The sequence below is a fragment of the Anthonomus grandis genome, chromosome 16 (assembly GCF_022605725.1).
Source record: "Anthonomus grandis grandis chromosome 16, icAntGran1.3, whole genome shotgun sequence".
NCBI lineage: Eukaryota > Metazoa > Arthropoda > Insecta > Coleoptera > Curculionidae > Anthonomus > Anthonomus grandis.
In genome coordinates this window covers 20964921-21097105 of record NC_065561.1, presented here as the reverse complement: position 1 = coordinate 21097105, position 132185 = coordinate 20964921, and the positions used below count along the sequence as shown (strand labels likewise).

The 132185-nt window shown below is 32.5% G+C and overlaps 18 protein-coding genes and 2 long non-coding RNA genes across 23 annotated transcripts in view; 11 read left to right on the top strand and 9 right to left on the bottom strand.

The window, feature by feature from the left end:
- Positions 1-17677: 17677 nt before the first annotated feature.
- On the top strand, positions 17678-26987 carry LOC126746011 (endocuticle structural glycoprotein ABD-5-like). Its single transcript, XM_050454098.1, has 3 exons — positions 17678-17835; positions 19055-19179; positions 26488-26987. The coding sequence occupies exons 1-3, from the start codon at positions 17827-17829 to the stop codon at positions 26678-26680; spliced, it is 327 nt and encodes a 108-aa protein (XP_050310055.1). The 5' UTR covers positions 17678-17826; the 3' UTR covers positions 26681-26987.
- An 8768-nt stretch (positions 26988-35755) lies between these two features.
- Positions 35756-36377, top strand: LOC126746017 (flexible cuticle protein 12-like). The gene is made up of 3 exons (XM_050454105.1): positions 35756-35881; positions 35939-36057; positions 36123-36377. The coding sequence occupies exons 1-3, from the start codon at positions 35873-35875 to the stop codon at positions 36316-36318; spliced, it is 324 nt and encodes a 107-aa protein (XP_050310062.1). The 5' UTR covers positions 35756-35872; the 3' UTR covers positions 36319-36377.
- A 4668-nt stretch (positions 36378-41045) lies between these two features.
- Positions 41046-45767, bottom strand: LOC126746016 (flexible cuticle protein 12-like). The gene is made up of 3 exons (XM_050454104.1): positions 45678-45767; positions 41357-41478; positions 41046-41292 (listed from the first exon to the last, which is right to left on the bottom strand). Exons 1-3 carry the CDS (start codon positions 45684-45686, stop codon positions 41097-41099), a joined length of 327 nt encoding a protein of 108 aa, XP_050310061.1. The 5' UTR covers positions 45687-45767; the 3' UTR covers positions 41046-41096.
- Positions 45768-50135: 4368 nt separating this feature from the next.
- Positions 50136-50781, bottom strand: LOC126746018 (flexible cuticle protein 12-like). The gene is made up of 3 exons (XM_050454106.1): positions 50631-50781; positions 50446-50567; positions 50136-50386 (listed from the first exon to the last, which is right to left on the bottom strand). Exons 1-3 carry the CDS (start codon positions 50637-50639, stop codon positions 50197-50199), a joined length of 321 nt encoding a protein of 106 aa, XP_050310063.1. The 5' UTR covers positions 50640-50781; the 3' UTR covers positions 50136-50196.
- Positions 50782-52629: 1848 nt separating this feature from the next.
- LOC126746014 (flexible cuticle protein 12-like) lies at positions 52630-53221 on the bottom strand. The gene is made up of 3 exons (XM_050454101.1): positions 53181-53221; positions 52955-53076; positions 52630-52892 (listed from the first exon to the last, which is right to left on the bottom strand). The coding sequence occupies exons 1-3, from the start codon at positions 53187-53189 to the stop codon at positions 52697-52699; spliced, it is 327 nt and encodes a 108-aa protein (XP_050310058.1). The 5' UTR covers positions 53190-53221; the 3' UTR covers positions 52630-52696.
- Positions 53222-54212: 991 nt separating this feature from the next.
- Positions 54213-54852, top strand: LOC126746015 (flexible cuticle protein 12-like). The gene is made up of 3 exons (XM_050454102.1): positions 54213-54333; positions 54411-54532; positions 54591-54852. The coding sequence occupies exons 1-3, from the start codon at positions 54325-54327 to the stop codon at positions 54784-54786; spliced, it is 327 nt and encodes a 108-aa protein (XP_050310059.1). The 5' UTR covers positions 54213-54324; the 3' UTR covers positions 54787-54852.
- Positions 54853-61299: 6447 nt separating this feature from the next.
- LOC126746013 (flexible cuticle protein 12-like) lies at positions 61300-62041 on the bottom strand. Its single transcript, XM_050454100.1, has 3 exons — positions 61906-62041; positions 61606-61727; positions 61300-61552 (listed from the first exon to the last, which is right to left on the bottom strand). The coding sequence occupies exons 1-3, from the start codon at positions 61912-61914 to the stop codon at positions 61357-61359; spliced, it is 327 nt and encodes a 108-aa protein (XP_050310057.1). The 5' UTR covers positions 61915-62041; the 3' UTR covers positions 61300-61356.
- A 312-nt stretch (positions 62042-62353) lies between these two features.
- LOC126746010 (flexible cuticle protein 12-like) lies at positions 62354-62933 on the top strand. The gene is made up of 3 exons (XM_050454097.1): positions 62354-62440; positions 62500-62621; positions 62680-62933. Exons 1-3 carry the CDS (start codon positions 62375-62377, stop codon positions 62873-62875), a joined length of 384 nt encoding a protein of 127 aa, XP_050310054.1. The 5' UTR covers positions 62354-62374; the 3' UTR covers positions 62876-62933.
- Positions 62934-64830: 1897 nt separating this feature from the next.
- LOC126746007 (ER membrane protein complex subunit 4-like) lies at positions 64831-65604 on the top strand. The gene is made up of 2 exons (XM_050454094.1): positions 64831-64998; positions 65076-65604. The coding sequence occupies exons 1-2, from the start codon at positions 64946-64948 to the stop codon at positions 65536-65538; spliced, it is 516 nt and encodes a 171-aa protein (XP_050310051.1). The 5' UTR covers positions 64831-64945; the 3' UTR covers positions 65539-65604.
- LOC126746019 (uncharacterized) lies at positions 65556-66008 on the bottom strand. Its single transcript, XR_007663775.1, has 3 exons — positions 65843-66008; positions 65733-65786; positions 65556-65673 (listed from the first exon to the last, which is right to left on the bottom strand). It is a non-coding gene; the product is annotated as an uncharacterized LOC126746019 (long non-coding RNA).
- Positions 66009-66062: 54 nt separating this feature from the next.
- On the top strand, positions 66063-67785 carry LOC126746008 (nuclear cap-binding protein subunit 2-like). The gene is made up of 4 exons (XM_050454095.1): positions 66063-66264; positions 67146-67363; positions 67414-67516; positions 67570-67785. The coding sequence occupies exons 1-4, from the start codon at positions 66205-66207 to the stop codon at positions 67669-67671; spliced, it is 483 nt and encodes a 160-aa protein (XP_050310052.1). The 5' UTR covers positions 66063-66204; the 3' UTR covers positions 67672-67785.
- Positions 67786-67847: 62 nt separating this feature from the next.
- Positions 67848-70033, bottom strand: LOC126745972 (proline-rich protein HaeIII subfamily 1-like). Its single transcript, XM_050454028.1, has 2 exons — positions 70019-70033; positions 67848-68909 (listed from the first exon to the last, which is right to left on the bottom strand). Exons 1-2 carry the CDS (start codon positions 70031-70033, stop codon positions 67848-67850), a joined length of 1077 nt encoding a protein of 358 aa, XP_050309985.1.
- A 1244-nt stretch (positions 70034-71277) lies between these two features.
- On the top strand, positions 71278-72754 carry LOC126745971 (pro-resilin-like). Its single transcript, XM_050454027.1, has 2 exons — positions 71278-71286; positions 71396-72754. Exons 1-2 carry the CDS (start codon positions 71278-71280, stop codon positions 72752-72754), a joined length of 1368 nt encoding a protein of 455 aa, XP_050309984.1.
- Positions 72755-76696: 3942 nt separating this feature from the next.
- Positions 76697-87265, bottom strand: LOC126745559 (endocuticle structural glycoprotein SgAbd-2-like). Of its 2 annotated transcripts, XM_050453440.1 has the most exons (5): positions 87060-87263; positions 77476-77627; positions 77280-77425; positions 77106-77221; positions 76697-77048 (listed from the first exon to the last, which is right to left on the bottom strand). In XM_050453440.1, exons 2-5 carry the CDS (start codon positions 77482-77484, stop codon positions 76825-76827), a joined length of 495 nt encoding a protein of 164 aa, XP_050309397.1. In that variant the 5' UTR covers positions 77485-77627; positions 87060-87263; the 3' UTR covers positions 76697-76824. The 2 variants fall into 2 exon arrangements, with proteins under 2 accessions (XP_050309397.1, XP_050309398.1); XM_050453441.1 differs by lacking the exon at positions 77476-77627 and having other exon boundaries at positions 87060-87265.
- Positions 81656-97637, top strand: LOC126745554 (uncharacterized). Of its 2 annotated transcripts, none has more exons than XM_050453434.1 (8): positions 81656-81899; positions 81958-82248; positions 91402-91665; positions 91725-91901; positions 96596-96871; positions 96930-97142; positions 97200-97380; positions 97434-97637. In XM_050453434.1, the coding sequence occupies exons 2-8, from the start codon at positions 81967-81969 to the stop codon at positions 97592-97594; spliced, it is 1554 nt and encodes a 517-aa protein (XP_050309391.1). In that variant the 5' UTR covers positions 81656-81899; positions 81958-81966; the 3' UTR covers positions 97595-97637. The 2 variants fall into 2 exon arrangements, with proteins under 2 accessions (XP_050309391.1, XP_050309390.1); XM_050453433.1 differs by having other exon boundaries at positions 81657-81903.
- A 1609-nt stretch (positions 97638-99246) lies between these two features.
- Positions 99247-104158, top strand: LOC126745555 (uncharacterized). Of its 2 annotated transcripts, none has more exons than XM_050453435.1 (2): positions 99247-101672; positions 102724-104158. In XM_050453435.1, the coding sequence occupies exon 2, from the start codon at positions 102724-102726 to the stop codon at positions 104044-104046; it is 1323 nt and encodes a 440-aa protein (XP_050309392.1). In that variant the 5' UTR covers positions 99247-101672; the 3' UTR covers positions 104047-104158. The 2 variants fall into 2 exon arrangements, with proteins under 2 accessions (XP_050309392.1, XP_050309393.1); XM_050453436.1 differs by lacking the exon at positions 99247-101672 and adding an exon at positions 101764-101924.
- Positions 104159-105282: 1124 nt separating this feature from the next.
- On the top strand, positions 105283-108445 carry LOC126745558 (formylglycine-generating enzyme-like). Its single transcript, XM_050453438.1, has 4 exons — positions 105283-105944; positions 107623-107794; positions 107847-108009; positions 108079-108445. Exons 1-4 carry the CDS (start codon positions 105410-105412, stop codon positions 108217-108219), a joined length of 1011 nt encoding a protein of 336 aa, XP_050309395.1. The 5' UTR covers positions 105283-105409; the 3' UTR covers positions 108220-108445.
- Positions 108446-113752: 5307 nt separating this feature from the next.
- Positions 113753-120303, bottom strand: LOC126745557 (traB domain-containing protein-like). Its single transcript, XM_050453437.1, has 5 exons — positions 120136-120303; positions 119802-120043; positions 119354-119605; positions 118706-118845; positions 113753-114472 (listed from the first exon to the last, which is right to left on the bottom strand). Exons 1-5 carry the CDS (start codon positions 120158-120160, stop codon positions 114016-114018), a joined length of 1116 nt encoding a protein of 371 aa, XP_050309394.1. The 5' UTR covers positions 120161-120303; the 3' UTR covers positions 113753-114015.
- A 244-nt stretch (positions 120304-120547) lies between these two features.
- Positions 120548-128654, top strand: LOC126745553 (transcription initiation factor TFIID subunit 6-like). The gene is made up of 8 exons (XM_050453432.1): positions 120548-120979; positions 121310-121540; positions 121593-121790; positions 121966-122145; positions 122462-122762; positions 127724-128055; positions 128144-128308; positions 128396-128654. The coding sequence occupies exons 1-8, from the start codon at positions 120737-120739 to the stop codon at positions 128603-128605; spliced, it is 1860 nt and encodes a 619-aa protein (XP_050309389.1). The 5' UTR covers positions 120548-120736; the 3' UTR covers positions 128606-128654.
- A 3304-nt stretch (positions 128655-131958) lies between these two features.
- LOC126745975 (uncharacterized) overlaps positions 131959-132185 on the bottom strand; it is an 802-nt gene continuing 575 nt past the window's right edge. Inside the window, exon 2 of the long non-coding RNA XR_007663761.1 lies at positions 131959-132185. This exon is cut by the window's right edge and continues 235 nt beyond it. This is a non-coding gene — a long non-coding RNA (uncharacterized LOC126745975).

Here is a 132185-nt window from a genome sequence, read left to right as displayed (position 1 = left end):
CATGTTTTTGTTTCTTGCACTGGACTGATCACAATCACAATTGTTATTCGTACAAGTTAAAAGAGCAATTGCTTCTGGAAACAAACTTTTACTTCGCTTTGCTTTTGGTATTTACAACCTTGAATTCAATGGATCGGAAGACGCAAGGAGCCGCAGAAAAATTTCTTCCAACGTACTTTCCCGCGAATATTTTCGTGAGAAATGTTCTCTGTATTTTAAAATTTTTTTCTAAATTCAAACCTGTCTCTATGTTAAAAATGAAAAATACTCTAAAAAACTTAAAAAATATTGGTGGTGGTGAATCTGGTATATCAAAACATGTCCTCTGTGATGTCTCTCTTGTGGTTGGTAATAGATTGTTAGATATTATTAATACTTCTTTGTCTAACGGTTTTTTCCCATATGATTAGAAACTGTCTACTGTTGTTCCTGTTCTCAAAGTACAAAACACAAATTTGCATAATGAATTTAGACCCATTAACACGGTACCTGTCTATGAAAAGCTCCTTGAGAATTGTGTTAAGGAACAACTGGTTGAGTTTTGTGATAAAGGCAAAATAATTGTTCCTGGACAGTCGGGATTTCGTGAGCATCATTCTTGTGAATCCGTTGTCTTTAATATTTGTGATGATTTTCTCAAAGCTATCGACTGTGATAATCTTGTTTTAGCGGTATTTTTAGATTTTAAGAGAGCCTTCGAAACGATAGATAGACAAATTTTAATTACCAAACTACAGCAACTAGGAATTAGGGATAATGCTTTGAGTTGGCTTAAGTCGTATGTGTCCAACAAAGTCCAACGTGTAATGTTTAAAAATAGTATATCTCAGTGTGTTTCTGTTAATTATGGTGTGCCTCAAGGAACTTTTTTAGGACCATTTTTGAAAAGTGTAGGGTGGTATTATTTGCAGATGATACAATGGTGTTTATTATAGGCAAAAACTTACAGCAAATGCAAATCGACCTAAATAATGAATTGAATAGTTTATTTGTCTAGCTTTGCACTCACAAATTGTGTTTAAATACAGCTAAATCGAAGTTTTGCATATTTGGCAAAAAGTCACGACTTAATCAAATAGACATGGATAGTGTGAGCATTACTGTAAATGGGGATAGCATTCTTTATGAGAGTGAAATTAAGCATTTGGGTACTATTCTAGATGCCAATTTAAACTTTTGTGCACATGCAGACTACGTCATGCGAAAATTCTCCAAAAAAGTTGGATTTAGCACCAGAGTGGGAAGAAACCTCTCCATGAACACAAAGTTACTTTTGTTTAATAGCATTGCACTTTCGCATTTGCAATATTGCTCCACGTTGTTGCTTAATCTGCCACAATATAAAATACACCAGTTGGAAGTGATACAGAATAGAGCTATGATAAGTGTCCTAAATATGATGTCTGTGACTGAACGTATAAAATTTAATGTCTATTTATTTATATTTAAATTGAAACATCGTTTGTTACCCAGCTATATCTGTGATAAGTTAAAATCGTTTAAAGATAAACACACATACAATACTAAACATCGTCAAGATTTCGCTATAGTGGATAGGTGTAACACTGTTCAGTTACTTAATTCGATTTTATTTAGAGGCTCAATAGAATTTAATAAATTGCCTGTGATAATTAAGATTTGTGATAATGTAAACCGGTTTAGAAGGCTATTGAGAAAACATTTTTTAAATAGGGATAGCTAAGAGTATTTCTATTTTTTTTGTGTTATACATTATATTCTTTTTATGATTTTAGTTATAAATTTTAGTATACCATTTGTGTTGTCCTAGGTTAGGTTTTATTTATATCAATAATTGCTGTGTACGTTTTCTTTTATTACGCTGATCACCACTCTATTATATCTAATGTAGCCCTGTATGTAATGAACTTTTATTGGTTTATTATTATTATTATTGTAGTTTATTTTCTTTGTAGACGTTAGTACTGCTTTATATTATAATTATTTTAATGTATGTAGCTATTCTGTTATTCCGGGGTTCTTGTGCCTCTTCCGATAATTGCGCAATAGGACAAATCGATACAAATCAACGAAAAATCTCGCAGTTTCTGAATAATATTCGTCAAATGCTTTGATATTATAGAACCTATAAGGTAACATGAAAACGTTTGATCAAATTTTCGTCGACGCCGAGAATTTTTGCAGCACCTACTGTGTTTTCAAAAAAACCTCGAGTAGTATTTCGGTCATTTGAATTTCCCATGCCTTGTTTTGATCGGTTAACAAGCAAATGCAGTTGGTTCTTGAAATCAGTCTGAATTTGTTTTTTACGCGCTGTTTTACATCTTCCTTACAAGATTGCCACTGTTTTGTATCCATTTTGTACCCGATATGCAGCAGGCATTCGAAGAACCTTATATCCAACAATGCAAAGTCGACAGTCCATTTGAATGTATTAATTCTGATATCAAATTCAAATTCAACGAGTATAAAAAGCCCCCTTTAGCGCGAATTGGTGTGAATCCAATCTTTTTTTTGAAGAAATGTCCGCCATTGTTGAATTTATTGATGTCAAAATCGAATTTGAGATACAAAGTTTCAAGTAAATCGACCGACAATTCGATTTATAGTCAGATTTCCAGGCGGCTTGAACCACTGTGCGAGTCCAGAAAATATTCGTTTACGGGGTGAGGGGGAAAAAAATGGGAGGTTCTGTCAACGCTATTTCGTACATGATACTTTACACAAAATGAAATTACTGGCGCGATTACAACTAATTTGATACGCAAAGTTTTTACACACAAGGCAGTCAAATTTACACCTTCTTTTACGATAACTCGGAAAATTTTAAACATTATTTTATCAACACATTAATTTTGTACACATCTTCACGATCATTTTAAATGTCGTATGATGATTGTAACACAAATACTCGAATCTGTACAATGATTTTACAGAGCGCTGGAAAACTTAGGTTACCTTTCGAGATACACCGGTCATCAGGTATTCAATAAAATCACCTGACTCTCCAAAATTTAGGAAACTAATTTGACAAGATTTTAAAAGAAGCAATTTAGACAAGATGTAAGTAGATATATTTTCCCTTGAATGGTAACAATTGATTTTTCGGGTTTTTTCTGTTTTTTTTTGCATTTCTGACCACTGTGCAGCGTAGAGTTTCAGTTCCATTGACTTTGACTTTCTCTCACATTTGCAGAAATTTTATTTAAAAATTATGTTCTGTATTATTTCCAATTTCAGAAGCGTCGCACCCCAACCAATAATACCAAGATTGATTAACGATTCTGCAAGTCGACAGTATGATTTTTTCTAAATATTTTTATGTTGCTTAAATTTAAATATCATTATCCTTCAAGGCTCTCTACTAGATGGTCAATGGGACTATACCACCTTAGGTGATAATTTAAATTAATTACTAGATATTTACAGAGCAGATGTAATTTCGCTTATATTGTTAAAATGGATGTCCATGAGTCGATATCGATAGTTCGGTAGGTACAAATTATTTGGTCTTATTGTAAAAATCATGTTAAAACACACAAAAAAAATGAATTTTAGACTTTAAGGTCTCCAGGAGTCATTTACTTTAACTCGTTGTTTTTTAACTCGTAGTGTTTCGTTAGGTTATATTCAATTCCTCGTATATCAGCATTAAAAAGTTTTCGCAAGAGAATGCCATGGTTAACTATGTCAAACGCTTTAGGAAAATCGATAAACACAGACCCAAGCAACACACGATAGTTAAATAAACATATAGTATATTGTATTCTATTTAAGGACGTTTATAAAATGCGTTTAATGGGATGAGATTTTTTTTAGATAACTTTTCTACCAATGTAGATGTATTTTTTTAAATTTGCAGATGTGTTTTATGCATCAGGAGGCATTTTTCGAAAAACCTTAATTTTAAGGATTAAGGATTTATCGTAAATATTATTTAATAAAAAAAGTACACCACTGTATTTTTCTAAAATAAATTTTATGTTTTAAATCCTTGTTTAATTTTGAACAAATTTGTATTCTACGGTTTTTTTCTTATTTGGTATAATTATTGTTTCGTACGCTTTAATGTTTTTCCTGTTTTTTTTTTCTAGATTTCTTTGTGTATCATATTCTCTGCAAAGTATATCGTATCCTATACAGTGACATATATGTGATATCAGGGTCATTTTATCACATATTGGAGGTGTACTGATCAAGTGTAAAGATTGACTATGTAAATCCCTCGTCAATTTTATTAAATGCCGAAATTTTCTCCCTTTGTGTAAACAGAATCGTATGTGATATACCTACGAATATTCTACAGTTTAATAAATATACCAATAGTGTTAATTTAAAAACTGTATTTTTGAACCTAGATAATAAAGTTGTCTAGAACCAAAAAAAAACTTCTTTTTTAAACTTAATGACTTATCTTAAAAAAAACGATTTTCTACTTATTTGCGATAAAAAATGCAATTTTCATAGCGATACGCCTTGATTATGAGAAATAAAATTTTTGGTTATTTTTTACGTTTCACTCGAAAACTTTAAGATTATGTGAGAAAAGTATAGATACAAAAACTATAGTTTTTTTTATCACCATTTTTGCAAAAAAAACGTTTTTCATTAATCCTACCCTTACCCCCCCCACCCACCCCACACACCTAATCAGTAAGAAATTGTTTTCAAAAATCATTGTTTTACAAAATAATATGCATGAATAACACCTGGTTTCGTCGTAAACATTTAATTTAATAACACAATTTGTTTATTTCAATTTGATATAATTATATATTTATAAACAAAAACAGTGCTATTTAAGTGGATAATATTATGGAAAAAAACGGTGATTTTTCATAAGAAATTTTTACCGAAAAAATGTTTAGGGTGGGTGGGGGCTTAAGGGTTGTTTTAATAAAAACAATGTTTCTGCAGGAAATATATATTCAATATTTAATTAAATAACACTGTTTATTTAAATTTGATATAATTTTACATATAATTATTTAGTATAAAACCAGCGTTATTAGAGTGGATAATATGGACTAAAAACAATGATTTTTTAGAAGAATTTCATCGAAAATTTAAATAAAATATAGACTATCTACACTTCACTAGATAGAGTAAAGCGGAGAAATATGGCAACATAAATGTCAATCGCTCACATTCTGACCTCCATCGGACCTACTCGCAATACGAACACTGAACCTTAGAGCGCACCCATGTAGGTTTGCGACGTGAAAACTCTCGTTGCCAGAAAGAGTATAATCATAAATGTCCAATAATACGATATTGCCATATTACCCGCACCCATGGGTAATATGGCAACATGTTTTCGTTATGTAAAAATTAGGAATTAGGAGTTTTTTATAATAAAAAATGCTAATGATCCCAAAAACATAAATTTATTTCTAATGAAAGAAGTCAAATACAAAACATGAAAACTTATTAATATAATTCCTAGTGCCTATTAGTAGATATCCTCTAATTTAACTGTTTCTTTAAGCAAATTCGGATAATGGTGTACATTCTTCGCAAAATCTGTCAGATCTCGTACATATCTTATGGATCCATTTCATACATGTCACGCACTGAAGCCAGTCGCATTTGTGATCATTGTGCATAAAATTCTGATTCATCAATATCGACTTCGGATTAGTCGCTTTCCTGCGTTACTACTTCTGTCTCGGTATCTGACGAAAAAGGCTTGGTAGTTCTTTGGTTTTCTTCTTTGGTATCTTCGTTTTCTTAATATTTTGTATTTTTTTCCGCTCTTCTTTTTGTTTTAATTTTCTGTTCTTTTCTTCTTTCTTTGCCCGTTTTGCAGAAATTGTTTCTGGTGAAGTTAGTATCTCGGCATGTTGTTTCCGTTTATAGCCACTTGGTCCTGGTTCGACGCGTGGAACCGGTAAAATTGCTTGAAAAAAGTTCCTTCTGCGTTTACACAGGCTATAACGGAAATAGTTTCTCCTTTTTCAGCGCTTGTGATACAATTTACCATTTTAGCGCCACAACTTTGCCTGGATTGTTATTCAATTGCAATACTGTTTCATCGAGATTAAAAATCTTTTGTGGGGTATTCAATAAATTGTTTTCTCTAAGAACGTTTGCCAGTAAGTAAGTAACTTGTTTTGTCATGCCCTTGGCCCTGGCAGTAGACATACCTGGAGCCTTACGAACGGCCAGTACAGGGTGTCTTCTCATAAAGGCTAGAAACCAGTCTTGTCCTGCCATTTTTCGTTCAGTATTGAATTTATGTGGAATATTTTGTTGAGCCACAAAAGAATAGGCAAGCTTTAAAGCAAAGCCGTGAAATAAGTATATATTTGGCTAAACTTGCTTCTTGTTCTATAGTAAGTAAGCTTTTGCGACCTAATGCCATCTTATCCAAATTTTCGGAACGCATTCTTCTCATTAAGTTTCTAACTGGAAAATTATAAGTACGACTTATTTCCCGAACCGACCCTTTGCCTGCACGAATATCACTTACTGCATTTCGAAGATCTACTTCTGACCATTGGGCCCTTCTATTTTTCCGAATATAAGAACGTGGCATTGTGTTTATCTGGAATGATAAAAAAAATAGGAATCACCATGAGCTATACCTATCAAAAAACTACTACTACTACTACTACTTGGGGTAATATGCCGCACTTGCATTTCATCCTTCATAAAACTCATTTTATTGGATATTTATAGTTCCTCATTGAATTCGGAAAAATATGTAATAAATACGGGTTAAACTATCTGGCATGATATACAATCAGTGAGGTAAAAATTAGTCTATAAATTTACGGAATTTATCAAAGTAATTGAACTGGCAATGACATTTTCATTTAATTACAATTTTTAACATAAAACTATAAACATTTTCACGTTTCTAAGACTAGGTTATTCATATATGCTGCAACCTTAATAGTGACCCTATTTAATATAGCCTTTCCCAAAAAATAAAGTTGCACAATATTCAGGTATTAAATTCTAAAAAATTACGTTCTCTGTGTACTATGAATCAGTAAACTCTAAATGTTTCAAGTTCGCTCCCTTCTCTGTAAATGAATTAAAATAGCCTAGACATCTTACTACTCTGATTGTTTGACAGACTGTGCTTGCTTACAAAACACACTTTTAACTATTCCTTCAAACTCCTAATGCTTTCCCAACCAACTTAAATGATTATAATTCGACAATAGCATCCAAGAACAGAAATTGATTTAAGAAATTGTGCTCCATGAATACTTGAAACATATTATGCATGCATTTTCATTGCATTTCATTTCATTTAATTTCATTTTCATTATATAAAAATAATTTTTGGTGGGTACTTACCAGTTTGTGGGGTTTATCGTACACTAAATGATGAAAATTATAGGAAATCAGTAAGCAGGTGGTTGGCTACGTTAATGTCGACAGATTACTATGGTAGTGCGATGGCGTAACTAACCGCCAGAATGAGCTATGAGGGACCTGAGGCATATTCCCCCGCTTTACTCTATAGTAGTCTAAGATAAATAATTTAGAAATTGTTCTTTTTAAACACTGGTTCTACTATAGAAAGTATACATTTTGAAGGTACCGGTCTAGTTTTTAGAATTTCATTAAATACGCATAGCAAAAGTTCAAGAATAAAATATAGCTTTCACTAATTGGCTATTAAGTCAGAAAACTTATTATCTTTTAATTTAAAAATACTTACATATACTTAAAGAAATATTAGTTCAGATATATGCAAATCATTGAAATAATTGAATTCACTCGATTGTCTGGAAGAATTTAAATAATAAAACATCAGGATTATTTTCCATATAATTTTTTTAGTTGTCAATGGTTTTTAAGCTTGTTAACAGTATCCCTATTTCCTTTATTAATTATTTCATTTATTACCTACCATAAACCCTTTAAATTACCCTTATTTTGTTGCTATTCTATTAATGATAAATATTAATGATTGCTAGAATATTAACGGACTTCATTAACATTCCTGTTTTCTAATTTTACTCATTTTTAAGGCATCAAAACATTTGTTATCATTTTCTTTTGTATAATAATCCTTGGTTTTTGGTGCATTTTCTGGACATGCGTATTTGTTTTTAATATTTTCTAAAACTGAATTATATTATTTATATCGTCATCTTTTTTGGTTCTAATAAGCAGTTTACAAAATTTAACTGAACCCGAGTAGGTTTATTATTAACTGTTTTGAAACCATACTCGCTAAGTGTATTTAAGTATTTATTTTTAATGTACGAGTTTAATTAACTCATAGCAGCTTATAACTTACACATAACAAAAACAAGGACAGAGCAAGATTTTGAGATAACATCTGCCGTATCCATTTAAGTTATGCATCTCTGTCAATTTAATAATATCTCATTATAAATTAAAAATTAAATTAATTTAGAATGTTTGAAAATCTGTTCTGTTTTTCTTTTGCTAATGTCTGTTTGGATTTTTCACTATTTATTTTTATATACTTTCGAAATAAGAAATTTTTTAAATGGGGTCTACTAAATAACACAAACTAACACTTCAAATTTTACATTGCTATATTAAATTAAATAGACATTTAATGAACCAAAAATTAAGTAACAAAATAATACTTTAACAGGCACGTTTTTAAATTCATGTAAGTTGATTTATACAGTTGCTCGACGCATTCAAAAAAATTAGAAAAACCTTCTAATGTAGTACAATTTTTTTTTGGCATTTTTTGATATAAAATATAACTATATAATAAAATTCTTCCTTTGGATCCCATTTATCCAATGCCTCCTCCAGAAAGTGATGCCAGTGCCGTACTAGCGATCCTCCCTACTGGAACTATTCTGGCTTGTACACCTAAAGACCCAAGTGGTGCCAAGGAAGTACTTGATTTTGCTCTATAACCATTTTCGTCAGCCTCATAGGTAACTTTATATTTTATATTATCAACAGTATAGGAATAAAACCCGTTTACAACCAGGATTTCGTCGTTTCCCTTTTTGAGAAGCTCTCCAAGTTCTTCACGTTCTTGAAAATCGTCTGTAAGGTACCTGGACATATTAAAATAAATAAAAAATTGTCACTATAAATGTGCTTATTATGAAGAAAATTAAATAAAACTAAAACAAGTGATTCAATAAAGTCATCTACATAAAAGTACCATATTTCATTGATGCAATTAAACATTCTTAAAATACACCTATAAGTTCGACTTACCTAAAAAAATAGCGATTTCCGTAATTTTCATTCTTATATTCGACGATTTGGCCCAATGCAGCAACGTCATTAAACTTAATAACCAAAAAACAACCAAAAACCAAAACAAGCCGACAAATAAACTTATTGCTACTTATCGCAGACACAATAGCACAAATCCCATCTGTTAATTGCATCTTTGCATCTGAAGATTTACAAGGGATCTATCAAGGTTTATTCAAATAATTACTGACGGTACCGTCATTTATTTGATTTTTTTCGCTTAAAATCGTGTAATAACAACGCTCAGATGACGCGATCCCAATGGCTTTTATGAAATTGTATAGCAGTACACCCAGGTAATGCACCTTTTGGAATTTTGTTATTAGACTGAGATGATACAATACGTAAATTGTATCGATTTGATAGGGTGACGCACCTTGAATATCACACAAAGTTTACACACTCATTATTAAAATATTGAGTCAAATACTTCTTTTTTAATTGGACATCAATCTTGATAGTCATGAGCTGGTCTTTAGTTCTTCTAAAATAAGCTTGGCTTACAGATATGAGAGTGGTGTCGTCTGCAAACCATATCTGTCCAATTTTCTCAGTGGATGCGATATTAGATCGAGAAGAATTATCCAGTGCGTTCGCCAAACTGCTTGTATGAGTATCGAACATCTTCATATTGATATAGAAATTTTATTTTCGCCATTTTATCATGTATTTAAATGAATAATCATAAAAATTAGCTGAATATATAGTATTCAAATTTTTACCCGCTTAATCCTTACCTCCAAAATATTGTATTTCTAATGTAGCTTATTGAAATAAAAGACTTTACTCAGTGTTTCCAGGCACTCAATGATTATTTAATTAATGTTACCCTATCAATAAGCAGCTATGCATTTTACACCCAGAAAACAATCAAGAATATCTTACAATACAGTGGTTAAAAGAATACAAATATCTTGGTAATATTACTGCAAGCAATCTAAACTGGAACAAGTACATTGATAGAATAATCAACTCAGGCTAAAATCCATGATTAAATAAAAACAGGGAATACAGTTCAATATTCTGTACTCAGAATTGCATTAGGGTATTACTAGCAGAAAGTGGAGAAATGAGTCTGTAATATAAAAGGATGTAGTAGCCAAAAAAAAATTAAGCATCTAAAAATACATTAACGATGAATTAATAAAACTCATTAAAAACGAAAAACACAATATTTCAAGGCTGGAGAAGTTAGACTATATGAGAAATGCATACAGAAGTGTCAATATCAATGTAGGACCTCAGGAGAATTTTTTATTTATTCCAGGCAGTTGAGGTCACTCTACATTTGCCAGAAAGATTGATAGTATAGATACAAAAATATGATTTAAACTGCTATTTGCGGTTAAAGACTGTTGAGTCGGAAAGAGATTAACCTAGGAAAAAAGATTACTCGAGAAAAATGAATGTATTTTTGGATCAACTACCTTAGCCAAGTCAAAATAAATTTTGGGTTTGCAATAATTCAGGGAAAGCTGAAAATTTACATAGATGTTAAAAATAGTATAACAAATAAAATGTCAAAAATCCCCATCGATCCTACTTGTGCTAAAAATTTTATTCAAGGTCAGACGTCAAAAATATCGGTTTTTCGCGTTTATCTCGTAAACGGTGAATTTTATCATAAAAATAGATAAGGATAAAAATTGTAGATCAGAAAATTACCTACACAAAATGTCTCTATACTTTTTTTCGTGCGAGTCACCATTCTTGAAATATTGCGATCTAAAAGTTAAAAAAATCGTATTACACATAATATGCACACATTTCCGCACCACCTGTACTATACGAGGTAGTATGCTCGGCGCGTTTTTTTAACGTGGTTTCTCCAGTAGGCATAGTCCACAATCTATTGCAAGTAAGGAAGTTTCATCAAATAGCGTTTTTTTAATTGCATTAATTTAAAAAAATGAATTATTGTTATGGATTCTATCGTTTAAAAAATTATTGTATATCTGTATAAAAATGTTATATATGTTAAATAATTTTATTCTAACTCATATCCTTCAAAAAAATCTTCATCTTCGCTTTCTTCCTCCTCTTCTTCTATTTCTAGATTCTGATAAATATAAAGATGAATCAATTGTCTCTTTTATCTCATACCGATCCTCATCTGCTAAATTTTTGTCAGCATTGGAGCAAGATTGTCCTTGACAATGCGCACACACTGCTGAGCAAAACAATCCTACTCTTTTACAGCCACAACTATACCCTTTTTGCAATTACAGAAAATAGTGTTAAGGAGTTTTTCTGGAGCAGGTGGAAGTACAGTTTGAATGTTTGTAATATCTCAGAAACTATATGTCGTATATTCATAAAATAAATTTCAGTTAACTCAGAAATTATTTTTCTACATATTTTATATAAAGCTCAGAATGCTTTTGCGACAAATTTCTGAGCTAGCAATGAAAGAAAAGAGGTTTAATGAGTGTACTGCCGTTATTCGGCTTGTCTAAGTAAAATATGTAATATCCATATTATATAATAATTATATATTATATAATCCATATTATATAAGTAAAATATATAATATGGATTTGGATGGTATGTCTCATATATGTAGACTTATCAAAAGCCTTTGATACAGTCCATCATTTTTCGAATTGGCAATCTTCTGTCTAGAGTAATTTGGGTTACATCTGGTGTTCCTCGATCAATTTTACAATGTCTTCATAAATAATATTAATAAATATTTTACTACTTTTACCGCAATCACCTGCTTTGACTGTGAAAAATTACAAAAATTTGATTGGTGATTGTGTACAACTGTGAACACCAATTACAACATTAATCAGTACAGTCTTAAAGGAATCTTTGTTATCAGAGACCTTGTTCATTTAGATAATGCCGTTACTAGAAAATTTCTGAGCTAGTAACAAAAGAAAGAAATGAGCATTACTATGTGCCCAGAAGAAATATTGAATATCTCAGAAACTATTCATCACATATTCGTAAATTAAATTGCAGGTAACTCAGAAATTAATTGTCTACAAACTTTATCTAAACGTCAGAATGCTTTAACTGCAAATTTATAAGCTAGCAACGAACGGTTTTCCAGTGTCACTGCCTTCACTCAGTTGAATACATTTGACCAATAAATTTACGTATTTCATAATTGGATCTATTACTTGGTTGATCTCATCTCTAATGGTGAATTTCTCTTGTCACGATGCCATATTTAGTTTTTTTTAGAAAAACCCTTGACAGGCTGCAGTGACAAAAGAGACAGTTAATACATTTTTTTTATTTAATATTCTTGTAGGTGCCGAATTCAATGGTACAATGTTAAAATGCTACAAATTGTATAAGTCTTACTGCACAAGCTGGAGATCTATGAATTTCAATGGTATGTCTCATATATATGGACTTATCAAAAAACCTTTGATAGGGTCAGTAATTTCTCACTTTATATTTATATAATAATTTGGAAAATTCTACTTCTACTCTTCAACAAAGCAACTATACGGCAACATATTAACCGCATCGCGCAATCCAAATACTACATACTTGAATTACCATTTCTTTCGCAACCGCTTATATAATCACATTTTCGACTATTGTATACATTTAACATCACAGTAATGCCGAATGAAAATAATTGATTTCATCTGAATAGATGAGAGAAGATTATAAATTACACATGTCTCTTATTGTTGGAAAAATTAATGCTTTTATTGTTGCCTAAAATATAAGTGGGACATGCAGAGAATTAAGATTTTTTTTTGAAATGTACGCCACTGCGGTACCATCTTCTTACCAGAATCAGTCACATTTTACGTTATAAATTATTTCAGGTATTCGCGAAGGTCGCATACCGCAATGATCCACCTTATACAATTTTATCACCATCTATCGGTGTATAAATAGTTATCTAAACAATCACCGTATAAGGTGGGTCCATAAAAATAAAACGCTAAAGTAGTCATTTGGTACATTGTCTAGAATAATAATTGAAGAGCATCTGTGCAAAACCCACTATATCCATTTTTGTAGAGTTGGGATGAACTTTTGACCCCTTAATCTTGATTGCTTGTCCTTGTCAAGCAAGATGAGTTCATGTTGCTATAAAATGAGATAGCAATAGTAGTCCAAGAAATTATTAATGATTATGGTCAAGATGGAGTTGAGGAATGGTGTCTGCGTTGAGGTTTAAAGAAGAAAAATAGCTTTGAAGGAGTGACTGGAGAGTGAAAACTTACTTTTAATAATGCGTCTTTCGTAAATAAGTCTGAGATAGAAGTCGAAAGCTTAGGAAAATAGAAACTTATTTACTTAAGAATTCATGTCTCGCATCAGTTTGTATAAAACATATTTTTTATATGTAACAATTTCCTGGGTGCCGAATTTAATGGCAGAATGTCAAAATGCTACGAATTCATGATAAAATATATAAGTGAGTTTTCTACTTTCGTATGTTAAATCCAACATCAGACCTTGTTCTTGATCGTACCCAACGACTTTTTGAAAAATATCTTGGATAGTTACGGAAATCTACCAAGAAATGCGTTGACTTGTAAAATTTTGATGTTATTTCTTTAAAACTTAAAATTCGTTGGTTTACAAATATGCCTCTAATTTTAAAAGTTTCTTAGGTACAAAAATCGTTAATACCTTAAAATGTTCACCCCGAGAGAGCTCACAATCACAAGCAATTTCAATATTACCAATTATTACTGATCAAAAGAAGGCAGTTGAAGATTACATTTTACATAATAAATTTAATAAAATATTGATGTTTAAAAGACCATCTCATGATAATTACTATCCTTTACGTTCAATTCACATGAAATCGCAAATTATCTGAGGCCTTGCCCTTCTGCGAAGATGTATCTGAATTAGCGCGAGAATTTTATTTAGCCTCAGGCCAAACAGAGCCGGATCAATCAATAGTTGCATATTATGAAATGCAAGATAATATTCTACTTATACCAGGATAATAGCGATTGGGGAATTAAGGTTATTTTCAAACAAAATTAGCGGTCTCCTAGTTTTAATTATTATTATAGCTGGTGAATTACAATAATATGGTAAATAAAATAATCAATTCGGCCCTGTAAATAAAATCGGACGTTTCTTTAAATTCGTTTTAAATGTTAGTGGGATAAGGCAATAAAATTATCTTTAACTATGAGACCGTTTGATGGGTCGCGTTTACGAAACTCCGGGGCAAATTACTTCTGGTAATTGCATATTAAACTAAACGTATTTAGTAATAAACATAATATTTATGTAATACTTCTAATTAATTTGTGTTTATTTAAGCGACTTTTGTAGGTGAAAAATTCTTTGAGTGAATTTTGTGGTCCAAATTTAAAGGAATTAATATAGAGGTAGGATTAAGCTTTTGACCGTGGTATGACAAAGGCGATTATTTTTTGAATTTTTAGCGAGCGTCATTATTTTACCGAAATAAAATCTGCATTTTAATTAACTAAAAACTATTTAATATACGACCAAATTAAAGATTAAAAAAAGCCTAAATAAACTGCAAAGTCTATATGCAAAAACCAAAGGACTTATCACGACCGTTCAAATTACCAACCGATTTGACTTCTATAAAATTGGATTTTGAAATACACTTTATCAAATCTAGTCTTAAGCAAAGCAATATTTCTTTCGATACTATCAGACCTTGAACTTTATACCGGTCAAATTTGTTAATTTCTTCCAGGAAGAAGAAGAGGAAAAAGTGGACCATAAGATTAATGAACTGTCTTTAAAATAATTAATAATTTTTTAAATTCAATTCAATAATTCCTTTAGGAACTTAAAGAAGTAAGACAAAAATAAAAACAAAATTCATAAATTACCTTTAAATGAAAAATCAATAGTCTCTTTCAGGCAGTTGAGGTCATAATAATTAATAAAGAGGAAGACAAGAAAAAGTGCAATCCGTAGTAACTTATTTCGAATATAATTACCGATAACTATGATCTTTAAAATTGCTTATTATTATTATGTAACATAGATACATAGATCATAAATATTTTTATATATAACGTAAGTTAACTCAAAGGTGAACAGTTCTAAAAAGCGACTTTGACGGTATTAAGTCCCAAAAACAGCAGAGAATCCAGTAGGACTATTGGCAACACTGTTGGTATTGGTAACACAAGTTTAATTCGCTAGTTTTCTATTTAAAAAACTCTATAACAACCGTTTCTATTATATGGAAGATTAAGCGTGACCTCAACTTTATGGAATAAATAAAAACACTCTTCTGAGGTTCTTAAAGGCAAAATTAAGGAAAAATTGCCGAAATGACTATACTGAAGGCTATATTTGAAACATGGGATTATTTAATATTTCTGTATGCATTTCTCATATAGTTTTATTAGTTGATCTTTTTGTCCTCTAAAGTGTTCTATACTTTTTTGCTGATTTTTCTAGCTGATTTTCGTTTTTAATTCATCGTTTGTTAAAGAGCATTTTTTCTCAAGTAATTATTTTATGCAAAAAAAACCGTTTTTCATTAATGCTACCCTTGTCTAGCTCAGAAATTTGTAGCAAAAGCATTCTGAGCTTTGTATAAAATATGTAGAAAAATAATTTCTGAGTTAACGGAAATTTATTTTATGAATATACGACAAATAGTTTCTGAGATATTAAATATTTTACCTAGACAAGCCGAATAAAGTCAGTGCACTCATTAAACCTCTTTTCTTTCATTGCTAGCGCAGAAATTTGTAGCAACAGCATTCTGAGTTTTAAATAAAGTATATAGATAATTAATTTCTGAGGATCCTAAAAATAATTTTTTAAATATATGAAAAATAGGTTCTGAGATAATAATTCATGCAACTCGAGTACATTATCTCATTTCTTTCGTTGCTAGCTCAGAAATGTGTAGAAAAAGCGTTCTGAGCCGCAGATAAAGTTTCTAGAAAATTAATTTCTGAGTGCACTGAAATTTATTTTTTGAATATATGACAAATAGTTTCTGAGATATTAAATATTTTTTCCTGGTAAGTCGACTGAAGGAAGTATTACTCAGTAAAGCTCAGTAATTTTGTTTCTAGCACAGAAATTTGCAATAAAAGCATCCTGAGCTACAAATAAAAAAATTACTTTCTGAGTATCGCAAAATTTAATTGCCAAATAGTTTCTGAGGTGTTAAATATTTCATCCAGGCAAGTCGAACGAAGGCAGTGACACACAGTAAAACTCAATTTTATCATTGATAGCCCAGAAAATTGCAGTAAAATCGTTCTGAGCTTTAGACAAAGTTTATAGAAAATTAATTTCTGAGCATCTTTGAATTAATTTTTTGAATATATGAAGAATAGTTTCTGAGATATTAAATATTTTATCCAAGCACGTCGAGTTAAGGCAGTGGAACACAGTAAACCTTTTTTCTTTCTTTGCTAGCTCAGAAAAAGTGTTCTGAGCCGTCAATAAAGTTTCTAGAAAATTAATTTCTGAGTACACTAAAATTGATTTTATGACAAATATTTTCTGAAATATCAAACTGATTATGCAAGCAAGTCGAATGAAAAAAATGATACTCAGTAAGTCCTATCTTTCGTTGCTTGCTCAGATATTTGCAGCAAAAATATTCTGAGTTGCAAATAAAATTTGTAGAAAATTAATTTCTGAGTATCCTAAAATATATATATGATGAATAGTTTCTGAGATATTAAATATTTCATCCATGCAATTCGAGTGGAGGCAGTGGCACTCAGTAGACCTCATTTATTTCGTTGATAGCTCAAAAATTTGCTGTAAAACGGTTTTAAACTTTGTATTATTTAAATGAACAATAAACTGAAAATCCTTATCCAGTGCAGCACCAAGGCCTCTTATACCAAAGATTCCTTTCAGACTGTATTAATTCATCTTGTAATTAAATTTTATAAAACATTTAGTCCGAAATAAATTCATAGACATATATTTAGAGGAGTTTCATTACATAGTGACTAGCCATTTCTCATCACTATAATCAAATAGATTATCCAGGTTCTATGGTAATTTTTCACAGAATGAGGACATGGAACAGCAGTGGTATCTGAGGAAAACCAAATCAGACCAGAAAGCTCCAATTGCACTAAGACTATAAAATTCCATCAATGGTGTAAAGAATCGCCAATATTTTGTTAAATTTTAACACAAGCATACCAGACACTTAGACTCGCCTTAGAAAAATAAAATACCTAGAAATAAGCATGAGACTATAGACTTTCCAGTGCACAAAGAATCATTAAAATCGGTTAATTCGTTTAGAAGTTATCGTGTGTTCATGGTGACACTTTTCTATATTGGATTTTATAATAAATATTTTTTTTAATAAACGTTTAAGTGACGATACAAGGACGGCGTACGTAGTATATAATTCCTTCTATGTAATGCAATAAAAAGAATGAAATGAAGAAGATGCACATCGGGTCTCGGTGTATGTACCTACCTATGAACTTTGCCTGCAATGCCAAAATGAAGATGGTCGCGGAAGAATAGAGGCAAGGAGAGGGGTAAATGTCAATCCGTCTTAAAGGCTGACGATAATTTCGCTAGGGGTTTACCCAGGTAATATAAAAAGCGAAATTACATATCTCGCCACCAGTTCTGGTTCCTTACTTTGTCAGTTCGATTAGTGGGTAATTTTTTTCTTTAAAAATCTCTACAGTCAAAATGAAAATGGTGAGTGGAGATGGTGGTTATAGTGTGTCGGTGTTTGGCCCTGGTTGGATTTCGCTTTTCGGGTCTATATTTTTAAAACGATTTCTGTTAAATTTTATGCAAAAATTTTATGAAAAATTCTCATGAAGTGAATCATCATACATCTTTTAACCATTTATTTATTGATTTTGATAAATTTCCTAAATTATAAAGATGGGCATTTAGTAATGAACGTACAGTTTTTAGGCTTTTATTTTTATTATTTGGTAAAAAAAAGTTATTTTATTTATTTATTTATTTATAATTAAATTTCATTTGATTTTTATCTAGAAATAATAGGAAAAAATCACAAAAATCGAAATTTGCTTTACATTTTACTTTTTTTTTTATAAAATTTTTGCTCAAGCTCTTATAAGTCAAAATGTATTTTTTTTGCAGAAACATTAATTTGTTCAATAAAAATGAAGCACAGTAAATACATGAAATAAAATAATGAAAAATAAAAATATTTATTTCACATACATTTTATGTATTTTCTCCTAAATCAATTGATTTCTCCAATCGATCTTGGAAGCTGAGTTTAGTCCAAGACCTAAACAACGGCTTTAGTTGCGTTAAAAAAAATTACATAACTTCTTCAAAAAGAAAAATCATAAAATAGTCCAGACAATTGAAGATTTATATGTAGTCTAACTTCAGGACCCAGAAAATGGCTTCAACTGCCTGAAAAAAACCAATAATTACTAAGTTTGCTATAAAAACCTTAAAAATGATAATAACTCCCTGGAAAGTTCTATGTCAATGTCCCAATTCAAACAGTCTAAAACAAAGTGTAATTTAGTTTAAATTTTTAAGATTAATATATTAATATACACCAAAATTAAATATTTTTCAAATCGCTGTATCATTTTTATATAGAGGCTTTATAGATTTGAAAATGCTTTATTACCAATAGTTCAAATTATAAAAAACTATTTAATAAATTAATCCAATTGCCTTAAAGAGCCTTTGCGTCTAACACATTTAACCCGATCGAATGCTTTAGATAAGTCACAAAACATTGCTGCAGCAGATTCACCTTTAGAGCTTTAAAGAAAAAAAACTTGTTGGCTTAAAAATTTAATTCAATGTGATGAAAGTTAAGTTGAGAAATCGAGCTGATTCTAGGGCATGTAATCAACAGTTTAAGAAAAACGATTAACACGTTGCCCCTATGTTAATTATAATTTTTTATTTTAAGCTCATCGTTCTTTCAACCCTCTTGGCCGTAACGTTGGCGGCTCCGCAAGTCAACCCGGCAGACGCACAGGCCCAAGTAGTCAAATACGACAGCGACAACACTGGCATTGACGGATACAACTTTGCGTAAGTTACATTTTTTCTTCTTCTTCAAAGTTAGCTATTCTCAGCTTTAATGTTGCAACAACTTAACGTAACCATAGTTGTACCATTTCCCCAGGTTTGCAACACTACACGTTTCTCTCCCTTCATCACGTGGCCCAGATATTGCAGCGTCCTTGTCTTAATTGTGTTCAATATTTCTTTTCCTTTTCTCATTCCTTCCAATACCTCCCTAATTTGTAATCATATCATCAACTTATTCCTAAGACTCTTCTATATGACCACATTTCAAATGCTGCCAACGTAGCACCTCACTAAGTTGTAAGTTAAGATTTCTACTGCATAACACATTTCTCATTCTGTTAAAAGATCTGGAAGAAGTGGAAAATGATTCCAAATTTATTTCAGATGCCTCGAATATCACAAAAATACTCAAAAAATCTAGAAAATATTAAAACTTTAAAAAATTCCGGAATTTTATACTTGAAAAAGAAAAAATTATTTTAGGTCATTAAAATTAAAAGATAAATTATTTAAAATACTTGGAAGAATTTTATTTTATTCCAAATGCCTGGAATATTGTAAGGATGTTTGAATAATCTAAAAATTTTTTTTTTATTTCAAAATTTCTTGAATTAAAAATTGGAGACAAAAACTTATCCTACAACATTATAATTAAAGGAAAAATTATTTGAAATACTTAGAAGACGTGATAATTGACCTCTAAGGTCCTAGATTAAACAAGATTTTATCCAAATGCCTGGAATATCACAAGAATACTCAAAAAATTTGGAAAATATTAACATTTTCAAAAATTTTGAAATTTAAAATTGAAAAGAAAAAATTATTTTAGGACATTAAAATTAAAAGATAAATTATTTAAAATATTTGGAAGAATTTTATTTTATTCCAAATGCCTGGAATATTGTAAGGATGTTTAAAAAATCTGAAAAATTCTTTTTTTATTTCAAAATTTCTTGAATTAAAAATTGGAGACAAAAACTTATTCTACAACATTAAAATTAAGCGAAAAATTATTTGAAATACTTAGAAGACGTGATAATTGACCTCTAAGGTCCTAGAATAAAATAAGATTTTATTCAAATACCTGGAATATCACAAGAATACTCAAAAAATCTGGAAAATGTTAAAACTTTCAAAAATTTTGGAATTTAAAATTGAAAAGAAAAAATTATTTTAGGACATTAAAATTAAAAGATAAATTATTTAAAATACTTGGAAGAATTTTATTTTATTCCAAATGCCTGGAATATTGTAAGGATGTTCGAAGATTCTGAAAAATTCCAAAAATTAATTTTTTTATTTCAAAATTTCTAGTATTAAGAATTGGAGACAAAAATTTATTCTACAACATTAAAATTAAAAGAAAAATTATTTGAAATGCTCGAAACACGTGGAAAATGACCGTAAAGTCCAGGAATAAAATAAGATTTTATTACAGATGCATTGAATAATATAAAAATACTCGGAATATTCAGAATAGAATAAATTATAATCTGATTCATCACTAATTCTTTCTTTTTGCCATATCTGTCCGGGTTGTATTATTTATTATTATTATTTTTTTTTCTTCTTTTGGGTTTTAGCAATAAATTATTTTTACATTAATTTTTTGCCCTCTATTTACTATTTTTACGTAATGACTTGCTCTACTAGGCTTCCATTAATTCATAGGTTTACTTGGTCTTACTTGATCAACAAAGCCTTCCATTGTTTCGGAAATAAATATGGCGTCATCTGCATACCATTATAAATTTCATCCAACAGCAAATATGGAAGTCTATTAGATTAACGATTCAAAGCAGTAGAGATCAATCAGCTTTAGTAGCAAAAGAGGTTTGTATGTTTGTAAGGACACACAGAATCTTCAATCAAATTTTCTTTAAAATATCCAATGATTAATTCGATCAAAAGCATTTGAAGAATCTATGGATACGCACTAAATCAACGTAAGAAGATTTAGCTGATTGGAACGTTGTTTAGGTTGTCTTTTCTTAAATCAATGCAATTTATTGAACCCAGCTCACTCTACAGAACTAAATTTAGAAAACATATAGAAAAGAATAATTTGGTGCTAAGGTTTGCTTGGATCTGTCAAAGGCTTATGACCGCATCGTTGGGGAGTTACTTGAGAAAGCTGGAACTGTATAGTTTTTCATAAGTTTTATCAATGATTTTTCTGTTGCTCTACAAACTGTGACATAATACTCCTTTAAGCATGGCATTTTTCGAGATCAATTAAAAATAGCTGTCTTTATAAAAAAAAAACTTACACATGCTTAAAAACTACAGATCTTTGAACAAGCAATGTTCAAAAGACTGTAAAAATAGAGAGAAATTTGCACAGGGTATGTATTTTATTCATAGCTTTGGATTGGTTGGTCAAATATAATTAATCATTTGGAAATTGTGCAATCCCTGCATTATAAAAATTATACATGTTTGTGTTGGGCGCCAAAATTGTGACCTGCAACTTAAAAGAGGCTGATTTATATAGACATATTCCAATTTAGCTGAAAACAGGCCTCTATCGATTGTAAATATTTGCCATTTTCTGGCTAATTTTTATTAGTATAATGCAATGAAACCGAACCGTGACTCCTTTTTTTTCCTCCATTTTGAGCTTTAAAACAAGAACGTAAACTCCTATTCTGATAAAGTTACTTAAAGGCTTTTGGAACATTTGAGTCCTACGAACATTAAATTCCGAACATTATCAAGTGATTTGTTCAAATATTACGCAAATGAAAAAAGGCATCAGGCACTCACATTCAAAATTTTTATTAGAATATTTAGAATTATAAATTAAGAACTTATAAAATAAAAACTGTCCTATATAAGAGTGCAATCCACGAGTATAATGGATGGTATGTAGTTGGAGCGTGTATGCCTGCAATATACCGCAATACAGTCGTATCAATATGCTCGGACAGCAGAGCTGCCATTAAGGCTATCACGGCCGCAAAGGTAAGCTCCAAGCTTGTAGTAGAGTGCATAAAAGTCCTAAAAAAACTGGTACAGGTTGGATGCAGGGTCCAGCTCGTCTGGATACCTGGCCACGCAGGCCATGCAGGTAATGAGGAAGCGAACTCTCTTGCCAGACTGGGATCCGCGATTGTGCCGATGGGGCCGGAACCCATAGTTGGTATCGCCAAATGCGTTGCGGTCGCGTCAATGAAGGGTCTGCTGGACAAGTGGATCCACCAAAGATGGACCGAGTCCCCTGGTATGAGACAGGCCAAAGCGCACATAGGTGGGCCCTCTGCCTGTCTCACCAAAAATCTACTACGCCTAAAAAAGACGCGAAATTCGGCTAGAGACAGGTCTTTTAACCGGTCACTGGCACTTAAGAAGCCATCTCCATACTATGGGTATTGCGGACAACCCGGAATGCCGATGGTGCTGTGAGGAGGTTGAAACCGTTGCACCCAGCACTCACGCGCGCCAGGTTCAAATACTTGGGTAACACTTTCAGTGTACCGAGTGACTTTAAGTCCTTCAGACCAGAGAGCCTTATCGGTTTCTCTAAAGCCGTTGGGCTCTGGTAACCCCCGGTGGGGCATGACGGGTCCATCAGGAGACCTATATGCACAACTGCCTTGGCAGCCCACTGTTTCGTTAAATTCAATTCAATGCCTGCAATATAAAATTGGTGAATAGCAATAATCTGATATAAAATTGTAATACATACTTAAATTTGATTAATACTGAAAATTAAAATCTTACAGAATTATATTTATTTTAAATTGAATTGATTTGTGCATACTAATGTACTATGCATTAACACGTAATATATGAATTTCAATTTCAGTTAAGTTATCTCCAAATTCTCTAAGGACGCTTAAAAGTAATTAAAAGATTATTCCAGGTTTTCAAATCCATGGAATAAAGTTCCGAATTTACATTTGAATGTCTGGAATTCAAAAATTAAAGACCTCAACTTAGTTGAGTTACCTCTAAATACCCTAAAAAGGCTTAAAGGTACTTAATACGTTATTCCAAGCACTCTAAGGAAATCATACGACTGTGAGAGACTTGAGGAATTTAAGTGCCTTTTTTTAATGTTAATTTCTGGATTTACATTTGAATAGTTAGAATTAGAAATTAAAGACATCAATTTATAATACTGTTCAACTACTTGGAACTACCTGCGGTAAGTGCCTAGAATGAATACATAAATTAATTTAAATGACTGAAAGATGTAAGAAATTAATGTGAATTGCCTTTGAAAAAAAAGAAAAATGGCTACGTCTACCTGGAAGAAAAAGGCATTTATTTCAAATTTTCCCAAAATATAAATATTTCAAAAAATTAAGCAATTTTGGAAAGAAAATCGCTTTTCTAGAAATAACTTAACAAATTTTGTCCCTGAATATTATTTACAAATAAATAGGTTATTTTAAAAGCCTTTGGCTTATTTTAAGACTACAGTCTCATATAAGAGCATATTATGTATAATTTCAATGAGCTTCATCAAGTCAAGGTTCAAAGTCATTCAATATGCTGATGATACCACCCTTCTTTACTATGACAAAGATCTTTCAAAGTTTCTCTTCGGAGATCTTCAAACATGGTTTGCACATTATCAGGTTATTTTTATATCGTTGAAAAAGGAATTTAATTTGATGCTTAAGTGTTATGGATTTAATAGGGAAAATTGTAGAGAAAATTATGGTTGAACTTAGGGAATATTAGATCCCAGGAAGTAATTTCAAAATATTTCCAAAAATTTAAAAGATATTTTAACGATGTTTATATCGTTATAAGGAGAATTAAATGAGCTTTGATTTGATGTATAAATAATATGGAGTTGATGGGGAAAATTGTAGAGAAATTAAATTAAATAGAGAGTTGTAAGGTGAGGTTTCTTGGCATCTGAGACTAACTTGGAAGCCATATTTAAAAAAAAATGCTTTAATCCTATACTAAGTCAGGTCTCCACAATGTTGTTGTTTTTCTAAGTTTTCCCATATTACGGACATTTTAAACTAAATATCAAATATGCGACGTTTTTTTTTCTTTGGATTTTAAAAACTATTAATTTTCTTCCAGGAAGTTAAATTTATTTCTTACTTGTTCTTGGTCAACTGAAGACGTGAATGTCGATTTTTTTTAAATTTACCTTTATAGAAGCAATAATTGTTTCCTTCCAGGCAGCTGACGCAATTTTTCAATGAATTTCGATCATGTAAAGCCAAAATGTTTGAGTTTTGAGTTTAAAATTAAAATCAACTGCCTGGAAAAATAAAATTATTTCTTGCAGGCAGTTGAATCCCGATTAAAGTCGGGAAAATCGACATTCATGTTTTCATTTGATCAAGAAGAACTAATGAATAATTTTAATTGCCTTGAAGAGAAAATGGATTTTCATGATATTTGGCACTGATATAGAGACGGAACACACTTTGTTAGTTCATAAGTTCCGATTCAAACTAAAGTCCAAAAAGTTAGGATTACGTTTAAAGAAACAGGCCTTGTGAACTGTTGTGAAGTGCATTTTACAATAAGTTTTTTACTTGTTACTATAAATCTGAGTCACATAGAATAAGGTCAGAATATTTAACTGGTTTCTTATTATTGATAGTAGCAATGCCGTTGTATTCCTCCTGAGGACTTGCTTGTTGATTGGTAAAATTTATTTATAGATTTTTTTAAAATCTCTCTTGTAAATTCACTATAATTAGAAGTGAAACTCTCTGGTTAAAACTAGGATTCAACTGCCTGGAAGAATAAAATAAGTTCTTCCAGGCAGTTGAATCCAGTTTAAAATAGGAAAAATGTTCAACTGCCTGTAAAAATTTATTTTTTTCTTTTAGGCAGTTCAAACCATTTCTTAGACAACCAAAACCAACAATGTAGATTTTGTACGATATAAATTAACCTAAAAAATTAAAATTGGCTTTTTGTTGGTTTGTATTTATTATAGATCGTGCTTAAGATGTTGAACAGGAACAGGGTGATAAAGAGAAACTCCTGTTCCTATAGGGTGGTGAGTAGAGATTTCAAAAATCAGTTTCTATCAATAAAAAAGAATTAATTAACAATTCTTCCAAGGGACTGGAAGAAGAAAATGGTAAGACGATGTCATTAGTAGAGAATCGCAATGGCATAATACCTTCAACTGAAGGAAAAATTAAAAATTGTCTTGAGTCAATTAATTAAGAAGAAGTCCGTTTTAAAAGGAAATTTGAATTATTTTAACAGCATCTCATCGATAGCCTTGCTAACATCAAGAAACCCGATTTAAATCAGAGATTATGTTGTATTTGTAACAAAGAACTTATTGAAAATAGCTCTTTCCACCACAACACTTATGGGTCTCTTTAATTCTTCCTTTTTAGAGATAAAAATTACATGTGAGTATAGTAATTGGAATTGGACATTGAGTATACAAGGGTCAATGAGGATAGCATTTACTTTTAATCCTATGAACTATTGCAGAGTTTGAACAGGTCACCTTTTGGTCTATTCTACTCCAGTTTCTTTTGTCTCTTATATAAAAAATAAGCCATAAATTTTGATTCTTACGAAATCCTTACTAATAAAGTGTTTCCTTTGTCAAAAGAAAAACAAAACGGTCGTACGTCTAAATATATACCTAGAAGATGATGATGAAAGTAACGCGTAAGAGTATACCCATCTTCCGACCTTGTCCTTTATTGGTGTATTTCGTAACCGGCTGTAAATAATAATCAATTAATAAAAGGAGCCATAAACATTCCAGTAGTTAGTTATTAAGTAACTTTAATTATTTATAGTGAAAATGTTGTTTCTGCTAATGGTAAAATTTTTATGAGGTTTTTAAGGTGACCACTCACTTACAAGCTAAAAATCTCAAGAAAAACTGACAGTACCTTTATGAAATAAAAAACATAGTACTTAGAAAAATATTTTAAACAAATTTTATAGAAGGCAAAAATCAATTAAATTAAAAGTTTTTAAAATATCCCACTTTTTGTCCAGTGGTCTCCAAAAAAGAGGTTTGGTTTTCAAGGTGACCACTCACTTTCAAGCCCAAAATCTCAAGAACTACTAGAAATATCTTTATGAAATAAAAAGCGTAATACTCAAAAAACTATTTTGAACAAATTTTATAAAAGACAGCAACCAATTTAATAGCAAGTTTTTAAAATATCCCGCTCTTTATCTAGTGATCCCTAAAGAAGACATTTGTGCCTTTAAAGTGACCACTCAATTCCAAACTAAAAATCTTAAGCACTACTAAGAGTATCTTCATAAAATAAAAACGCTGTTACACTATTACTATTGCAATTAATAAACTAAATTAAAAATAATTCTTTTTTCAAACAGTTTCGAGACTAGCAACGGTATTTCCCAGCAAGAACAAGGCACACTTCAAAATGCCGGATCAGAAAACGAAGTTATGCAGGTCCGTGGTAGCTTCACATACACGGGTGCAGATGGTGTTGTTTATACAGTAACCTACATTGCTGACGAGAACGGTTTTCAACCCCAAGGAGCCCATTTACCCAGCAGAAAATAAATTATTTATAATGTTTATTGAATATGGTTTAATCCACTAAGATAGCACAAATCAGCAGTATACGCACCTAAGAAGAATCTTTATTTCATTCCTTATATATTAGTTGGTTGGTTTCTTGTTTTTTTTTTATCACTTGCACTATTTATTTTTACACTTTTGCATTCACCTTACTGCCTTCCATATTATATACTTAATGCCAATCTTATTATATAAATAGGTTTTAAACATATATGTGAGATTTTATATATGATATATAAGTTATTGTAAATATATTGTGTTAAGGACAAATAAAGAAGAATTAATTATTTTTGCCTTATTTAAGTTATTGGATCCTTCATTTGGTTTCTACCATGAAACAGACTTAACATATTTGAATAGATAAAAAAATCTTGATACGGTCAAAGGCGTTACGAAAATCAAAGTATATTGAAAATTAATTAATTTTGGACCAATCTCTCTTATTCCAATGTTTCGTAAACGAACATCTTCAGCTCCAATAACTTAATTAGAAGAATCTGTGTACAAATTTTCAAATCTCTAACTTATTTAGTCTCAGAGATATGGGCATTTTGTGCGGAGAGAATTTCAGTTTTTTTTTGGCATTTTTTTCATCTTCCAAGGCTAATATCCTCATTTAAAACAAAATAATGGAAAAATGCTGAAATAGGTGTTTAATGATTTTATTAGAAGAACCTATGTACAAATTTTCAAGTCTCTAGGTTGCATATTTTCAGAGATATAGCCATTTTGTGCTGAGAGAGTTTCAGTTTTTTTTTTGGAAATTTTTTTCAACTTCCAAGGCTCATATCTCTATTTAAAAAAATATTATGGAAAAATGCTGAAATAGGTGTCCAATGATTTTATTAGAAGAACCTATGTGCAAATTTTCAAGTCTCTAGGTTGCATATTTTCAGAGATATAGCCATTTTGTGCTGAGAGAGTTTCAGTTTTTTTTTTTGGAAATTTTTTTCAACTTCCAAGGCTCATATCTCTATTTAAAAAAATATTATGGAAAAACGCTGAAATAGGTGTCCAATGATTTTATTAATAGAACCTATGTACAAATTTTTAAGTCTCTAGGTCACATATTTTCAGAGATATAGCCATTTTGTGCTGAGAGAGTTTCGGTATTTTTTTTGGAAATTTTTTTTAACTTCCAAGGATAATAACTCTATTTAAAAAAATATTATGGAAAAACGCTAAAATAGGTGTCCAATAATTTTATTAGAAGTACCTATGTACAAATTTTCAAGTCTCTAGGTTGCATATTTTCAGAGATATAGCCATTTTGTGCTGAGAGAGTTTCAGTATTTTTTTTGGAAATTTTTTTTAACATCCAAGGATAATAACTCTATTTAAAAAAATATTATGGAAAAACGCTGAAATAGGTGTCCAATGATTTTATTAGAAGTACCTATGTACAAATTTTCAAGTCTCTAGGTTGCATATTTTCAGAGATATAGCCATTTTGTGCTGAGAGAATTTCAGATTTTTTTTTGGAAATTTTTTTCAACTTCCAAGACTAATATCTCTATTTAAAAAAATATTATGGAAAAACGCTGAAATAGGTGTCCAATGATTTTATTAGAAGTACCTATGTACAAATTTTCAAGTCTCTAGGTTGCATATTTTCAAAGATATAGCCATTTTCTGCTGAGAGAGTCAGTATTTTTATGAAAATTTTTCAACTTCCGAGGCTTATATCTTTATTTAAAAAAATAATATAGAAAAACGCTGAAATAAATGTCCAATGATTTTATTAATAGAACCTATGTTCAAATTTTCAAGTCTCTAAGTTGCTTATTTTCAGAGATATAGCCATTTTATGCTGAGAGAGTTTCATTATTTTTTTTGGAAATTTTTTTTTAACTTCCAAAGCTCATATCTCTATTTAAAAAAATATTATAGAGAAACGCTGATATAGGTGTCCAATGATTTTATTAGAAGAACCTATGTACACATTTTTAAGTCTCTAGGTAACATATTTTCAGAGATATAGCCATTTTATGTCGAGAGAGTTTCAGTATTTTTTTTTGTAAATTTTTTCAACTTCCAAAGCCAATATCTCCATTAAAAAAATATTATAAAAAAACACTGAAATAGGTGTTCAATGATTTTATTAGAAGAACCTATGTACAAATTTTCAAGTCCCTAGGTCACATATTTTCAGAGATATAGCCATTTTGTGCTGAGAGAGTTTCAGTATTTTTTTGGAATTTTTTTTTCAATTTTCAAGGCTAATATCTTTATATAAAACAATATAATGGAAAAACGCTGAAATAGGTGTCCAATGATTTTATTAGAAGAATCTATGTACAAATTTTCAAGTCTCTAGGTCACATATTTTCAGAGATATAGCCATTTAGTGCTGAGAGAGTTTCAGTATTTTTTTTTTTAATTTTTTTCAAATTCCAAGGATAATATCTCTATTTAAAAAAATATTATGGAGAAACGCTGAAATAGGTGTCCAATGATTTTATTAGAAGAACCTTTGTACAAATTTTTAAGTCTCTAGGTTACATATTTTCAGAGATATAGCCATTTTGGGCTGAGAGAGTTTCAGTTTTTTCTTTGGAAATTTTTTTCAACTTCCAAGGATAATATCTCTATTTAAAAAAATATTATGGAGAAACGCTGAAATAGGTGTCCAATGATTTTTATTATAAGTACCTATGTACAAATTTTCAAGTCTCTAGGTAACATACTTTCAGAGATATGGCCATTTTATGCCGAGAGAGTTTCAGTATTTTTTTTTGTAAATTTTTTTCAACTTCCAAGGCTAATATCTCTATTTAAAAAAATATTATGGAAAAACGCTGAAATAGGTGTCCAATGATTTTATTAGAAGTACCTATGTACAAATTTTCAAGTCTCTAGGTTGCATATTTTCAGAGATATAGCCATTTTGTGCTGAGAGAATTTCAGATTTTTTTTTGGAAATTTTTTTCAACTTCCAAGGCTAATATCTCTATTTAAAAAAATATTATGGAAAAACGCTGAAATAGGTGTCCAATTATTTTATTATAAGAACCAATGTTCAAATTTTCAAGTCTCTAGGTCACATATTTTCAGAGATATAGCCCTTTTGTACTGAGAGAGTTTCAGTATTTTTATGAAAATTTTTCTTCATAAAAAAAACTTCCGAGGCTTATATCTCTATTTAAAAAAATAATATAGAAAAACGCTGAAAAAGGTGTTCAATGATTTTATTAGAAGAACCTATGTAGAAAATTTGAAGTCTCTAGATCACATATTTTCAGAGATATAGCCATTTTGTGCTAAGAGAGTTTCAGTTTTTTTTTTGGAAATTTTTTCAAATTCCAAGGCTAATATCTCTGTTTAAAAAAATATTATGGAAAAACGCTGACATAGGTGTTCAATGATTTTATTAGAAGAATCTATATACAAAATTTGAAGTCTCTAGATCACATATTTTCAGAGATATAGCCATTTTGTGCTGAGGGAGTTTCAGTTTTTTTTATGGAAATTTTTTCAACTTACAAGTCTAATATCTCTATTTAAAAAAAATATTATGGAAAAACGCTAAAATGGGTGTCCAATGATTATATTAGAAGAACCTATGTACAAATCTTCAAGTCTCTAGGTTACACATTTCCAGAGATATAGCCCTTTTGTGCTGCGAGAGTTTCAGTATTTTTATGGAATTTTTTTTCAACTTCCAAGGCTAATATCTTTATTTAAAATAATATAACAGAAAAACGCTGAAATAGGTGTCCAATAATTTTATTAGAAGAACCTATGTAAAAATTTTCAAGTCTCTAACTCACATATTTTCAGAGATATAGCCCTTTTGTGCTGAGAGAATTTCTATATTTTTTTTTACATTTTTTTCAACTTCTAAGGGTAATATCTCCATTAAAAAAAATATCATAGAAAAGCTCTAAAATATGTAGCCAATAATAATTATTAGAGAAATATATATGCAAATTTTCAATTCTCTAACATATTTAGTTTTAGAGATTTGAGAGAGACACTGTCTAGGCATAAATGCATTTTCCAATCTTCTAATCTATCATACAATCAAATTACATAAGTATTCACAAGAAATCGTTTATAAAAATTAATACATATAGTTATTTAACGTTTCTAGATAATAATTTGTATTTCGTCTGTATATAATACCTTTCAATAGTAGGGTTTGGTTCAATTTACTTCTGAGTTAATTAATCTTTTGACATTATAAAGCTTATAAGAGGTTTTTTGGTTTTTCTACTACTGCTTATAAATAGCTTAAAGATTCCTTCCTATCTTAAAAACCTCGTCATAAAAGTAGTCCCTTTACATGGTTTTGCTCCATCTATCTCTATGCTGACGATACCTAGCTCCTGTCAGGATTTACTCATAATCCACGTAGATTCTGAAAAAAGTAACTATCGCTAATTATTGGTTCCAATATACAAATGCCATTTCTTTATTTTAGTCAGAAAGTTTGCTTCGCTACTGTTGTGTTTTTCTAGACTTCTTAAGTATGTATTAGCTGTCTCACTTTTCTTCTTTAATTCTCTTATTATCTCTCACTTTATTAGTTTCCTTGTTTTTCTATTTTCGGTTCTTCTTGGCGTAAATTAATTATTTCTTCCAGGCAGACGAGGAAGAATTTGAATGTCAAATAAGGTAGTTCTCATTAATGGTACTCTATAGGGCCAAAACGAGCATTATTACTAAATCTTCTTAAGTATGTGTTAGCTTTCTCAGTTTTCTTGTTTAATTTTCTCAATATTTTGCACTTTCTTCGTTTGTTTTTCACTCGTTTTAATTTTTTGCATTGAGCATCTTGAAGTGTACCATCTAAAGTTCCTAAGAAATTCAGTTAATTTAATTATGAGTTTCAGGCAGTTAGTTTGATAAGATTTGGCATGATATGGCTTGTCTAAATATATTACTATACAGGTCCTGCCTTATTTTTATTAGTATCGAACAATTTAGATCCAAAACGGCCTGTTTAATGCACAGGCAATTATTATTCTAAACTCAACTTAGATGACGAACCTGTTTTTAACAATGTACAAGTAGCATTTCGAATTAATTGTCCATAATGGTCATGTCGAGTCACTTCTTGGTCTGCATATAAAAATGCTTATTCGTTATTTCCAGTCGATAGGATCGCGTTGATATTTACAGAAATAACATTAAATTTTAATAATGCGACCTTGTCCTTTTTCTACGATTTTAATTCAAACAATCACCACTAACACCACCACCACCTGTCTACTCATCTTCTTTTAATAGGTTCTCTTCACATATATTTCGTTTTACTTGATTCGAACAACCTTGGATTCAATAATAATATGTAGTAGAAGGAAAATTAATTATTGAGTTAATTAATGTTTTATGAATGAGTTAACGGAAATTATTGTAAAATATTTTATTAATAAGGAAAATTGCAGAGACTCTTTTTTTTCAAAAACTCTTTAGTAATTAAGATGAACCCTAAGGCTCTTATTATTGTCACATATTATAAAACAAATTATATTAAGTAATCGGTGCTAATTTAGGCATTTACAATTATGCTATCAAATCATGTAATATTGTTTCTATTTATGAGGTAAAGAAAGTGGGTTATGAATGTTAAATAGCATAAAACGTTTATGGTCTTAAAATATTGGGGATTATATTAAATATTTATCTCATTTTGAGTTTGTTTATAAAGCAGGCAGATTTGATTGAAGAAAAAAAATGATTTCTTCCAGGCAGTTGAATCCAGGTTAAAATAGGAAGAACTTACATTCATGAACTGCTTGAAAGAAAAAAATTATTTTTTCCAGGCAGTTGTACTCTGGACAAATCTAGGTTCCATGTACAGCATATTTGAGTGCTCACCAGTTTTTGAGTCTCTAACTATTAAAAAATTCCTGAAAAATACAGAGCGCCTTTAATTTACACTATTTACTATACTCCCTGGACAAATCTGTACATATCTTAAAAACTAGTCAAAAATCTTTACTTTGAATTTAGTGTCTCGTATACAGAACACTTAAGTGCCCACTAGTGTTTACTTTTTAGGTCTCTAACTATAAGAAATTTCCTAAAAAATTGAGAGCATCTCCAGTGTCTACACTTTTGTTACATTATTTACCATACTCGGACAAATGTGTCTATATCTTGAAAACGAGCCAAAGATCTTTAAATAAAATTAAGTGTTCCATATACAGAATACCCGAGTGCTCACTAGTGTTCACTTTTTAAGTCTCTAAATATGAAAAATTTTAAGAAAAATCGAGAGCATCTCTAGTGTCTAAATTTTTTTAAATTTTTTACCATACTCCCTGGACAAAACGGTCCATATCTTAAAAACTAGACAAAAATCTGTAAATAAAATTTAGTGTCCCGTGTATAGAACACTTAAGTGTTTACTAATGTTTAATTTTAAATCTTTTACTATAAAAAAATCCTTAAAAATAGAGAACGCTTCTAGGCTCTACTTTTTTTACATTACAATACTCCCTGGACAATTCGGTCCAAATCTCAAAAACTAGTCAAAAATTATTAAATCAAATTTAGTGTTTTATGTACAGAATACTTGAGTGCTTACTAGTGTTCACTTTTTAGGTCTCTAACTATAAGAAATTTCCTGAAAAATCGAGAGCATCTCTAGTATCCACACTTTTATTACATTATTTCCCATACTCCCTGGACAAATCTGCCAATACCTTAAAAACGAGTCAAAAATTGTTAAATAAAATTTAGTGTTCCATATATAGAACACTTGAGTGCTCACTAGTATTTACTTTTTAAGTCTCTAACTATAAAAAATTCTCTAAAAAATACAGAGTATTTCTAGTGTCCACACTTTTTATTTATTATCTACTATACCCCCTGGACAAAAGGGTACATATCTTAAAAACTAGGCAAGAATCTTCAAATAAAATTTAGTGTTCCGTATACAGAACACTTAAGTGTTTATTAATGTGCAATTTTTAAGTCTCTAACTATAAAAAAATCCTGAAAAACAGAGAGCTCTTCTAGTGTCTACTTTTTTTACATAACTATATTCCCTAGAGAAATCTGTCCAAATCTCAAAAACTAGTCAAAAATCATTAAATCAAATTTAGTGTTTTATGTACAGAATACTTGAGTGCTTACTAGTGTTCACTTGTTAGGTCTCTAACTATAAGAAATTTCCTGAAAAATCGAGAGCATCTCTAGTATCCACACTATTATTACATTATTTCCCATACTCCCTGGACATATCTGCCAATACCTTAAAAACGAGTCAGAAATTGTTAAATAAAATTTAGTGTTCCATAAATAGAACACTTGAGTGCTCACTAGTATTTACTTTTTAAGTCTCTAACTATAAAAAATTCTCTAAAAAATACAGAGTATTTCTAGTGTCCACACTTTTTATTTATTATCTACTATACCCCCTGGACAAAAGGGTACATATCTTAAAAACTAGGCAAAAATCTTCAAATAAAATTTAGTGTTCCGTATACAGAACACTTAAGTGTTTATTAATGTGCAATTTTTAAGTCTCTAACTATAAAAAACTCCTGAAAAACAGAGAGCTCTTCTAATGTCTATTTTTTTTACATAACTATATTCCCTGGACAAATATGTCCAAATCTCAAAAACTAGTCAAAAATCATTAAATCAAATTTAGTGTTTTATGTACAGAACACTTGAGTGCTCACTAGTGTTCACTTTTTAGATCTCTTACTATAAAAAGTTCTCTGAAAAATCGAAAGCATCTCTAGTGTCTACACTTTTGTTACATTATTTACCATACTCCTGGACAAATCTATCCATATCTCAAAAACGAGTCAAAAATTTTTAAATGAAATTTAGTGTTCCATAAACAGAATACTTGAGTGCTCACTAGTGTTCCCTTTTTAAGTCTCTAACTATAAAAAATTCTCTGAAAAATAAATCTCTAGTGTCTACAGTTTTTTTACATTATTTACCATACTCCCTAGACAAATCTATCCATATTTCGAAAACGAGTCAAAAATTGTTAAATAAAATGTAGTGTCCCTTATACAGAACACTTTAGTGCTCATTAGTGTTCAGTTTTTAAGTCTCTAATATGTAAAATTTTATCAAAAATGGAGATTATTTCTAGTGCCTACACTTTTTTAGATTATTTACCATACTCCTTTGATAAAATCTGTATATATTTTAAACACTTAACCAAAATCTTTAAATAAAATTTAGTGTTTTATATACAGAACACTTGAGTACTCACTAGTGTTCACTTTTTAAGTCTCTAACTATAAAAAATTCTCTAAAAAAATACAGAGCATCTCTAGTGTCCACACTTTTTATTTATTATTTACTATACCCCCTGAACAAAACGGTCCATATCTTAAAAACGAGCCAAAAATCTTTAAATAAAATTTGGTGTTCCATGTACAGAACACTTGAGTGCTCACTAGTGTTCATCTTTTAGGTCTTTAACTATAAGAAATTTCCTGAAAAATCAAGAGCATCTCCAGTGTCTACACTTTCGTTACATTATTTCCCATACCCCCTGGATGAATCTGTCCACACCTCAAAAAATAATAAAAATTCTTTAAATAAAATTTAGTGTCTTATATACAGAACACTTAAGTGCTCACTAGTGTTTACTTCTTAAGTTTCTTAATAATAAAAAAATCTCTTGAAAAATAGAGAGCGTCTCAAAGTTTTTTATATTATTTACTTAGAAAAAAATAATTTTTGCCAGTATAAAATTGAAAAAGTCTAGATTCCTGACTTCAACTGTCTGGAAATTTTTTTTTCTTCCAGGTAGTTGATGAATTAATAAATGGCCTCAACTGCCTGGAAGAAAACAATAATTCCTTTCATTTAATTGAGTCCAGTTTATAATAGAAAAATTTGACATTATTTATTGCCTGGACGAAAGAACACTAATCAAAATAGATTTATAAACGAACATCTTCCATATCGCGTTAACCTTGTGTCTATCGAAGTCTTCCACTAGCCCCTAACATATTTTTACGAGCCTAATTTGTAAATTTTTACCATAAAACCGAAATTCTTACGTAATAGCCATAAAACTGATCCAAAAACTAGTCGCTAAAGGTTATAAGCCTTATAACATTAATATAGATTATAAAATTTAAATAATTTTGTTAAAGGAAGGGGAGGAGGCTTTTTAGGTATAAATATTGATTTTTTTCAACAGAAAAGTCATCACATCACATTGATAGATCAGCAACCTTGTTCATCATGAAAGTAGTGAGTATTAACACTTAATTACGGCCTCTAAGTATTTATTTAACTTATTTTTACCAGGTAATTGCTCTGTTTGCTCTGGTAGCTGTAGCCGTAGCTGGCCCAGTCAGTCCAGACGCTGCCGCTCAGGTGCTGAGGAGTGACGTTGACAATATTGGAGTGGGACAGTACCAATACGGGTAAGAAATCGCCTGTTAGAACATGTTTAACGCATTAACAATTTTTAATGTGTTTTTTTCTTTAGATACGAAACCAGCAACGGAATCGCCGCCCAAGAACAAGGTCAACTGGTCAACGCCGGATCTGAAAACGAAGCAATCGCCGTCCGTGGCTCCTTCCAATACACCGGACCTGACAATCAGCAATACGTTGTAAATTATGTAGCTGACGAGAACGGTTTCCAACCGCAAGGTGCCCATTTGCCAGTTGCCCCTCAATAAGTTATTGTTTTTCGGTTTTGTTGTTTAATTTTTAAATATTAGATTTTTGGAAAAAAGAGCGTAGTGTTGTTTTGATTTCGCCAGACTTTTTACATTGAACTTAACACTAGAACCAAAGATATTTGCTTGAATTGATGCACTGAAGAGCATCAATGGAAAAGACATCCAAGCAAGAGGACGGATGAATTAATTGCTATCAATGTAGCAGGACTGTTTATCACCATCATGGTTAGAAATTGATTTGTTTTTATGCTAAGGATATTCAAATATATTCCATTCCAAGTCAAGAAACAACCACTTGGAGTGAAATTCTTATTGGTCAGAATTATTTGCAGATGATATTAGTATTTATTAATAAAATTACAAACATAATTATCAATTCACAATAAATGAATCATTATGATAAATAGGACCATGCCTCGATTATGAAACCGTTAGCACAGGTGTAAACCTGTGTATCAAGGCCCTTTTTATAAAAAAAGAATAATAAATAAAAACAAAGAATATTAATAACTATTAACCTGGTCAATATAAATACTTTTTTTAATACAAATTTATTTTTTTGTTTTTTTAGCAGTAAAAGAAATACCAGAGGGAGGTAGATGGACGTGGCATATAACAAATGCTACTTGTAAAGAAATGTTAGATAGAGCCCTATAAAAAAAGTATACAGCCATTTTTATGGTTTCTAACACCTTAATTGTATTTATTTCAAATTAAGTTAGGCATTCCATTGCTTTTTTTAAGGAGATAATTTTAAATATATTTTTTAAATACTCCTTGAATTGAAAAATATTTAGGCAATTTATTCTAAAGTTGAGAGGCTACAAAAACAAAAGATTTTTGAAAATTTGTGTTTCTATGCTGTGGGACTCTAAACAAATTTATAAATCTATTGTTATACATATAAAGATGATTTTTAGAATTATTTACTAAATATAGAGCCTCTCCAGTTTTTAAAATGTTATAAATAAAGGTGTACATATGGCATTTTCCACGATTTTTCATATTCAAAATAAAATTGTTATTTAAATAGGTAGTTAAGAAGTAATATGACGCCTAAATGGTATTTTGAATGCAAAACGCATAAAGCAGTTTTGGAGTTTTTGTATAGAGTGAGCAGTTGTTTCAGGCAAGGAATCAGAATACAAAACATCACAGTCAATTACATAAATAATATTTAATATTAGATGGTAAATAGTTTTTCAGACCATATATTTTTTTTAAGCGTATATATGCAATTTTAAGTTTATTTTTGATGTGACTTGTTTGAAATGTAATCCCACTGTCAAAATACACGCCCAGATTTTTGACCTCATTGACTACTGGTACGCGAACATTTCGAATCTGTGCATGAAAATTGGGAGAAACCTCAAAAGCACTTTTGCCACAACCCAGTATCATAGCATAAGATTTGGAAGCATTTAATTTTAAGTTGTGATCATGGGAAAATCAATACTTTTTAAATCCTGATTACACTGAAATTGAGTTATAGGAAGATTTTGGCGTGAAAACTAAGGATATAATTGGGAATCATCCGCATATTGTTGGAATGTTGAATGTTTTACACAAGATATCACGTTAGCAACATATAAAGAAAAGAGCAATGGACCCAAAATGGAACCTTGCGGGACACCCGTAGATACGCAATGAGCTCTGCCAGCTAAATAGGACCTAAAAAATTTAATGCATCACCAGTAAATCCAAAATAATAAAGTTTTGTTAATAGAATTTCGTGACGTATAGTATCGAAAGCTCTACTAAAATCTAACAACCCAAGACATGTTAATTCTTTTTTTTTCCTCATTTTTTCTAATTGCATTAAGAAGGTTAACCAAACTGGTAGAAGTACTTAATTTCTTTGTAAAACCTGCCTGGCATTCAGGAATTAAAGAATGCGATTTAATATATGTTGAAATATGTTGAAATATATTTCAACTTAATGTTGAAATATAAGTTGACTAATCCATTAAAGTAAATTTTAATTCAGATTTGATCTTATCATGTTTATGTGATTTATAAAATTGTATTTTCTCATTAACTGTAGTACTGAAATTTGTAAAATAGTCATTAATAGCCGTTGAATCAGAAAACGTATCAGGAAGATCAGAATCCTTGTTACGGCCGAGATTTAAATTATTTGCGTCCCTCCAGAATTCTTTGCCGTGTTTTTGAGACATTAAATTAAAGTAAGTAATTTTTTCGCTAGGAATGGCATGTTTTGTGTAATTCCTTATTTATCTGTAATATTGCGTCAATTCTTTGTTTTGTAGAATGGCCTTTTATTCGGTTAAACAAATACGCAAATTACAACTCATTACATAAATTAATACGTCTCGCCATAATCTCTACTTGTCAATCACTTATGCCAACCTCCTTACAAAACGTAATAACTGTCAACACATATGACGTTATATCTAAAGGCGCGAAATTCAAATGTTAAAATTAAATACTACAGTTTTAAATATTTACGGTGGGCTTTTTATCCTTTTATCCCTTTCCTTCGTGAGCAATTTGATATTATTGTTAATTCAAGGCGTAAATGGTTTATCGCGTATATTTCTAATTAAAAGAGGTGCATGCCTGTTTATTAAACACATAATATTTTTATTGAAAATTTCAATTTTCTTATCTATATCAGGTGTGTAATAAATTTGATCCCAATTTAATTGACTGGCATCCAAATGTGATGATTTAAATCTATATTTTTGTAATTTTTATATTGAATTCGTTTAATTCTATTATTATTCATAGGAAAATCTAACACTGAAAATACCATATTATGGTCAGCCCGTTTTTTTTATTATGGAGGTTTAATTAGTTACTATTAGATCAATAAGACTTGAAGTGTTTGTGGTAAAATTAGGTCGTGTAGACTCACTAATGACCTGCTTTAAATTAAAAATATCAAGTAACAGTTGGAGTTTGATTTTTGTTGTATTTTGCTTAAAAAAAATCAATATTGAAATCTCCCACACATATTATCTGCCAATAGCAAGGAATAGTTAAACCAAATATTTGCTCGTATTGTTGCTTGGTATTCTAAAAGAATTATCGTTATCATTCGATGTTAACCACGTTTCTGATAGCCCCAGAATATCGTAGTTATAATCAAGAACATAATTAACAAATTCGTCAAAACCAATCTTCACTGAGCGGATGTTAGAGTGTGCCGCAATAAAATCTTCTGCAACCCTCGCATATTTTTGAATAATCAATTTATTCTGTTGGTTATCCGTCGCCATGTGAAATGATCCATTATCCTGTATCAAGGATGTATATTCAAGCCTGCTCCTATTAGAAGACAACATGGTCATGAGTTTAGAGTGATTTAAAATTGAATATGAACGTCCGAAAATCTGTTTAATGGATATTCTGTAAGCTATTAGTTAATACACTAAAAAAAAGAATTAATTGGATTTTTTAAAGTTTGTTGGCCATACAAATTATTTGCAATAAACATTTTTCTCCTAGGAAGATTGAAATACTTTATAGATTAACCAGTCAATCATACATTTTATTCACTATAAGGTATTGACGGCGAACTTAATAAATATACTTGAACTGCCAATTCAATGAAAAGTAAATGACCGCTACAAGGGGGCCGCCATTTTGCGTGATTGTGTCCTTTCGATGTTGGTCACTCTGACAAATTTCAGTTGTGCCAATTGTAGGAAATCAAAATTAAAGTTTTTGAGAGGTTATGCTTACAAATGCAAAATAGAAAGTTACATTTAGTTAAGAATTTAAGAGAGTTGCCTTAGATCTGTGATTTTTCGTGTACTTCTTTAAGAATTTCATTAAAATTTATGAAAAAAAGTAATCCTCACCTAAAATGAGACAAAGTTTTAATCAACTTGAGATAGATGCATGCACTTTAAAATATTTGTTTTATTATTCTGATAATCTTGAATCTTATAAATCTAAACTTATAAACTTAAATCTTATAAACCCTAATACCATGGAAATGGTGATCTTCATTTAAATGTTTGCTTGTATTTACTTAACAAATTCAGTTAAAAACAGTTTTATTTTCTTTTTATTTTTACTATTACGAGTTTTACTTTCCTTCCATATACACCATTTACAACCACCTATAAAAATCAAAATATAGATGATTTTATGAGAGTTTGTAATTAGCAAGGGTTTATATAGTAAAAATAAACGACTCTATATATTATTCTATCATAAATACAAAGAAGTACAAGAAAAATCACAGATCTAACGCAACTATCTCAAATTCTTAACTAAATGTAACTTTGTATTCATCATAAAGAACACAAACAGACAATTCACAATAATTCGGTTTTGAGAAACAGTGAACCAAATACCTTTAAATAAAGATAGTGATACATTATTCACGTATTATTACCGTATACCCAAGCGTCGTCTACAAATCACCAAAAACTAGGCAATTCGCTATACTCACACGTCAAAAGTCAGTGTTATCAACTTCATTACCGTTAATTAATATATTTTTTATTGGCAACACTGAAAATGTTCAGAGTGAGCAACATCAAAAGGATAAAAATGGCGGCACCATGCAGTGGTCATTTTTGGGTATCCATATATATTTATTAAGTTCGTGCCATTGACTGTATTAAGGAATACACGACTTGATTTATTAACACTAACACTCTACTATAATTATATTCATGCTCCTCTAAATGCTGAGTAATTGCAAAAGATTGAATTAAAGACATAACTATGCAGAACAAAAAGAACCATTTTAAACTTTTATCATTTATTTTCTAACAAAAAAAATTAACGCTAAGAACTTATTGAGGTGCAACGGGTAAATGAGCTCCTTGCGGCTGGAAACCGTTTTCGTCAGCTACGTATGTCACTTCATAGACTTGACCGTCAGCGGCGGTGTATCTGAACGAACCACGGACAGCGATAGCTTCGTTTTCAGATCCGGCGTTGATCAATTGTCCTTGTTCTTGTTGGGAGATACCGTTACTAGTTTCTACCCTAAAATATATAGACACGAAACGTTACGAGTTATTGCTTTCATTTTAAATACATTTGTACTTACGCCCAGTTAAATCCTTCGACTCCAATGTTATCATTTTCATATTTTAACACTTGGGCATCTTTGTCTAGGTTGGATTGGGGCGCAGCTACGGCTACGGCTACGAGAGCGAACAGGGCGATTGCCTAGAACAGAATTAATAAATTAGTATTTAGTTAGAAGTTTTATACTTCCAACAGAACTAGTTGTAATTTAAATAAAATTTTCAATTCTCTCAATAGGAGTGAAGAATGTAGTATATTGACAAATTTTGAAAAGCTTAGGCTACCCCCACCTCATGTTAGTCTTTTAGTACCTTTGGGGGAGCTTGTTTTCCCAGTTATTAGGGTTTTACTCAGGATGCGTTAGCTGTTTCAATTTTCTTGTTTAACTTTCTTATTAATTTGCTTCCACTTTTTTTATTTTCATTAATGCCAATAAAAACTAACACTTCTCATCTCAAGAAATACAGGAACAAACGATAGTGAGATAAAAAAATTTGTTATGTACCTTTGTACAAGGTTAGGTTCACCAGACTTCACATACAATGAAATATTACCCATTAAATAAAAAAATAACGATGAAAATACGATCTAAAGAAAGCATCTCATGCCAAGCTTTAACTGTATGGAAAATAAATGTGAAATTTCTTCCAGGCAGTTGAAATGTCAAAAAGCAAATTTATTTCTGGACCTCAACTGCCTGGAAGAATCAATTTATTTCTTTCAGGCAATTATGGTCAGACAGTAACAGTCTGAAGAGAGCATCTCATGCTGAACGTTAACTATTTAAAAAACGAATATTGCAGTTTTTTCCAGGCAGTAACCCTGTTTTTGGACCTCAATTACCTGGAAGAATCAACTTATTTCTTTCAGATAATTAAGGCCTAAAAGAAGCCTTCACGGTAATTTTCTGAAGAAAGCATCTCATGCCAAGCTTTAACTGTATGGAAAATAAATATAATTTTTTTTCCAGACAGTTGAAACCTCAAGAAGCAAATTTATTTCTGGACCTCAACTGCCTGGAAGAATTAATTTATTTCTTCCAGGCAATTGTAACCTAGACAGTAACTGTCTGAACAAAGCATCTTATGCTGAACGTTAACTATTTGAAAAACGAATATTGTAGTTTTTTCCAGGCAGTAACTCTGTTTTTGAACCTCAACTGCCTGGACGAATTAACCTATTTCTTCCGGGCAATTAAAGCCTAAAAGTAGCCTTCACGGTAATTGTCTGAAGAAAGCATCTCATGCCAAACTGTAACTGTATGGAAAATAAATGTAAAATTTCTTCCAGGCAGTTGAAACCTCAAGAAGCAAATTTATTTCTGGGCCTCAACTGCCCGGAAGAATTAATTTATTTGTTCCAGGCAATTGTAACCTAGACAGTAACTGTCTGAACAGAGCATCTTATGCTGAACATTAACTGTTTGAAAAATGAATATTGTAGTTTTTTCCAGGCAGTAACTCTGTTTTTGAACCTCAACTGAATTAAAACCAATTAGAACCTAAAAGAAGCCTTGACGGTAATTGTCTGAAGAAAGCATCTCATGCCAAACTGTAACTGTATGGAAAATAAATGTAAAATTTCTTCCAGGCAGTTGAAACCTCAAGAAGCAAATTTATTTCTGGGCCTCAACTGCCTGGAAGAGTCAACTTACTTCTTCCAGGCAATTGTACCCTAGACAGTAACTGTCTGAACAGAGCATCTTATGCTGAACGTTAACTGTTTGAAAAATGAATATTGTAGTTTTTTCCAGGCAGTAACTCTGTTTTTGAAGCTTAACTGCCTGGACGAATTAACCTATTTCTTCCGGGCAATTAAAGCCTAAAAGAAGCCTTCACGGTAATTGTCTGAAGAAAGCATCTCATGCCAAGCTTTAACTGTATGGAAAATAAATGTAAAATTTCTTCCAGGCAGTTGAAACCTCAAGAAGCAAATTTATTTCTGGACCTCAACTGCCTGGAAGAATCAATTTATTTTTATCAGGCAATTGTGGTCAGACAGTTACCGTCTGAAGAGAGCATCTCATGCTAAACGTTAACTATTTAAAAAACGAATATTGCAGTTTTTTCCAGGCAGTAACTCTGTTTTTGGACCTCAATTGTCTGGAAGAATCAACTTATTTCTTTCAGATAATTAAGGCCTAAAAGAAGCCTTCACGGTAATTTTCTGAAGAAAGCATCTCATGCCAAGCTTTAACTGTATGGAAAATAAATATAATTTTTTTTCCAGACAGTTGAAACCTCAAGAAGCAAATTTATTTCTGGACCTCAACTGCCTGGAAGAATTAATTTATTTCTTCCAGGCAATTGTAACCTAGACAGTAACTGTCTGAACAAAGCATCTTATGCTGAACGTTAACTATTTGAAAAACGAATATTGTAGTTTTTTCCAGGCAGTAACTCTGTTTTTGAACCTCAACTGCCTGGACGAATTAACCTATTTCTTCCGGGCAATTAAAGCCTAAAAGAAGCCTTCACGGTAATTGTCTGAAGAAAGCATCTCATGCCAAGCTTTAACTGTATGGAAAATAAATGTAAAATTTCTTCCAGGCAGTTGAAACCTCAAGAAACAAATTTATTTCTGGACCTCAACTGCCTGGAAGAACTAATTTATTTCTTCCAGGCAATTGTAACCTAGACAGTAACTGTCTGAACAAAGCATCTCATGTCAAAGGTTAAGTCTCACTCACGATTAACCTTGAAAAAAAAATTATACAGCTTTTTCATCATCATTGTCAACACTACAAGAAACGAAGTAATGATAGAAACAAACAAAATATCTTGAAATTATAATTGACCGATACTGAAAATGTCCGTGGTAAAGTCCGAAACCTAATACAAAAATTTTACGTTCTTCGAGAAATACTGGGCAACAATTTGTGTTTGCTTGTGTATAAATCTTTAGTGGAGTCTCTTCTGTCTTATTGCATAATAGTATGGGGTGGTAGTTACAAGTCTACTCTTCAATCGTTAAGAGTTGTCTAAAATTACATTCTTAAAGTAATTTATAAAAAAATAGACTTTACTCAACTGAGCTACTATACAACTCTAATAGAAGCGATATAAATTATCTTTATATAGAAAAAGTATGTTCTTTTGTATATAGTACAGATATTTAAAAAAAACAAATCACGTATTCCCAAGGTATCACAATCTTACTTTGCCACAGAATCATAAGCAAATTAACCTTCTTTTTGTCGATTATTTAGGAGCAAAATTTTATAACATAATACCCTCTGATATTAAGAATATAACAAATAAGAAAGTCTTCAATCGGAAGGATTATATGCATGAAAATTTTATTAGTTTTAGGCCATTATTAGGGTAATTTTATTACTCAAAAAATAATAGGTTGTAGAGTAGATTACCAACTAATTTTTGAATTGTTTCTCTTTTCTATCTTATATTAAATTCATTATATCTCGTCCTTTTATTATTATTATTATTATTATTGTTGGTATCAAATGGCTTTGAGAGCAGATTGCAGTTATATATCTATGTATATGTAGTGTAGTTTTTGACTACTTAAATTATTCATTTAAAGAACTTTAAGAAACAGCTGGAATCCGAACATGGTCAAGATTAACAGATTTCTTTAATAATATATTTATATATAGGCATACACAAGTATTAAATTACTTAGGTGCTTATTTTGTACTTTTAAACAAATTTATGTAACGACATTTTTTTGGATTAATAAATGACTAGAAATATGACTGGACTGGAAGTGCTTGAAAAATATTAATTGTAGTTTTTTTTAGGCGGTAACTCTGTTTTTGGACCTCTACTTCTTAGACGAATTAACCTATTTCTTCCGGGCAATTAAAGCTTTAAAGAAGCCTTCACGGTAATTGTCTGAAGAAAGCTTCTCATGCCAAGCTTTAACTATATGGAAAATAAATGTGAAATTTCTTCCAGGCAGTTGAAACCTCAAGAAGCAAATTTATTTCTGGACCTCAACTGCCTGAAAGAATTAATTTATTTCTTCCAGGCAATTGTAACCTAGACAGTAACTGTCTAAACAAAGCATCTTATGCTGAACGTTAACTGTTTGAAAAACGAATATTATAGTTTTTTCCAGGCAGTAACTCTGTTTTTGAAGCTCAACTGCCTGGACGAATTAACCTATTTCTTCCGGGCAATTAAAGCCTAAAAGAAGCCTTCACGGTAATTGTCTGAAGAAAGCATCTCATGCCAAGCTTTAACTGTATGGAAAATAAATATAAAATTTCTTTCCATAAGAGTCAACTTCATATACAATAAAATATTACCCATTAAATAAAAAAATAACGACAAAAATTACGATCTAAAGAGAAAACAAAATGCAAATTAATCACTTACTACTTTCATGATGATGTGATAATTCTTCAGCTGATAACACGAACTGATGTAATGACCGATGTGAAAAAAAAGCTCCTTATATCCAACTGATTGATTCTCCCACCATTTTACCCGAAAATTTTATTTTGACATATCGCATAGATTACGGTAATTTTTTTTTATTTAACATATTTCATTTCTAACCTTTAACATAATAGATGAAATAATGTAAAGGTCGCGCATCATTATATTAGATATGAAATTTCTTGACCGGTGTATTGATTTCTTCGTTATAAATAAGTAGGTAATTCTAATTACTTGGATCTACTGGTATTGGGATTGGGTAATGTTTGTTTGCTAAATAGATACTCCTAGTTGACAAAAAAAAAGGAGGAAAAAATGTTTGTTAATCTAGTGCAGATGATTAAATAATTAGTGTCCTAAATATTGAAATACTTTGCAGGGATTGAAATCATCATTTGAATCAAACCCTTAAGGAATTTAATGCAATTTGTGTATTGTTTCAAGTTTTCCAGGAGTGTATATAAACTAAATTTTTACACTTTCAAGCGTTAAAAAATACAAATTTTATGTGCAATTCTACAGGCACAACATTTCACCTACATTTAGTTGCTCCAGGCAGTTGAGATTATTCTAATTTTACAGGCATTTTACCTAATTTTTAATATATTTAAGGAATATATATATTTTTTTAATTTCTTCTCTAAGCACTGAACCCGATATAATTCATTTGGACATTAGAAATATTATTTTAAATATTTAATGAATTCGTGCATTTTAGGAATTCGAAATAATTTTTCATGCTGTTAGAATCATTTCACTTTTTTCATCTCTTCCAGATATTTTCCTTATATTCGAAATTTCTTTAAATTCTTTGAATGTATAAATTATTAGGTGAAATTCCTGGAAAATTTCTTTAAATTCTTGAAAAATAAGGTCAGTTCTTCCAAGAGTCTGAATACTTTAAAAATTATTATAGAAACCTGAAAAAATAATTTTTTATACCTGGAAAATATGGTGATTTAAAAAAATGAGTCCGGAAATATGGAAAACTTGAAAAATATTAACGTTTATAATATTTTTGTATTTATATCATTGGAGTAAATTTGCATGCCTTCTAGGCATTCGGAGTTATACTTTATAGGTATTCCAGGGATATAAAATAAATATTAAAAATACCCCGACCTTTAATTCTATTATCAGAAATAAGAGCCTGCCGTTGCTATATTTTGTAATTTACCAAAGGAATTTCACCGAATTTTTATAAGAAGCTAGAATTATTCTTTATAATTATTGGTATTTTTCAGGCTTCTGTAACCACTTTCTAGCATTGGAAATAATTTTTTCCAATAATCCTAAAATATTAAAAAATAAAATAATATTGTTTTTCAATTATCTGTTATTGATATGAATATCTATCTTAGAACCATAGAAATCTTGTGTTGCTTGTTGTGACAATTTTTTCTGATCTGCCCAAGGCTTTTGATTGCGTTCATCATTGGATACTGTTATGTATTACTGTTGACAGTAATTTTATCCAGAGAGTAAGTTATTTTTATAGAAGGTAACTTAATTATACAATACATCAAATTTAAGGCGGTTTTGGGAGAAAAATCAAAGTTTGCTTCTAGAAATAATTCTTCAACAATTTAAAGTATTTTGATAAAAATATTTATGAACATTGAAAAGGCCTTTGACTAGTGTTTAAATAAAATTTTCAACTGCATCAACCCAACCCAACCTGGGTTGGGTTGGAATTTTCCCGATAGCTCCCATAGAAGCCGAGATATCGACCTCCAAAGTTTGGGTTTTTTCATTTTTCGGGTATACCCCCCCCGTATCGAATTTTTTCACCAAAAATTTTTTTCGAAATCAAACTAAGTATACCAGCGTCTTATTTGGGTCACCTAGATTACGAAAACACCGGGTTATAACAGGATCCGAGCAGAACTAAGGGAATGAGAGCACTTAGTATACCAGCGTCTTATTTGGGTCACCTAGATTACGAAAACACCGGGTTATAACAGGATCCGAGCAGAACTAAGGGAATGAGAGCACTTTGAAAATCCTGAAAAAGTCGTTTTCGACGTCCGTTTTTGAGGCCAAAAATGGGCATCAAAAATTCCATATCTCTGCTATCGTAAGAGCTACGACCTTGCGGATGGTTTCGTTGGATTCAGAATGACGAAACTAAGACAAAACCGTTGGAATTTTCCCGATAGCTCCCATAGAAGCCTAGATATCGACCTTCAAAGTTTGGGTTTTTTCATTTTTCGGGTATACCCCCCCGTATCGAATTTTTTCACCAAAAATTAATTTTTTTCGAAATCAAACTAAGTATACCAGCATCTTATTTGGGTCACCTAGATTACGAAAACACCGGGTTATAACAGGATCCGAGCAGAACTAAGGGAATGAGAGCACTTTGAAAATCCTGAAAAATTCGTTTTCGACGTCCGTTTCTGAGGCCAAAAATGGGCATCAAAAATGCCATATCTCGGCTATCGTAAGAGCTACGACATTGCGGATGGTCTTGTTGGATTCAGAATGACGAAACTAAGACAAAACCGTTGGAATTTTCCCGATAGCTCATATAGAAGCCGAGATATGAGCCTTCAAAGTTTGGGTTTTTTCATTTTTCGGGTATACCCCCCCGTATCGAATTTGTTTACCAAAAATTGATTTTTTTCGAAATCAAACTAAGTATACCAGCGTCTTATTTGGGTCACCTAGATTACGAAAACACCGGGTTATAACAGGATCCGAGCAGAACTAAGGGAATGAGAGCACTTTGAAAATCCTGAAAAAGTCGTTTTCGACGTCCGTTTTTGAGGCCAAAAATGGGCATCAAAAATGCCATATCTCTGCTATCGTAAGAGCTACGACTTTGTGGATGGTCTCGTTGGATTTAGAACGACGAAACTAAGACAAAACCGTTGGAATTTTCCCGATGGCTCCCATAGAAGCCGAGATATCGACCTTCAAAGTTTGGGTTTTTTCATTTTTCGGGTATACCCCCCCGTATCGAATTTGTTTACCAAAAATTGATTTTTTTCGAAATCAAACTAAGTATACCAGCGTCTTATTTGGGTCACCTAGATTACGAAAACACCGGGTTATAACAGGATCCGAGCAGAACTAAGGGAATGAGAGCACTTTAAAAATCCTGAAAAAGTCGTTTTCGACGTCCGTTTTTGAGGCCAAAAATGGGCATCAAAAATGCCATATCTCGGCTATCGTAAGAGCTACGACCTTGCGGATGGTCTTGTTGGATTCAGAATGACGAAACTAAGACAAAACCCTTAGAATTTTCCCGATAGCTCCCATAGAAGCCGAGATATCGACCTTCAAAATTTGTGTTTTTTCATTTTTCGGGTATACCCCCCCGTATCGAATTTTTTCACCAAAAATTGATTTTTTTCGAAATCAAACTAAGTATACCAGCGTCTTATTTGGGTCACCTAGATTACGAAAACACCGGGTTATAACAGGATCCGAGCAGAACTAAGGGAATGAGAGCACTTTGAAAGTCCTGGAAAAGTCGTTTTCGACGTCCGTTTCTGAGGCCAAAAATGGGCATCAAAAATGCCATATCTCTGCTATCGTAAGAGCTACGACCTTGCGGGTGGTCTCGTTGGATTCAGAATGACGAAACTAAGACAAAACCGTTGGAATTTTCCCGATAGCTCCCATAGAAGCCGAGATATCGACCTTCAAAGTTTGGGTTTTTTCATTTTTCGGGTATACCCCCCCGTATCGAATTTTTTCACCAAAAATTGATTTTTTTCGAAATCAAACTAACAATACCAGCGTCTTATTTGGGTCACCTAGATTACGAAAACACCGGGTTATAACAGGATCCGAGCAGAACTAAGGGAATGAGAGCACTTTGAAAATCGTGAAAAAGTCGTTTTCGACGTCCGTTTTTGAGGCCAAAAATGGGCATCAAAAATGCCATATCTCTGCTATCGTAAGAGCTACGACCTTGCGGATGGTCTCGTTGGATTCAGAATGACGAAACTAAGACCAAACCGTTGGAATTTTCCCGATAGCTCCCATAGAAGCCGAGATATCGACCTTCAAAGTTTGGGTTTTTTCAATCAACATTTCAATCAACAACTTTTTGCAGAATTTGCTGTTCTCCTTAGGGCGGGAGTTTCCCTAATGCCACATGAAAGATTTATCAAACAGCGAAAGATGCTACTGCTGTAATTTTTTAAAGTGGAAATGCCAATTTATTAGTTTGTTAATCCAGAATCTCTAGTTGCGCATTAAATGAGATGATTAGGGCCACTCATACTCAAAATAAGTCATATTGACTTTGAATAAAGAGAGGCTTGATTCTAATATCATCTACGAAGAGCATGATTTCTGATTAAGATGCCCTCTCATATATTATGGACTTCTTAATTGCAAATACTAAATATATATAAATAATTTTAAGTAAAAAAGGCACAATTTTTACAATTTTCATTTAATATTTACAAGACTTAACGTAAAAAAAGTCACATCATTCAATCTAAGCTACGGGCAAATGGGCACCTTGTGGCTGGAAACCGTTTTCGTCAGCTACGTATTGCACAGAGTACTGCTGACCGTCAGGTCCGGTGTATTGGAAGGAACCACGGACAGCGATAGCTTCGTGTTCAGATCCAGCGTTGATGAGTTGTCCTTGTTCTTGAGCAGAGATTCCGTTGCTGGTTTCGTATCTAGTAATTAAAAACTTTGTTAGTAAATAATGGTTTATGGTATAAGAGTTACTGTTTACCCATAGCTGAACTTGTCGACACCAATGTTGTCCAGTTCATTCTTCAAGATTTGAGCTTGAACATCGCTGGGGTTCTGGGGGGCAGCTACAGCTACAGCTACGAGAGCAAATAGGGCAATTGCCTAGAAAAAGGATCAATTTAACATATCTTCATACTCCTAATTATTCTTAGATAATGCACTTACTACTTTCATTGTCAGTTTGGTTCTGTTGCAGTTCTAATGTTAACTGATAATATTTGAAAACTCGAAATTCTTTTTATATAGACATCTTTTGTGCTGTTCGCACGAAATTTGACCCTGATCTTTTACGCGGCTCTTTAATCACCCATGATATATCAATTTGCGACTTTTAATTTGCAATTTAGATGTTTGTCTTGGCTTATGTTTCTTTTTAACTCACTAATCTTAGATGACAACGGCTGTGAAATAACTGAACAATTCCAGAGAGTAAATTACTATGAATGAAAAGTGAAAAGTGTTGTTCCCTATGAATAATAAATTGAGGTGTGGTCAATATAGTTTTATGCAGGTATTGAAATAAATAGCAATAAATATGCTGAGCACTCCTTGTACAAATTCGTAAATAATTCGATTATCTACAATTTAATATGTAAAAATTAATTATAGACGTTAAAGGATGATGAAGGTTTAGTCTTTGGAGCAGTTTGAATTGGTTGTTTTGGTCATTTAGTTCTTTTTTACACCGATTTTCTTTAGAAAATGTACAGCAACTCATCCTTATTAAAAATTCAAATTTTTACTTGTTTTCAACTAATTTTCAATGGTAAAATAGATTTTTAATATAATGCGTGAAAATTTCAAGCCATTTAAAGGGCTTAAAATTGACTTATGATGGTATATACAAATTTATCAATATATTGAGAGGTGTAAAGAGAACCAAAGCTATTAATTTTTATTTCTTAAAAATTCAGAATTTTCGGATCGTAATCAATGAATTTCTTCCAGGCAATTGAAGCCTAAAACAAGCCGTCACGGTAATTGTCTGAAGAAAGCATCTCATGTTAAACCTTAACTGCTTGAAAAATATTTATTGTAGTTTTTTTTGGCAGTAACTCTGTTTTTGGACCTCAACTGCCTGGACGAATTAACCTATTTCTTCCGAGCAATTAAAGCCTAAAAGAAGCCTTCACGGTAATTGTCTGAAGAAAGCATCTCATGCCAACCTTTAACTGTATGGAAACGAAATATAAAATTTATTCCAGACAATTGAAACCTCAAGAAGCACATGTATTTCTGGACCTCAACTGCCTGGAAGAATCAACTTATTTCTTCTAGGCAATTGTAGCCTATACAGTAACTGTCTGAAGAGAGCATCTCATACTGAATGTTAACTAGTTAAAAAAGAAATATTGTAGTTTTTTCCAGGCTGTAACTCTGTTTTTGAAGCTCAACTGCCTGGACGAATTAACCTATTTCTTCCAGGCAATTGAAGCCTACAAAGAGCTTCTTCTATGCTTCAATTGCCTGTAAGAAATAGATCAATTCAAACAATAACTGTTTAAATAAAGCATCGCAAGCGTATTTCATGCCAAATCAAGAAGCAAGCGCTTGGAGTGAAATGTAACCCTCAAAACCGGTTTACCTTCAACTGCTTTAACTAGAACTACCTATGAATTCCATTCTATGCACATTTGTAACCCTTCAAGCTAGTCAGACGTTTGAAGATGACATAGTTATTATGTCATAGCAGAGATCTTGACCTAAAAATTAAATCCTCCTAAACACAATACATGACCAACTTACGGAAAACTGAAGGAGATATTTAAATCAGATATTCCCATGTGTTTTTGTTCCTTATGTGCAAAAAACGCATATGGAGTAGAAAGACTTACTAGGAAGGTGATAAACAAAATTCAAGTAGAACAGAGAGCGATGTTAGATTTATCCCTTAAAAACAGTTTCAAATCATATAATTAAGGAATGAATCGAGATTTACAGAGACGGACCAAGAACTGGATGCAAAGGGCTCAAGAGAAGGAAACAATGGAATGATTTCTTTTTAGCAATGGACTTAGTACGACTATTGATGTTACTGATGTTGTAACTGATTGGTACGAGTGTATATAAAAAAATTATGATTTAATCCATGTATTCTTATCACTGCAAGTTTTCGATTAACTCATAGATCGCTGCCTAAATTCAATAGACCCAATGAAACGTATTATTTTATTCCATATTTTTTATTATCCTTATAAAATTAGGCAACAACAATATAAAACATTAATCACTTATTGAGGGGCAACAGGCAAATGGGCACCTTGTGGTTGGAAACCGTTTTCGTCAGCTACGTATTGCACACTGTATTGCTGACCATCAGGTCCGGTATATTGGAAGGAGCCACGGACAGCGATAGCTTCGTTTTCAGATCCAGCGTTGATGACATGACCTTCTTCTTGTGCGGAGATTCCGTTGCTGGTTTCGTATCTAGTCAGTAAAACCTTATTAGTAAAACATGGTTGATAGAAGAACGGTTGCTTACTGCTTACCCATAGCTGAATTTATCGACTCCAATGTTGTCCAAGTCACTCCTTAGCACTTGAGCTTGGGCGTCAGCTGGGTTTTGGGGAGCAGCTACAGCTACGGCTACGAGAGCGAAAAGGGCAATTACCTAAAAATTATTATTTTAATTAAAATCAATTATGAAATGAATAAACACATCAACTATTATTTAACATTTAATAATGTATGCTAATTTATACATAAAGCACGTACTACTTTCATTGTTGTTTAGTGATGGTTCTTCTAATGTGAACTGATGAATTTACAAATTTCAGATGTTATTTATATAAAAGTCTTTCACCATAGGCACCCGGAATTTAACCTTGACTTTTGTGAACCTCTTTGGTGTGGTGTCAATTCATTTTTTAGTGAAGATTTATGTATTTTTGTTTACTTTAAATTCAAAAATTCTGGAAAAATGTCTCACATCAAACATATTCAATGAGAATCTTATAATAAAGCGTCTTACAGAGCTTTGATTTTCAGTTTTTCAAGATAAACTTCATCAAATTCTACCTTAAAACGTTCACGAAGGAATGAGGTAAGCCCAGTCAGGTTAGAACCTTTAACTCCATTATAAGCCTTCAATTTGTCAATGCAATCAAATGCCTTGGAGAAGTCATAGAAAATTGCTGAGGATAGCATTGAACCCTCCTTAAGTATTTTGGACAGCAAAGGGAGCAATAAAATTGATCTAAAATTAGAAGGTCTACTTGTAACTAATGTGATTTTCATAATGACATTAAATATTGCAAAGCCGTTTTCACATAACTTTTTTCTATACCCTGACTGTTCCTTTATTGTGTTTATTACTGAAAACTGAGTAATTGTTCTTTATACAATCTTTTTCATAAACCTGTAATGTACATACTTATTAGTTTATTTAGAATACTACTGGTCTTGCTACTTTTTCACACAATAATTGAATACATCCAGGTACCAGGAACAATATTTGCCTATAAAATATGCCTGGAATTTAAAAGGTGTATGAAAAATAACCAATCAAATATCCAGAATGCATGGAAAACTTCGGTAGAACTAATCATTTTTATGTAAAAGAATGGTTGTAATAAGACGAATATCACAAGAGGCACACTCAAAAGCCTTATGAGATTCAGCCAAAGAATGACCTCAAAAAAAAGTCCTTATTAATATGAATCTATTATTAATATAGAGAAGATTATCAAAGTGCAATTTAAAAAAAAAAAGTCAACTGACACAAATTGACGATGTAAAAGTCAAGGTCAGATTTCGGTGGTTCGCGTTTCTGGTAAAAGATTGCATATAAAAAGAGTTTCGTTTATTAAAAAATTATCATTTCTTAGTAGAAGAACAACAGATCCACCAAACCGCAAAAATGAAAGTAGTAAGTTCATAATTTAGTAATGCTTATGCAATTGCTTATTATTGCATACGCATATTATTCATTCAAATTTTTTCCAGGTAATTGTTCTTGTCGCTCTCGTAGCCGTAGCTGTAGCTGCTCCCCAGAACCCAGCTGACGCTCAAGCTCAAGTATTGAGAAACGACTTGGACAATATTGGCGTTGACAAATTCAGCTATGGGTAAGCAGTAACCCTTTTCTTCTGTACTAAGAATGACTAACAAGAACTTCCTTAATAGATACGAAACTAGCAACGGAATCTCTGCTCAAGAACAAGGTCAAGTGGTGAATGCTGGATCTGAAAACGAAGCTATCGCTGTCCGTGGTTCCTTCCAGTACACCGGACCTGACGGTCAGCTATACTCTGTGCAATACGTAGCTGACGAAAACGGTTTCCAACCACAAGGTGCCCATTTACCCGTTGCCCCTCAATAAGTGATTAATGTTTTATATTGTTGTTGCTTAATTTTATAAGGATAATAAAATTTAGTTAAAGATTTACATGCATACGTTCATTCTACATCAATATGATGGAAGGATAGAATTTTGGCAACGATTTAACCATCACCCTTATTCTCTAAGTAAGATCCACATCACTGATTGAACAAATTCGTATGAAGGTACTGAGATATTTTTGGATATTTATGGAAATGGATTAAGTGAAATCAATTAAATCAAACTAAAAATACGGTGTCACTCTTTCGTATTAAGAATTTATAAGAGTCTTTCTAAGTAATAAATAATACGATTAATAAATTAATATACAACTCAATTCTAATGTCTGCATAATATTTGTTACTAAAATTAACACGCTAAATATGATTTGATTATATAGAGTTACCGTGACGCAGGGGCGGTACGTAGTTTTAAAATCAAAGGTGTGACACGCAGATGGACCACGCGGCCTGGTGAAAAAATAATATGTGCATTATATGTCCGAAGTATAATAGCAGCAAATAAGAAAATTTATTTATGGCATATGAACGGTCTTAAGTTGGAAATGTTCCGAATGTGGAATTTAAAGTAAACAAAGTTGCGATCAAAAATGTTCAGCAAATTTAATTATTAGGGTATTATGCGATTTAGTGCTTAAAAGGAATCCAAGCCTTTTCACAATGAACAAAATAGAAATATCAACTGTCTACAATAAATGGAAACTAACTAGAAGTACATCAAAACTAACCTAAATGTCCTGAAAGAAATGGAAACTGGTCTTCAGTATCTGAAATAAATGAAAGCCAGCTTCAACTACGTGAAAGTAACTGAAAACTAACTTTAAATACCTGGAAGTAACTAAAAACTAACCTACATTGCTTGAACAATACAAAAATTGCCCTACACTGACTACAATAAACGGAAAATAACTTAAACTAACTAAAAGTACATTAAAACCAACCTAAATTGCCTGGAAGAAATGGAAACTGGCTTTCTTGGTGTCTGAAATAAATGAAAGCCAGCTTCAACTGCCTGTAAGTAAATAAAAACTAACCTAAATTGCCTGAACAATTTGAAAACTGACCTTCACTGTCTAAAATAAATAGAAACTAAGTTTAACTGCTTGGAAATAAATAAAATTAACCTAAATTGCCTGGAAAAAATGGAAACTGACCTTTAGCATCTGAAATAAATGGAAATCAGCTTCAACTACATAGAAGTGACTGAAAATGAACTCCAAATGCCTGGAGGTAAATAAAAACTGACTTCAACTGCCTGGAAGTAAATAAAAACTAACCTAAATTGCCTAAACAATTTGAAAACTGACCTCCATAGTCTACAATAAATGGAAACTATCTTAAATTAACTAGAAGTAAATTAAAACTAACCTAAATTGCTTGGAAGAAATGGAAACTAGTTTTCAGTGTCTGAAATAAATGGAAGCCAGCTTCAACTACGTGAAAGTAACTGAAAACTAACTTTGACTACCTGGAAGTAAATAAAACCGACTTCAACTGCTTGGAAGTGAATAAAAACTTACCTAAATTGCCTTTACAATATGAAAACTGACCTTCACTGTCTAAAATAAATGCAAACTAACTTTTACTGTTTGGAAATAAATAATAATTAACCTAAATTGCCTGGAAAAAATGGAAACTGACATGCAGCATCTGAAATAAATGTAAACCTGCTTGAACTACGTGAAAGTAACTGGAAATGAACTCCGAATGCCTGGAAGTAAATAAAAACTGATTTCAACTGCCTGGAAGTAAATAAAACCTAACCTAAATTGCCTAAAAGAAATGAAAACTGACCTTCAGTGTCCGAAATATATGGATGCCAGCTTCAACTACGTGGAAGTAACTGGAAACTAACTTTGACTGCCTGGAAGTAAATAAAAACTAACGTAAATTGCCTGGAAATAAATAAAAACTGATCCTCAATATCTGAAATAAATGAAAACCACCTGCAACTATCTGGAAGTAACTGAAAATGAATTCCAACTGCCTGGAAGTGAATAAAAACTAACCTAAATTGCCTGAACAATATGAAAACTGACCTTCACTGTCTAAAATAAATAAAAACTAACTTCAACTGCCTGAAAACCAGTTCAACTACCTGGCATAAACTGAAATTGAACTCCGACTGCCTGGAAATAAATAAAAACTGACTTCAACTATCTGAAAGTAAATGAAAACAAACCAAAATTGTCTGGTCAACATGGAAATCGACCTCCAAATACGACACAGAATACATTGAAGCAACTGCCTTAAAGATATTAAGGCTTCAATTGCCTGGAAGCACCTTAAAATGAATTTGTTTCGTGTGAAAAGAAAAATATTCCAGGCAATTGAATTTTCCTCAGGCAACTAATTAACTTTAATAATGTGGCTATAAAAAAATATTCCAAACATTTGATTTTGATACAAAATAACATACACGCAAAGAATCATAATTTTGACCAAGGTTAGTCGACTTTTGGCCTGTTGATTTTTGATAAACTTCAACAACAGGCAGGTAGGGCAAGAACTTAACTTGATTTAGAGCCAAGGTATTCTTCAGGTATAAGAGACGTTTAGGTAATAAACTATATAACTTTAACGTGTATAGATGGATTTAGTGAAAGGCCTTCAATTGCCAGGAATAAACTAAAAATGAACTCCGACTGCCTGGAAATAAATAAAAACTAACTTGAACTGCCTGGACGAAATGGAAACTAACCCTCAGTATCTGAAATATATGGAAGCCAGCTTCAACAACCTAAAAATAACTAATAACTAACTTTGACTGCCTAAAAGCTAATAAAAACTGACTTCAACTATCTGAAAGTAAATGAAAATAAACCAAAATTGCCTGGTCAACATGGAAATCGACCTCCAAATACGCTACAGAATTCATTGAAGCAACTGCCTTAAAGATATTAAGGCTTCAATTGCCTGGAAGTACCTTAAAATGACTTTGGTTCTTTTAAAGTGCCTAGAAAAATTAACCATAACTTCTTAAAGTTAAAAAATCTTTCCAGGAAGTTGATTTTTTTTAGACAATTAGTTGAAAAACATTAAGGCCTTTTACTGCCTGGAAATAGCAGAAATGGACTGTGGTTTCATCAAAACTGCTTCAATTGCCTCTTGAAAAGTTGACTTCTTGAAATAAAGAAAAATATTCCAGGCAATTGAATTTTCCTCAGGCAACTAATTAACTTTAATAATGTGGCTATAAAAAAATATTCCAAACATTTGATTTTGATACAAAATAACATACACGCAAAGAATCATAATTTTGACCAAGGTTAGTCGACTTTTGGCCTGTTGATTTTTGATAAACTTCAACAGGCAGGTAGGGCAAGAACTTAACTTGATTTCAGCCAAGTTATTCTTCAGGTATAAGAGATGTTTAGGTAATAAACTATATAACTTTAACGTGTATAGATTGATTTAGTGAAAAGCCTTCAATTTCCAGGAATAAACTAAAAATGAACTCCGACTGCCTGGAAATAAATAAAAACTAACTTGAACTGCCTGGACGAAATGGAAACTAACCCTCAGTATCTGAAATATATGGAAGCCAGCTTCAACAACCTGGAAATAACTGATAACTAACTTTGACTGCCTGGAAGCTAATAAAAACTAACTTCAACTATCTAAAAGTAAATGAAAACAAACCAAAATTGTCTGGTCAACATGGAAATCGACCTCCAAATATGACACAGAATACATTGAAGCAACTGCCTTAAACATATTAAGGCTTCAATTGCCTGGAAGCACTTTAAAATGACTTTGGTTCTTTTAAAGTGCCTAGAAAAATTAACCACAACTTCTTAGAATTAAACAAGACAATTAGTTGAAAAACATTAAGGCCTTTAACTGCCTGGACATAGCAGAAACGGACTTGCTTCAATTGCCTCTTGAAAACCTGACTTTAACTTCTTGAAATGGAAAAAAATATATTCCAGGCAGTTGAATTTTCCTCAGGCAACTCCTTGGAAGATATTCAATTCAGGCTTTTAACTGTCTGTAAAAATTGCCTTTAATAATGTGGCAATAAAAAAATATACCAAACATTTGATTTTGTTACAATATAACATACACGCAAAGAATCATAATTTTGACCAAGGTTAGTCGACTTTTGGCCTGTTGATTTTTGATAAACTTCAACAGGCAGGTAGGGCAAGAACTTTAAGGTGTATAGATGGATTTAATGTAAGGCCTTCAATTGCCTGGAAATAACTTAAAATGGCTCTGATTCTTTTAAAACTACTTCAACTGCCTCGAAGAATCGAGTATCACTACTTTACAATTTTAAAAAATCCTTTTCCAATTTATTTGACATGATTTTACCAAAATCAGAAATTTTCTATAATAAGGTTCTTAACATCTGGTTTTGCTAACACTTATTGTTGGCTTCCTTGCTCGCTTATACAATAGCAAGCTCACATTACCCACATTTAAAATGTCAAAGCCATTTAACATTATAAATCGGATTAAAGGATTCACCTCCGGGTCATAATCGCTAATTACATTACGAATTTTTTACACCTGCATGCATTATTCCAAAAAAAAAATTGAATTGAATATGCTTATTATTACGGCATGAGAAATTACAAAATAGACGTGTGCTATTCAAAACTAATATTGATGGTTAAATTTAAGGTAAACGTGAAAATTATGTAATCCTTTATTTGATTATTAAGGATTTGAAGACCTTTTTGGGATTTTGCGGCGGTTGTAAACATGACGTGTGACGATCCAACTGTTCGATAAGAGTATTTAACATTTAGGAAAGTTATACAATAATATTGTTCGAAAAAGTAGGCGCATTACAAAATATCAAGTGAATTAGAGAATGAATAATTACCAAATTGAACGAGAGGAATTATCATTATTATATATGATGTTCGACACAGTATAAAAACTAAGAAACAGATTGTTCCTAAACAACAATTAATCCAAAGAGTGCCGAATCCCATGGCAGAATGGCAAATGCAGTGCCTCACTAACCACCATATTTAAAAGTCAATATTTCTTAATATACACGTTAAATTGCCGTATAATGCACACGGGTGAAGAAGAAGAAAAACGAAAGTGAAGATGAGCCGACACACGGTAAACCAAACCCAAGGTAATTGGGATGCGACCTTGAAACCACTTTCGATGATGTTTCGTTGAACTCTGACATTTTTCAAACGTTGCTAATTTTATGCCCGGTTAAGTTAAGCGGCTTCTAGTTAATCCGGAATGTAGTTTGGTTTTTTGTTAGAAAACAGAATATTATTACAGTTCTTCTACTGAAGAAAACGTTTTTAGGTAATAACTAGGTTACTAAAAGACGCTTATCGATTGTCGAGGAATTGCTAAAGTTTCTTTGTTTTTTTTTAGTAATTTAAGATGATTATTAACTGAATAAAATGGATATATAAATAAAAGACTTGTTTCATGTCTTGATATATACTGCTTTATTTTGCCTTCTCGCTAGTACACACACCAGGTTTTACGAATTTGGATAATGTTGATAATGCTATTAATAGCAATACAGGCTACGACTTGTAAATCCATAATAACAATAGCGATATATTTATACTAATAAAAAACATGTAATATAGCTTAAAACACATGTTTTCAGGTTAAAAATATCTGAAAAAAATAAAAATTTGATTTTTCTATATAAAAATTGAAATTCCTTGGTTATTCCAGGCATTTATAATAAAAATTGCTAATAATTGCTTGATAATGCACAAAAATCGGAATTTTTTTTAATATTTTCAAGCGACAAATGTTGAAAATAAATTCAAGCGGATTTTTTCCTAAAATTTTAACGCCCGGTCTATGGTTAATTAAAACCAAATATTTATTAATAGAAAATACATTTATTTTACGTTTAAACCCAAACACCTGTGGTAAAGGTCTGGTATAGCAAATTTTCTGAAAATCGCATTTAAAATTTTATATAAAAAATTAATTTAGACATTTATACATCTTAATCGTACCTGGAATCATAAACTTAATCCAATCCAACCCCACCCAACTATAAAAGCATCGAAAAACGAATTTTCGAGAATATATATTAGTGTAAAAAATGTATTTTCCCATAATTTTAATTGAGGTTTTTACAAAAGGCATTATATGTATATGTATATGCATTATTTGTATAAGGCATCAAAAGCCCAACACACTTCCATGGAAATGGAACATAGTACTTAACCTGAAACCTTCCTTTACACAGATAAATAAAGAGCTCTGAAGACCTTGCTCTAGCTAAAATTTTATTATCAGCTCAGAGGTCACCTCATTTATTTGTATGACCTAGTGACCCTAAAACTAAGAACACTCTTTTAAGAGAAAAAAAACCAAGTCAATCTCTTTGGCAAAGGTAATGTTCGTTAGTATATTGGTAATTTTTTTGCACTTGCCATTATGCAATGCTTAAAGTTAATTGTGGCATTCGATTCCTAACTATATACACATTTAATCGAAAGCTATTTCGGTGCTAATGTTGGAAAAAAAAAATACATTTACATGCTTTTTTACTTCTTTAATAACCTAAAATTAAACAACAAAATCGGAAAACAATGACTTATTGAGGGGCAACAGGTAAATGGGCACCTTGGGGTTGGAAACCGTTTTCGTCAGCTACGTATTGCACACTGTATTGCTGACCGTCAGGTCCGGTGTACTGGAAGGAACCACGGACAGCGATAGCTTCGTTTTCAGATCCAGGGTTGATGAGTTGACCTTGTTCTTGAGCAGAGATTCCGTTGCTGGTTTCGTATCTAATCAGTAAAACCTTATTAGTAAATGATGGTACACAAGAGTTACTGCTTACCCATAGCTGAATTTGTCGACACCAATGTTGTCCAGTTCGTTCCTCAAAACCTGAGCATTAACATCAGCGGGGTTCTGGGGAGCAGCTACAGCTACAGCTACAAGAGCAAATAAGGCAATTACCTAGAAACAAATAAATCAATTAATAATATTGCACAACTTTATCATCATTTTATAAGTATGCTAATTGGCGTCTTTTTTCAAGGAGGTTAGTACATGATTATGAATAATTATATACAAATACTTGAAAATGGTTAAATCAATATTGCAAATAATGTCAAGTTGTATAATAAAGACTTACTACTTTCATGGTTGGTATTTGGTTGGATCTGTTGTGCTTCGAAGGTGAAGTGATAATTTCCAAAAATCTAGAATTCCTTTTATATGTCCGTTCCTCCCACCTTAAATTAGAAATAGTCGAATTCTTACCCTGACCTTTTGCAAAGATGATACCGACCAATTAATGTCTTATGAATCTTAATTTTCTATTTTTAGGTTTCTTATATGTTTTGAACCTAATTAGATCTTTCAGAGTTAGCATCTTCAGGGATTCTATAAATAAGAAAGGATAGACTTGCAATCTGAATAGAAATGAAATATGGACTCGTCCTTTTATGTACCACCAAGAAAATTAAGAGTAACAAATCACACTAAGCTAATATTCAAGCCACAAGGCATTACCTGACACAAATTAAAACACTGAAGAGCGATGATATAAAAGTCAAGGTCAATTTTCGGTGCTAAAAGATTGCATATAAAAAGAACTTCGTATGTTAAAAAATTATCATTTCTCATTGGAAGAACAACAGATCCACCACACAGCAAAAATGAAAGTAGTAAGTTCACCGATTGATATTAAATTCGCATTTGCTTATTATTAACATTTTATTTTCAGGTAATTGCCCTCTTTGCTCTCGTAGCCGTAGCTGTAGCTGCTCCCCAAAACCCAGCTGACGCCCAAGCCCAAGTATTGAGAAACGACTTGGACAATATTGGCGTTGACAAATTCAGCTATGGGTAAGCAGTAACCCTTATCTTCTGAACAAACATTGACTAACAAGAACTTCCTTAATAGATACGAAACTAGCAACGGAATCTCTGCCCAAGAACAAGGTCAACTCATCAACGCTGGATCTGAAAACGAAGCCATCGCTGTCCGTGGTTCCTTCCAGTACACCGGACCTGACGGTCAGCAATACTCTGTGCAATACGTAGCTGACGAAAACGGTTTCCAACCACAAGGTGCCCATTTGCCAGTTGCCCCTCAATAAGTGTAAATTATCTCACGTTTTGTTGCTTAATTATAGGTTATTAAAAAAGTAAAAAACATGGAATTTTTCTTTCAACATTAGTAATGAAAAACTTCCGATCAAATGTGGGTATTAAATAAATTGAGTGAAGAAGAGTGGTGAATTCGATAGCGGAATGGCAGAAAATCAAGGAGACCACATTGACGTAAAGTATTGAAAATTCCGGCTCGTAATCGGTCTAAATATTTATTAATAAAAGTCATCTTAGGGATGTGTGATTCGTGACTCGTTTGTTGGACAGTTCATTTTACTCGAAATTGCATTAATTGGAAACTTCTGACTGCAGCACTACTATGTATTCAAAACCATTTTTTCCTTAATTCAACGCAATTTATTTAAAATGTTTATCCATAGTAGTTTTAGAGATATTGGAGTTTACGTTTCTTGGATGGTCAGTCAGACTTTGAGTCAAATAACTTGTGAAGAATACCCTGAACTGCTTTACACCCTTAATAACTCTTTAAGAGAATTTTCCATTTAACCCAACGTAATTCTATTAATAATTTTATCTTTATAAATTTCGAAGATAGTTGATTTTTATTGAGGGTAAGTTCCTTGGGACACTAACGAGACTTAAAACCAAATAACTTCATAATAAGTGCCTGAATTGCTTTGCACCCAAGATAATTTTTGTAGACCGTTGCTCCTTTAATCCAACGAAATTTATTTAATATTTTTATCCATAGGGGTTTTTGAGATAATTGAGTTTAAGTGATAAAAACTTACTTTAAGACAGTCGATTCTTAGACTTCACTTGTGAACTACAACCCTGAATTCGGAGATGCTTATGTGTTTGGTTTTATCTGGTATTATAGGGTTTTCTAGATGTTCCGCTGATAAGATGGAATTTGTTTATTCGATAGTATTGCTTATAATTTAAGCACACGTTTCCAATATAAACAAACAGCACAATGTCGGTACCTTTAATATGTTAAGTAAAAAAAAATGTTGCTGCTTATTCGACCACCATTTCCAAAACGTCCTTCTCAAACTGATTTTTTTATAACTTATGTGCCTGGAACAATGAAAAAATGTGGCTGCCTAAAATTTGGGAAAAAGAGTTCATAACTCAACTGCCTAGAAAAAGAAATTAATTATTTATGTGATAAAAGCTGTGGGTAAAATTATAATATTTATACGTTAAAAAAAAAACACATAAAACTAGCAACTTTTGATGAATAAAAGCTAAACTGTATCCATTAAATTGCATCCAATCTAATGTATTTTTTGACTCAAGTGCCTGGAATAATAAAAGCATTCTGCTGCCTAAAATTAGTCCACAGTTCACCTGCCTGTACTAACTAATAAAGAATCAATTACCTTACTGCCTGAAATTATATAAATACAAATTGATGTAGGTTAAAGTTCATAAATACTGGAAATTTGAAAACCATTGCTTTGGAAGCATATTATAATTCGATGAACAAAAACCCGGAAAGTTTTTTTTACGTGAAACACGTGGAGTAATTTCTTATATATTCCAGGCATTTGGACAATTTCGAATTTTAATCCAGACATTTAAAGAAATCTTTCGATTTTATGCCAAGCACTTAAACCCATTTTTGCACTCTTATTGGCTCGTTAAAGCCGTTCTTCTATATAACCTTCTAGAGAACTATTTATATACATATTATAACAGAAATTAGGAGATCTAAGAACTCAGGACAAGCTTGCAATTTGTTATCTTAAAACAAACAATCCTGGAACGTCTTACCCAAATATTTCTTCAATATACCGGCCTCGCAAATGAAGGTCATAAACTACGAAGAGGATAATAACGTGAACTCTACTGCTACAGGTCTGTTCTCTACTCTACAGTGAAGGTATTGATATACCTATAAACTACAAACTTTATATAGTTCTATGATGTTCGGTAATTACAATTTGCCAGTTTGAATATGCCTTAATAAAACCTGCTGTCAATAGTGTCAACGTGAAAAAGTCAATAACATTTGTACAGTTTGCATATTATTGTATTTTACTTTGCCAAAACCAAACTATTTATTTATTTATTTAATTCCTTGAAAAGTCATGTCCTCAAAACCCATCAATCGTAGACAAAAGTGGAGCCTTGAAAACATCAAGTTAGTATAATCCTATTAGACCCCAATCTTTAAAACTATTTAGCCCAATTAATTATATTATTCTGATTTTGTTTTAGAACCAGACCTCCTGCAGAACCTTTACCCTCCCCACCAGCCTATTCTTCTGCGGCAATCAGTGTCAATACAGAAGTTTCCAAAAAAACTGATGTCTCTCGCCTAATAACTAAAAAATCATGGGACTTGGCCCTCGCTCCGATCAAGCAAGTGCCCATGAACCTCTTCATTTCTTATATGGCAGGAAACTCGATTTCAATATTCCCCATCATGATGGTCGGTATGTTACTGATGAGACCCGTACAAGCAATATGGGCAACAAAGAGTACGTTTAAGATGATGGAAACGTCGAATGCTATATTGCAAATGATTGTTTATGTGTTTGGAAATTTGGTTAATATGGCTTTGGCACTTTATAAGTGTCACAGTATGGGCTTGTTGCCGACCCATGCCAGCGATTGGTTGGCTTTTGTGGAGCCACCTTTGAGGAATGAGTATTTGGGAGGAGGAGTTTTGTTGCATTAAGTTTAAAACACTGTAAATACACTTATGGTTTATTTAATAACTAAACAATAAAAAGGTTTATTAGGATTTCCTATGCTTGTCGGCAAAGTCTTTTATTTTGTCTAAAAGGGCCTGTGGATCATCGACTCTGGGTACCTAAAAAAGAAGTATTTTGTAAGTAAGTTGGACATATTAAATGGGTGTTGATTACTTACATTATAATTCTGGCTTATGTAAATTCCTGCATAAACGCCAACAAAGAATGTGAACTAAAGAAAATATGTATGTTACTAAATACAATTTATTTTAATTGCTATAGGCTTACCATCCCCCTCACCATATCTATGCTTTTATATATAATGATCTAATTGTAAAAGGGAATACACCAAACCCTGTAAAGTATTTGTTTTATTGGAACTAGTAAATTAAATAATGAGGGTTTATAGGAAAAATCTTTGTCAGCTGATTTCTGTCAATTAAAAGTTAGGTTAGGTATCTGTCAAATATGACAACCGTTTGACAGAAATTAATGTCAATTTTGACAATTTATTTTATTACGTTTGTTTGGATTGTTAATTTCTCTTGTGTCTTGTGGTAAAAGTTTTTTCAATTTTTACTAATTATTTGAATTAAGGCCTAAAAGCTCTTATTAGATACCGACTTCACTTTAGATTATCACCTGAAAAAATGGTTAGCATAACTTCCCCATCTGTGGACTTGAGCTCTTATCGAGACCAACATTTTAAGGTATGTTATTTTCAGTTTAATTAAACATAATTTAGCCCATTTATTGCAAAAATCCGGTCATAAAACTCAAATTTAATTGCAAGTAATGTATTGGCTTTTGGAAACTTTTCATGCAGTTTGAAAACTTCCCTGTCCCATTGAACCCTTCTTCTACCGGTTTTGATGTCGATATATAAGACTGTATCTATTTATTTATTTATACTCACTATATCTAACACTAGTTATTGTATAAAAAAGAAGTAACATAAAAACAAACTGTACAAATAACATTTAAAAGTAAAAACTATAAAAAGAAAAATCACAGAGCATTAATCATTGAGGCATACTATATTTCTATTAAAGATATCTACATCATAGCTTTGGATCATTTTGTTGCATTTGTTTAATATGTTATTAAGAGGTGAACAACTTGCTAGAGCTACATTAAATGCACTTAACTTCTACAAAGTTTCTTTAAAGTCCAATGTAGATATCAAAACTTTTAGACCCATTAGTCCTAGAAGGAAGTTTAACCTTAGAGAATTCATGGCTCTATGAAAGGTTAAGTTTCTTGGAAACTGCTTATTATAAATTAATAAAATCAGCATTGACAGATTAAGAAGACTTTCATTTGCAAAGTTTCCTTAAAATCCAAAAATTATTAAATGGAAACTTTTATAGTTGTCAAGACTTAGATTTGCTAGTTTAAGAATCAACTTTATAAGAAAAGTATTAATTTACCTTGCTTTTAATCTGGAGCTAAATCATGCTTAAAAAAGTTACACATTAAGTCTCCATATAACTTTAGAAACACATAAACTTAGTTTTATTAATTAAGTGTTGATCAGAACACTTTAGAAGCTGCCCTTTTAGAAAATCTTTTCAATATCTTTGTTTTATAGGGTACAAGGGCCGAACAAGACAAACTATTGAAGTTATCGACAACCTTATATGTTGGAAACTTGTCATTTTACACTACAGAAGAACAGATCTACGAATTGTTCTCGAAATGTGGAGAAGTTCGCAGGATTATTATGGGGTTAGACAAGTACAAGAAAACCCCTTGCGGTTTCTGTTTCGTGGAGTATTATACAAGACTTGACGCTGAGAACTGTTTAAGGTAACTTACTGTATGAATCTTAGATTAAGCATTTATGAAATATCTCTCAGGTATATAAATGGAACCAGACTGGACGATAGGATTGTTCGAACTGACTGGGACGCAGGATTTATTGAAGGAAGGCAATATGGAAGAGGGAAAACTGGAGGACAGGTACATTTTCATCGATTACTTGGTTTTTTTTTACTTAAAGAGAATTCTTGCAGGTTCGTGATGAATATAGAACTGATTATGACGCAGGTAGAGGAGGTTATGGTAAATTAATTCAACAAAAAATTGGTACTGAAGTACCAGGTTTTCTTCGATAAACACAAAATAATGTCCAATTTTTAATTAAGAAATAAGGTTTTATCAGTTGTATTTTATTTGTAAGCAGTAATTGGTAAGTTTTTCTAATATGTCAAATAAATATTGTAAATATATTTAAAGGGTTTTATTTTTCTTGTAACATAATATAACAAACAGTTAAAAGTCAATGTACACTTTATATTCTATTATCCAAGGGTTCTGCTGCCGGATAAGGATATGTGGGATGTTTGTTCAAGTGTACTTCAACCTTGGGTTTCTGTAGTTTAAGTTCAGTTTTTGGCTCTGCAGGAGGATATGGTCCTTGTGGTGTTTCAACCTTGGGTTCTGGAGCTGGATAAGGTCCTTGGGGTATTTCAGTCTTTGGTTCTGGAGCAGGATAAGGACCTTCTGTAATAACTTCAATTTTAGGCTCTGCAGCAGGATATGGTTCTTGTGGTATTTCAGTTTTTGGCTCTGGAGCTGGATAAGGTCCTTGGGGTATTTCAGTCCTTGGTTCTGCAGCAGGGTACGGACCTTGTGTAATAACTTCAATTTTAGGCTCTGCAGCAGGATATGGTCCTTGTCGTATTTCAGTTTTTGGCTCTGGAGCTGGATAAGGACCTTGTGGTATTTCAACCTTGGGTTTCTGTGGTTTAAGTTCAGTTTTTGGTTCTGGAGCGCGATAAGGACCTTCTGTAATAACTTCAATTTTAGGCTCTGCAGCAGGATAAGGTCCTTGGGGTATTTGAACCTTGATGGGTTCTTGGACAGGAATGGGCTTTTGCATTATTTCAATTTTTGGCTCTGCAGGAGGATATGGTCCTTGTGGTATTTCAATTTTTGGTTCTGGAGCGGGATAAGGACCTTGTGGTACTTCAGCCTTGGGTTCTTGAACGAAAATTGGTCTTTGTGTTATTTCAATTTTTGGTTCGGCAGCTGGATAAGGTCCTTGGAGTATTTCAACTTTGATGAGTTCTTGGACAGGCATGGGTTTCTGTGTTATTTCAATTTTTGGTTCTGTAGCTGTATATGGTCCTTGTACTGTTTCAACTTTTTGTTCCTTTGGTAGATTCAGACCGTTCGGAGTAGTAACTCTAGACTCTTCGGACTGATAAGAAGGAGGCCTTAAAGGTTGTTGAATTCCAGGTACAGGAATTATGAATTTTGCTTCTGCAGCGGGATAGGGCCACCTTGACGGACCAGGGTAGTCTGCGAGTATGGTGCCTACTGTGGTTAAAATTACCAAGGTATGGAACATCTGAAACAAAAGATATTATGGTTAATATTTGGCAAAAAGAGGTACCATTGATTTCAGTGTGAAATATGCTGTAGACATTTAATTAAAAAGGTATTTTTTGGCTCGATTTAAATTATATATAAGGTGATTAATATTGATAATATAAGAACCCCAATAATTCATATTATTGAAGTTTGTAAAAAATATCTAGGGGTTCGTAGTAAAATATCTGAAAATACAAAAGACTTTAAAATTAATTGGTATTTTTCTCAAATTTTCTTACCATTTTGTATTAATGTTAAAAACGTACGATTTACAACTCTATACTAACTTTCTAGTGCATACCTGATAAGTATTTATATAATTCCAAGCGATAGTATAGCGAAAGAAGTACCTTTTAATTACCCTAATTTTTTCATTATTATCGTGTTGAAAACCTGTAGGGTTTTTTCAACAAATTTGCATTAAGAGGAATTTTGGTTCAATTAAAAGGTATGTGGACCTTGCAATGACATACCCAAACTTAGTTATACAATAACCTAATGGCAAAGTTGTGCAAGTATTTTTTGCAAACTTATGCAGAAGATACGATAAAAGTTAAATATGCTTTTTGTTCTTATTTAAATTCTCTATAATTGTTGTTCAAGTGATACCTATTTCTAAACAATTTCACTTTTTATTTATTTCTCATACAAACACCAAAACAGTAGTTAAATGTAGGAGTGCTTACTGTATCAATACAATTATAGTTAGGCAACTAAATGAAAAGATTAAAGATATTTAATTACAATAAAAATGACTTAAAACACACCTATCAAAACAGCCATCACATTAAATATAAAGCAAGTCAACAGAATTTAACTTTTTACACCTCTAATAATACTTGCAAATAAATCTAAATTACATTGTTACAACAAGAAGAGGATTTTTTTATTTTTAAATTATTCTTGGGACCTAATTTGACCCATACGTGAAAGAACATGTTTAGAATCCGCTTTTTAATCAAACTTGTTTAACATTCATATACTGTGTTTCCTACAATGCAAATATCACGAGAATCTCTTGTGTACCTTTTCTATCATATTATCACAGTAACTGGGCCTCAGACAGGGGAGAATGTGTGGACTTACTTGTCTGAAAATCATGTTGGTGTGCCCCAATTATTTGATTTTCCATCAAATACGTGGTCAGTGTATTTAAGAATTTTTGAAAAAGCTGGTTACAGGCCTATAATTTTCCATAAGATGTTTACTGTTTTTTTTATGGAGGTGTATAATTTTGTAAGTAACAGCAGCAGTCAGTTACAAGCAGCCCTTAATGAAGAATGGCACTAGGCATTTCATCAAATTTACATGATTTCTTCTACTTTAGCTTACTTTGTATTAGGTAAAAGAACTCATACTTTTCATTTTTTCGACTTATATTCCTCATCAAGTATTGTGATTGAAGTCTGCTCTTTCTTTAATTTTTTTTTTATAAATTGTTAATTATGTTCCATGCACATAATACAGGATTACTAGCACTTAAAATCTTCTATCGAAAATGTTGGTTTTTAGTATATATTTAATTAACTCTTTATGTTCCTTTTCGCAGCTTTACAATTTTCTTTAATAAATCGATCCTTTATTAGCTTTTATGAATCCTTTTACTGCATTTAGACAGATGTACTTACATGGTAGTAAAAAGTGTTTTTCTTACGGTTAAGAATAAGCACCCTGATAGTATTTTATTTATAATTGTTAAAATTTGTCTCCTCTCTTGTATTTGCGATTAATGTTTCTTTGAAAACAGTTACCAATAGATCATGGAGTTTCTCACGATTCCGTGCTTTGCCTTATTTTAACTTATTTCTATATCTATGACATATACTTTTGGATATAAGATTCGTTTCACAATTTATGCATATGACATCACCATTCTATGGACTCCTAAAGAATAAAGATCCTGAAACATTAATGGAAATTGTAGCAGAACATTTAATATGGGTTAAGCAATGGTGTCATTTTAATCTCCTGCCTCTAAACATTTATAGAACCAAATTATTAATATTCAGATTTGTTTGCACTGATTGATTAGCGTATATAAATATGCATGGTTAAGAAATTACAGTTATTTATGTGTTCAAAATTTCTTAAGAATTTGAACGAGTTTCATAAATAGCAATTCGTCTCTTATTTCCGTTTAAAGCCAAAAATCTCTTTAACTTAAAATTAATTTACTTTCATTCACTTGACTGCCTTGAGATATTCCCTTCAATATGGATACTTTCAAAAACTACCCAATTTAGATCCCATTAAAGAAAAATTAGCATCACGGACATGTATTAATATATATAAAGAGATAGTCTCATTAGATCATTCATAAGTTAAAAGTTCTTTGTCACAGCAACATGAAACAGGTAAGATCTACTTTGATATCTATTCTTAATGATTTCCACTTATGATTAATTGACGCTCTAAGTCTTTCCAATTTATAAAATAAAGAACTAATAATATTTTCAATTTTAGCTACTAATCATCGGCCTTAGCCTGGCAATATGCCATGGACTTCCTACTCCAGATGCATTCGTACCTCACTCGGAATACGGTGTCCCAAGAGCGGTTCTTCCTATACAAGTTGCATCTTTCCCGTACCCAGGAAAACTTGTGGAGGTTCCAAAGGTCGTTATTCCTGTAGAAACATATGGTGCTCCTCCGAATAATGAATATGGTGTACCTTCAGAAGCTCCTAAAACTATCGTTTCCAACTATGACTACGTTATTCCTCAGGCACAGGCTGCTCCAGTAGAAACCTATGGCGCCCCCGCTCAGGAAAACACAGTTCTCCCACATGCTCCAGTTAATGAATATGGTGCCCCAGTAGAAACTTACGGCACTCCTGCTGCTGAATATGGTGTTCCCTCATCAGAAGCCCCCAAAGCTGTCGTTTCCACTTACGAGTACGTTATTCCTCACGCAGAGGTTGCTCCGGTAGTTGCTGTTCCGGCAGAAGCATATGGTTCTCCTGCTCAGGACAAGAATTTGCTCCCAGAAGCTCCAGTTGACACTTATGGGACTCCAAATACTGAATATGGAATTCCCCAAGTAAAAGTTCTTGTACCGGCAGAAGCATATGGTTCTCCCGCTCAGGATAATAACAGTCTTCTCCCACAAACTCCAGCTAACGAATATGGTGCTCCAGTAGAAACTTATAGTACTCCTGCTGCTGAATATGGTGTTCCTCCAGAAGCCCCAAAAGCTGTCGTTACCAACTACGAATATGTTATTCCCCATGTACAAGTGGCTCCAGTAGTTGCTGCTCCGGCAGAAACGTATGGTTCTCCTGCTCAGAATAAGAATCTACTTCCAGATAACCAATATGGGTCTCCAACTGCTGAATATGGGGTTCCTCCGGTAGAGGTCGCTGCCCCGGCTAAAGCATATGGTTCTCCTGCTCAGGAACAGAATGTGCTCCCAGAAGCCCCAGTAGAAACTTATGGTACACCCGCTTCTGAATATGGTGTTCCCCCAGAAGCCCCTAAAGTCGTCGTGTCCAACTATGAGTACGTTATTCCTCACGTGGAGGTTGCTCCAGCAGTTGCTGCTCCGGCAGAAACATATGGTTCTCCTGCTCAAGACAGGAATGTTCTCCCAGAGGCCCCACTTACCCAATATGGTGCCCCAGAAGAAACTTATGGAACACCTGTTGCCGAATATGGTGTACCATCAAAAGCTCTTCGTATTCCTCAAGTAGTAGTTGCTCCAGAAACTGTTCCTGTGCAAACTTATGGAACTCCTTCAGGAGTACCCAGGACACCTCAAGTAGCTTATGGAGTTCCAGTGGTGCCGCATAGTACCTACGGCGTGCCCGCTCAGTATAGGAGTTAATTAATAATGTGATTTGCATATTGTAAATTTATTTATGGCGAGTAAATGAAATAAACAAAAATGTGTAATGAATTTTTGCGAAATACTACTAATAATTTGCCGGATCTTTTTTTTCTCTTACACTCATGCAGAGGAAATGATTTCTTTCTTTGCAGACGATACAATGATAATGTTTGAAGCTGACTCAGCAGTAAGTATGAAAGCATGTTTGATGAAGATCAATCTAAATTATGAAAGAAAAGGGAAATTACAAAAAGATAAATATAAACCTAATTTAATTCACAGCTATGTTTTAAAACAGAATACTGATTTTACTAGTTCCTACTCAATCAAAAACTCCATAGAACTTGCTAACTTTCTTGAATATATGCTGATCACAGATAATGCATTTTCAATTCCTTTAAGTGTTCCACCAAGTAAATTCATAGGTAGTTTTTAAATAAATCAAACTTACAACAAACACAAAATTGGAGGTTGTCTTGGAACACTTGCCTGGAATAAAGCAATAATTTATTCCAGACATCCTTTTTTGCCTTTAAAATTCAACCGAGCCCAAGTGCCTGGAATAAATAATCCATTAGCATGATTTTTGGACGTTTGAAACCCTCAAACTATAACTCGACCTTAACTGTCTGGAATAAAACAATGATTTAGTTTAGGCAGTCATTTTCCTACAGTTTTGTATCCTTATAAGCTGATTTTTTAATCAATTCAACCCTCAAGTGCCCCAAGTACCCTTCGATAACTTAATGAGTTCTTATAATATAGCCTTAATGGTTCTCCTTCAACTGCCTGGAAGAGAAACATTAAATGTCAATTCCAGACAGGATTAGTCCTGAGATACAGTAGCTTGTTTACCAACATTGAGATATATGGCCAGTTTCTATGCTCTTTTCCAGGCAGTCCATGATAGAAAAATTTAATTTTTTTCCAGGCGTTTGAAATAGTGTCCTAAAAAATATTTATTTTTTTCCAGGCACTTTTCTGGAAGAAGGTTTTTGTTCCTCCAGGCAGTGGAACAAGAATGACTCTCTTGGACTATTTTAATCAACCTAATCAATTATCTACCTCAATCCTACTGGATTGAGGTGCAGGTGTACCACTGCAGTGGTATACATCTTTGATGGATGATTCTTGAAAATTTATTCAGGGACTTTTCTGGATATTCGACTGCCTGGAAGAATGTTTTTTTTTCTTCCAGGCAATTGAACAAGAAATGTAAAAACCTTTTTTTGAACCTCAATATAACGGAAATATTTCTGATTTCTTTTTGTACCACTGCCTGTATGTTCTTTATGGATCATTCCTGAAAAATATTCAAAATTTTCCAGGTTTTTTTCTGGATATTCAACTGCCTGGAAGAATGTTTTTTTTTCGTCCAGGCAGTTGAGCAAGAAATTTAAAGGCCTTCTTGGGCTATTCTAATACCAATCCTATGGGAATATTTCTGATTTCTTCTTGTACCACTAACTATATATTCTTTATGGATCATTCCTGAAAAATATTCAACATTTTCCAGGTTTTTTTCTGGATATTCAACTGCCTGGAAGAATGTTTTTTTCTTCCAGGCAGTTGAGCAAGAAATTTAAAGACCTTCTTGGGCTAATCTAATCCCAATCCTATGAGAATATTTCTGATTTCTACTTGTACCACTAACTATATGTTCTTTATGGATCATTCCTGAAAAATATTCAAAATTTTCCAGACACTTTTCTGGATATTCAACTGCCTGGAAGAATGCTTTTTTTTCGTCCAGGCAGTTGAGCAAGAAATTTAAAGATCTTCTTGGACTATTCTAATCCCAATCCTATGGAAATATTTCTGATTTCTTCTTGTACCACTAACTATATATTCTTTATGGATCATTCCTGAAAAATAGTCAAAATTTTCCAGGTTTTTTTCTGGATATTCAACTGCCTGGAAGAATGTTTTTTTTGTCCAGGCAGCTGAGCAAGAAATTTAAAGACCTTCTTGGGGTATTCTAATCCCAATCCTATGGGAATATTTCTGATTTCTACTTGTACCACTAACTATATATTCTTCATGGATCATTCCTGAAAAATATTCAAAATTTTCCAGGTTTTTTTCTGGATATTCAACTGCCTGGAAGAATGTTTTTTTTTGTCCAGGCAGTTGAGTAAGAAATTTAAAGACCTTCTTGGGCTATTCTAATACCAATCCTATGGGAATATTTCTGATTTCTTCTTGTACCACTAACTATATATTCTTTATGGATCATTGCTAAAAAATATTCAAATTTTTCCAAGCACTTTTCTGGGTATTCAACTGCCTGGAAGAATGTTTTTTTTTCGTCCAGGCAGTTGAGCAAGAATATTAAAAACCTTCTTGGGCTATTCTAATCCCAATCCTATGGGGATATTTCTGATTTCTTCTTGTACCACTAACTATATATTCTTTATGGATCATTCCTGAAAAATATTCAAAATTTTCCAGACACTTTTCTGGATATTCAACTGCCTGGAAGAATGTTTTTTTTTCGTCCAGGCAGTTGAGCAAGAAATTTAAAGATCTTCTTGGACTATTCTAATCCCAATCCTATGGGAATATTTCTGATTTCTTCTTGTACCACTAACTTATATGTTCTTTATGGATCATTCCTGAAAAATATTTACATTTTTCCAGGCACTTTCTGGATATTCAACTTCCAGGAAGAATGTTTTATCTCTCAAAGGCAGTTGAACAAGAAATTTAAAGACCCTCTTGTGCTATTTCAGATTTCTTTTTATACCTATATTGTTTGTCGCCATTTTTAAGTATACTGCATCAACATTCTAATAATAATAATAATAATAAAAAAAAAAGAGTTTTTATTCATTTACTTAACATGTCCCTTGAATTCGCTCTTTCAATTTTATTCAAAACTTTGAATACTTTATATACACACCTCATATGCTATAGGCTAAGCAATTGTTCACTTAAAAGGATGTTTTATGCACAGAATTCGGCCTCAGAAATCCCTCAACCCTCTCCTAAAAAAATTATGAAAATCCCTTAAAAATTTGCCGAGTTATACTCACGAGTGCGTTGACATAAATTGTGAAACTCATTCTTGGAATTTCCACTTTAGCTCACTCTATGTAAATCTCAGGTTAACTCAAAGAATTCTTCACATGAGAAATTATTTATTAGGAATTTCTTGAATTTTTAGTGAAAACCCTATTAAGATAGCTCAAGTGGTTTTTGAGTAATCAAGGATAGAAATTCAATTTTTGAGGGAAAAAAATGTTGTAGCTTAAGAAGTTGTCACTCAAAACGATGTTTTATGCATAGAATCAGAAATGCCTCTACAATTGCTTAAAAGAATTATGAAAACCTCTTAAAAAGTCGAGTGTTTTATTGATCCAAATGCCACGAATAATGTAAAACAATTTTGCCCTGGAAAACTTAAAAAAAGCATTTTTCTTCACACATTCTACTGGAAAAAAAATCCAAAGGAGTATTTTTCATTTTCTACCATATCTTGTACCAAATGGCGGTTTTCTTCTTCCATAATTTAAAAAAAACTTCGATAGACTAAAGAGACCCTTCGAAACCACGGATTTAGTAAATAAATTGTAAAAATTGCAATTCTATTTACATAGAATTGCATTCTCCAAAAAAAAACTACTTCTTAAATAAATGAGTTCAGGAACACATGACTCGTGTTAAATCTATTATAAATCTAAAAACTCTGATATAGTGGATACACTTGCTGTCCTACCAATATACCGGATAATGTTGAAGTGTTACAATAAGGGTATTATGATGAAGATTGGAGAAGCTATTGCGTCAATAACGTTTTAACTTTGATCCACATTTAATTTTTAATAACCTGAAATGGTCACCTTAGAAGCGGCATATCCCCACAACAACAAACTCTGACCAGGTCTGAGAATGTCCTGATATAAGGCGAAACACTGGTAATCAACATAATAAACTCCGTTGTCTGTGACTCTGACTTTATATTTTTATTTTTTGAATAAATATACAGTCTACGGAGGACATTAATTTATCTCGTTAACACAACCTTAAGTTAGGACCTTGAAAAATTGGTTAATACAACTAAGTCTTTAATATCTGTATCTCCTTTTGCTCTGGAACGTTTCTGCATCATCACCAACATCGTCTTGAGCGTATTGATCATCCGAGTACTGATTCTCCAATTGCCTTTGGCCAATTGGTCTTCTGGACACCGAGGGTCTTCTTGGTTCCACTGGTGGTAACGTGGGAATGTGGGCACCTTCAGCCCTAAAACCATTTTCGTCAGCGATCCAGTTAACGGTTATGGGAGTACCTTGAAAGAAACACTATAGTAAAGCACAATTTCATCATCTAAATTAACAAAAATCACCATCTGGAGCGGTATAAGAGTACGAGCCAGAAATAACTTCTGCTTCGGTGTTTTTCGGTCCCACTTTCTTGATGTATCCTTGTGCCTGGGCTTGGGTACCATCACCAGAGACGTAGCTGCAATAATTTACGCGTTATATGATACTATGATGGGTTCGCACTTAACTAGACTTGCCTATAACTAAAAGACCCATCGGGATTAATCTCGTTTGACTCTGAAACTATTGGAACAGCTGGCTGGTTACTTTTGTAGCCTTGTTGCTGTTGCCTGTAGGTTTGGGGGGCCGCTACTGTAGTTGCTAATAGACAAGCGAGCATTATCTGTAATAAAATGTTAGATAGATAAAAATTTTCAATCGTTTGTTACTTACCAGAAACATATTTTCCAGCAGAAGAAATATCCTTTCACACAAAGGCACTACGATTGGAGTTGAACAAGTAAGTGCCCATTAAAACGGAGATTCCGCATATTTATAAGAGGTCCCACTAATTATTACGTCTTAGCGTATCGACACACCCTTCCCTAAAGATATTACAAAAGAAGATCCACCGTTCGAGGTTAATTTTACCAGTGTCTGTATGGTGTACTATATGTAATTGACAATTGGTGGGTTTATTAATTGGCGACAAACCTAAATCAGGGATGATTCGTGAGCAATAATAATTGTTTTTAGGAGTCAGAAGACTTTGAAGTGGCCAATGATTGATTTTTCAGTTTGTTACTATAGTAGATAAGTAATTTTTTTGTTAGCTTCTTTGATGAGCTTCTGACAATTTGAATGTATTCGGTGATTTCATTTTTTATAGTACTATCGTTTGCAAAGAAGCCATTATCATGTGCAAATTATCTCAAGCATGTACCATCAAATATAAATATTCAATATTATACGTTTTAACGTTAACATGATTAAATCAAGTTTAAAGCCGATTTACTCCTGTTTTAACATGTCTCAATTAATAAAAGAACCCACTCGTAGTTATTGATTTATTAATATACAAGTATAGAAAGTGCCTCAACTGCCTGGAAGTAACCAAAGATTTGTTTTAAAAATGACGAAAAATAAAAATCTTCTCACTGTTCCAGGAAGTCGAACAAACAAAGAATAATTTCTGGATGAAAAAATACTTCCAGAAAATAAGCAGCGTTCTGGAAAACCCGTCTATACAGATGACTGAATTCGCACGAGTTCCAGGGCATTTCCAGGCAGACGACCCTATAATAATTCATCATTTTTCAGGAAGTTGAGTGCATTTTATCGGGAACTTGGGACGAAGACTTATTGCATACATGAATTTCCACACCCAAGACTTGAATTGACCGGGCGTCTATATTTTTAGCATTGTTGACATTTCATGCATACTTGCATTGTCTACGTTCAATCTGAATCGGACTTTTATTAGTGGAGATGCGTCATGAGAAACGCTATCGGTTTCTTGCAATTTTCGCACTGAGGACATGAGTTGGCCTGACGTGTATATTTTTATTATTGTGTAGATTTGTATCAAGACTATACTCATGTTGGTAGTTTTAATTGTTCTTTACCTTGAAAATGCTTTTTCTTTATTCTCTTGTCATTAGCATTCTGCCATCGCCTTCAGCTTATATTTAAAGCAAATTTAGTTACGGTCAGTTGGGATCATGTTTAATTTCTTTTTGAGTCAATTTTTCCATAAGAAATTACAGTTTTTTACTACAATTAGGGTCTCAACTGTCTGGACAGATTTCTTATCAAAAATGATTGTAGACGATACTATGGATGTTTATCAGACTAATCAATTTAAAGTCATTCCATTGACGAGAATTCGGTTTTTTGGGAATGATTGACATTCTATTGAAATGTTACCAGTAAGTTATTTATTTGGTTTAGTAAGTTTAGGAAGAGATCCAAGTTTTCTTCATCCAATAACAATACAACTTCTGAATAGATGTTGTCTGGTCCTCTATTGTTAAATATATTATTATTCAACGACTTTTTAGTAAATTTTGGTTTTGGTATATTTATCAACCGTATATAGTCAAGGTATATTTATTAAACTGTAGAATATACGTATATCATTAACGTATTAATTGCAAAAATATCGTTTTTTATCAACACAACCCTTACACCCCCCACCCACCCCAAACTTTTCCCTGTAAGAAATTCTTTTGAAAAATCACCGTTTTTCGTCCATAATATCCATTCTAATAGCACACTTTTTTTATTAATATATATTTAATTAATACAAATTTAAATAAGCAAACTGTATTATTAGATTGGATATTAATGACGAAACTAACTGTTATTCATGCGTATTATTTTGAAAAACAATGATTTTTTAAAACAATTTCTTACTGGTAAAAAATGCGGGGTGGGTGGGGGGGTAAGGGTAGGGTTACTGGAAAACGATTTTTTTTCAGAAAATAATTGCCTGAGAAAAAATGCTTTTTAAGAAAACTTTAGGTGATAAAAAAATCTATAGTTTTTGTATCTATACTTTTCTTACATAACCTTAAAGTTTTCAAGTAAAACGTGAAAAAACCCTATTTTATCGCTATGAAAATTACAGTAGTTGTCCTATTTTCTATCGCAAATAACTGGACATTCAGTTTTTTTAAGATAAGATAAAACTATTGGTATATTTATCAACCGTACATGGTCAAGGTATATTTATTATTAAGCTGTTGAATATACGTATGTCATATACGATTCTGCTTAAACAAGGGAGAAAATTACGGCAATTAAAAAAATTGACAAGTGATTTACATCGTTAGTCTTTACACCCGATCACTACACCTCAAGTATGTGATAAAATGACCTCGATACCACTATATAGGATACGATATATTTTTCATACACGTATATTTCTTATAGTATAATAAAGGAATATCATACGCGAAGAAATCTAGAAAAAAAATAGTCAAAAATTGTCTAAAACTGCAAAACTCTCGTTATTCCATGGAATTCAACTGAAGTAACATATAGCTCCCTTTAAAGATCTTTAACCTAGCATTGCGATATCGTTGGCAAATTGAGAAATAATCTATTATTAATGATGGACGTCATTAATGTACAAAAAAACCCATAACGAGTCTGCAGCATTATTTCCCGAATATTCTGAAGCCCAACATTTGTGTCTAGCCATTCTATTGGAATTTTACCTTTGGTTTAGTGGCTTTAGGAAAAGATCCTTATTTCCTTGGAGATGTCCAGATATTTCCTTTATTTTTTTGTGCAGGTTAAAACCATCACGTTTTCGCTGCAAGTCTTCCAGTTCTTTATACTTCATCCAGGCTTCTCTAATTTTCTGGATGCGCCTAAGTTCCCTTGAGTTTTTGTTTTAGCACAAAAAATTATGGACATCCATTGTTTCTGTCAAGTGAATTAATAAATTTGATATTTTAGTCCAGGTGTATCCTAGAGATCATTATTAGCATAGGATTTCGATTTCAGAATACAGGAAGTAGTGTTTAATAATCAACATTCTCAATACAATTTAATTACTAATGGTGTATAGGGTATCATAATTGGCTCTTTGCTTTATACTGTTAACTTTTTTCATGTATTCAAAATGTGCAAAATTCATATTTATTTAATAGTAATCACAAGTCATAGGTCTCAAATAAATTGTATATAAGGTCAGAGGATTACACGCGTTTCATCTGTAATGGGCTTCATCAGATTTTCTGTGAGGAAGGAACAGAAATAATACGCCTTAGGAAAACTTACTAATTTACTGCATATCTTGTGTATTCACTAATAAAAAGAAAAACCGATCAACAACAACTACATATCACTGGTTATTATATTTATGAGGTTAGGATTAAAGGCAAAAAAATAAATTAAGAATATATGAAAAAAGATGACGATTCGAACCATCTACCTCTGTGTTATAAGTAGGTAGCATTAAGTTTTGCTTTATTACACTAAAATTATACCATAACTTGGAAGTGGCTAAATATGAATCATCGGAACAAACTTCGTTTATATTATACAGGTTTTAAAATTATAAAATGTCTTGTAATATTTATGAAAAATGCGATTTAGACAAAGAGATACTTTGATGGTACCCAAACATATACTTCTATAATTTGCCCAAATTATTTAATAACTAGAAGTCCCTCTGGCGTCAATTTTCTAATGTCTTGAACATGTGGTACATGCCTGCTCATAATTTTAAAAACCTTTACTCCTTACTTGTGTATGGCTAGGAATTACTTGGAAATTAAAAAGAACGATATCCTAATAAGATAACGAAAATTAAAAAAACCTTGAAAACAACGAGAGTTTTTTTTTAATCTTGAGATAAAAAATCTAATCGCATCGACAATGGGTAAAAGGGCAACAGCGTACCGAAAACCTAAAAAAGCACTCTCCATGTCGACGCCATTGTTCGCTTTTGGCAACTATAGACATTATACAATCTCAAATCGAGATTATTGATCAAAAAAAAAACGTGTACACTGTATCTATTTTAATTTATGAATCCTTACAAAACCACACCATAATAAATACGCCCGTCATAATTACATTAACGAGCTTTTTTTTAAATTATGATATTTTTTTTCAGTACATTTATTAATGTCGATCTAGCAAAAGTAGTAGTAGTAGCGGAGCCCGATGACGTCCTTAAAAATTAATTCACTATAATATACAAGGTCTTATCTCCGATGTTGATTAAGCGAATATTTAAGGATGTTTTTTTTAATTTTTATACTCAGTTAAATTGTGATAACTTAATACTCATCAGGTCAATAGTTAATACAGTGAATTCTGGACCGTCAAGTGGTTTTCCTAGATTAGATTATTAATAATAAGTAGGTGAGTTAATCCTTCGGTTTGTTTTATATTTGCAATATACTTTCACTATTTTAGATTTAAAACATGACCCTCCAAGTACCGAACGTCATCCTCTACCTTGTGGTCGCACTACTTCTACCGGTACTCGCTGTAATTGCGCTGTTCTTATTCATATTTAGGCAACTAGTGGACTTATACTTAAAAGTTACGTTAAAAGAAAAATATGGCGGTTTATTATGCGCTGCAGACAAGGTGTATGCAAAAAGAATACCCGCAAATCCTTTGGTCATGTTTGGGTGCAGCTACGTCAGAACCGATACAAAAGTCAATTTATTGGAGAAGTTTAGGAATTATGCTGAAAAGAACGTAAGTTAATGATGAGGTATATTGTCCGCTTTAAACATCTGTGATTTTGCAATATTTTAAGACTGGAGTAGAAAGAATACTTTGAAGAGAATAGATTAGGAAAAAGAATATTTGCTTCCACTGAAATTATGTTTTTTCTCAGCAGCTGTCTGGAATAAAACAATTAATTTTGTCTTCCAGGTAGTTGAAAATTGACATTATCCTCAACTGCCTGGAATACTTAAAATAGTATTTTCTTCCAGGCAGTTGCAAGAAAAACATCTTCTGGCAGCAACTGCCTGGAACAGATCAATTGTAGGTACACATTTTGTCATGACTTATTTTTTTTGCTTAAAATAGTCCAAAGAAGGTAGAGAGATACCTTAAGTCGAGCCTTCTACCAGATACCTAAAACAGAGGAACTTAGGGTATCATTAATAAAAATGTCAAATAAGAGAGGACCCTTGAGGAACTCTTGAATTTTTTATATAGGTTTAACTTGATAACTGTAGTTTTGAACCTACATAATGAAAATTTTAGAACCAAAACAACTAAATGTTCACTTATTTGTGATAAAAAATGGCACAACTACTACAATTTTCATAGCGATAGGCCTCGCTTTCGAGCAATAAAATAGGTGTTTTTTCACATTTTACTCGAAAACCTTAAGGTTATGTGAGGAAAGTATAGATATAAAAACTATAGATTTTTTAATAACCTATAATTTTCTCAAGAAGCATTTTTGTCTCAGGCAATTATTTTCTGCAAAAAAACTGTTTTTCATTAAAACTACCCTTACCCCCCCACCCACCCCACACAACTTACCAGTAAGAAATTGTTTTGAAAAATCGTTGTTTTCCAAAATAATACGAATGAATAACAGCTGGTTTCGTTGTTAATATCTAATCTAATAACATAGTTTGTTTATTTAAATTTGATATGATTATATATATTAATAAATATTTAATACAAAAACAGTGGTAGATTGGATCTTATGGACGAAAAAGGGTGATTTTTCAAAAAAAATTCTTCCTGGGCAAATGTTTGGGGTGGGTGGGGGGGTAAGGGTTGTGTTGATGAAAAACAATGTTTTTGCATACATTCAATATTTAATTTAATAACACTGTTTATTCAAATGTGATAAACTTTTATATATAAATATTTAGTATAAAAACAGCGTTATTAAACTGGATAATATATATGGACGAAAAACAGTGATTTTTCAAAAGAATTTTATGAAATATTTCAGTTGTAGTAATCGAGTTTAAAAACTAAGTATGTAAATCCCGTGTACATTTTTTTTCACTAGTTCTACCGCTACTTGCTGTAATTGCACTGTTCTTATTCATATTTCGGCAACTAGTGGACTTATACTTAAAAGTTACGTTAAAAGAAAAATATGGGGGTTTATTATGCGCTGCAGACAAGGTGTATGCAAAAAGAATACCCGCAAATCCTTTGGTCATGTTTGGGTGCAGCTACGTCAGAACCGCTACAAAAGTTAATTTATTGGAGAAGTTTAGGAATTATGCTGAGAAGAACGTAAGTTAATGATGAGGTATATTGTCCGCTTTAAACATCTGTGATTTTGCAATATTTTAAGACTGGAGTAGAAAGAATACTTTGAAGAGAATAGATTAGGAAAAAGAATATTTGCTTCCACTGAAATTATGTTTTTTCTCAGCAGCTGTCTGAAATAGAACAATTAATTTTGTCTTCCAGGTAGTTGAAAATTGACATTATCCTCAACTGCCTGGAATATTTATAATGGTATTTTCTTCCAGGCAGTTGCAAGAAAAACATCTTCTGGCAGCAACTGCCTGGAACAGATCAATTGTAGGTACACATTTTGTCATGACTTATTTTTTTTGCTTAAAATAGTCCAAAGAAGGTAGAGAGATACCTTAAGTCGAGCCTTCTACCAGATACCTAAAACAGAGGAACTTAGGGTACCCTTGAGAAACTCCTAAATTTTTCGTTGATTTAAATGTACGAAAGACCTCGCCTTCTAAAAAAAATGATGGAATAGGTCTCAGTATTATTAGAGGAAGTAGTTGCGAATAAGTTACTAGGATTAAATGATTTTTTAAAGAAGTCTAAGAAAGCATTAATAATTTGTTTAGTACCATCAGTGTTTATTTCAGTAGAACCTGATCGTTTAATGCTTAAATATGATCAAAATTCTCTTTTAATTTGAGATCGAATTGTGATTATTCTTTTTACTTTTAGTAGTGTACCATGGAGGATATTTCAGTTTTAATGCATGTGTTGATTCCTTTGTTGTTCTACAGTTTAATAAATACACCTTGACCATATACAGTTGATAAGTATACCAATAGGTTTAATTTAAGAGCTGTATTTTTCAACCTAGATAATGGAAACTTGTCTAAAACCAAAAAAACTGAAATTTCTTAAAACTTAATGACTTATCTTAAAAAAGTGAATTTTCACTTATTTGCGATAAATAGGGGTTTTTCACGTTTTCTCGACAACCTTAAAGTTATGTGAGAAAAGTATAGAAATAAAAACTATAGATTTTTTATCACCTATAATTTTTTCAAAAAGCATTTTTGTCTCAGGCAATTATTTTCTGCAAAAAAACTGTTTTTCATTAAACCTACCCTTACCCCCCCACCCACCCCACACAACTTACCAGTAAGAAATTGTTTTCAAAAATCACTGTTTTCCAAAATAATACGCATGAATAACAGTTGGTCTCGTCATATCTAATCTAATTACACAATTTGTTTATTTAAATTTGATATAATTATATATACATTGGATATTATGAACGAAAAACGGTGATTTTTTAAAAGAATTTCTTCCTGGGCAAATGTTTGGGGTGGGTGGGGGGGTAAGAGTTATGTTAATGAAAAACAATGTTTTTGCAGGAAATATATATTCAATATTTAATTTAATAACACTGTTTATTTAAATGTGATAAAATTTTATATATAAATATTTAGTATAAAAACAGCATTATTAGATTGAGTCTAAAAACTAAGTCTGTAAGTCCCGCGTCAATTTTTTTAAGTGCCGAAATTTTCTCCCTTTTGCAAACAGAATCGTATATAATATACGTTTATTCTACAGTTTAATAAATAATATACCTTGACCATGTATGGTTGAAACCAACAATTTAAAATCTATATTTAACAATAATAATATTTGATGGGTTGCTTCAGTTTGTATTTTGTAAACCATTTTCAGTTGCTATATAGAAAATTTAAAATGCCTTTAAAAAATACAAAATTTAATAAGCGATTGCTGTATCTTGTAGTGTTGAATTAATTGAAGCTATGTGAATTAAGAATATCAATGAGCCTGGTCAATTTAGTGGATGAAGGTCATTAGCATATTCAGCCATATTTAAGTCTATATAGAGCGATACTCTAAGAAGTCATAAAGTGAGTCAAGGTTATTTACAAAGCAAGAAGAGGGTGCATAGATGACAAATATAAACACGTATTTATTGTAGAATAAAACTCTCATAGCTTGGACTCCATAGGATTCTGTATAATTTTTTTTGTTTTATATAGTGCTAAAAATAAGATTTTTTAAGTATATGTCAACTTGGTTGAAATATCTGAAAGCCCAGAATCTTTATAGGCTATACAAAGTGAAATTTATTTTTCTCTATCTTAAAGAGCCTTTGCTCTATAAAATCTAGAAAAACGGAGATATTTACAAAAGAGAAAATTACTAAATTCTAGGTTGTCTACATAGCCTTTATGGAAAAAAATCAAAGTAGACAAACAAGTCAAGTATATTCGTAAACAAAATTCGTAATTTTTCATGGTTTACTAGTAGAAAGTGTGTTTTTCAGTCATACTTAATGGGATTACGTGAAGAAAACATCATTTTATTACCACCATTTGCATATTGCACCATTGCACCATTGCAATACATCAGACTGAGAGGGCGATATACAACTTTTCATCTGTTACCGAGTGGTTCTTCTGGAAAGAATGTTTTTCTGTCATACTCAATAGAATTACGTAGAAGCATATCATTATTTTAGAACTATGTTAGAAAAAATATTGCGAATTGACCAGTGAACACAGTCCGGATCTAAATCATTGTTGCTGATTTACAAAAATCGTTAATACCTTAAAATGTTCACCCTTAAAGGCCACACCTTTGACCGAAGTTCTTATTTAAAATTCTCTAATAATTTATAAAATATTTCAAAAAAAAATTAAATATTGTAAAAAAAACAGAGATACCAACATGACTTTAGCCGAGTGATTTTTTTAGTATCTTGGTATATAACAATGTTTCGTATTTAAAATACATCATCAGGCACTGGACTGGGAGATTTTTTCAAATACCTTGGTGGCTGTGAAGTTATATAGTAAAAAATGTATGTAGAATTGTAAAAGTTTTTTCTCAATTTGCTGATTTACAAAAATACGTTTATTTTCAAATTTTTCTGAGGTACAAAAATCGTTAATACCTTAAAATGTTCATCCTGAAAGGCCACACGTTAGAGTAAAGCTCTTATTGATAAGCCTCAACTAGTTTTAAAAATACTTAAAAAAATAAAAATTTTTTTAGCATTTGTATTCGAATTTTGTTGAATAGTAGGGTCCATAATAGTATTCCATAAGGTCCATAAGAGTATTCCCAGTTCAGGTTTTCCAAAATATAAACCGTAAAGTTCGTAAAAGTCAACGAATTCATACAATTATTTGCCTTAGGTATGTTTTCTATATTAAAATAAATATAAGATAATTACTATATTAAGATAAAATTTTATGTATTTTTCCTAATTGTTTGAAGTTGATTTTTTTGTTGTAAATATTTAATTAATTTAAGCATTCTTTACTTACGTAAGTCTTGTGTGAAAAACAGTCACTTAGGCTAAATTCGAAGTAATCCAAAATATAAGACTTGAAAAAAAACGCCTAGACTTTTTCAAGACGAATCCTTATCAACAATGTTTTTTTCCATGTATGTCTAATCACTGATAAAATTAATTAAAACTTGTTTGATTTATCTGTGCATTTTAAACGTGCCTAGGGTCTTTAAGATTAATACTTCAAATTATCTGCAAAATAGACTACAATGTTGCAATTAAATAGTCTCTACAAACAATAATATTTATGATTAATAAGACGTCTCATTTTTATGTAGTACATACAAATCTCTTGACCTCAAAACAAACTTTATTAATAGAACAATAAATAATTATTTTATTTAATATTTAAGAGTATTTATAGAAGTATTTATTAAAAAAAATAATAGAAAAGAGTAAAAAAAAGAATAGAGAAAGCTAATGGAAATTTGACTGAAAATGAGGTTAGAATATTCCCTAAAAGCTACTATAAGCAAGAGGTTAAAAAATTAATTATAAATAATAATAAATTTATTAGCAATAAATAGCATTACAATCATAGTAACATATACCCATAAATATATATTTTTTGTAAAGCACCTGTATGTGCCCATATAAATTTACATAAATCTATTATAACTTATTAGAGTGCATTTAAATAATACCAATTTTAATAAATTTCTAATTGCATCATTATGAACTAAAACTAAACCTACACCTATTCTATACATATACATCAATTTTTTTTTTCAAAACAGAATTTCAAAAATTTTGTAGCTGGTGGATTATATAAGATTTAAATTTTGTCAAGAAAATTTAATTTTTTTTTATTTTTCTAATATTTACTGGTAACAAGTTACATGTATTGCGTGTATATATTTAAATAAATAGTTCCGGTTTCCTGTTTTACAAATAACAAATTCTGTAAAAATATGGCCGAGTTTAAGATCGAGATCTCAGCTAATAGTCGAGCTACGACCATGCGGATGTTGGATCTCGTTGGATTCAGAACGACAAAACTAAGATAAAATCGTTGGAATTTTCCCGATAGCTCCAATAAAAGCCGAGATATCGACCTCCAAAATTTGGTTTTTTTCATTTTTCGGGTATACCCCCCCGCATCAAATTTTTTCACGAAAAAATTTTTTTTTCGAAATTAAACTACGTATACCAGCGTCTTATTTAGGTCACCTAGATTACAAAAATACCGGGTTATAACAGGATCCGAGCAGAACTAAAGGAATGAGAGCACTTTGAAAATCCTGAAAAAGTCACTTTTTGACGCCGTTTTTGAGGCCAAAAATGGGCTTCAAAAATGCAAGATCTCAGCTAATACAAGAGCTACGACCTTGCAAATGGTCTCGTTAGATTCAGAAGGATGAAACTAAGATAAAACCGTTGGAATTTTCCCGATAGCTCCAATAGAAGCCGAAATATCGACCTTCAAAGTTTGGGTTTTTTCATTTTTCGGGTATACCCCCCCGTATCAAATTTTTTCACGAAAAAAATTTTTTTTCGAAATTACACTAAGTATACCAGCGTCTTATTTAGGTCACCTAGATTACAAAAATACCGGGTTATAACAGGATCCGAGCAGAACTAAAGGAATGAGAGCACTTTGAAAATCCTGAAAAAGTCACTTTTTGACGCCGTTTTTGAGGCCAAAAATGGGCTTCAAAAATGCAAGATCTCAGCTAATAGAAGAGCTACGACCATGCGGATGGTCTCGTTGGATTCAGAAGGACAAAACTAAGATAAAACCGTTGGAATTTTCCCGATAGGTCCTTTAGAAGCCGAGATATCGACCTCCAAAGTTTGGGTTTTTTCATTTTTCGGGTATACCCCCCCGTATCAAATTTTTTCACAAAAAATTTTTTTTTCGAAATTAAACTAAGTATACCAGCGTCTTATTTAGGTCACCTAGATTACAAAAATACCGGGTTATAACAGGATCCGAGCAGAACTAAAGGAATGAGAGCACTTTGAAAATCCTGAAAAAGTCATTTTTTGACGCCGTTTTTGAGGCCAAAAATGGGCTTCAAAAATGCAAGATCTCAGCTAATAGAAGAGCTACGACCTTGCGGATGGTCTCGTTGGATTCAGAAGGATGAAACTAAGATAAAACCGTTGGAATTTTCCCGATAGGATCTATAGAAGCCGAAATATCGACCTCCAAAGTTTGGGTTTTTTCATTTTTCGGGTATACCCCCCCGTATCAAATTTTTTCACGAAAAAATTTTTTTTTTCGAAATTAAACTAAGTATACCAGCGTCTTATTTAGGTCACCTAGATTACAAAAATACCGGGTTATAACAGGATCCGAGCAGAACTAAAGGAATGAGAGCACTTTGAAAATCCTGAAAAAGTCACTTTTTTACGCCGTTTTTGAGGCCAAAAATGGGCTTCAAAAATGCAAGATCTCAGCTAATAGAAGAGCTACGACCTTGCGGATGGTCTCGTTGGATTCAGAAGGATGAAACTAAGATAAAACCGTTGGAATTTTCCCGATAGGATCTATAGAAGCCGAGATATCGACCTCCAAAATTTGGGTTTTTTCATTTTTCGGGTATACCCCCCCGTATCAAATTTTTTCATGAAAAATTTTTTTTTTCGAAATTAAACTTAGTATACCAGCGTCTTATTTAGGTCACCTAGATTACAAAAATACCGGGTTATAACAGGATCGGAGCAAAACTAAAGGAATGAGAGCACTTTGAAAATCCTGAAAAAGTCACTTTTTGACGCCGTTTTTGAGGCCAAAAATGGGCTTCAAAAATGCAAGATCTCAGCTAATAGAAGAGCTACGACCTTGCGGATGGTCTCGTTGGATTCAGAAGGATGAAACTAAGATAAAACCGTTGGAATTTTCCCGATAGGACTATAGAAGCCGAGATATCGACCTCCAAAATTTGGGTTTTTTCATTTTTCGGGTATACCCCCCCGTATCAAATTTTTTCATGAAAAATTTTTTTTTTCGAAATTAAACTTAGTATACCAGCGTCTTATTTAGGTCACCTAGATTACAAAAATACCGGGTTATAACAGGATCGGAGCAAAACTAAAGGAATGAGAGCACTTTGAAAATCCTGAAAAAGTCACTTTTTGACGCCGTTTTTGAGGCCAAAAATGGGCTTTAAAAATGCAAGATCTCAGCTAATAGAAGAGCTACGACCTTGCGGATGGTCTCGTTGGATTCAGAAGGATGAAACTAAGATAAAACCGTTGGAATTTTCCCGATAGGTCCAATAGAAGCCGAGATATCGACCTCCAAAGTTTGGGTTTTTTCATTTTTCGGGTAAACCCCCCCGTATCAAATTTTTTCACGAAAAATTTTTTTTTTCGAAATTAAACTAAGTATACCAGCGTCTTATTTAGGTCACCTAGATTACAAAAATACCGGGTTATAACAGGATCCGAGCAGAACTAAAGGAATGAGAGCACTTTGAAAATCCTGAAAAAGTCACTTTTTGACGCCGTTTTTGAGGCCAAAAATGGGCTTCAAAAATGCAAGATCTCAGCTAATAGAAGAGCTACGACCTTGCGGATGGTCTCGTTGGATTCAGAAGGATGAAACTAAGATAAAACCGTTGGAATTTTCCCGATAGGATCTATAGAAGCCGAGATATCGACCTCCAAAATTTGGGTTTTTTCATTTTTCGGGTATACCCCCCCGTATCAAATTTTTTCACGAAAAATTTTTTTTTCGAAATTAAATTAAGTATAGCAGCGCCTTATTTAGGTCACCTAGATTACAAAAATACCGGGTTATAACAGGATCCGAGCAGAACTAAAGGAATGAGAGCACTTTGAAAATCCTGAAAAAGTCACTTTTTGACGCCGTTTTTGAGGCCAAAAATGGGCTTCAAAAATGCAAGATCTCAGCTAATAGAAGAGCTACGATCTTATGGAGGGTCTCGTTGGATTCAGAAGGACGAAACTAAGATAAAAGCGTTGGAATTTTCCCGATAGGATCTATAGAAGCCGAGATATCGACCTCCAAAGTTTGGGTTTTTTCATTTTTCGGGTATACCCCCCCGTATCAAATTTTTTCACGAAAAATTTTTTTTTTCGAAATTAAACTAAGTATACCAGCGTCTTATTTAGGTCACCTAGATTACAAAAATACCGGGTTATAACAGGATCCGAGCAGAACTAAAGGAATGAGAGCACTTTGAAAATCCTGAAAAAGTCACTTTTTGACATATTTTACAAATTGCAACTTTATAAAGGTTGTTTTGATATTTGTTACCCTCGCTACTTATATATTTTTAATTGTTCCAATTGCAAATACAAGAGACATTATTATTCACAAATAAAAAGTATATTTATTATTTTAGATCTTAGGTAACGCAGATGAGTACCTAAAACTGACGTCCACCTTGCACTGCTTCCTTGGACAAGCCTATCTGCAAAAAGAGACTATGGAAGTAGAAGAGATTGCTAAACCATTTCCTTTGCCAGAAGACAATGATGGAAAGTTTAATGAGGAATATTTAAAAAAATCTGTGGCACAACTATATTCAGCACCACTACCCAGAAATAACACCGCCTTATTTGATGTGTTCGTGTCTACCGAACCTTTGGAAGATTTTCATCCAAGTGTAAGAATACTGAGAGAATCCTAAATTCATATTCAAGTAGGTTCTCTTTATATGTTTAGGTGCCAGGTTATGTGTACCCAATGATGTTCCGGATGCACCACTCCGTAGCAGATGGCGCGAGATGTATAACCTTGATTGCGAAATGTTGGGCAGACGAGGAGCAAGCGCTCTATTCCGACCAGTTGACTTTAGGAGAAAAAAGGGAAAAAAATACGAAAACTGTCATTGAAAGTATAGTGAGTATTCCTGATCAAATTTAAGTCCCTCTTAGTTGCAAGTTTCAGCATTGCCTGACCAGTCAGTCTTATCACTTAAGTACCCGGGGAAAAGGCTTAAGAATAATGAGAAGACACTTCTAGGCAGTCAGAATGACTCAGATACCTGGACCTTTCAAGTGCCTGGAATAAGTTTATGAGTTCTTAAAAGACTCTTACAGGCAATCAAAGTTACTCAGACTCATTCACCCACAGGAATCCCTTTATATGGTTGGTCTTCTCTTACTGTTCTGTGTTTCCCTATGTATCTCCCTTTTTCAAATACGTCAAATGAATAAAAGGAATTGTTGACTTCTTATAAGCAGTTGGGCCAAACCTTTATTCATTTCTTCTTCTTTTTCAAAGACGTCAAGTGCCTGGAAGAAATTATTGATTTCTTACAGGCAGTTAAACCAAACGTCTCTTCTCTTCTTATTTTTCAAAGACGTCAAATCGGTGGAAGAAATTGTTGATTTTGTCACAGTAAACATTTGACAAATGTTTTATTGTAAAGAGTGGAGTGATACATGTAGATACATATTGAAAAAACAGATCTACTCTTCCAGGCATTATGCTCTTCCCGAAAAGTCCTTAAATGGTTTTAAGGAATATATCTCTTCTTCCAGGCATTCTGTTCTCCTCAGGGATCTTTTCTGGACCCCACGGGGTCTCTGGGTTCTCTTTTTACCTCAGATGACTTTCAAGTACCTCGAATAAGTTTATGAGTATTTCAAAGATACTTCCAGGTAGTCAAAGTGACTCAGATTACCTTTAAGTGCCTGGAAGAATTTTATGAGTTCTTTAAAGAATCCTACAGGCTATCAGAGTTTCTTAGACTCATTCACCTACAGGAATCCTTTTATATGTTTGCTCTTCTCTTACTATTCTGTGTTTCCCTCAGGAAGATCCCAACAGATCGGAGTGCCTGTAAGAGTAAATATATTTTTCCAGGCATTCACTGCTTGTAAATATATATTGGAAAAACAGATCTACTCTTCTAGGCATTTTGTTCTTCTCAAGAAGCTCCTCTGGATCCCACGGGGTCTCTGGGTTCTCCTTTTGCCTCAGATGACTTTCAAGTACCTCGAATAAGTTTATGAGTATTTAAAAGGTACTTCCAGGCAGTCAAAGTGACTCAGATGCCTGCAATAGACCCTTTCAAGTGCCTGGAATAAGTTTATGAGTTTCTTAAAAGACTCTTACAGGCAACCAAAGTAACTCAGACTCACTCACCCACAGGAATCCCTTAATATGTTTTCTCTTACTGTTCTGTGTTTCCCTCAGGAAGATCCCAACAGATAGGAGTGCCTGGAAGAGTAAATATATTCTTCCAGACATTCAGTGCTTGTAGATATATATTGGACAAACAGATCTATTCTTCCTGAAAAGTCCTTACAGAACTCTAAGGAGTATATCTCTTCTTCCAGGCATTCTGTTCTTCTCAGGGAGCTCTTCTGGACTGGAATCCTTTTACCTCAGATGACTTTCAAGTACCTCGAATAAGTTTATGAGTTTTTAAAGGATACTTCCAGGCAGTCAAAGTGACTCAGATTACCTGCAAGTGCCTGGAAGAATTTTATGAGTACTTTTACAGGCACTCAAATTATGTTCAAGTGCCTAAAATAAGTTTATGAGATGAATTATTTCTCGTGACCTCAGTTTGTAAGTTTGCTTTTGTTGGATATAAACTTAAAAAAAAAACATATTTCAGACGATCAATTATGTATTCTGTCAACGTTTCAATCTCTATGAGATCATCCTCAGGCCTATATATTGTAGATCGTCCTCGTTAAGCATAATAACAGTAATATCGTAATCAATATAGAAATTTATAGATTTTTCCGTGCTCTAAGGTTTTTAATTCTTTCTGTTACAACACTCCTATGTTGGGAGATGAATTTAGATTGATCGTGTGAAGTAGTTTTTTATTACTTAAATTCAACATAAGCTAAAATTAAGTAAGTTTTTGAGTACTTCGAAAACTCTTAGAGACAGTCAACATAGTTGAACTTTCTGAAATAGCCCCACAGATGACCTTTAAGTGCATAATAGAGGTTGAAGAACAATTAGAAAACACTTCCAGGCAATCAAAGTGATTCAGATTCCTAGAGCATACCTTCTGACTACCTTTAATTACTTGGAATAAGTTTATCATTAATTAGAAGACACTTATAGGCAGTCAAACTCACTTAGATTTAGGGAATAGACCCTCAGATTACCTTCAAGTCCCTGGAATAAATGTATGAGTTATTAGAAGATTCTTACAGGCAATCAAAGTTACTCAGACTTATTCACCCACAGGAATCCCTTAATATGTTTTCTCTTACTGTTCTGTGTTTCCCTCAGGAAGATCCCAACAGATATGAATGCCTAGAAAAGTAAATATATTCTTCCAGGCATTCAGTGCTTTTAGATATATATTGGAAAAACAGATCTACTCTTCCTGAGAAGTCCTTACAGAATTCTAAGGAATATATCTCTTCTTCCAAGCATTCTGTTTTCCTCAGAAGCCTCTTCTGGACCCCACAGGAATCCTTTTACCTCAGATGACTTTCAAGTACCTCGGATAAGCTTATGAGTATTTTAAAGATACTTCCGGGCAGTCAAAGTGACTCAGATTCCTAAAATAGACCCTCAAATTACCTTCAAGTGCCTGGAATAAGTTCATGATTCTTACAGGCAATCAAAGTTACTCAGACTCATTCACCTACAGAAATCCCTTTATATGTTTGCTCTTCTCTTACTGTTCTGTGTTTTCCTCAGGAAGATCCCAACAGATCGGAGTGCCTGGAAGAGTAAATATATTCTTCCAGACATTCAGTGCTTGTAGATATATATTGGACAAACAGATCTACTCTTCCTGAAAAATCCTTACAGAATTCTAAAGAATATATTTCTTCTTCCAGGCATTCTGTTCTCCTCAGGGAGCTATTTTGGACCCCACAGGAATTCTTTTACCTCAGATGACTTTCAAGTACCTCGGATAAGCTTATGAGTATTTTAAAGATACTTCCAGGCAGTCAAAGTGACTCAGATTCCTGAAATAGACCCTCAAATTACCTTCAAGTGCCTGGAATAAGTTCATGATTCTTACAGGCAATCAAAGTTACTCAGACTCATTCACCTACAGGAATCCTTTTATATGTTTGCTCTTCTCTTACTGTTCTGTGTTTCCCTCAGGAAGATCCCAACAGATCGGAGTGCCTGGAAGAGTAAATATATTCTTCCAGACATTTACTTGTAGATATATATTGGACAAACAGATCTACTCTTCCTGAAAAGTCCTTACAGAATTCTAAAGAATATATTTCTTCTTCCAGGCATTCCGTTCTCCTCAGGGAGCTATTTTGGACCCCACAGGAATTCTTTTACCTCAGATGACAATCAAGTACCTCGAGTAAGTTTATGACTATTTCAAAGATACTTCCAGGCAGTCAAAGTTACTTAGACTCCTGGAATAGACCCTCAAATTACCTTCAAGTGCCTGGAAAAAGCTTATGAGTACGTAAAAGCCTATATAACATCTAATTACTGTAAACAAATCAGTCGAATGCTCATAATTTCCTCGATAACTTATAGCAGTTTTCTGAGGTAAGCTTCTAACGCCCATGCTTTTTAACTTGAGCGATAACGCACAATCAAATGCCTTAAATTATTCAACATAAATCCTAGCAATTCCGAGGCAAATTGTAGCTGTGGACACACACTATCTTACTCCCTAATGATTTCAGTTTTGACAAACAGAGCCATCCACTCGGAACAGAGTACATTTCTTTTCTCCCATGTTATAAGAAAATAGTCTAAGTTTCTGACTAGAAGTTCTCTACATAAGTAATCGCCTGATAAGTGAACACACTTCTTTCGGCAATCCTTCCATCTGGGCATATTTTTTTTGCAAAATGTTTACGTTTAAATGACGTCGCTTAGGGCTAGATCTGGTGAGTAAGGGGAGATGGTCAAGCAGTTCAAACCACAATTAAACACCCTTGTGACATTGCTTTAAACAATCGTATTTTTTTCCATTTAAAGGCTCCTAATAAGCCTCTTAAAAGTTTTCGTTGTTTGAAGATAATTGATAAGTATAGCTACATAACTATCAAAAAAAAAAAAAGGAAATTCCCAAGCACTTCGCTATTTTGACCATATTTTCAAAGCATTTATATGTATTTAACTTTCGTCCAGATCTATTAGTTTGCTGATCAGTATCAGTTGCTCAGAAAAGCCTCCTCAAAGCGTCACCTCGATCTGGATGGATCTATGGAAATTACTTTTGTTTATTTTCCTCAAATTTCGGCCATTGGCCAAACTCCTCATCGTCTCCTGAGCATCCTCTATTATGGTTTTCCTTGTTAAATACACGTACTTATTTGTTTTCTTGTTATTTAAATGTAAATATTTCTGAAACAGTTGAGTTTTGAGATAAGGTGTGTTATACGAAACTTGCTTGGAATTTAGCCTATATTTTATAAATGCAATAAAAAATATAGCATTCGATTACGTCATATCTTTTTTTTTGTTCCATCCTGTATACAAAAATTTATGTGAAATAATGCGCAACTTAAAATAAAAATCGACGGGTTCGAGCGTTTTCTCAAAAAATCATGTCTCTAATTTTTTATCGAATTATGCGGAACTTTAAGCGGTCACTATATATTTGAATAGGTGTGTTTTTCCAGATAAGCCTTACGAGCGAAGCACTAGCCTTGATCCAGCTTCTAATAACAGGAACTGTAGCATTCCTAAATGCGTCATTTCTAAAAGAATGTGACGACAATATTATACACCAGAAAGGGCGTCCTTTATGCGGCGATAAGTTGATTGCTTGGCAAACCGAGGTGGAGAGTTGTCACGTGCAAACTGTTAAGAATATCAAAAACAGAATTCCGAACACGAAGTTTTCGGACGTGATATTTTATTGCGTTTCTGCCGCCATGACCGATTATTTTAATATGGTAAGCAGCATGTCAATGTCTTTATATATTTTTAAACCGTGAGTCGTTTTTTCTTTAGAAAAACGTTTCTTCACCAGAAAAAATCTCCTGTATACTTCCGTTTTTAATTTTCAAACCGTCAGGAAACGGATTCCGTCCCAGAGATCTCAAGAGCGAATTTACGTTCATCACCATCGACTTGTCTTTAGTAAATCCCTCAAATGGTTTCACTACTGGACTAGAGAAAGTTAAGACTAATTTAGATGAAGGCAAAAATAGTGTGCTTAAAGATGTAATCAGTTAAACTAAGTATTTTCTATTTAAATTTCTCTATAATATTATCTTTCAGTTCCTATACGTAACAGCCAATTACTTAATGGCAGTAATTCCTACGACGATATGCCCATTTGTTTTCGATACTTCAGCATACACTGCTGCGATAAGCAATGTACCTGGATGCGAGAAATTTAAGTTTCTCGGACACGACGTGCTCTCGTTAATTATCAGTGCACCAAATACAAACCAAACTGGTATAACAAATTATTTGGAAACTGCCTGTAGGATTATTAAGTGTTCTTTTTAGGTTTAACTGTAACAATACTAACGCTGGACGATAAATTCAATATATGCCTGTTTGCGGATAAAGCATTCATTCAAAATCAAGAAGACGGACAGTTCATCGTGGATCGAGTAGTGAGGAATATTGAGATATTAAATGACGAAAGCAAACTCATATTTGCGTAAATGTAAATGATTGGTTCATTTGGAATAAATGATTGTCTTTGGAGTCTGTCTTAGCTAAACTCAATAATATTTTCACGATATGCACCTGACGCATTCACCAGGGTATCGAGAAAAGTATTGGAAAAATACTTAAATACTACTACCAGGGCTCGCATTAGTTTCTATCAAGAAGAGAAACGCATTAATAAAGGAAAAATATAAATGTGTCAGCAATCTTGTAATTTATTAAATAACCTTAATACTTCGGAATTACCTACAACATTATAATTAATCAAACGTGGACGATGTTAAATAGATTTACTGTTTCTAAGTATCCTTTTTTAGCGTTTCCAAGACAGAATCCAGTTAGTTAAGAATAAGGTAGCTGTAGGTACTAATTAATAGTTTCGTTTAACCCTTGAAGCTACTGTTGAATCGTACAGTACTACAGGGTCTGATCAAGTTAATATAATTATGTTTTTTCTCTTGTTTCTGACCAGGAACTGATAGAGTAGTGAACATTTTTTTGAATTCAAACTAACTATAGCAGCGTCTCGTTCTCATCACCCATGGTGGTCTCGTTGAATTCAGAGGGACGAAACTACGGTAAAACCGTTGGAATTTTCCCGGTAGGACCTATAGAAGCCGAGATATCGACCTCCAAGGATTTTTCATTTTTCACAAAAATAAAAATTTTTTCGAATTCGAACCAACTATACCAACGTCTTCTTCTCATCACGTACATTACGAAAAGACCAAGTTATAACAAGATTCGAGTAGAACTAAGGGAATGAGAGCACTTTGAATATTCGGAAAATGTCACTTTTCGACGTCGTTTTTGAGCCCAAAAATGGGTCAAAAAAATGCGAGATCTCAGCTAATATGAGAGCTACGATCTTAAGGATGGTCTCGTTGGATTCAGAAGGACAAAACTAAGATAAAACCGTTGGAATTTTCCCAATAGTGTCCATAGAAGCCGAGATATCGACCTCCAAAGTTTGGGATTTTTCATTTTTCGGGTATACCCCCCCGTATCGAATTTTTTCACCAAAAATTTTTTTTTTCGAAATCGAACTAAGCATACCAGCGGCTTATTCTTATCACGTACATTACGAAAATACCGGGTTATAACAAGATTCGAGTAGAACTAAGGGAATGAGAGCACTTTGAAAATTCGGAAAATGTCACTTTTCGACCTCGCTTTTGAGCCCAAAAATGGGCCCTAAAAGTGGGAGATCTCGGCTAATATAAGAGGTACGAACTTGCGGATGGTCTCGTTGGATTCAGAAGGACGAAACTAAGATAGAACCGTTAACATTTTCCAGATAGGACCCATAGGAGCCGAGATATCGACCTCCAAAGTTTGGGATTTTTCATTTTTCGGGTATACCTCCCCGTATCGAATTTTTTCACCAAAAATTTTTTTTTTCGAAATTAAACTAACTATACCAGCGGCTTATTCTCATCACGTACATTACGAAAATACCGGGTTATAACAAGATTCGAGTAGAACTAAAGAAATGAGAGCACTTTGAATATTCGGAAAATGTCACTTTTCGACCTCGTTTTTGAGCCCAAAAATGGGCCCTAAAAGTGCGAGATCTCGGCTAATATAAGAGGTACGAACTTGCGGATGGTCTCGTTGGATTCAGAAGGACGAAACTAAGATAAAACCGTTGGAATATTCCCGATAGGGTCCATAGAAGACGAGATATTGACCTCCAAAGTTTGGGATTTTTCATTTTTCGGCTATACCCCCCCGTATCGAATTTTTCACAAAAATTTTTTTTTTTCGAAATCGAACTAACTATACCAGCGGCTTATTCTCATCACGTACATTACGAAAATACCGGGTTATAACAAGATTCGAGCTAAACTAAGGGAATGAGAGCACTTTGAATATTCGGAAAATGTCACTTTTCGACCTCGTTTTTGAGCCCAAAAATGGGCCCTAAAAGTGCGAGATCTCGGCTAATATGAGAGCTACGACCTTGCGGATGGTCTCGTTGGATTCAGAAGGACGAAACTAAGATAAAACCGTTGGAATTTTCCCAATGGGGTCCATAGAAGCTGAGATATCGATCTCCAAAGTTTGGGATTTTTCATTTTTCGGGTATACCCCCCCGTATCGAATTTTTTCACCAAATTTTTTTTTTTTCGAAATCGAACTAACTACTCCAGCGGCTTATTCTCATCACGTACATTACGAAAATACCGGGTTATAACAAGATTCGAGTAGAACTAAGGGAAAGAGAGCACTTTGAATATTCGGAAAATGCCCCTTTTCGACCTCGTTTTTGAGCCCAAAAATGGGCCCTAAAAATGCGAGATCTCGGCTAATATGAGAGCTACGACCTTGAGGATGGTCTCGTTGGATTCAGAAGGACGAAACTAAGACAAAACCGTTGGAATTTTCCCGATAAAACCAATAGAAGCCGAGATATCGACCTCCAAAGTTTGGTATTTTTCATTTTTCGGCTATACCCCCCCGTATCAATTTTTTTCAGCAAAAAATTTTTTTTTCGAAATCGAACAAACTATACCAGCGGCTTATTCTCATCACGTACATTACGAAAATACCGGGTTATACCAAGATACGAGAAGAACTAAGGGAATGAGAGCACTTTGAATATTCGGAAAATGTCACTTTTTGACCTCGTTTTTGAACCCAAAAATGGGCCCTAAAAATGCGAGATCTCGGCTAATATGAGAGCTACGACCTTGCGGATGGTCTCGTTGGATTCAGAATGACGAAACTAAGATAAAACCGTTGGAATTTTCCCAATGGGGTCCATAGAAGCCGAGATATCCATCTCCAAAGTTTGGGATTTTTCATTTTTCGGGTATACCCCCCCGTATCGAATTTTTCCACCAAAAAATTTTTTTTCGAAATCGAACTAACTATACCAACGTCTTCTTCTCATCACGTACATTAAGAAAATATCGGATTATAACAAGATCCGAGTAGAACTAAGGGAATGAGAGCACTTTGAATATTCGGAAATTATCACTTTTCAACCTCGTTTTTGAGCCCAAAAATGGGCCCTAAAAATGCGAGATCTCAGCTAATATGAGAGCTACGATCTTGAGGATGGTCTCGTTGGATTCAGAAGGACGAAACTAAGACAAAACCGTTGGAATTTTCCCAATATGACCCATAGAAGCCTAGATATCGACCTCCAAAGTTTGGGATTTTCAATTTTTCGGGTATAGCACCAAAAAATTTTTTTTTCGAAATTGAACTAACTATAACTATACCAACGTCTTCTTCTCATCACGTACCTTAAGAAAATACCAGGTTATACCAAGATACGAGCAGAACTAAGGGATTGAGAGCACTTTGAAAATTTGGAAAATTTGAAATTAGATGAAAAATTTATTTCGCCATTAATATTCGCTTAAACTGTGTAAGGTTAGATAGTGCATAAAACGGGTACTAATTTTTAGAGTACTACCCTGTATAACTGAAACAAATCATGAAAACCTCATAATAAGTGTTAGTAATTGACCTCCTATAATGTTATAATAAAATGCCATTTAAAATTCAATAAAAACGTTATTTTTAGTAATAAATGGTAAGTCGTGCGTTCAACCGTTCAATAAATATAAAAAACGTCACGGCTCAACTCATTACCTTGCCATCAATATTCAATTATTATATATATTGGTGCCGAATATCTTTGATGTGCTTCTTATCTAATCTATAATTAACTTTTAATTATTTATATAAATTCGAGTATTTATAGAATCCATTATTTTCAGGAGTGACATATCTGAAGTACCGTTGCCAAAATAGCATAAAAAAAAAGTTACAGATCCGTATTATTAGATCGGGTAAAAAGCAGCAGATGAGATGAGGCTCGGGAAGGATTTTATATTCAATTCGACCAAACAACGGTTAGATTCGACCTTGGCTTTGGCACGGCGTAGTCCAGTTCAAGGATAAAAACCTGATCATGATGATGTATGACAACAACACAGACCTGAATAACTGAATAATAGTCGATCATACGCGGACGCTCCATCATAGAAATAAACCATCCAGTGTTGTTTAATAACGATTTGAAAGCGAGTTCGGTGTTGTGCCTGTGATAAAGAGGTGAGTTTTAGTATTTCTGTTATATAAAAATATGCGTCAGTCTTTATTTACATTGGTGTCGTTAAAAATAACGTTTTTACATATATAATTTTACCGCGAAATGCTTACACAGGTGGTTTTTTATGCTCTTTTGTTTTTTTTTGTTTAAATAGAGAATATAGTATAAGTTTATTTTTTAAAGGGGTCTCTGAAAAAATTTGCTCTTTATTGTAAAGCGTATAGTGTAGAATTCTAGATATCCTCTTGGTTAAGGTATGTACATATATGTATTTTGTTATATACCATTGAAAATGTACCGCGAAGCACAAGCGAATGTTACTTAAAGGCACTTGTGTGAATAATTTATAGAGTAATATGTAACCACCCAAATGCCTGGAATAGACTTAAATTTAATTTTACTTAAAGGCACTCGAGAGTAATTTATAAACATCCTGGACACATTGGTCTTTGCTTAGTAGACATTCCTATACAAAATTCAGTGGAGAAACTAGAAAATTATAACGCCTAGAATAAAGTGAAATTTGATTTTACTTAAAGGTACTTAGAAATAATAGAGAATTCGAGAGCATCCGAATGCGTGGAATAATAATAAAATTTACTCCACTTATAGGGATTTGGGGGTAATTTGGAGACACCTAAATCCCTGGAATAAGGCTATCTTATTAATATCTTGGAAAATGAATGAAATAGAGATATCTGTGTCGGCTCTTATATTGAAAAGAATTTGGAAATGTCCGAATGCCTGGAATAAAATTAAAATTTACCCTATTTACATTACAAGGTGGTAAAACTTAAAACGAAATAATTACCCAGTTTTTGTAACACCTTGTTGCAAACAGATTTTTCAGCAAATGATTAAAACCCTCATCCTCAAACTAAAACTACAGAGTTCGTTAACCCAGGGTCAATCATGTAAGTCATATCTTTAGAAATCATCGGATGTTGACCCTTATAATTATTTAAAGATAAATTAAACTGAAGACGTTTTCTACTTCACCTTAAAGAAGACCATAAATCAGACAGGTTTTCAGAATATCGTTTTTTGTTTCAGATGGACCCTTTTAGAGAGTTTCTCGGTCCTACCAATACCAGACAAGAGCGTCTCCTCGTGTTCTTTCGCAATCAAAAATTCGTCGACTGCATATTCCGGATCGAAGATAAAGAAATCAAGGCGCACAAACTGGTTTTGGCCTGTTGCAGTCCCGTTTTCGAAAAAATGCTCTTCGGAGACCTCGCTACCGACGAGGTCCACGTGGAGGATGTCAAAATCGAAGAATTCACACAGATGCTAGAATACATTTACACGGAGAGTATTAGTTTTAGTTCAATCTCAAATGCCTGGTCAGTATTTTACGTTGCTCAAAAATATTTCATTAACGATCTAGTTGAAATATGTTTAAATTATGTTAAGCAAAACGTTACGTTAAGCACGTTGGTTTTGAGTTTTGAATACTCGGAGCTATACAATTTGAATAATATGAAGGTGGCTTACATGCGTGATATAATTCAAGCTGTGGGAAGTGTTATGGAGGGCGATTATCACATGAAACCGTCCACGTTAAGATCTATATTGAACGAGGATCTTTTAATAACAAAAAGTGATCTCGTATGCAAAATTCTTAATTGGGCTTTGGTTGAATGTGAATGCAGAGACCTCGCCGCTAATCCAGAGACCCTGGTACAAATTCTTAAACAGGAAAATCTTTTAAAACATATTAACAAACGATGGTTATTCGATGTAACTTGTGAATATTGTAACGATACGTTGATCATGTGCGACTGCGTTGACGATTGCATTCATAAAACCTTAATGTACCTGAGCAGTGACTCTATTTTAGATGAGAAACAAGACTTAATAGTTCATAATACCAAAGTTTTGCCAGCCATTTGCAAAGTACGAAAAGTTTACAAAATTGCTCGTAGAATAGATTTACATAATAACGAAGAGTTTATTTCGGGTTTATCGGCGAATTGCGATCTAGTTGTGACCGGTTTGTTTCTTTGCACTGAAATGAACGGGACTTTCGATGATTATTCTGAGGAATATAAGGGGCAAGTTATTATAAGGTTTTGTGAACTAGGCTCGGATGAAAACATCGTAAAACCTACAATATTGAACGGTTCGTTTCCATACAACTCCGACATGTTCATACCGCTAAGATATCCGGTTACAATGAAATTATATAATTTGTATAACATACGAATCTCATATAAGAACTTTGGTAGTAAGGAGCGGTCTAGTATTGTATGCAGTTATATGAGTGATGAATTAGTAGATTATAAACGAAGCGGCCTGTTGGGAGAACCTCCGAAATTGTTTTTCTATGATATGTTTGGGACAATTGTGAAAGGGGTTGCGTTTCTGCCCTTATGACAGCTTACAAAAATGTATTTAGATTTATAGGTATTTATTCTTATTTATAAATTAGTGGTGGAAACAAACTAAATAAAAAATGTGATTTATTAAATATATGTGTGTAAAATTACCTATTGTGTTTTTTTTTTTAAATTGAACATAGCTATGCAGTATAGACAAAAAAGTTTTGTTATAGTCGATGAAAATAAAATCGAAACAATACAAATTTGAAATAAGACATTGCTTGCTTTAAGAATTACATTTCCATTTTAAATGAAACTTAAAGGTAAGTTAATATATTTAATGCTGTAGCAAGGATTTTCAATCAGAATATTCGTAGTTTTTTAGAATATATTGTGGTGTCATCAGCGAAAAGCGTATATTTGGCCTTCGCAATGTTTAAAACACTTTTTCCTGAATAGGTGCCACAAACACAACCACTATTTGTACTGGATCCTTTAAATGGGATCTAATACATGGTTTTCGAACCAAGATATCCAATTCATATAGAAGTTCATCATTTCTGCAACGCAAGTAAAAGTTCAATTGGTGAATGTGTATATTTGAGGTCAATAAATCAACGTGGTGAGGTATTATTAGTAAATCTTGTTTGTGCAAAATCAAGAGTCGCACCACACTAAGGTTTACATAAATTCCTAGACTCAGCCGCAGCCATGAAAGATAGAATTTTAGTAAAATATACAGTCCACTAATTAAAGAAATTGAGAAAAAATACGGGGTTTGAAATAACAACCCCGACGACATTTTGAAAGTTTCTATGCTTTTTTTTTCAAATTGTTTATAAGAGGCGCTAATATTTTTTTCTTTTTAATGTCCCCTCATGTCTTTAAGATTATTAGTAAACCAATTTATATATATTGTGGTTGGTAGTAAAAAAACTTTAATACTCTTAGACTGACCCTCGTATATATTAAGGAGCGGGTCACGTGACCGTCCTAATAAATCAAACGCATTTGATTGGCGCGATCATGGCGGCCATCTTGAATACATGTCAAATACGGGGGGGCGTCCGTTAATATTCATTTTTCAGAATATTGTGAAATGCATTATAGATTAAATTTAATACAAACTAATTTTTATTAAATTTAATCATTATTTTAATATAACTTCCTAAATATCTTTTATTTTTTAAATGTCTATGAGGAGCAATAATAATTTGCCCAAATTAGCTCCATCCTTCACATGTTCTGTCTCTCTCACACTGCGATGGAATCCCATACCTACCTACCTAACCTATATTAAATATAGGTTATATTATATTACACAAATTTTGTGTTTTGTATTTGTATATTATACTTATAAACTCGTGTTTTATGGCTGCTATAGTCAGTCGTTCCATTCTATTATCTTAGTGGTTAAAATGTACTTTAATATTATATTTACTTACAAATTATTTTACCTTTTCAACTTGTTTATCCTCTCCCTGTCGGACTGCGGTTGCGGCCTAAACAGAGCAGAGGAATGCAGTAGTACACAGGAAAACGAAATCAAACCCAACAATAAGTATTCCAAAGATGTAAATTCAAACTCACCACACCAATCGAAACTGAGCCACTCTAACATGCAATTAATCAGGAAGGGCACCTTTGAAATGGGCACCAACAAACCGATTTTCAAGGGAGATTTTGAAGGACCCGCTCGCAATGTCACCATCGAACAAGATTTCTATTTGGACACTTACGAGGTTTCCAACCGAGACTTTTATGACTTTGTTAGGGAAACGGGTTACAAAACTGAAGCGGAAACATTTGGGGATAGTTTCGTATTTGAAATGGCTCTGCCCGAGGGTCAGAGGGACTTGTATCAGGACATAAGGGCTAGTCAGGCCCCTTGGTGGATAAAATTGAACGGAGTCACATGGAAACATCCGGAAGGGCCAGGTTCTACTATCGAAGGTATCGTACTAGTAGTAGTAGTAGCATGTTCATGTTAAGGTTATTGAAATTATACAATTATTATGGAAACTCATTTCATCCACATATGTTTCCAAGCAAACAGATGCTCCTTAGAAAATTCAATTAAAAAACAATTAATATTTCATGGTTTTTTGTTCAACAGGAAACTAATCCCAATAATAAGACAATTATTAAAATATTGTTTCAAGTAATGTGGTAAATTGCAAGACCAAACTGGTACAATATAAAACTAATAGTAAGTAGAACATTACATGCTTCGATAACTCACAATCTAATACTATCTAAGAGAACTCTGATGAACTGAAGTCATGCCAAATAGATCAACATCAAACCTTAACTGAAAATTTCAGACTCTTCAAGGTTAAGTGGAAGTCTGTTAACTTCAGATCATCTATCAAGATTTCATAAATTCTTAACGAGATGAAAAACCTTTAAGTCAAACAATAGAAAAGCCGACTCATAGAAATATGTCATTAATAAAAATGGAGCAGGATTGCATACCTGGGGGGCACCACTTACGTAGATCATTTGAACTTATAGTGAACTACATAAATTGCAGTCTATATATTTAATAAGAAGGAAATGAAAAACTCGACTAGTCCAACTTATCAAAGGTTTTAGCAAAATCTGTAGAATTACATCAAGTTGCTATTTGCAATTTATAGCCTCATAATATGCGTTTTGCAGCAATGATGTTAAGTGACTGTCTAGATTTTCAGGGTATTAGAAAAAATGTTCCAGACAGTAGAACTCTTATTTATTAATTTTCTTCAGTGGGTGAAAGAAAAGTCTTTTCCAGGTAGTCAAAGTGTTCATTCTTTCAGGCTTCTAAGTAATTTTTAGTTATATCCAGGTCACTAAAGTTAAATTTTTCTTATTTGCCATGCAGTACTTTTTCAGACTCCGAAAGCTTTCCTTTAATTTATTTCCAAAAGGTACCACAAGATTTTTCCAGGCATCTAAAGTCATCTCCATTTAATTTACAGATTGCTGAAGTTTTTCTTATTCCAACTGTTCCAGGAAGGTGAAACAGGGTTTTTCCATTCAGTTAAAGTAATTTATTATATTCATTTTCAGGGTTTAAGCTAGAGGGTCCGTTGATCTGATAGGATAAAATATGATGTTTAATTCGGTGAATGCAGGTATCAAAGACTTTAGTAGAAAAGTTGGACAAAATGGAGATTGAGCGATAATTCTCCATCAAATTTCTTTCTCTCCGTAGACAAATTAAAAAATGTTTATAGAAGAAACATTGTCAAACCCTGCAGTCTCCTTATTTTTTAGTTTTCTTTAATGATGATAATACTTCAATATGATTTAGTTAGAACATTTTAAGATGACTGAAATCAGCAATAGTAGATTTCCAAAGAAATATGCAAAAGAACAATCTTTACTGTAGGGATTCTAGATGTGTTTCTTTCTCATTGTATAAATTTCCAAAATTTCTTGATATCCAAATGTATGTAATTATTTGTTATAAACCTTATAGGCTGATAACTATTATAACCCAACTAATGATTTGGTTCCTCTCCATGTACTATGTAACTTTCACTATTCTTTGCAATCTTCAACAATATTGAAGACACTTATGCTCTATAGCTCTCTCTGTTATTCAGACCAATATGGAGCCATTTGTCCACTAATTATTTTTTTTTAGACAGAATGACCCATCCGGTGACCCATGTGTCCTGGAACGATGCAGTGGCGTATTGTCGACATTTTGGCAAAAGGTTACCGACAGAATCGGAGTGGGAAATGGCATGCCGCGGTGGCCTGAAACAAAAATTGTATCCTTGGGGAAACAAATTAAATCCCAAAGGCCAACATTGGTAAAAAAACATAGTCTGGTATTGGTGGATTCGGTGCATTTGGTTGTTTCAGGGCCAACATATGGCAAGGGGATTTTCCGAAAGTGAATACGGCCGAAGACGGTTATTTGTTTACATGTCCGGTCGATGAGTTTCCTCCGAATAAGTTTGGACTGCATAATATGGCCGGGAACGTTTGGGAATGGGTACAGGATGGTTGGCAGACAGATCCAGAGGTAAATCATAATTGAAACTATTTAGAAAAAATTAGGTGTTCACATATGTGAGTGATTACTTTGATTTAGAACTCTAAGGTGAAAAAAGGAGGATCCTTCTTGTGTCACGAATCGTATTGCTGGAGGTATCGGTGCGCAGCGCGATCGACGAACACGAAAGACAGTTCGGCAGGGAATTTGGGGTTCAGATGCGCCGCGGATGCCAGATAGCGACATTTTTCACTTCAGATATTTAGGAATTAAAATATTTTTTAAATAAGAATTGCTTTAAACGTTCCTTTTTGCATAAATTAACAACATGGAACTATGGACACTCGACAATAGGAATATTTGAAAAAGATCTATATGAAATAAACTAAATGAACCTCCAAAAAACCAAAGTAAATGTAACAATAAAAAACACTTAAATACTATTAAAAGGAAGTGCTGCTTTTGACTTATGGGTTTGGTAAATACATGCTTAGCTATTTATCCAAGTAGTTCAATGAGGACTATTCTGCGAGACAGGTATTATGCAAGACTGGTTCTAACATAGTAAATGACGCGTGGTCTATAGAAAATGAGAGGAAAGAATTTATTCGAATGTTCTAAATGAATTTTACTGTACTATTGCTAGAAAGCTAATTAAAGCTCTTATTCCTGAAGTTGATCAATTGGCATTTTTATAGGAGAAACATTTGTGTTTAGCCACTCTTTAGAAGTTCATGAAATACGATTAAAAATTTAAATTGTTTGGCTTATGTTAATAATCATTGCTTTTGTTTTGGGAACCTTTCCGAATATTTTGAGGAAAACGATCAAACTTTAGACCTATAGCTTTGCTACCTACACGGATCTATTTTTGGAAATAAATACAATTTTAAGTACTAGCCAATATGGGTTTCAAAAAAGTCGGTTTTTTCGGTCTTCTGTGATTTCAAATCCCCGAAAAATGTAACAAAACGACGTCAAATATGATGAAAAATATTTACAAATTACCTGAACTTTTTCAAGACAAATGCCTGGAATTTTTGTTTTTTATTTTCTGGAAAACATGGATTTTTTTGGAAACTTGGAGAGAGTATAAAAATTATTTTTTGTCTTCCAGGAATTGGACTTTATTCTGTGATTTTTTTAAACTTGCAGAGATTCACGGATTTTTTTTAAATCCTTGGAAAATGTAAAAATTGGCACCAAACTCTTGGTACTTGGAAAATATTTAAAAAATCACTTATAATTCCTTATTGAAAAATAAACAAGTATGTATGGATTTTCTGGAAAACAATAATACATTTTGTTTTTGGGAATTCTGGCGTTTTTGAAAACAGAAAAAGGTTGAAAATCTATTTTTAACTTCCAAGTATTTGACTTTAAATTCCTTGGAGACATACAGTACCGAGCAAAAGTGGAGAAACATTATATTTAATAAATATAAAGCCAGAATAATCGACTATTGCCAATAAACAAATACTCACATTAGGTTCAAAGGAATGCAAAAACATATTTGGTATTTATAAATTCTTGCAACAAAAACAATCTATTTGCTTATCTTTATTTTATGAGGAGCAAAAGTAGAGAAACATTTTTAAAGTTCTTAGTTTATGTTTGCTTATTGAAAGAAATACACAATATTTTGTTAATTAATAAAGAATAACCTGCAAATATGCCTCGAGGTATTACTTTGGCGTTATGTATAAAACAGTTGATAATATCAAAATATCAATTATTAAACCGCTCAGTCGTTTCCAAAAGCATAAAGTTACACCGCATTAGGAACTCATTAATAAGTCCACCTAAAACTGGTAGGCCTAGAAAAACGACGCCTAGACGAAAAGATTAAATCCTTAGCTCTTAAAAATCCATTTAACACAGCAGTGGATATAAAATCTCAACTGGACGATGTAAATATTAGTGTCCATACAGTTCGAAGACGTTTAAGGGACAGTGGCTTGCCGGCAAGAAAACCATCCAAGAAACCCTTCATTTCGAAGAAGAATCGAACCGCCCGACTTCAATTTGCACATGACCATTTAAACTGGCCAGAAGCAAGATGGAATACGGTATTATTTTCGGATGAAAGTAAGTTTAATTTATTTTCTTCTGATGGTATTTTATGGGTCAGGCGTCCTAAAAATAAATGAGTTGATCCAAAGTATACTTTGGGCACTATTAAGCATGGAGGGGAAAATGTACAAGTGTGGGGTTGTTTCTCTGGTATGGAAATGGGCCCCATTGTCAAAATTGATGGGATAATGGATCGGTTTAAATATTTAGAAATATTAACTGATAATATGTTGCCATATGCAGAGGAAAACATGCCATTGCAATGGAGGTTTCAACACGACAATGATACGAAGCATACAGCTAAAATTATAAAAAAAATTTTTGAGGACAAAAAAATTCGTAAGGAACATCCCGAAAAATTTTAAAATGGAGACGAGTTGTTTGAAGCAGTTGAAGCTGCATGGCATTCTGTACCCAAGGAGACCTTAGGGAATCTGATTGGATCTATGAAAAGGAGATGCATTGCAGTTATTAAAAATAAGGGATATGCAACTAAATATTAATTTGTTGTTATTATATATTTTCTTTAAATATGTGTTTCTCTATTTTTGCTCCCTGGTTTTTTTTTTAATTAATTTACATGTGGCTTTATAATAAGTAGAATTATATTGTTTATGTTTTATTTTTATTATCTAGTTTGGTGTAGTATTATAGGATAAAAAAATTTTTGTTGACTTTAATAAAATAAATTTAAAAATAAAAAAAAAGTTTCTTTACTTTTGCTCGGTACTGTACATAAAAATCACAACAAATGGCCTGGAATAAAATAAACAATATTTCAATTACTTGGAAATAAATTACCAAAAAAAAAGACCATTGCAAGTTAATCTTTAGAAAGGAGAAAATTCTTACATTGACTTGCTTATTTATTATAAAAATAGTCTCTTTACTACATAAAAATGTTAGCTACCCATCCTTATGACTAGCCTATTCCAAGATCAATAAGTTCGACACAAAATTCGATAATTTTCAAAGCTTTGTCCCTGGAATATTTTATTTTTTGACATTTGATTTGAGGCATCTAGAGGTCATAATTGACAACAAACATTGAGGCTAAAAAAACTAAAAGATTGGGCCTAATTAAGCCTAAATTACTTTATGCAGCAATCGTTCCTTAATAACTATAGTGGGTCCATAATAGACATGGACAATATGTGCAGTTTTTTTTTAATTAAACTCGTTCCGTTTAATTTAATTCCGATCCACACGTTCGTTTTTATTTAGAAAATAGACCTACTAACTTAGCAAGAAATGCTCTTTACTTGCTCATAGTTTAATATTTTACAGAGCAATAATAATAATAATAATAATAATGACCTATTTAATGGCACTGTAGCTACATTCAAAAACAAAATTACTCCATTGATTATTACCTTATAACCATCAAATCTCTCTTTCTATATAAACCCTTAATTTAATTTGCCTGTGGGAGTTGTGAGCTTGGGATTTCTTTCGGCTGTTTTTGAATCAGTTTAATTTTTATTAAAGCATGTTAAGTTGTTATACGCTGTTAACTCAATCTCCCTTGATTTTAATTACTTGAATTACTTCTTGATCTGTCAAGCATTAGTGCCCTTATTAGTAATTTTTTGTTAGATAACGTTTGGTAAATAAATAAATTCACAACTAAGACATGGAGTCCTAGTGCTCCTCGCATATTAAGATTGGCACATATACGTATAATCCATTCAGTCCCAGGCTAATAATCATTTATTTGTTACAAATATCAACAGCTACAAGGCCACTTATAGATACTAACTTAACATACCATAAAAAGTACTGTAATAAATAATAAAAGGAAATACAAAAATGAGCAAATACACAATGCGCATAAATTAACCACACTAATAAAATATAATAATAAAAAAAAGAGGCATTTATTTCCAACAGGTTTGTTACCCAATTACAGGAGAGAATTTAAAAAAATTACCAAAATATGCATAAAAATGAAAAATCAAAATGCTTAACATTCTATCTACTTAAACAGACTATCGATATACATACTAGAAAGACTCTGCATCACCTATTTACTTTATACTTTCTATAATGGACCTTAAACTGTCAATTAATATAATTCTGACACATTATATTAATAGGGGATTTAAACAAAATATTAGTTCTAGCGGGATTTAAATAAAATAATCTAAAATGCCTAGAGTTTATTCTTGGTACCCGAAAATTTAAACCAGCCAAAAGGGTGGGACGGTCAATCTTGTTATGAATAAGGTTATATAAGAATTTTATGGAAAGAATTTCTCTTCTTTTTGCTAAGGGTATAATATTAAATTTATTAAAGTATAATTGACTATCCAAACCTCTGGCTGAAAAGACACCTTCCTCTCTAAACCAGAGATACTTCATAAACTTGCGCTGAATGCGCTCAATATCAGGTACCAGTAAATTGGGTACCAAATTAGAAATTCGTATTCTATTTTTGAGCGTATGTAAGAGAAGAAAAGTAGTTTTAAAGTATTAATATTTTCAAAGTGCCGACAGTTTCGATAAATAAAACCCAACAATTTGGCAGAGTCAGAAACTATATTTGCTACATGCTTCATAATTTCCTTTTATAATTTCGCATTTTAAAATCACAGAATAGAGGATTTATTAACATTTAAATATAGTCTATTGATGTTGCACCAATTCTCAACTTTAATAAGATTTACCTTAAGGAATTCGCAATCGTCTTCAGTATCTATTTTTGTGAACAATTTTATATCATCCGCAAACAGTAAACTCTGACAAGACAGTAATTTGGCAAGATCGTTTATAAATAATAAAAAGAGAAGCGGGGCCAAGTTAGATCCTTGCGCAACTCCCGAGCACACTTCATATATAGGAGACTTAAAGCCTTCATATTCAACAACTATTTACGACCTCGTAAGATTTTATTAAAGCAACTAAAACTTTGACTTTGGTCAAAAGCTTTGCAGAAATCAAGGTATATTACATCAACCTGACCTCTATTATCCAAATGCTGACACAAATACTCATTTAGGCAAGCCAGGTTTACTGTACAGGAGCGATTTTCGACGAAACCAAATCGATTAGGTGCTATGTCTAATTTGACATGGGCATATATTCTATTATAAAAAACTATTTCAAAAAGTTTGGAGAAATTACATAAGATCGATATAGCTCTGTAATTTTGAATGTCGTTCTTCGGTCCCTTTTTGAGTATCGAGGATATTCTTGCAGTCTTCCATTTATCGGGAAATACTGTTGAAGACAAGATGATAAGATTAAATATGTGGGCAATAGGCCCTGATAAAGCGCGAATACAATCTTTAACGACAAGACTTGGTACTCCATCGGTACCACGGAGGTCAACTTACTTTTTAGTTTATTGGAGGCGGTGACAATTTCATCTCCCGAAATATTATAAGCACAAATTATAATAACAAATACCCCATACATACCATTTTTTAGTTGCATCAATGTCAATATCGGAAGCATATTATAAGTTAAAATATTCAAAAAGTTTAAAAATAGGAGAATTTTTATAGAGGTTGGTTCGTGGATAAGCCAGATAAAAAACCTAATGGATGGCGAGTGTTAATTTTGTTTAAAGCAAAAGGTAACTGACCAAGAATCTCATGACGATCTATTTTGTTTTTCAGTATTTTGAGTGCACAAAAATATTCTTATTTCTTTCTATTACTCAGAGACAGTCTAACAAAAACGAATCATACAAATGAAAGCAAATAAAAAATGTTTTATATTAAAAAAATATCAACAATAATTTGAGCTTGCAGATAAAATAACTTTGACTAAGAATAAAACTAGTAAAAGGTAAACCAATGAGTTATCAAAAATAGCTATGTACTACATTATCAAAATGCAGTTATGTTACAAATCTAAAACCCCCGTATATAAAAATAATATATTATAATAATCTTGACCTTATATGTAACACCAGCCGACACCAATCATAAGAACAATAAAAGTTATGTTATCTTAAAATTACACGGAAAAACTCATAAAAGACAAATTGTCTTTGACGTTACTCACGACACTTTGAAGCATCGCGTTTTCCCTGAGAACCTTCGGAACCGGCACGTATTTATAAATCACGTACACACCCAAACCGAACAGCGACAATTTAAAGCTAAACTTCACGATTTTCGATGTCATCGTAGGCGGAGGAACGACCATGATCTCCGGAATGAACCGTCGTTGCTCCTCCGGCCACAGTTTTATTATGCCGGGCATGTGACCGATACCAACCACTCCCACAATCGTCAAAGGTTTCTCTGGATCACCGGGAGGCCTCATCCTGGCAGCCGCTTGCAAGGAACTGGTCAAATAAATATCCCGTTCGACCAGGAACACCTCCTTAAATCCGGGAAATTCGCCAGCTAATTCCGCTAGTAATTGCTCCAGCATGTCACGGTTCTTGCATTTTTCAATTTCCTCGGCACTACAATATAATATCAATCAATCAATCAAATCTTTATTATCCAAAATTGACACAATACAGTGTATGGAATTCGTCTATGTTCAAAGAAGCTAAAATTTCTAACATCATATACCTACTTGAAACTACACTATCACTAAACCTAGTTTAGATACTCAAAGAAATTATTAAGCATATAAAACAGTAACAGAAACAAATATATACGTTACAGCTAGTTATTATTCCGAAAGGTAGGTCTTTATATCATAGTAACACTTCAAAACTAAAAAAGCTTTCAATTTCTTTTTAAATATTGACAAACTATTGCAATTTTTTATGTCATTTTGCAATTTATTAAATACTTTTGGACATATTTTCAGGACAAAATTTTTTGAAAGAGTTAATCTAGTACGCAACAAAGATAAATCATTTCTTAGTCTAGTTGGATAATTATGAAAAAAACCATTTGTCACAAATACATTAAGATTCTTAAAAACAAATAAACACACTTGAAATATATACATACACGGAACAGTTAAAATCTCAAAGTGATTAAAAACTGATCTACAGGAAGTTTTAGGGGGTACTCCCGCCATACATCTAATAACTTGTTTTTGACCAATAAATACTGAAAAACCCCAGAATTGGATCCCATACAGAATCCTAGAGTGGATTATGGCATAGTATACACAAACTAACTGGTTTTTATCCATTAAAGACCTAATATTTCTTATGGCATAACAAAGGCCACCTAATTTTAATGACAAATCATTGCAATGTGCCTCCCATGAAAGAGTGTCATCTAGTGTCAAGCCAAGAAACTCTATTGTTTGTTGACGTTGCAAGAAACTACCATTATTGTTCAAATACATGTCAAGATCCAGATTTAATTGACCCCGATTAGTGCAAAAAACCATATAATTTGTTTTCTTGGTATTAAGAAAAAGTTCATTTACAGTAAACGAGTTATTTAGCTCGTGCAATGCCTTTCCCGCAGTAATGTGCATATTTTCTGTACTCATCTGTAGGCAATGAATTCACAAATATAAGAAACAACACAGGCCCGAGCACCGAACCTTGAGGTACTTCCAAATCAGTGTGAAGATTGTTTGAACAATATGAACCTAATTTATTCCTTAATTCCACGTATTGTGTCCGAAATGCTACAAAGGAGGAGAACCAATTTAAGACGACACCCCTAATGCCGTATGACTCCATCTTGTACAACAAAACATCATGGCTGACACAGTCAAACGCCTTGTTTAGGTCGCAAAAGATCCCCACAGGGCGCTCAAGTGCATCGACAAAATGGCAGACGAGGTAGATCTACCCAACAGAAAGCCATGTTGTCCTTCCGAAAATATTTTGTTTTTTATTAGATAAGCTAAAAGCCTATCAAGCATTGCGTATTCAAATATTTTTGAGAAACAGGAAGTTAAAGCTCTCAACCAAATTAGAATCCCCTTTTTTAAAAACAGGAATAACCTTACAATTTTTTAATGAGTTTGGAAATATTCCCTTTTCGAATGACATATTAATGAGATATGTTAATGGTCTGATGCAAGCCTCCGCAGTATTCTTAAATACAGATAATGGAATTTCATCAGGTCCCCCAGACTTTTTATTTTTTATAATGTTTAGGACTTCACCCTCACTGAAAGGTACAATGCTCATACTATGCAAAAAACATGCAAAAGAAATATTCTTCAATAAAAGAGTTATTAAAATAATTAGCTACTTTTATAGGATTTGTAATTAATAAGCCATTATTCTTTATATTAAATTCAAATTTTTTTTTTTTTTATTGTTATTTAGCTCAGATACGATAGACCACATTGTCTTGCTAGAATTTTCAGAGTTTGTTATTTTATGGTGATAAAATTGTTTTTCACTATAATTAATTAATAATTTATGCCTGGCACTTTCACTTCTATATGTCGTCTCCAACTTCGGGATCACACGCCGTCGTCGGTGTAAATATTTTAAATTTTTGCTAGATTTTCTAATTTCATCCGTTACCCATGATTTTTTATTTTTATTTCGATGTGAAAATTTTACCGGAAAACTTAAATTAAAATACCATAAATATGTTGAATAAAATAAGTCAAATTGGACATTAAAATTATTTTCCTTATAGACCTCTGCCCATTTTTCACACTCAAGGACAGATTTAAAAGCAATTATATTAGTAAAACAAAAATTTCTTTTAAGCTGGCCACTCTGATTGGCTTCGTCGGAACATTTGTTAAAAATTCCAGAATTAAAAAATACAGTTTCATGATCTGATATAGTATTGCTTTCTACCACAGCATCCTTACATTCAGATATATTAGTAAAAATTAAGTCCAAAACGTTAGAACTGGTAGAGCCAATTCGAGTGGGCAAAAAAACTTTATTTTTTAAATTAAAGGTAGACAATATATTAAAGAAACACTGATTGTTTAAAGAACTCAGGTAAGGCGTGTTAAAATCGCCAGTAAGAATTATTTCGCTACTAGGCTTACAGTATTTTTCCAACAATAAGTGTAAGTTAGTTATAAAAATATCGAAATCTCCATTTGGTGGCCTATAACACACAAAAATAGATACATTTTTATTTAAAGCATAATAGTATGAAATTCCACATAATTCAATATTTTTCTCTGAACATCAAGTGGATTCAGTCAGTCGTATATCTTATAGCAATCGCAAGCAGTGCAATCATATAGCAATCATTGGTGATGTTCTGTAGCGTGAAATTAATGTCAAGTCAAAGTCAAAATATGCTTCGTTATCTGAAGAATACAAAATTCCTATAGATAAATAATAATTCATACATTATAACATTATAAAATAACAACTACTTAACTGCTAAAAATACCCAATGCACAATGGCATTTTAAAAATACTGTGCGTGCATTTCCCGTCTATCCAAGTTAATTAATTAAAATAAATACAATTTTTAAGAGAATAATATGCAGGGTGTCCAAGATAAGGATCCTAAACATGGGGATCTCAGTACCTATTGAAGGCACAGCTTAAGTTGCGTACTTTGAAGCGTATTTAAATGCCGTTGAGAAAAATTAAAAATTTTCATGGCCTGGCGATATATTGGGTACAGATAACAGTGAATGTCTATTATACGCGGACAATCGCAAACCATATGTTAACTAATTTATTCATTTATTGTCCAACAGGAAAAATACCCCAATACAAAAGACAATTATGAGTAATATGGTAACAAAAAAAATACAACTCAGCTAACAAATTATGCATGTAACAAGAGTAAACCCACCCAAAAGCAATTATTAGTAGTACAATAGAAAGAAAAAACTGACCCAAAAAAACACCTCCAGCCCACCTAATACTGATCGAATCAAGAATTTTAATGAATTAACGAATGTAATCAATTGAGAACCAATAATTTATGCTGCAGAAGATAATGCTTGCATCACCTTGTTATTCTCACTATTTAGTGTGTTAAACCATGAACAGGCTCGGTACAAAGGAGCATTTCTGCTTAAGTTGGTACAAGTATTCTCAAGAAGTTAAAATTGAACTGGCCTTCTTGTGTAAAAATTTAATTCACCCAAAAGGTCTGAGGCAATTTAATTTTATTGCAGCAGAGTTTAAATAGAAAAAGTTGACTGCTTAGAATGACACAATGTTTAAGGGATAAAAAGTTAAGTCTCTGAAGAAGCAAGTTATGATCACAGCCTCTACTCGAGCCTGTCAAAAACCGCATAGTTAGGGAACCAACTATGTTGTTTCTAAATTCAGACAATCTTTTGTAGACCTAATGATAAAACCAAGAGTTTTTAATGATGCTTTTACAACTTCATCTATGTGTTTACTGAATGCGAGTAGAGCTAAGGTAAAACTCCAGTCACTGTTACAACTGTCTTGTCAGAAGAAGAGTATTGTTCTGTAATATGGTGTCCATTGTGTACATGTTATGTTCATCTCAAACTAATTATTTATAAACTGAAAGACAAGACACTACTTCCTAGGCAAGAATTCAATTGGCTGGACCCTAAAAAGGCGCAAGATCCAATAAAAAAAATCCCTCATTAGTTTTCTTTAAAAAGTGTTACACGAACAAATTGAAGGCAAGAGTAGAAACTTTTTTGAGTGCCTTAAAGAACCACATGCCTACAACAACTATTTTACCGTGAGCAGCTATGATAAACACCTATGAAAATTTTATTATACTCTAATATTATAGACATTTTTGAACTTTTGTGATAAATAATTAAATAAAAAATATTATTTAATTACCTTATAGGATCTTTGCAAGTCAACAAATGCCATGCAAACTTTACCGTTTGCCACCAACTTAGCCTACTAAGGGCTCGTCTTATCGTTATTCCTATAGGTCGGTCCCCTAAGTGGACATAACAATTAGGAATCTTAGCGGCCTGAAAAATTAAGGATTATATTGAGACATCATAGGTCCTTAATAGTGTAAAAAATCGTCTAGCATATAACAACAATTTAACTGTATGGGAGTTCCTCGTAAAAGAACAAGACTGGAAAAAAAATTAAATAAAGATAAAATATTATATACTTATACGCAAAATAATAAATAAGGATTGTCCAAATAATATGACTGCAGTAATTAGGTTACAATAATTTAGGAATTCTAAAGACAGTTAAAATTGTCATATTAATTTAATGTATTCTCCATTCATTATATTTTTGAATTTTTTGATACTATATAAATGAATTACTTAATATCAATATTTCACATGTACTTCTTTAATTTGATGACAATAGTGTACTCTACATTGAAAGCTGGGAAATTGTTAAATCCAGTTTAAAGCAGGACTCACGAAATCATCCCTTCAATATTTATGTTTCTAAACTAATTCATACCTACATCTAATATTTGCAATATATTGGAAATAAATATTATAATAATGTTACCTCTTGGCTAGCCACTCTAAATTCTCCTCCTGGTGCCATACCGATTTCTTTCGTTATATGAGCGCTCATGCTTAGTAACAAAATGTACAATAAACCGTTAACGGCTCCGTCTGCCTTCATAGTGGCTATAATTTTTGCTGCATCTATATTCTTGGCTTCTTTCAAGATAGTTTCCTCATCTAGTTCTAGTATGCTGGTTCTTTGGCCACATAATTCTACCACTACTATATTCGGTTGCACATTTCTTATAACCTTGAAGAAAAACATTAATAAAATTATTATCCAAGGTGTGTCTGTGTCTTTATATGAGTATTTTTGACCAATTTGTCAGCATATATCGTGATTTTTTAAATGTTTCATGTTTCTTTTGAAGGAATAACTTCTTACTCTCCTGAACCAAATTTGATACATATTAAAATTACACTAATTAATAATCAAGTACACTTACCAATTCTACATCCTCTTGAGATTTCTTGCTAAAGTGAGCAGTCCCAATTAAGTAAAGTTTGGCCCCTGTTTCTTTATGCGTTAGTAATGTAACAGTGTCAGGAAGATTATTGTCAAAGTCATCCGAAGATTTCTTGCTACCATTCAACTCCTCATCTCCATAACCGACAATTTCAATAGTCTCACTTTTGTCTGACCCACTCTCGGAGTCTGTTCCTATTTTCACTGTACTTTCGCTAAGTTCTAAATGGTAAATAAAAAGAGTTTTTTTAGAAAACATATAATACAGATTTCGCGAATACAACATATTTTATATAGTTTGAGCTTGAGCTTACCGAAATTGGTAAGTGAATTATCCATTTTTTTGATTCTGAACAAAGAAGCCTAACATAGAAAAAACAATATATAATATAGAGATACTTATTGTAATTTTATTCACAAAAAAAAATAATATTGGAAGCAATCTGGAACTACTAACCCAAAAATGAAAACAAATGGTTGAAGTTTGAGGTTAATGACGTTGACAGTTTCGCTAATGAAGTTAGGGGGCATTTACAATTAAATCATTTCAAAGAAAGATGCATTTTTCTAACACAAAATTGTACAAACATTTAAAAAAATCATTTCATTACTTAAAAATTACATTTATGTTATTCTAAACTTAATGAATCATGTTGATTTAACAAAACAAGTAAGCTCTCGTGCGATTTCGGCTTAAGAGTGTCACATACCAACTGTCATTTTTTGACAATATTTTGTTGTTGTATCAAAACCTGGCCATAACCATTAAAACTACAAAGTGAACTTATTTTTATATTTTATCTATTACCTTGTTATCCAATTAATATCCAATCACAAATTTCTTATATAAACTAAGGCATAAAATTCATTCCAAAATTCATATGTAAAAACACCTCAAAGGGGACACAACCTAAGATGTCCAAGATAACAGAGAGCGACTTGTATGGCACCAACTTTTCAGTGGAATCCATCAAAGTTATAGCGGAAAGTATAGGAATCGGAAACTTACAAGACGAAGCAGCCAAGGACCTAGCCGAGGATATTTCTTTTCGCTTAAAGCATATTATTCAAGATGCTGCCAAATTTATGCACCATGCGAAGAGAGTCAAATTGCTACAGAGTGATGTTGATTCTGCCTTAAAAGTTAAAAACATCGAGGTAAGTTAAGGTTTTTATATTATTGTATACATTTTTAAAAAGTGAAACACTAACATTACAAGTTAAAACTGTTCACACCCACCAGATTAAAACAATTTGAAAATTTATTCAACATAAGAAATACATGCTTAATACAGGATAGATGTAAACAAAATTAATCTATAGTACCAATACAATAAAGTACACCTATGTATGTGTATAACTTAAAATTAATTATACTGAATACTGATACTACAATTACATTTTACTTGTTAAGAAATGAGGCTCTTTAGTTTAATATTGTTTGCTGTTCTGAATACATTTGTGCAAGGCATATTATTGTACTTTTAGCCCCAATATGGGTTTCATTCAACTGAACCACTCCCTTTCCGATTTGCCTCTGGTGGTGGCAGAGAATTACATTTTATCGAGGAAAAGGAAGTAGACCTAGGAGACTTGCTTACAAATGTAAATCCAAAAGCGCCCTTGGAAGTAGTATTGAGATCTCACTGGCTATGCATAGACGGCATTCAACCGACCATACCAGAGAACCCACCTCCTGTAGCAAAAGCAGTGCAAAAGGTTTGTATTTAAGGGTGTATGAAATTATTTATAAAAGTTTTTTTGGTTATAGCTAGAGTCTGTTGACCCAGTAAATAAGAAGCCAATGAAAGAAACAGCTGGGAAACCCAGTACAGGAAAACAAAAATTGAAAAATGTTGAAACTGTTCAAATAAAACAGTTGGCCACTCACGAGTTGTCTGTTGAACAACAATTATATTATAAGGAAATTACTGAGGCATGTGTCGGATCAGACGAAGCCAGACGAGCAGTAAGTAAAAATTCATTTTGTTACACATAAATATAAAATTAATGTAGCAATACTAACATAAAATCCATTAAAACACTTCATTCTTTATTAATATATAGAAAAATTCATTAAGGACATATTTTGTATTTTAATTAAGGTTATGACATAATAATAAAAATTATGTCAATTTTTGTAGGAAGCTCTTCAGAGTTTATCATCAGATCCTGGCCTACATGAAATGCTTCCCAGGATGTGCACATTCATAATTGAAGGAGTAAGGGTAAATGTTGTTCAAAATAATTTGGCACTGCTCATTTATCTTATGAGGATGGTTAAAGCATTGTTGGACAATCAGTCATTGTATTTGGAGAAATATGTGAGTACAAGATATGAAGTGTCTTATTTTGAAACCATAATTATTCAGTTTAAGATAATTACTACGACTTAATTTTTTTTTGAACTTACACACTTTTAGGTAAAAATTCATATAACAAAAGTTATGTGTACAGAATTAGAGTTGTCCCTTATTACAAATCTATAAATGTGAATTACATATAGGAAACAACAAAAATATTTGACCTATTTATAGACATATTAAGACACTGGTGAAAGATAAATCATTATATTATATAATAGTAATGTCTGAGGTACTTAAAATAACTGAATTTTAAACTAACTATTGTCTTTCATAGCTGCACGAACTGATACCCTCGGTTACAACGTGTATAGTATCGAAACAGTTGTGCATGCGACCTGAACTGGACAACCATTGGGCCCTCAGAGATTTCGCTTCTCGATTGATGGCCCAAATTTGTAAAAACTTTAATACGAGCACGAACAACATTCAGACGAGAATCACCAGGATGTTCACCAACGCTTTACAGCAGAGCGACAAGATCCCGATGTCGTCGTTGTACGGGGCGTTGCAGGGTTTATCGGAACTCGGCACCGAAGTTGTCCGGATCTTTATTTTGCCCAGGATCAAAATTATCGGTAAGTCTATTTGAATTTCAAATTATTTTTTTAAATTCAAGCTTATTTGCAAATTTAAGAAGAAAGCTATTGACAATAGAAAGAAAGAAAGAAGAAAATGTGCTATATTACGTAAGACAACAAAATCTTGTGTACAAGCATCCTAAAAACTAAAAAATTCCAAATTCACTTTAAATTTCAAACAAACATAACTTCTAAAACACTTTACCATAAAATTTACACACATTACCAAAATTAATCATAACAAAACAGATTGAGAAAAAAAAGCATCTTTTTGATAAATTTCATTAAAAAATAAATAAAGCTGTCAATAAAACAGAATTTAGAAGAAGTAAATTACATTATTTAACAGGAAACAAAACTAAAACACTAAAATGATGTCAATGCACAGGTTAAAAGGTATCATTAAAAAAATCGTCAAGGCTATAATATGCCCTGGATAATAAAAGTGATTTTAATTCCTTTTTGAATCTCTTAACTTCTAAAATTTGTCTGATACATAGAGGAACATGGTTGTAAATTTTTTTGCTGAGGTATATAAGTGAGTTCTTGGTGAGGGAGGATGTAGGGATTGGTAAGGGAAAATCGTTAACCTGGCGAGTCATATGACCAGTGTTAGAGGGAGGTTTAGGACATTTATGAATAAGAGTAGCTGTTTCTAAGATAAAAAGAGAAAAAAGAGTTAGGATTTTTTGAGATATAAAGAGAGGTTTACAAGAATCTCTTAACCCAGCGGAACATAGGTATCTAACTGCCTTTTTTTGAATCACAAAAATTATGTTTAATAATCCCTTGTTGCTTAAACCCCAAAAAGGCAAGCCATAACGAAGGTGGGACTCAATAAGAGAAAAGTACACTGAACGTGCAACTACCCCTCCCAGCTCATGCCCCGCCATTCTTACTGCAAAGCATCCAGAGGATAATTTTGATGCAAGATTTAGGATATGATCTTCGAAGCGAAGGCGACCATCAATGGTAATACCAAGGAACTTACAGCTTTCTTTGTTTTGCAAGGGGGAGTTTTCACAAATAAATCAATAAATAAATAAAATAAGAGAAAGTAGGCTAAAATTTAAATTAAACTAAAAAGTACGTAGCCAATTATGAGGCTCAAATATCGGGCACCCTTTAATATAAATTATACGTTAATTATACCGAATATTAATCAATAAAAGAAAAACCTGGAATGAAATTATTAAAAAAAAAAAAAGTTATAATAACAATCCAGATACTATAAGGGAATTAAAAAGAGGTATACACCAGGAAAAGTCGAAACAATTATACATTTTGTATTTTTTATATACTTTAAGGCAAATCAAATAATTAAATATAAAATAAAATACAGAATCGTGATTGACAAATGTAACATTGCCATTAAAGATAATAATGAGGTATTTTAGTTTTAGTTTTTATTATGTTTTGTTAATAATATTGCGGTAACAACAGCAACTATTGCCACGTGTAAGACAAGGAACTTATCCATTAATCTACTAGCCTAGTAGCCGTTTTATTTTTTAAATTATATTATACCACAGATTTAACTAGCTACGCTCCAGATAAACACTCGCATAGGCAGAAACGTCACCCGAAATGTCGCCCGACTTTTCAAGCCGGTTGACCAACAGCACGTTTTGGTAATAAGACCCGGGCGCCCATACCGATCACCTCGGGCGACCATAAATTTATTACGGCGTACGGCGGTAGGGGTTAAGGATTTAAAGGGGTTGCGGTGAGCCTCTTGTATCGCAGATTTAATTTGAATCATTAATTTAATTTAATTTAATCATTATTGATTAATTTAATCCAGTAATACTTCATTTAAATTGATTTTGACTATTATTTTGTAAATTGCAGTGTTACTTTTTGTTTTGTGGCTTTACTTACGGGTATAGATGAAAATATTAAATTTTTTTATAAAACAAAAATGTGCTGTTATGACCCAAAACGAAAAAAAATGCCTAGTGGCATTTGATGAAATGAGTTTGAAGGAAAACTTAGAGTTTAACAAAAAGTTAGATTTTATAGAGGGTTTTGAGGATTTAGGTCCTTTAGGGAGGAGCAAAAAAATAGCAAACCATGCTCTTGTGTTTTGCATTAAGGGTATTTATTCCAATTGGAAGTTTCCTCTGGCCTATTTTTTTCTCAAAATTCGGTTGTAAAAGATAATTTGAAAGAATTACTTATATATGTAATAACCAGATTAAATGCCATGGGATTTTTTCCTCTTGCCTTAGTTTGTGACCAGGGCAGTAACAACAGAGGATATGTGTAACAAAACGTTTGATTAATGATGAAATGGGTACTAATACTACAGATTTTATTGAAAACATGAACAATTTATTTGATTCTTTGAATAGTAAACGACTCTATTCTAAAAATCCCTTTAACTGCGGTATTAGTACTCAAAACATGCAGGTTTTAAGTACATTGCAAAGGGGCAAATACCTTTTTGAAGCGTTAGAAAAATTGAGTATAGTGAAAAAGAAAAAACAAAGTTAATGATGGTCGACCAAAGTCATATTGAAAATCTAAAAATACCACCATGTAGCACAGAAAAAAGGGGCAATGCAAAACTGTAAATTATTTTAAAATCGAATAAAAATAGGCTCAAAAAAAAGTAAAATAGATTTTTCAAAGATTCGGTTTTTTTCGATTATCCTCACAATCATTCGAATTTTAAAAAAATTTTAAATGGCATGTTATTGAGCTAAAAATTGCGCAACTTTTTCCCCGATTTTGTCTTTCTCTCTGTCTCTTTTTCCCTCCGTTTAGAAAGTTCTCCGTTGGTGAATGGTGAGCAATTGTCCAATGGTGAGCATGTCTGATGACCTACACTCAATTTACTTTCTAACGTATCAAAAATGTAATGCAAAATTTTTCTATAGCAAAAATCATATAAGTTTTGATGTACATTATCAATAACACCGTGCACATTTTAATGGTATTTGCTGGTAACAGTGTTATTTCGTACAACAAAAGTTTTATTGTTTCCTATACAGCGTGTCTCACGACAACGTTAACAGCGTAGAACTTGGACATTTTTGAAGAAAAAAACCCAAAATGCGGTTTTTATGGGAGACAATGCTATTTCTAAAAATTTATTCAAAACTACCCCTGCGTATTTTACCCCCGAGAAACTACCACAATTTTTTATTTCAAATGGCACCCTCAATTTTTTTTTAATATTTTGACAGCATTTTTCTTTCGAGTATAATGAAAAAAAAATCATTAAAAAAATGAAGGAAAAAAGCATATTTTCATTATATTTTTGAATTAAATTTTTATTTATTTGGGCACTTATTTGATAATAATTAAAAATAACTTATTAAAAAAAAATTGTCAAAAAATTTTGAAAAAAAATCTTGAACAAAAAGTCGCTATTTTGATTTTTTTGAGAAATACCTACTGGGGGCAGGAGGAATCAAATAATACAATTTTTCCTCTTCGTTGAAAGATCTTGCATAATAATAATAGTAGTTGTAAAATTAAATTTTATTATAGCTATATATTTGTGTTGGAACAGTTTTATAAGAATTTTCAATTTTATATTATTATCAACCACAAATTTATTATTTAGGATTAGGTATGTACATATACGATATTCTAAAAATGTTTACTTATTTTATAATAGGTGTACGAAGCCATCAATTATTATAATGTAACTGCTTGCAAAAATATAATTATATAAGCTTTAAGTTACATTTTGGTACGGTGTTTTAATTTGTATTTTAACAATGAAATTAAGATAAGAAATAACATAAAAAATTACCATCATCCTTTAGTTTCAGCCATTGCCATCCTCTCCTAAATTTGCTACATAAGGTAAAAACTTAAAAATACCATTGACTTGTTTTGCCGTTTTTTAAAATAGCGAATACTTTTTGAAATAAAAACTAATTACGAAAATTAAATAATTGAGGCGTTTATTTTAAAAACAACTAAGTCCAAAATTTTCGAAAACGCGATTATGGCCTCATCATATAAAAGACACTGAACTCTATCACCCCAAATATTCATTCCTCCTAAAAACATTACTATTATATGTGTCCCAATATTTAGTACTAAAATATTTTTTTCCCGAGAGCATTTTTTTCGTTTTCTATAAAAACAACATTTTGGACTTTATTTTAAGTATATAGTTTAAAGATTATCTTACCTCAGACTAATAATTTATTTTATTAACTATTAAAAAAAAAGTACTACTATCTATATAGGTATATAATGTATCAATCTATATATCTTATCAACCTATAGATTAAAAACAAAAACGAAAAAAAAGTTTTTTTTATTTTCGAATTTATCGTTTAAAAAATTTTAATTATCTTTAATATACCATAAAACTTAAATTATTATAGTTTAAATATTTCGGATATATCCTTTATTGTTTACATAAAAAAATGTCTTATATAAAAAAAATCTTTTTATTAATTATACAGTAAAGAAGCAAAAAAATAAAAGAACAGCTTTTTCGCTCGTTTTTATACTTTTCATTTAATTTTTTTTTTATATTTGTTGCAAAATATAAAAATATCGAATAAAAAAATCGCAAAAAAAATGTTCAAGTAAAACAAACCTCTTTAAAAATTCGTCAATTATTATTGTCACAGTACCACAGATTTAAAATGTAAAATCTGTGACAGTACCTACTTAGTCAATAAAATTAACCCCGTCGCGTCGGCGTCGCATCAAGGAAAAAAAAGTGCGTCAGTGGCCGACGAAAGCGATGCTACGATGCGATGATTGAAGCGAAGATCTGGAAGCATACCTACCGATAAAAATTAAAATTTGCAACGCAGGGCCACAATCGGAGCGAAATATCCGTTTTCGGCTGAATCGCGAGCAAGCGGCTGCTTTCTCAGTGGGGACAAATGAAATACATTGGAGTGGTTATCTGGAGCGTAGCTACTTAAATCTGTGATTATACTAGGCTTAAACAACTCAAGGGAGACATATTTGCTTAGGTGCTCGCCTCGAGAGCCACTTGGACCAGATCGGTATGGTGTCGAACGCCGATCGAACGGCCGCCGGTCACATCAAACAACTGCTGATCAAAGTGATGACGCCGATCATAAAAACGTTACGGGGGCCCCCCGATAACGTCGAGGACTACAAACAGGATTACGGCTACTTGGGATTTTCGTTGCACGGCGCCGTTGCCAAAGCGCGCACCCAAATTACGGCGCCCGCGTCCTCTTCCGCTAATTCGGCAACGTCGTCCGGCGTCGTGCCGTCCGCGACGGTCGGACCGACCGTCACCGCTCGAACGGTCACCTCCAGCGGAATTATACAGCAGGTGGGTTAACTAACTAGTGACGTCACGCCTCATATAACTGAGGTCTTATGGGGGTATAATAAATATATAATGTGGTACATTCTTTAAGAGTAATCCGACGCCCCAAGGAAGAACGATAGTGATGAGTCAGCAGCCTCAGAGGTTCTCGCTGCAACAGAGTCAGCAACAGAAGGTCGTTTTTATGCCGCAAAGGTCTCAAGGTAACGCGGCCACACAGCAACAGTTCAGTCAGGTCACATCACCGACCACAACCGTAAGTTTTCAATTTCTGACTGTTAGTATTTGAGTTTGAACGGGGTTTTTTGGGCCGATAAGTGTGCGACATTTGATATTTTCTTAGGTGGTTAAATTGGTGTCGAGCAGCAACCAGAATCTGACGCAACAACCGAAATTTATTCAGAGTCAACCGCAAAAAATGGTCGTCGTTTCGAATCAGACCAATCAAAGCGCGTCGAATCAATCGCATCAGGGGACGTTTGTGCAACAGCTGCAACAGTTACAACAAATGCAAGCGCGGAAAAGTATCGACGATATTCCCGATTTAGGTTAAGTTATAACTTAGACTTATAAGTCTTTTTTTTAATAAACTTTAAGCAATTTTTTTGTGTCTTATTTAAAAATTTATCCATATTTCACTCAAGCAAATCATTTAATTTATTGTCTTAAATAGGAAATCCTAATACAAATTAGGACTACCTAAATACATTAGACGTCTCTTTTACATAATATAACAATCGATTAGGATTATTAAATATCAGAGAAAGATTATTATATTGTTATGAAAATATTAATACGTTAATTATTATCCCAGTTTGTTTACTATTTTATTTGTAGTTAAAGTTTTTAAGTAGTTCATGTTGTCTGAGGACCCCAATTTAGGTTATATTATTGTAAGTCAATTCATTGCGATCGTCAATGATTCCTGGATCTCGGATGGGTTTTCATGCCAAAAAGTGGGTCAAAAGTCGATTATTTGGGTTTCTACCGCATCTCACCTCTCTAATATGCCTCGAATCATCTTGAACTGTTACTTTACGTACGTAATTGAATCAGTTAAAGACGTGAACCATTAATTTATTACGATCGTCAATGATTCCTAGGTCTCAGATGGGTTTTCATGCCAAAAAGTGGGTCAAAAGTCGATTATTTGCCATTCTACCGCATCTCACCTCTCTAATATGCCTCGAATTATCTTGAAATGTTACTTTTTGTACGTAATTGAATCGATTAAAGACGAGAACCATTAATTCATTACGATCGTCAATGATTCCTAGGTCTCAGATTGGTTTTCATGCCTAAAAGTGGATCAAAAGTCGATTATTTGGGTTTCTACCGCATCTCACCTCTCTAATATGCCTCGAATCATCTTGAACTGTTACTTTTCGTACGTAATTAAACCGAATACAGACGTGAACCATCAATTCATTACGATCGTCAATGATTCCTGGGTCTCAGATGGGTTTTCATGCCAAAAAGTGGGTCAAAAGTCGATTATTTGGATTTCTACCGCATCTCACCTCTCTAATATACCTCGAATTATCTTGAAATGTTACTTTTTGTACGTAATTGAATCGATTAAAGACGAGAATCATTAATTCATTACGATCGTCAATGATTCCTGGATCTCAGATGGGTTTTCATGCCAAAAAGTGGGTCAAAAGTCGATTATTTGCCATTCTACCGCATCTCACCTCTCTAATATGCCTCGAATCATCTTGAACTGTTACTTTTTGTACGTAATTGAATCGATTAAAGACGAGAATCATTAATTCATTACGATCGTCAATGATTCCTGGGTCTCAGATGGGTTTTCATGCCAAAAAGTGGGTCAAAAGTCGATTATTTGGGTTTCTACCGCATCTCACCTCTCTAATATGCCTCGAATCATCTTTAAATGTTACTTTTTGTACGTAATTGAATCAATTAAAGACGTGAACCATCAATTCATTACGATTGTCAATGATTCCTGGGTCTCAGATGGGTTTTCATGCCTAAAAGTGGATCAAAAGTCGATTATTTGGGTTTCTACCGCATCTCACCTCTCTAATATGCCTCGAATCATCTTGAACTGTTACTTTTCGTACGTAATTAAACCGAATACAGACGTGAACCATCAATTCATTACGATCGTCAATGATTCCTGGGTCTCAGATGGGTTTTCATGCCAAAAAGTGGGTCAAAAGTCGATTATTTGGATTTCTACCGCATCTCACCTCTCGAATATGCCTCGAATCATCTTGAAATATTACTTTTCGTACGTAATTGATTCAAATACAGACGTGAACCATCAAATCATTATGATCGTCAATGATTCCTGGGTCTCAGATGGGTTTTCATGCCAAAAAGTGGGTCAAAAGTTGATTATTTGGGTTTCTACCGCATATCACCTCTCTAATATACCTCGAATCATCTTGAAATGTTACTTTTTGTACGTAATTGAATCAGTTAAAGACGTGAACCATTAATTTATTACGATCGTCAATGATTCCTGGGTCTCAGATGGGTTTTCATGCCTAAAAGTGGATCAAAAGTCGATTATTTGGGTTTCTACCGCATCTCACCTCTCTAATATGCCTCGAATCATCTTGAACTGTTACTTTTCGTACGTAATTAAACCGAATACAGACGTGAACCATCAATTCATTACGATCGTCAATGATTCCTGGGTCTCAGATGGGTTTTCATGCCAAAAAGTGGGTCAAAAGTTGATTATTTGGGTTTCTACCGCATATCACCTCTCTAATATACCTCGAATCATCTTGAAATGTTACTTTTTGTACGTAATTGAATCAGTTAAAGACGTGAACCATTAATTTATTACGATCGTCAATGATTCCTGGGTCTCAGATGGGTTTTCATGCCTAAAAGTGGATCAAAAGTCGATTATTTGGGTTTCTACCGCATCTCACCTCTCTAATATGCCTCGAATCATCTTGAACTGTTACTTTTCGTACGTAATTAAACCGAATACAGACGTGAACCATCAATTCATTACGATCGTCAATGATTCCTGGGTCTCAGATGGGTTTTCATGCCAAAAAGTGGATCAAAAGTCGATTATTTGGATTTCTACCGCATATCACCTCTCTAATATGCCTCGAATCATCTTGAAATGTTACTTTTTGTACGTAATTGAATCAGTTAAAGACGTGAACCATTAATTTATTACGATCGTCAATGATTCCTGGGTCTCAGATGGGTTTTCATGCCAAAAAGTGGATCAAAAGTCGATTATTTGGATTTCTACCGCATATCACCTCTCCAATATGCCTCGAATCATCTTGAAATGTTACTTTTTGTACGTAATTGAATCAGTTAAAGACGTGAACCATTAATTTATTACGATCGTCAATGATTCCTGGGTCTCAGATGGGTTTTCATGCCTAAAAGTGGGTCAAGTCAACAGTCGATTATTTGTATTTCTACCGCATTTTAAATTTTCTAGAATTTGCATACAAGCTTCTTTTGACTGTTAGTAATCTCTTGAAATTATTGGCAAAAACAATATACAAAATTCTATGAATTTTTAAAAGGAATCCCGTTTGGTGACATTTTAATTAGTTTTCTCGTTTACAATTAAACGACCATCAACGCGATTCAGGTTATAGTTTTCAATAAAAAAAATGTGTTCCTGAATTTCGTTACAATATGTTGAGAATCTGCTTTTCTAAGATTTGCAATGGTTCTTACGTGCATAGATAAATCGTTATACTCATTTAAGCCCTTATAAAATAAAGATTTCATTGTGGATGAGTAACATGTACATATGTTTGATTTATGATAGTTATTTCTATTTCTAGTAGGATTTTACACCTTGTAGATTGAAGCAAAAAAATATGATTGTAAAACATAAGCCCTATCATTATTTTAAATGCAGGCAAATATTTAAATAAAAAGACAAAATAAGTATGAATAGATAATACTAAATTTATTTAGGTAAAATCTGTATCGTTATGACGAATTCATAATGAGTTACTTATTTTGTTGGGTGTTAGGTTCCTTTTAATAAAAATCAATTTCTTTTTCAATATTTGAGCGTATGAAATAGTATATTCTAAATCGATTTTTACAATCCAACAAAATAAGTAACTCACTAAATTTAGTATTTCTATTGCAAGTGGCCTTATGGC

Excerpts from the sequence above, each read along its gene's own strand:
- LOC126746011 (XM_050454098.1), top strand. Across the intron at positions 19,180-26,487 it reads ATTGACGGATACAACTTTGC|TTTCGAGACTAGCAACGGTA; the intron begins GTAAGTTACATT and ends TTTTTCAAACAG.
- LOC126746017 (XM_050454105.1), top strand. Across the intron at positions 36,058-36,122 it reads GTGGGACAGTACCAATACGG|ATACGAAACCAGCAACGGAA; the intron begins GTAAGAAATCGC and ends TTTTTTCTTTAG.
- LOC126746016 (XM_050454104.1), bottom strand. Across the intron at positions 41,293-41,356 it reads GTCGAAGGATTTAACTGGGC|GGTAGAAACTAGTAACGGTA; the intron begins GTAAGTACAAAT and ends TATATATTTTAG.
- LOC126746018 (XM_050454106.1), bottom strand. Across the intron at positions 50,387-50,445 it reads GTCGACAAGTTCAGCTATGG|ATACGAAACCAGCAACGGAA; the intron begins GTAAACAGTAAC and ends TTTAATTACTAG.
- LOC126746014 (XM_050454101.1), bottom strand. Across the intron at positions 52,893-52,954 it reads GTCGATAAATTCAGCTATGG|ATACGAAACCAGCAACGGAA; the intron begins GTAAGCAGTAAG and ends TTTACTGACTAG.
- LOC126746015 (XM_050454102.1), top strand. Across the intron at positions 54,533-54,590 it reads GTTGACAAATTCAGCTATGG|ATACGAAACTAGCAACGGAA; the intron begins GTAAGCAGTAAC and ends CTTCCTTAATAG.
- LOC126746013 (XM_050454100.1), bottom strand. Across the intron at positions 61,553-61,605 it reads GTCGACAAATTCAGCTATGG|ATACGAAACCAGCAACGGAA; the intron begins GTAAGCAGTAAC and ends TTTACTGATTAG.
- LOC126746010 (XM_050454097.1), top strand. The coding sequence starts at position 62,375 with ATGTTAAAAAATTATCATTTCTCATTGGAAGAACAACAGATCCACCAC. Across the intron at positions 62,441-62,499 it reads ACACAGCAAAAATGAAAGTA|GTAATTGCCCTCTTTGCTCT; the intron begins GTAAGTTCACCG and ends TTTTATTTTCAG. Across the intron at positions 62,622-62,679 it reads GTTGACAAATTCAGCTATGG|ATACGAAACTAGCAACGGAA; the intron begins GTAAGCAGTAAC and ends CTTCCTTAATAG.
- LOC126746007 (XM_050454094.1), top strand. The coding sequence starts at position 64,946 with ATGTCCTCAAAACCCATCAATCGTAGACAAAAGTGGAGCCTTGAAAAC. Across the intron at positions 64,999-65,075 it reads TGGAGCCTTGAAAACATCAA|AACCAGACCTCCTGCAGAAC; the intron begins GTTAGTATAATC and ends ATTTTGTTTTAG.
- LOC126746008 (XM_050454095.1), top strand. The coding sequence starts at position 66,205 with ATGGTTAGCATAACTTCCCCATCTGTGGACTTGAGCTCTTATCGAGAC. Across the intron at positions 67,364-67,413 it reads GACGCTGAGAACTGTTTAAG|GTATATAAATGGAACCAGAC; the intron begins GTAACTTACTGT and ends AATATCTCTCAG. Across the intron at positions 67,517-67,569 it reads GAGGGAAAACTGGAGGACAG|GTTCGTGATGAATATAGAAC; the intron begins GTACATTTTCAT and ends GAATTCTTGCAG.
- LOC126745559 (XM_050453440.1), bottom strand. Across the intron at positions 77,222-77,279 it reads GATGGGTCTTTTAGTTATAG|CTACGTCTCTGGTGATGGTA; the intron begins GCAAGTCTAGTT and ends AAATTATTGCAG. Across the intron at positions 77,049-77,105 it reads CTCTTATACCGCTCCAGATG|GTACTCCCATAACCGTTAAC; the intron begins GTGATTTTTGTT and ends GTTTCTTTCAAG.
- LOC126745554 (XM_050453434.1), top strand. The coding sequence starts at position 81,967 with ATGACCCTCCAAGTACCGAACGTCATCCTCTACCTTGTGGTCGCACTA. Across the intron at positions 82,249-91,401 it reads GGAATTATGCTGAAAAGAAC|ATCTTAGGTAACGCAGATGA; the intron begins GTAAGTTAATGA and ends TTATTATTTTAG. Across the intron at positions 91,666-91,724 it reads TGGAAGATTTTCATCCAAGT|GTGCCAGGTTATGTGTACCC; the intron begins GTAAGAATACTG and ends TTATATGTTTAG.
- LOC126745555 (XM_050453435.1), top strand. The coding sequence starts at position 102,724 with ATGGACCCTTTTAGAGAGTTTCTCGGTCCTACCAATACCAGACAAGAG.
- LOC126745558 (XM_050453438.1), top strand. The coding sequence starts at position 105,410 with ATGTACTTTAATATTATATTTACTTACAAATTATTTTACCTTTTCAAC. Across the intron at positions 105,945-107,622 it reads GCCAGGTTCTACTATCGAAG|ACAGAATGACCCATCCGGTG; the intron begins GTATCGTACTAG and ends ATTTTTTTTTAG. Across the intron at positions 108,010-108,078 it reads GTTGGCAGACAGATCCAGAG|AACTCTAAGGTGAAAAAAGG; the intron begins GTAAATCATAAT and ends ACTTTGATTTAG.
- LOC126745557 (XM_050453437.1), bottom strand. The coding sequence starts at position 120,160 with ATGGATAATTCACTTACCAATTTCG. Across the intron at positions 120,044-120,135 it reads TAATTCACTTACCAATTTCG|AACTTAGCGAAAGTACAGTG; the intron begins GTAAGCTCAAGC and ends TTTACCATTTAG. Across the intron at positions 118,846-119,353 it reads TTAGAGTGGCTAGCCAAGAG|GCCGCTAAGATTCCTAATTG; the intron begins GTAACATTATTA and ends TTAATTTTTCAG.
- LOC126745553 (XM_050453432.1), top strand. The coding sequence starts at position 120,737 with ATGTCCAAGATAACAGAGAGCGACTTGTATGGCACCAACTTTTCAGTG. Across the intron at positions 120,980-121,309 it reads TAAAAGTTAAAAACATCGAG|CCCCAATATGGGTTTCATTC; the intron begins GTAAGTTAAGGT and ends TTGTACTTTTAG. Across the intron at positions 122,146-122,461 it reads CATTGTATTTGGAGAAATAT|CTGCACGAACTGATACCCTC; the intron begins GTGAGTACAAGA and ends TGTCTTTCATAG.